The 117,822-nt window shown below is 42.4% G+C and overlaps 4 protein-coding genes across 26 annotated transcripts; 2 read left to right on the top strand and 2 right to left on the bottom strand.

Moving 5' to 3' along the window:
* Positions 1–2,896: 2,896 nt before the first annotated feature.
* Positions 2,897–9,568, bottom strand: TADA2B (transcriptional adaptor 2B). The gene is made up of 2 exons (XM_035103509.2): positions 9,242–9,568; positions 2,897–6,368 (listed from the first exon to the last, which is right to left on the bottom strand). Exons 1-2 carry the CDS (start codon positions 9,509–9,511, stop codon positions 5,376–5,378), a joined length of 1,263 nt encoding a protein of 420 aa, XP_034959400.1. The 5' UTR covers positions 9,512–9,568; the 3' UTR covers positions 2,897–5,375.
* Positions 9,569–9,856: 288 nt separating this feature from the next.
* On the top strand, positions 9,857–13,779 carry CCDC96 (coiled-coil domain containing 96). Its single transcript, XM_060278150.1, has 2 exons — positions 9,857–11,096; positions 13,037–13,779. The coding sequence occupies exons 1-2, from the start codon at positions 9,921–9,923 to the stop codon at positions 13,580–13,582; spliced, it is 1,722 nt and encodes a 573-aa protein (XP_060134133.1). The 5' UTR covers positions 9,857–9,920; the 3' UTR covers positions 13,583–13,779.
* Positions 13,780–16,231: 2,452 nt separating this feature from the next.
* On the bottom strand, positions 16,232–68,803 carry KIAA0232 (KIAA0232 ortholog). Of its 17 annotated transcripts, none has more exons than XM_035103321.2 (14): positions 68,669–68,803; positions 58,244–58,298; positions 56,069–56,158; positions 52,847–53,356; positions 38,229–38,366; positions 35,505–35,571; positions 33,293–33,377; positions 28,294–31,549; positions 26,648–26,756; positions 23,860–23,964; positions 22,959–23,021; positions 22,639–22,737; positions 19,484–19,581; positions 16,232–18,732 (listed from the first exon to the last, which is right to left on the bottom strand). In XM_035103321.2, the coding sequence occupies exons 4-14, from the start codon at positions 53,075–53,077 to the stop codon at positions 18,556–18,558; spliced, it is 4,428 nt and encodes a 1,475-aa protein (XP_034959212.1). In that variant the 5' UTR covers positions 53,078–53,356; positions 56,069–56,158; positions 58,244–58,298; positions 68,669–68,803; the 3' UTR covers positions 16,232–18,555. The 17 variants fall into 17 exon arrangements, 16 of the variants coding, with proteins under 16 accessions (XP_034959212.1, XP_060134128.1, XP_034959214.1 ...); XM_060278145.1 differs by lacking the exons at positions 56,069–56,158; positions 58,244–58,298 and adding exons at positions 41,318–41,381; positions 41,548–41,667 and having other exon boundaries at positions 53,315–53,356; XM_035103323.2 differs by lacking the exons at positions 56,069–56,158; positions 58,244–58,298 and adding exons at positions 63,806–64,013; positions 64,859–64,969 and having other exon boundaries at positions 53,315–53,356; positions 68,669–68,802.
* Positions 68,804–75,623: 6,820 nt separating this feature from the next.
* On the top strand, positions 75,624–116,563 carry FAM193A (family with sequence similarity 193 member A). Of its 7 annotated transcripts, none has more exons than XM_035103345.2 (16): positions 75,624–75,892; positions 80,725–80,869; positions 84,677–84,751; positions 88,681–88,793; positions 89,351–89,599; positions 90,947–91,097; positions 91,254–91,430; positions 93,376–93,630; positions 99,389–99,581; positions 101,257–101,517; positions 103,867–104,128; positions 106,711–106,897; positions 109,637–109,867; positions 110,481–111,270; positions 112,325–112,406; positions 115,803–116,563. In XM_035103345.2, the coding sequence occupies exons 2-16, from the start codon at positions 80,804–80,806 to the stop codon at positions 115,894–115,896; spliced, it is 3,186 nt and encodes a 1,061-aa protein (XP_034959236.2). In that variant the 5' UTR covers positions 75,624–75,892; positions 80,725–80,803; the 3' UTR covers positions 115,897–116,563. The 7 variants fall into 7 exon arrangements, with proteins under 7 accessions (XP_034959236.2, XP_034959238.2, XP_034959237.2 ...); XM_035103347.2 differs by having other exon boundaries at positions 75,675–75,892; positions 80,783–80,869; XM_035103346.2 differs by lacking the exon at positions 75,624–75,892 and adding an exon at positions 76,347–76,482.
* Positions 116,564–117,822: the final 1,259 nt, after the last annotated feature.

The following is a 117,822-nucleotide window of genomic DNA, read 5'->3' as shown; positions in this document are numbered from 1 at the left end:
GTTCTTCCAGTGGAGGAATGTAGAAAGTGAAATCTCCCCCCTCCCCCCCCCCCCAAAAAAAACCCAGTGTTGAGACATTTGCTTTTTAACTTGTTCATATGTGATCTGGAGGTTGGGATGAGCAGTGGGGGAGCCAAATTTACTAATGATACTGAATTGCAAAGAGCCCTGAAACCAGGTGAAAACTGGTTATATGGCAAATGCCGTTAAATGTAAGCAAGTTTAAAGTGATGCACAATGGGGCAAAAATAAACTCCTAATTTTGCATATATGAGGTTGAGGTCTGAACTGGCAGTGACTAGGAAGGAGAGATTGGGATTGCAATGGATAGCTAATTGAAAACTCAATTTGTGGCAGCTGTAAAATTAATTCAGTCTTTGGCATCTTTAGGAAAGGGACTGCCAATATAATAATGCCATTATAAAGATTTATGGGGTGACCACATTTGGAGTACTGTGTGCAATTCTTACTGCCTCGCCTAAAAACGGACAGTGCAGAGCTAAAAAATGGCAACCAAAATGATCAACTGCCCATCCTTTGAGGAAATGTTAGGACATCTGGGGCTTTTTAGTTAGAAAAGGTAAATAAGGGTGAGGGCATGATATAGGTGTGTAAGATCCAGACAAAGTGGATCAAGAGAGGATTTTCTTCCTCTTTCCAGATCCAGGGTCATCTAATGAAGCTGAATCAGTTAACCAAAACTAAAAGCCTGACATGCACATCAGAGTTTCAGGGCAGGCAAAAGTACTTCTTCACAACAGCTGTTATTTTCAGTTTGCTGCCACAAGATATAGTGATGGACTAGGCAAATCCATGGAGGATGGAACTATCAATTGCTACTACCCTTGATGGCTATGTATGATCATTGCAGTATGCTTCTATACCAGTTGCTGGGATCCACAAAGTAGGGAAAGTGCTTGTCCTGCTTGGTCACTCTGAAAACAGCATGCTGAACGAGATGGGCCTTTGGTCTGACTCAGCAGGGCTCTTGTCTTAATTAGCTGGGTTTTTTTTCAAATAAAAAACCCCCTAAGATTTGTGCATCGACTGGCCTTTTAAATGTTCATTAGATGTCATGCTTTTAATTTATCATTTAGTTGACTCTCGTGTCATACTCTACTCCCAGATGCACCTGCAAAAATTCCTCCTCATAGAGCCATCTGTGGTTTCCAAAGTTCTGCTGAACTCGACAAATGCATGCTTCAAACTGTTGTGAAACCCTCTTGAAGCTGCTATTGTTATATGTCACTTGTTCTTTATGATAACTTTTGCACATTATGATGATCACAAAGACTGAATGTGTCTTTGTATATGAATGGGAATGCCCACCAAGACTAGCTGTAGTATGTGATAGATCACCCACAACTATAATGGAGCATAGTCTCTACTTTTAAACATGAAAACATACAGCCCCAAATGATGAAACAGGAAGGAAGATGTGTATGGACTTCTACCTTTGCCAGCGGCTCGGAGTTCCTAGCAAGTGCAAAAACAAGTAGACCTCCCTCCCTCCTTCCCCACAAGTCACAACTACACAGCCAAAATATAGGCTTCTACTCAACTATGCGGGGCATGAATCCTACCATTTCTCCTGCGTTGCTCAGAAGCCTGGGAATTGTGCTCTCTAGAAACTGGCTCAGCACTTCCCATGGTGAATGAAATTATGGAGTCCTTCCAACATGTATGGAAAAGGAAATATATAGTATAGTGACAGCACCTGTGTAGTAGTATATATTGCTTTAAAATGATTTGCCTCTCATGTGCACGGATACTTTATGCTACGCCCAATTAGAAAAGAGAGTGGCAAGAAATGAAAGGATAATTTTAACATCCTTCCCCTTCGAATTGTGAACTGGGCTGAGTTAATTTGACAAATGCCTGTGAAAAGTATGTCTGATGTCTTGAACTATTTCTGTAAGAGCAGAGAACTTTCCCCATGGGTTACAGTCCCCTGTGGGTGATATTCAGGGACGCACATGCCTATAGTAGGTGCATCCAAAGCCAAAACGTAGGTATAGTCCGAGGTAGAAAGGGTTAGAACAGCCTTTGTATTATACGCTGCATTCTAAGCCATGAAAAAGTCAGGGATTTTATCCTGCAGTGTTGTACCATTAGTGTAAAAGGCTTGTGTCTGCACAACAGGACTCCTCCCTCTCCTCAGCAGATTCGGAGGCCCATGGGGAGAGGAAATCTCATTGGATAGGTGGTGGTCCTTGTGCTAATGGGACAACTTTGTTGGATATAGCATCCACCTCTTCTGGCTTGCAAAAGGCATTCTCAAGAGTTCAAAAACACATTCCACCTAGATAAAAACACAAGGGTGTGTAGTATAATTTTGGTGAGTTGCAGCCTGGGCAGTCTTGAGACCTGGATGTGAAGGCCTGGAGTTGCATTTGGCCCCTGCAGCTGAGGATTCCACCCACAATAAGCATTAAAAGCTCAATGTTTCTTTTAACTGTTAAAGGCTAATAAATAATTATGTGTTCCTTAAAGGTACCCCGACTGTTAGGTTCAGTCACGGACGACTCTGGATCTGTGTGCTCATCTCGCTCTATAGGCCGAGGGAGCCGGCGTTTGTCCGCAGACATGTGGGCAGCATAACTAAGCTGCTTCTGGCAAACCAGAGCAGTGCACAGAAATGCCTTTTACCTTTCCGCTGGAGCGGTACCTATTTATCTACTTGCACCTGACGTACTTTTGAACTGCTAGGTGGGCAGGAGCTGGGACCGAACAATGGGAGCTCATCCTGTTGGGGGGATTCCAACTGCCGACCTTCTGATTGGCAAGCCCAAGACTCAGTGGTTTAGACCACAGCATCACTGTGGTTCCTTACATGCCCATATTTCTCTATTAGATTTCAGTCACTCTTAAAGAATTTTATTATATTGAAGTATTTATTCACTATAGTTTTGCTAAGAGGGGCTTTGCATGAATGTTTCCTTTCATGTGAAAATGCCACACTGTAAAGACATTTGCAGAAGTTTAATAAATATTAACACATTTAAAAATTGTTCAGATTATCAAATAAGTTATATTTAGCACCAGTTGCTCCTCTTAAGCAACATTAAAAGGGCTGCCAATGAAAAATAAGGCTTACATCAAACTTGTCTAGCAGATGTATTGATTTAACATTCAGGAGACTACAGTTAGGGCACTAGAGCTAAATAAATACATTTAGATAGTGGCACTCATGTTAACAAAGTTTACCAATTTTTTGAAGGGCAGGAATAACAAAACATGTCTGTCATTACTAAGTGTCAGTTGTGCTTCAGTCCTATTGGACCGACCTCTGGATGGAACAGTGCATTTACCATAAAACACTGCATCGTTTCTGACCAGAGTAGACTTGTTGTCAAAAACAAAGTACTGTAACGTAATTAAAGTCACATATAAAATGAGAGAAAACCTTTGCTTTGTCAATTAGAAGAGAACACAAACTGAAAAGGAACACGATTGTTTCCTTGGGGACCTTTGTGCTATTTCTAGTCCATCAGTGGCCGGAAAGTGGAATGTGCAAGAGCTGCACATGTATACAGCTGAAAAAGAGTAGGGATTAAACACCAGCACAAGCAATAGCAGATACTGTAAATTGATCTATAGGTGCAGTAGAATGAAATGGCAAATGGCATGTGCTTTGTGACCACTGGAGGTGTAAGGAGTAACGTATCAGTGAGAGGTTTGTGCTACGCCTCCCTCTGATGTGTTCTTCATTGCACTGGGGGAGGTGACACATTTAAAATTGAATCTACCAGTTGGTGTGGTTTATAAAGTGGGAGAATGTAGAATTTTGTGTAAGGTGTATATCAACTGAGTTCACAGGAGTTTGAGGAATAATCTGTAATCCTGGTTTCTGTAACTCTGTTAGTAAACCTGAGTCATCAAGGAAGCTGGTGGTGAAACCTACTTATGGTTGAGCTGTACACGAAGATCAGTGTTTTCAAGGCCCAGAGACAGTTTAGCAGGCCAGCAGCATCCCTTTAACCCTAGGCATTATCACCACAAGCCAATGAAGCATTTGATGTGCACAGGAGTGCTTTAAAAAAACTTTTCCATCTACACAATACAGGAAGCTGTTCTTTAGCCACAGCCCCACTTCATAAGTTTGTATAAAGGACAAGGCCCCTGGGCACAGTCAACTGCCCTAGAATCCTAGAACTGGAGAACTGAGAGGGACCACAGAGGTCATCTAGTTCAACCCCCTGCAATGCAGGAATCTTTTTTGCCCAACATAAGGCATATGAAGAGTTTCATGCTCTCCAGGCCGAGCTATCCCAGACTGGATTGTGGTAACAGCAAAGTTATACTTTGTTCCAACGGCTGATAAATGAGCATCTGCATTTGACACGACCCTTTTCAAGCTTACTCTTTTGATAACTATGCTACCTGCTGCATTAAGAGGCAATTTGGCCTAAATCAGGCCTGCCTCTGCCTGCATAATTTGTTATCCAAGCAGCAGCTTAGAAAGCCTCAATATTTTTGCTTCTTGCCCAAGACTGAAAAACCAAGGAAACTGTTAAGATCCCACGCCCCTGTCATAGTTTCAAGTGGTGCAAACGTCCCATAAGCACATATTGTGACAGTGAATTCTACTGAGCCAGTTAGTGCCTACCGCCAGGATGTGTGTGTATGAGGTTTCTACATGAATCCAGAGAAAATCTTTGTGCATGCAAAGATTCTTCACTCTAGTCACAGAAGTAGTGTCAAGTAGATGCCAGAGCTGCTGGCTAACCACTACATTCAGAACCACAATACCAGCTCCTTGCCAAAGACAAGCCATTCAACTAGTTGGTGGAGCCAGTCTACTCTTAAAATTGCCATGTGTACACTCAAGCAGGTGAGCAGACACACTTTAATGCCCTCTTGCATTGCGTTCTTTATGCTCTTCTACTGGTGCAGCCAAATATATTGTTTTGGCAATGAACCATAGCTTATAGCTAAGGATCTTCAGTAAAAATCTTAATTTCTCTGTGCTTTTGAAGTTTAGTACCCAGGATTTAGTAAAGACACATGCACCCCAATCCTATTCAAGTTTACTCAACAGCAAGATCCTCTGAATTCAGTCAGATTTACTCCCCAAGTAAGTGTACACTGCAGCCTCTGCACCATGTCCATAAGAAGCTGAAGGTCTCCCCCTCTCCACACAAATAGCTTCTACTGCCACATTTGCTATACTAGTCAAAGATAAGTGAGTCACATATCCCACAATTATTTTCAAAGCAATTTCCTCCTCTCAAGGAAGCTGTGTGGGTAGCAAAGTACGATCTGGCATTTCCATGATTCAATACAGAAGAATCCAGTTCAGTTTAGGATTTTAAGCTTTTACAAGAGAATCCTAGGTTTTAGTTCATACTATTTCAAGGGAGACAGAACAAGATTCAAGAGGCATCCCTGGATATCCAACCACTTTCAGTTAAGAAGTTCAAAATCCTTTTCTTTAGTACCTTATCCAGGTAACTAGGAAGACGACTTTTTGATGGAATGCCCTGCCTTTTTTGGAGATGATCTTTAATGATAATAGTTTTAACAGTCACGTAACGTGCTGGACTCAGATTAATAGAGCTACAAAGCACTTTCTCTCGGTCAGATAACAGTTCAAAGCCAGGTAAGTTTTCAATTGCTGCAAATTCCCCGTCTTTACCATCTTCTTTCCCCCTCTTGGAAGTACCAATATTTTTATTTTCTTTCCTTTTCTCTCGTTTGTGTCTAGCTGCTTCATATTCTGCAGATTCTTCCATTTTTGTTATACCATTCCGCCGATATCGTTGTAGTTCCCTAATCTTGGTTCGAAGTACTTTCTCTTTGTGCAAGTTTTCAAAGAAATCATCAAACTCCTTGCAAGACATAAACTGGTAGAGAGACCTTAATTTTAACCGCAGCTCTTTTTCTTCTTTTGTGATTTTGCGTTTTGGAGGTTTTTCTTTATCTCTTCTGTCTTTGCCTAAAAAAGCAGGGACCAAGTTGTAGTCACGGGCAATGTTCTTTCGTCTCTGTCTCTCCTTCAGTTTTCTTACATACATGTCCACATGAGCTCTTTTTAATTCTATTTCGACATCATCGTCATCATAGTTTACTGAAAGGCCACTGATTAGGGTCTCTGCATCTTGGTCATATTCAATCTCATAATCATCTCGAAGTGGCATATATCCCAGCTGCTGCTGTTCAGCCACTGATATATCCAGAGGTGGCAGAGGCATGGTCAGGCTAGGTGAAAGTGGGCCACCAGTTGGGCAGGTGTGATCAGTCACTCTGTTGGGAATAATGTCAGGGATGCAGGCCTTCCCAAGGTTGCCATGTATATACATGCTTACATAGTGTTCCATCACTTCCTGAGGCGTTCGTGATGCTCCAACATGAGCAGCCATATCTTCCTAGAATAAAATTAAAATTAAATATATGAAGACCTTTGAAATTATAAGATTATCCCATATACACTATGTACTAAATGTCAATTTATGGATATGAGCAGTGGCAATCCTTCATAAAACTAGAGAGTAATATTTCACATTATAATACTTTTAAATAGTGTTAATGAATGCTAGGGCTTGTTCATACCAAGGATTTACCCCAAATAGCAACATATACCGTAGTTATATGCACACACAAAGATCAGTAGTCCCTAACTGGAGCTATTATAGCCATTCCTTTCCTCACAAATTCACATTTTGATACATACACATTAAACTGAAGCTCTCTAAAATAACAGTATTAAATGTATCCAATGGTGGCTTTGTTCTTGGGTTCTCAAACTGCCGCCAGGACCCTCTTGAGATGGCTGAAAATTACTTAGTCACAACACAGTGACAGATGAAGTCCCAATCAGCTGACAATTAATGGCATTTTCTAATGATACCCTGTTTCTCATATTTTAAGACATACCCATAAAATAAGCCATAGCAGGATTTTTAAGCATTCAAGGAATATAAGCCATACCCCGAAAATAAGACATAGTGATAGGCGTAGCAGCAATGCCGGCCGCGGCAGCAGGAGGAGGAAAAAAATAAGACATCCCTTGAAAATAAGCCAGTGTTTTTGAGGAAAAAATAAATATAAGACGTGTCTTATAATATGAGAAACACGGTATTTAACCCATCTTTGCAAATTTTTAAATTCTTTGCCACAGTGTTTATAGCAAGGAGATCCACAGTTCAGCTTTTCTCATGGTAAGTATAGACATTTACTCTGGAGGTATTGTGGCTCAGCCTTCACATTTTTGACATCATTTATTGAACCAGAAGGCACTAATTCGGTATTTCCCCCCCTGTCCACAGCTCACATGCTGCATTCATCTTTTACATTCAACCTGTATTCTTATTTCTCAACTCCAATTTACCACTTTTTCTCCTCACTGGTCCTTTTAACCTAACTTCTGTAAATACTGTAAGTTTGCTTAGCGTAGGCCTGTTGAAACTAATGACTTTGTTAGGTCCATTAATTTCAGTGAGTCTACTGTAAGTAAAATTTAGTTGACTACCACTCAAGGCAGATAAACCACATCATCCTGTGCCATGCTGAGCTTGTGCCAGCATGGTGGAAGTGATGGAGAGGTCTTGTAACTCCATTGTCCTTTTCCATTTTTATGTTATTTTCCTTCCTACTGTAAATGGCAGGAGCTCCTGAGGTGGAGTAGCTTTCTTTGGGGAGAGTAAGAGGACTGGAAATACATTGGATCCTTTGGTTCACACGCAGCACACATTCTTTTCAGCCCTATCAACAGAACTCCAACATCACTGGGCTAATGCTGCCACAGGGAGGAGGAATAATACATTGGATCTCCCTCTCAATGGTCAAAACTCTCTCTGCCCTTCCAAGGACCATAGGATTACAGGAACCCAGTATTAAATTTATTTTACTTCAATGATAACACAAAATCTGTCAGGATGCTTAAGGCAAAGGACCCTAAAACAATTGTAACATTTGTTGCTTTAGGAACAGAACACAAAAGTCGGCGTATTCTGCTTTTAGAAACAGAAAGAAAAACAAATCCTACAATTTTATCTATGGTCAAATATTGGCTTTTGGGTAGATATTCATATGCAAATAAAAATAATTTCAGTTGGAAATACTACCATACATTGCAATCAATGGAAAATTAAATGGAAAGCTTGGACTTTGAAGTCATCTTATTTTACTTGTTGTTTTGTATTATATTTACTGTTTTTAATTAGGTTTTTGTAATTTTGGATTATGCGGAATGCTTTATCTGAGTGGATGTAGCAACCGAGTAATTTCGTTGTTCCCTCAAGGGGACAATGACAATAAAGATATCTTATCTTATCAAATGTAATGGTTATATCTATTATTGTAAGTGGTTTGGGGTTAATATTTTTGTTAAACTTTTCCATTTTTGTTATATAATAAACATAATACTGTACATTCCATACACAAGTGTGCAGTACATCGGTATACAAGAAATATCCACTAGAACAATAAAAGAAACCAAGACTGAAAATGATATTATTTTTCTTCAGTCTTGTAAGCACTCCAGTGCTTTCTCTTTTCACCAGCGCAGAACGAAATAATTATTGTCTACTTATTAACAAGTCCAAAACACAGGTCTGTCAGCACTGTAGCAGCAGCAGCACCAGCAGCAGTTTTCTGCCCCAACTGGAGCTTCAGAGTAAATTTTGAATGCAGCCCCACAGAAGCGTGCAGGAGTGGCAGCTTGGCTCCACAACCGTGGGTGCTCGGGGCCATGGGTGCCATGCAGCGTGCATGGCCCTGGCACAGAAATTTGTGGGTATGGTATGTTGTGGGTGTTCGGGCACCCAGGGAGTTGGCACCTATGGAAGCGTGTGACAGCAGCCTAACAAGTGCCTATACGACTCAGGGGATCTGTGGGCAATGGCCACATGCCTCCTTCCACAGCAAAAGTACTCCGGGCTGCAGCCGCGACCCGGCCCTTTAGGAAGTCCAAATCTCAGATCGGTTATCCATTAAAGAACAAAACAGCTGGAATTAAACCGCCCTTTCCCTCCACGAGAAATTCAACTTGCGGGAAGAGAACTTCCAAATCTAGCTTTACGGGCCAAGGGGAGGCAATTAAAAAGGTTGCAGTGTCCCCCCCGCTCGCCTTAGAATAGTTGCTCACAAACGAGTTCATCCAGAACCCATCGCAAAGGGATGAATGGCACGGGATGCGAATGAGGCCCGGGGGGAGGGTAGGAGTGTGGGGAGCATGAAACGCGAGAGAGCCCCTCCCGCGCCGGACACCGAGACAGGGAGCCCTCTCCCCCTCCCTTACCCAGTTGCCGAAGCCGAACTGCTCGATGGCGTCCAGAAGCAGCTGCTCTTCGCGGCTGCTCCAGCCGCCCTCGGCCTCGGCGCCCCAAAGCGTGAAGCGCCCGCCGTCCACCAGCTGATAGCCGTGCCAGCGCCGGTGAGGGCCGATCTCCGCGCCCGCCGAGAAGCACTCTGGGCACAGCTCGATGTCGGCGCACTCGGTGCAGCGGAAGCGGAGGGAGCTCACTTCGGCCAAGCAATACACGCAGTACTTCTTGCCCAGCTCCGCCATTTTGTTTCCCCCCACCCTCAGGAAAATAAAAAAGAGGGGGAGAGAGAGCCGGCGCACAGCTGACGTTAGAGAGATTGCGCCGGGGAAGAGGCTCGGCAGGCCACGCCCCCGCCTCCCCACCACCACCTATCGGCGGCCAAGGCGAGCGTGGCCAATCGAGTTTCGAGGCTCAGCGTTGCGCTTCCTCTCGCAACTGCCGGTTGAGCGGCTCTCCCCTTCGCCTATCAGCAGCTCCGAGAGGTCCGTGGGCGTGGCCCAGGCGAGAGCGGCTAATCGAGTGTCGAAGCTCTGGTCCGCGTTTCCCATAGCAACCGCCGTGCACGCCCACAGAGCGGTTACCGTGGAGACGCGGAGACGCCGCTGTGCGTGTGTGTGTGCGGAGCTGGAGAGGCTGGGATTTGGGTAGGCGATGGAGGAGATGGAGAACATGGAGGAGGCGGGCAGGGGCGCTGCCGAAGCCCCGCTTCCCCTGCCTGAGCCCACGGAGGCGCCGCCTGAACCCGCGGAGGCACCCCCGGAGGCCCCCTCGGAGGAGCCCCCGGTGGAGGCCGAGGTCCCGGAGGAAGCCCCCGCCTCTGGTCCCGAGGAGCCTCCGCCTGCGGACAGTGCCGAGGCCGAGACGGGGGCTGAGGAGACGGGGGCGGCAGCGGAGGTTGAACCGGCGGGCGAAGTAGAGCAGCAGGAGCCGATCTCCGAAGAGGCCCCCGGCCCGGAGGAAGCCAGCGAGGCCGAGGTGGCGGAGAAGCAGAGCGCGGGCAGCCGCACGGGCTCCGTCGAAGGGGGGCTGGAGGAGGAGAAGGAGAAGAAGGAGGGCGGCGGCGAGGAGGAGGAGGAGGAGGAAGGGACCGCGCCTGCCGTCCTTTCTGTCACGGAGACCCTGGAGGCTCTGGAGCCGCGGGAGGCTCCCTCTGTGCCGGCGCTGCCCACCGACGCCACCTTCGCCACGGGGGAGCTGCTGGAGCCGCCTCCGCTGCAGACGGGCGTGGAGCTGGGGCGCCGGATCAGCATGAGCCTCCGTGACCTGGAGCGGCTGCCCCACAGCGGGGTGACGCTGGAGTTGGGCAGCAGCGCCGGGAGCTCCGAGGCCGAGGAGGCGGCCGTCGAGACGGCCTCGGAGCTCGAGCAGCGCCTGGCCGCGGAGCAGCTACGGCGGCAGGAGTTGGCCGAACAGTACCGGCAGCTGCTGCTGGAGCGGGCTCGCCTGCAGCACTACAACGCCAAGCTGCAGAGCAAGCTGAGCGAGCTCCTGAACAAGGCCAAGAGCAAGGAGCGCGTCCGGCAGGAGCTGGAGCAGCACATCTCGGACAAGGAGCAGCGCTACAGCCGCTACCTGGCCATGCTGGATGAGCTGCGGACCCAGCAGGCGGACGAGGCGCTCTGGTTCCAGAAGCAGATCGACGACGCCCGGGTCTCCTGCAGCGAGAAGCTGGCCAAGGTAGAGAGCGCCTGGAAGTCCCACCAGGCGCTCAAGTTGGAGGTGGCCGTGTACACCGTGGGGCGCAGGCTGGGGAGCAAGCAAGCTGCTATCGACAGAGTGAAGCAGATCCAGGCCAGGGAGCAGAGCAAGGAAAGGGAGATGACGGAGGTGAGACCTGCCGGGAGAAGTCTGCCCAGGCAGTCCAGTACTGGATTAGACCTGCTTCTCCCCATCACCCATTAACTAAAAAACCCAATCAAACTCATCGACCCCCTCCAGCATAGCTGCCAAGTTCTCCCTTTTTTTAAGGGAAATTCCCTTATGCTGAATAGGCTTCCTCGTGAGAAAAGGGAAAACTTGGCAGCTATGCCCTCCAGCCAACCTCACTGGCAGGAGACTGTGGTGCAGCTAGTTAATTCTCCCCTGGAAGTTATGGTCTTACCAGCTTAGGCAGTTTATTATTTCAGTTGTGATGCGCAGAGTTAATATTTGCCCTCCCATTCTATGCTTTACAACTGCTTCTGCATTCCTGTTGCGGTGGAGGAGGGGTAGCCAATGGTATCCTCTCAGCAGCCTCAGACAGCATAACCAATGGTTTGGGGTGATGGGAGTCATAGTCCATCAACATGTGGAGGGCACCACATTGGCTACCCGTGTTAGAGCAATGATACCAAAACCAGGTTGTAAACCCTGATAATAATAGTACGTAGTCGGTAACTACCCTGAGCATGTTTACTTTCACATTTCAAGCTCCTTTGAAACACTGCACCACCATGACTCCAGGAGTAAAATGGAGTTTTTCTCTGCTGTTTTGATGTTCTGTAATGGGAATAAGAACTATTTTGTTGTAACAGAGCATTACGTATCAGGTTGAAATAATATAATGACTATCTGTAACCATGTACATGCCCAGCAGTATTTTTCAGCCTCCTCAAATATATATGTATTTAAAATATATATGTATTTAAATAAGATCGAGCTTGCTTTTAAGTTTTTTTTTTAAAGTATTTTTAAAATCCTATGGAGACCAGGGATAGCCCTGGTGGGCTCCAACAAGCCCACGTTTGCTACTACCGGTACCCCCTTCATCTGTTGCTCTCTGGCCCTGGGCTTTGACCTGGAGATCCAGCCCTAGCTGCATCACTGCTGGGAGGAATAGAAAGAAATGCTGTGCCAAGTGACCCCAAATGTAATCAAGTTCAGAGTGTTTGCTGTATCTAGTACAGCCTTGTAAACAAGTCCCCTGAAGTTACTAGCCCCTTTATTTATCTGATCTAGCTAGATTATTGATATTAAGCAATAGACATGTGTCCTGGTTTACAGTGTACAAAATGACATCTTCCTTCCCAGAGAAGTTATTAAGTTATAAAATAGACACTGGGAAAATAGGGCCACTGGTAAACAAGGAAAGCCTATGTAGTTGTTTCCATCACATGTGCTTAGACTTATTAGTTATAGATAGAAACTTTTGGTGATAAAAAAGTAAGAGGCAACTTCCTGCGCATCTTGTAGTCTGAACTATTTTAAAAGTCAATTTTATTGAGGTTTATTCTTAGGTGTTACAGCTGGTAAAGACTGACATTGATGGGCTTGGATCCAGAGTTCACAAAAGCTCCCAACAGTTCCTATTCCAACCCCAATCACCTCCCATAATACAGTTTCTCACCTGGAAGAGTTTCATCCCTAGTCAACTGTTCCACATACAGTCAATAGGGGAGTTGTGGCTGCTTCTACTGTATTCCATTCCTCCAGTTATTAAAATCTGCTTTGAGTTAGATTCTTTGGGTTGTACTCTAAGTAGCACTAGGTCTATGGTTCCATCACAGCAAGGGTTTTGTCTCTTTTTGTAGGAAATGTGTATTTGTGCATGCTGTAATTTCCATTTTTAACATTTTAACTTTCCACCATACCTCTCCTATCTGTTCTGGGGTTTCCTTAAATTCCCTGGAACAGATTTGGGGGAAATGTGAGCTGTATATGGAGGAGACGGGTGGGGTGGGGTGGGTTCTGCTGTGGTAGAGGTGATCCTTGCATTTGCACAACTATTTAGTTGAATACCACCCTTGTGTAGGATATTTGTAGACTCACTTCAGTTTTTATCATGTTAGGTTCGACTGGAAAATATAAAGCTGAAACACAGGATCCAAAAGCTTGATGCAAGTTTAAAAGCCATGGAACAGTTAGCAGAAGGTCTGCACTTAATAGATTTTGAGCAACTGAAAATAGAGAACCAAACCTACAATGAAAAGATTGAAGAGCGCAACGAGGAGCTTATGAAGCTCCGGAAAAAGATAACTAACACAGTGCAAATTCTTACTCAAGTGAAGGAAAAACTGCAGTTTGTGGAAGCAGAGAATCATGGCCAAAGGGCTCAGCTAATGGCAGTTGAGGCTTTAGTGGCCCAAAGGAGAGAGATTCTAACTAAGACTAAACAGGCTAGGGACAAATTGCGAATGGACAATCAGAGGCTTTACCAGAAGTGCGGTTTACTTGGGAATTCACTGCTGTTAAGGGACTATGAAGATAAGGTAACTGCTGTTGAACTACTGAATGAAAGGCTGGAGAAACTGAAACGCCATCATGCTGCAATCTCCCTTACTTGCAAAGGGGTAAAGAAGAAAATAAAAGGGGTGACATCTTTTCTACCGCTCTAAACTTTATTTTAAATGTCAAAAAGAGCAAAGTAGAGAGTGAGTGTGTGCACTATAAAATATTACATTAAATTGCAATTAGTTGTTTATCCTTAGAATCTTTGTTCCAAATATTGTTCCTATTTCCAGAAGATAACAGTGCCTTAAAACCAAATCAATTTGTCCAACTGGCTTCCAACTGTCAATTAAAAGTTTTCACAAACGGATAAGTTGTGCTTAGTTTAATCACTTTCAAAAGGGACTGTATACAAGTACCAACTTGAAACTATCAATTCCTTGATGTGAACACATATTCAATCATCTCTTTAGATTCTCCACATCCTCTTTCTGGGCCAACTGCTGCCTTCTGTGCATATCCACCAAGCAGTGTGCTGGGTAACAAACTTTGCAGTGGGTACAGGACCAAGGGGGGGGGGAAAGGCCCACTGGTGGGATTTTGCAAGGGTTCCTTATCTTTGGACACATGGGTGGGCTTGGGATTTTGATGAAGTGTTGGTGTACCACCACAAAATGGTTAGCATGGGAGGAATGGCCTTTCACAAAATGTTGGGAGTCCCTCCACACTTGTGTGTGTGTGTGTGTGTGTGTGTGTGTGTGTGTGTATATATAGTCTTCATCTGTCTTGTCCTTCAGCAGCAATCCTACACAAATTTACATAGCAATAAATTCTTTTGTGTAACTTTGATTTAGAGGTCAATATTTATTTGTATTTATTTGGGCCCCAGGTGGTGCGGTGGGTTAAACCACCGAGCCTAGGGCTTGCTGATCAGAAGGTCGGCGGTTCGAATCCCTGCGACGGGGTGAGCTCCCGTTGCTTGGTCCCAGCTCCTGCCAACCTAGCAGTTCGAAAGCACGCCAAAATGCAAGTAGATAAATAGGAACCGCTACAGCGGGAAGGTAAACGGCGTTTCCATGTGCTGCTCTGGTTTGCCAGAAGCGGCTTAGTCATGCTGGCCATATGACCTGGAAGCTGTACGCCGGCTCCCTCGGCCAATAATGCGAGATGAGCGCGCAACCCCAGAGTTGGTCACGACTGGACCTAATGGTCAGGGGTCCCTTTACCTTTAATTTATTTGTAAGTTGCTGTAGGAGCCTGTCTTAGCTAAAGAATAGGATGAAAACATTGGTGTTAATAGCAACAAGTGATCCAGTGCATGCCTTGGTACACAACAGTTCAAGTGCATGGAAGGGAGAGCCTTTAAAAAAATCTATCTTGTGTGGGTGGAGAGCTTCATGGATGTTAGGCCTATTGCTCAGGTGTGTAAGGTTTCTGAGGGTTGTGTGTGTTGTGCCTGAAAGATGTTAAGCGATTACACCCAGAATACAGAGGGTTCTTAGTGACCACGTAAGTCAGTGTTTCCCATTTGGGGGCCATATGGCCCCATGGTGCCCCCCAGGATATTCCAAGGGGCCCCCAGGTGAAAACCACATAAATGCCATTGGCAGAAACCGGAAGTCCCTAAATCATCTTTCACCCCCCTCCCTTTTTTAAATCCTGCTTGGCTGGCTATCCACTTGGCCAATCACAAGTGGATAAAGGGGCAGCCCACCAAGGCCTAACACTCCTTTTTGTGTTGTGCATTTTCTTGGAGCAATCCTAGTTTGTTTCGGTGGGGCAGGGTGCAACGATCACACGGCGCTGTCACCAATTATGCGATGTACCTCCCTCCTCTATCACTAGCAGTGTGCCAAAAGGATTTAAGTTAGTGTTTCAACAACCCACTAATCCTTCTTTCTCCCAACTAGACTCCCTGTCTTTATATGGGTTTGCTAGTACAAAGAATACAGTTCCAGCTTTCCAAATAACGTGGCTCAGTATCCTTATTAACTCCAGGCAAATGTTACAGGGATTTTATTGTGCCCTTAGTAAGGTTTCCCTTTCACCTCAGGTTCACCTCAGCATCCGCAGTTTGGGGATGCCTGCTTTAATCTAATGCTTACTGTCCCAGTCTGTAGCATAAATAGAAATTGTAGCAATATCTTTTCTATTTTAGTGTTTCAAGTGACTATTTGCTACTTAAAAGTAGGGTTAGGCAATATATGATCCAAAATTGGTTTGAAGTCCATATTGTGATATCCTTTTCATAACTTTTGACCTGCCAATATATTGTGAATCATGGTATGTGGGTGGACGCACACATGCATGCAAAATCACAATGTGGGAAAACCCGTAAAACCAGCCAATGCCTCTACATAGCTCCATCCTTATTTCAGATATTGTGATATACTGCAATGTTGAAAACCAGATATAGGCCACCCGTACTCAAAGGGTTCCAGAGATTTTTGTCCCATTTGGCTGTTGACTTCTTGGTAAGCTGTTAGAATTCCTTAATAAATTCTTGTATACTTAAAAGGTCTTGTTCCTCTGTTGGCCTGGGCATTTTGGGAAGAGAAGCAGGGACCATTTTTGGGTGCTATATTCAACTCTGTTATCCTAAGTTATCCTAAGACTTTCTTTCAACAACCACTGTTAGAGTTCTCTCTTTGTCTCACCTTCTTGCTGCAGTTTGACCTTTTAATCCAACACAGGGATATGTCCCACCCCAGACAAGCCCAGGAGCTCTCAACTTATGTAGCCTTGCTTATCGTAGCAATACTACTCCGAGCGGGAATTTTGTACATTGATTATAACAACAGACAAAACAACAAAGCTGTCCTTTTATCTTTTTATTTGGTGTTAAGTAACTCCACAAAAAAACAAATTCAGTTACTCTGGTGTATGTGAAATCAGAACAATACAACCACTTGAAGCAAAAAAGTAGAAACAAATTCAGCCCAGGAATGAAAAACTGATACTTCAGTGCTATGGATATGCAATGCGCCTCATACCACAGTGCATTTCAGCATCTCCACTTTTAAATTATCCTTGCAAAAAAACAAAACACAAACTCACACATCAACCTCCTCCCTGGAAAGCTTCAGGATTTTCTCCATTCAGTTATGGAACAAATAAATATTATTTGTTATTGCCCACACATGAAACGTACATTTTCAAAGGTGTTAAAATATTAAATCATAATGCAACCAACAACCCTTTCACTGAGATCTACCTAAATAAGCTGAGTTTTAAAAAGTGTGGGTTCTTCTCGCCCACTGCAATATTTCCATTTGGTCATTTCTTATTGTAATAATGACTTACTAGTTAAGTTAATCATTATGATTTATCAGTTTCGTTCTTTTTGCTTTCATGTTGACAGACAATATCTCAGTGCATGTGCTATACAACTTTTTTTTTAAAGGAAGCTCCAGAAGAAAGTAAATATATAAAAACTTATCCCGAATCTCAAATAAGAAAAAACCCAAACACTCTAAAGATTTGTTTCATGAATGCTAAAATAATGTAGCTTAAAAGCAGTTATTAATAACATTTCCCTGGAAAGTACAAACCAAGCCAATGGAGTAAAAGTTTCAACAGAAAGGATACATGCAATCTTACAAGGTGTTGATACCCTAGATCTTAAGTCATGTACTATCAATTAAGAAAAGGCAACAAAACTCAAATTTAGTTCAGCTCACTAGCACAGAATAAAAATTTCAAAGCCAGTTCAGCTTAATATTTGAAACGACTATAATTGTTAGGAGTTTCTTGCCTATCAAAATTAATGGCTTAGCATTTTCAAGTCAATAGTAAACTTTCTGCACTTTCTGATGTCTTAAACATGCTGCTATTGTATAGATCTTTTTTAAAAAACTATGAAATGGTACAAACCAATATTGCTCCTCCTGGCTCTTATGATTTGCATAATACGTTAGTAGCACAAGGAGTTGATAGTCTTGCACAGTTACAACTTGACAGATGCATTGACTATGTTAAAATAAAATAAAGAGCAGGTCACATAAAGCAACAATCACTACTGCAATCACACATGTAAGTCGTCATCACATTCCCCACTCCCACCCACAACACACAACTTACTCCTAACATTCTCTCAGGACACAAAGATCGCTACAAGATTTACTAAATTAGAACCACAATAGTAGCCAACTGCAGGAGCCACAGGATTTGTTTTGAGTGACACACTAATCCTTCGCTCATAGATTACCAAACACTGAATTTCGACGTTATTTCAGTTATTCAAGCAAAATCTTTGCAGCTTGTGAAAAAGCTCATCATCCATTAAATCTATCCACTGGGTTTAACAGTGCAACCGACACTTACACCTAAGTACCATTGAAGTAAGTGTGCTTAGGAATCAGGACATAGTGTCATTTTGTTTTTAATCATCTACTTTACAGTACCGAGCCCTGAAAGAGATGAACAAAGAAGAAATGAGGGGGAAGGAAGAAGAGAGAAAAAAATAGTGTTTCTTTCCCAGGCCTGCAAAAATCCTTGGCTTCTTCAGTTAGCAAGAACAAACAATAGTTTCAACTGTGTTAGTTTATATGCGAGTTCAGAGGAGAGATCCTAGAATAGAAAACACAGTTTCTGAAAGTCTCTAAAGCACAGCCCTAGTTTTCCTACTCCAAAGTTAGAAGATCTTAAAGACTGGACAAGCCACACATGTTGTCCTCTCACATTCAGAAAGGCACTGATAGATTACAGTGTTAAGTATTTATCTCCCAAATCTTAAAAGCCAAAAGATAAAATATCTGATTAGCTGTGGACACTGCAATGCTAGTTAGATAGTAATACTGATAAGGCTACGGTTAAAAGTAAAAATAACTGCAGCTAAGATGCAAAAGAGCAGTGATACTACCATGACAAATCACATGCACATCCATTCTTGATTTGACAACACAATCTAATCTAGGTCCAAATGGCCAAGGAACTAACAGTTTGGAGGGAGAGAAAAAAAGCCTTCAATGGGACAATGTTCCCAACTATTGAAAATAAAGTATCAAGAAGAGAAAGATAAATACACTTCTGAATCCATTAACCCAAAGGGAAACTCAATTCACTGCTGAGTCACAGACCTTCAGGAAGAGTTTTCCATCTCACGCTATTCTTAAACCACACTTTTTTTACACTGCAGTTTTTATAGCTGAGTTCGAGAGAAAAGCTCTTCACAAGGATCTGCCCATCCATTTCCACCTTCTGATGCTGTGCCTTCAGAGCTGGGGCTGTCACTGGAGTATAGCTTTTTCCTAATGCCATTTGAGTTTGTTCCAGAACTTCTGGGATCTGCACATCTTGCTTCATGTAGAGAAGAAACCTAAAGATTTAAGAAATTAAAATGTAGAATACAGCTTTGTAAAAGAGAAAATAAAATTTCTCTTAGTAAATAAACATTCAAACATTGTACAGTGGAACCGTGGTTCTTGAACGCCTTGGTACTCGAACATTTCGGCTCCCGAATGCCAAAAACCCAGAAGTGTGTGTTCCAGTTTTCGAACGTTTTTTGGAAGCTAAACATCTGATGCGGTTGCCAGCTATTGTTTCTGGGGTGCCTGTGCCAAGGTTTTTGAACGTTTCGGAAGTCAAACGGACTTCCGGAATGGATTACGTTCGAGAACCAAGGTACCACTGTATAGTAATCCTATATACAGAAAAGCTAAATCTCGGTGTTACTGCACTATGATTACACATTTTGACTGAGATCCAAAGATGCACACATGCACACAATAGGGGCTTTCATTCTCCCCACTTCTCACTGCACCCTTTGGGGCCTATCCATCTATAAGAGGATTCAACATGATGTGAAAAGGAAAGTCAGCAACTGCTCTTCTGCAACCCCAAGTGCCTACTATTCACACATGAGCCCTCTTCAGGCACTCTACTCATATGAACACTTCTGGAGGGACAAGCTTGGTAAGCCTTATTTTTCCCTGCCCGTCTCCACAAATTGAGAGGCAAACTTCTGAAATGGGGAATCTCCTCTACTCCTCTACTCACTGGGGTTCCGCATGTGATTTAGAACTGATTTCCAGTTGTGCTTGCTATTGCGAAATATTTGCCAAGCTTACCATATTAAAATCTAGAAGATGTTCTTCACACTGCGATATTTCTTCCACATCTACAAATTCTCCAATACTATTCTCTCTCTTGACATTTGTACAGCATTCTTTCAAAGTTTTATTTCAGATAAGGGGGAGAGAAAAAACAGAATTCCATTACAAAAGGTTGTTTTTTTAAAAGTTACATTCCAGTGGCACAGTGTCTTTATTATGTTTTAAACAAAAGTATCCAGTTTGGTCCATTCAGAAGCCAAAAGACAAGCAGATCTGCAACAGAGGCTAGTGAAGGAAACACAGGTATCTCTAATCAGTTCAACTGGTTAAGTGACTAAACAGAACCATGGTTTTAAAATGCTTTATTTCTTGCATCTTATTTTAATATCTGACAGTGTAGTATCAGTTCTTCTGGCTTCTTGTGCAGGCCAGTTTTATGATCCTGCTATGCCAGTGCTCGTGATGTCCACCAATTAATGACACACAGAAGGCACAAATCTATAGAGGTGGTCAGGAAGCCATGATACTTCCACAGAATCCACTCCACATGCCCAATATTCGCATACATGTACCACAGGAGGAGTGCACAGTGCCTCCCTGTTTCAGAACATCTGATGGCTTTATCAACAATCAGCTTGGGGGGGGGCACAAAGAACCGATAGGTAACAGGCCCCAAAGAGACGAGATTCAGTACAGATGATAGTATACACTTAACTGCACACATGATGGAGTCTATGTGACCCCTCCCCTTGCAAAAGGCACATTTCCCCCACAAAGACAAGGAAGAATTCATTCTGCAAGAGCAAGAAGGCAACATTTTGGCCTAGCTGACGCTCTGCTTTAAAAAAGGTATGCAGTTGAGAACAGGAGATTAGAGTTCAAATTCCCACCCAAAAATATATAAATGTGGCTGCCTTGAAATAACGGTCATCCTTTCAGCATCCTGCCACCGATAATAATTTGCATGGAAAAGAGTGAAGCAGCAACACCGGAAACCCAAACTTCTCAACCCAAAGAGCATCAGCCACAAGAGCAGCTAGCAGAAGGGACCATTGTGGAATCTTTGTATTCTCTCAAGAGCTTAGCCAAGGACACCCACATTCCCTTACCCTGAACCCCAAAAATGTAGCCCAAAGATCACAATCATAATGCTTAGTATTGAAGGAGGCTTATTGTGTTGCTGTAGCTAAGTGGAATACCACAGAATCAGTACGGTATAAAAAAAACTCCAGGATAACCCCTTGTTACAAATTAGCAAGACAAGAGGCTGGAACAACCATCCTTCACTCACCAGTTCCAACAGTGTGCTGTCACTCACACTGGCAAGCATACAGGCCAACCTCCTTATTCAAGGTAACTGCCTGCCTCACTCATGCCCTGGAACAGCTTCTATTTTATCTATTTAGCAAAATTCATTGCCCATGTTCATTTGGTTGACAGCCTGCTATTCTTTCAGGGCCAGCTGGATGTTTTGATGCCTGAAGCATTAAGTTTGCCCCCCCCCCCACTTCACAAGTCAAGGAGAAGAGTACCCAAGGCTAGTCAAGTTGTTTTGGCACCCAAGGCAGAAGACCCTTCTTCTTGGGAATAAAAATGTAATGAGAAACAACAAATTATTATGCATTCCTGACGCTTCAGATGAGCTATTTGAGAAAGCCAGCCAAGTCTCCTCAATGGGAGGGCCAGCTCTTTTAGCACTACGTTGGTGCATCACTAGACAAATTTAATTCGTTCCACGGGTCTATTCTTATAACGAAAAATTTGTCTAGCGAATACCATAGGAATGCATTGATTTTTTTTTAAAAAAATTGCCCATAGGAACGCATTAATTGAATTTCAATGCATTCCTATGGGAAACCGCGATTCGCTAGACGAATTGTTCGTAAAACGAATTTGTCTAGCGAGGCAACCTCCGCTAGTAAAATCCTTTCTTTAAGCGAAAATTTTGTCTTACGGGGCGTTTGTTAAGCGAGGCACCACTGTATCTCCCTTCTCATCAGGGCAGCAATACTGCTTGGCTTATCACACCAACGTGGAGGGGGAAAGAGAGTTAGGAGGCTAGTTGTTGGGATCATTTCCCTCAAATGTTCCTGATCCTCTAGTACAGGCATGTCCAACTCCCAAGAGTCTGGAAGTGATCTACCCATGAAGGGAGGGGGGAAGCCAAAGTTGTTGACCTTTTCTTAGGGGGGGGGGGGGAGAAGCCGAAGTTGCTGAGCTTTTTTTAGGGGAGGGGAATCAAAGCATGTTTAGCTTTATTTGGGGAGGGGGGTTTGCATCGCTCACCTATATCAACGACACAGTGGTAACTACTACTCACTGGAAGGACAGATCGTGAAGCTGAGGCTCCAATACTTTGGCCACCTATGAGAAGAGAAGAATCCTTGGAAAAGACCCTGATGTTGGGAAAGATGGAGGGCACTAGGAGAAGGGGACGACAGAGGACGAGATGGTTCTCGGAACTACGAACATGAGTTTGACCAAACTGCGGGAGGCAGTGCAAGACAGGAGTGCTAGGCGTGCTATGGTCCATGGGGTCACGAAGAGTCGGACACGACTAAACGACTAAACAACAACAACGACTACTTCCGTTTTCTAACGCGTCGGCGAAATACCCATTTGACACAACAGAGGAAAAGAGCAACGGTGACGGGGGTGGGGTGGGGAATTTCACTCTATTGCTTGTCACTACCGCTGATCAATAGGGATCCCCGTGATCGTCCACGATCATCCGGGGATCGACCGGTCAATGGGTTGGACATCCCTGTTCTTGTATTAAGGCCATAGGCAAGATGCAGACATTCAACACAGGTGGGCTGTTGTGGATAATCCCTTCCATTGTATGTCCTCTAAAGACATCTGAGGTGACTAATAAGGGGAAAGGCTTCCCTAACTGCTTAGTCACCATAAGAAAAGCAATTCAGTCACAGATTTTGTTGAACAACATCAGTTGTGGAGTGAGGCCTGACAGTACCACAGAGCAGGGGGTTGCCATATTTTTGTTTCCACAGGAGTCCTCTGCCTTCGAAAACTTTGTTAACAGCCAGAGGGGTTCACTGGTGCAGATTTCCCCGAGTGCAGTTGCACCTGTTTGCCACACTGCCTGTCATTCAGCTTTCAAAGGCACAAAACCGTGTAGGAACTCTAGAGAAAAAAAGCTGCTTTCTCACTGGCGGTGTCTGAAGCTGTAGACATCCCTTGTGGTCTGCACGTCATGTTCTGCGAAGAGCATTCTTGCTTCTGTGTATGCAGGATGGTTGCCGGGTTGCCTGAGGAGACAAGAGACACATAGGTAAGGTGCTACAAGATGTTAGCTGTGACCCAGGTAATGAGTAAATGAAAAACGGTGCCAACACTTAAGAGTCTTTTTATTCTAGATGCCACTGCCTGTGTCCTTTTTCTTCAAACAATAATGCTCTCACCTCTTAGCTCTGCTAGCGTATTTGGAAAGACCCACTGGAGATAACATTGTTCTGGGCAAAGTACTTACTCATCAAATGTAGAGAGTCTCTCTCCTGCAACTGTTCTGCTTCAATGTAACCTGGTTCTGATCCTGCAAGAGAGAACACTTTAATTGGCCTTGGTCTTGTTATTAACTGCCTATATGAGGCCCAAAGTCTCTCCATGTTCAATTTTTTAACAGCATGTGCTTCCAATGGGGATATCCACCATGGAGTTTGTGGCTCCAATAGAGGTTGATATCTGGTCCATACTTTAAATAGAGCATTTCTGAGAATGTGACTAGTAAATCTGCTATGCACGTTAGCTTTATTATACCCGAGATAGGCATACCATCCAATACCTTGAATGATGGTCAGGGACTCTGACTCTGTGGGTCTCACTGGCCCCCCTGTCCCTCTTTCCTCTGGTGCCCTCTCATAGCTCTGCCTCCCAAAGGCTGTTTGTTGCAGCAGCCCTGGCTACAAACTCCCCAGGTGAATGGTGCCTCTGGGGCTGGCCAGGGGGTGTTTCCCAGGCCCCTGTGGGACAGTGTGAGGAGGCACCTCTCTTTCAGGCAGGGGGATCAACTGTGGATTCCCAGAGGACTCCCAAGGAGATGGGAGAAGAGGAGGCTGAGGGAACACTCCACAAGGGAGGCTGTTTAAAAATGGATGAGGGGCTGCCAGCTCTGCAGGCAAGGGGTGACATAACTGGGTTTCTGAGTCTCACAAGGGTGCCGCAGAAATAATGCAGTTGGTCAAGGGAGCCGTGGACCCAAAAAGGTTGAAAAACTCTTGTTCTAGCGTAGGAGAGGAAAACCTTCTGGCCATGGGTGCATGCACGTACTCTGCATATTTTGGGATGCTTATAACAGCTGGAGGATGCTCAGGAGTCGTAGTTTGAGGAATGGACCACCACATCCCTGGTTACCCACCACCCGCCCAGATTACCTATGTAGGGTGGCTTGTCCTTCAGCTTCCAGTTGTTGCAGTGGATTTGGGATTCCTGGTGCATATGTGTGTCAGGAGTTCGGAAGCAGAGTACCTGTAAAGGGTCTGATAGCACAAGAATTATCCATCCACCCTTCCTATCGTCTTTGGTGGTTTGTTGTTTGCACAAAGCACCTTTTTATCAAGTTCATACTTGTATAGTCATGTGTTTCTGGACAGAGAGAGCCCTAGCATGATGTATGAGCGATGTTCCCTTGCCAAAGCTTATATACTCCTGGTGATGTGTTGCAATTGGCTGGCAAACTGGAATCTTAATTCTAAGATATGGGAAAGACAGAGGTGGTAGCCATCTGAAGTGCTCCACTAAGAAAGTGTTTGAATCCTTGTTAACACAATTTTCATAGGTGCAACACTAGAGGCAAAATCAAGTCCTATGTGAGCAGAGGATTCCAACTCGGCTCCATTCCTCTTCAGTCATCCTCCTCCCCCTCGGTCTGCTTCTTCGGCAGATGTCTTAACAATGGTTTTATGGTCCCCAGTTGTAGCCCCACTGCACCCCAATTAGGGTGAAAACTTGGCTTCAAGAGAAGGTTTTTCCCCAAGCCTAATTGGTGTGTGTGCGGGGAGATATTCCTCCAGAGTGCAGCTGAGGAGGGGAAATTAATCACTCTTTAGGAGGATCACTCCTACCTCCCAAATCAGGTGTGGAAATAGCTAAAATGCTTTTTCTAGTCTTAATTGTGAGGGCGCTTGTGTAGTTGTGATGTGTGAGTGGTTGTGGTGTACACTAGGCCTGGGCGTTGTATCAATACATCGGGCCAGAGAGCAATGGCTGCTTCACCTGCAATAAACACTGGGTAAAACCGCCATGTGCTCTGGCCCTCATATCCCAGAGGCCCCACTGAGGGACACACAAGCTGGAGACAGGGGGCTTGATCAGCTGAGAAGCGGGCTTTCTTAAACTGCCCACTTCTCAGCTGATCAAGTCCCCCCCCCCCCGCCCTTTGGCTTGCGTGAGCTGGAGTGGGAGCTTCTTTAAACTGCTCCACTGATGGGCATAATTTTCTCTTTTGGCCTGTAAAGCTTACAATGTCACAGAGAGAACAAAAAAAGACCCAAGTGAGGAAATGAATCAAATAGAGGCTAGATATTTCTATCATTTTCTTGGATTAGCAGGAAGCTAGTTTAAATCATAACATTCCTTTGTAAGATTACAGATAGGTAGCCGTATTGGTCTGACGTAGTCAAAACAAAATTTAAAAAATCCTTCCAGTAGCACCTTAGAGACCAACTAAGTTTGTCATTGGTATGAGCTTTCGTGTGCATGCACACTTCTTCAAATACACTGAAACAGAAGTCACCAGATCCTTATAGAGAGAGAGAGAGGGTGGGGAGGGGTATTACTCAGAAGGGTGGTGGGAATGGGTGATTGGCCGATAGGTATGGTAAACCTGTTGATGACTGTTAACGACTGCAATTGGTCTTACAGGAAAAAAAGCTTTCAGTGTATCTGAAGAAGTGTGCATGTAGTTGGTCTCTATTTTGTTTCAACTTTGTAAGATCACATTTTTTAAAGTTGCATTTCAGCTGGCTGAAGCACAGTTGTTTGTTAAAGCTCAGTATGTCTTGCATGCAGAATCTATGTAGAAGGGAGTAAAGCACGATTACATTCCATAGCACTTAGTCCCAGGTAGGTATGCTGCATAAGACAGTAGTCATGACACAAAATAATTTGGTCTCTAAGGTGCCAGACAACTCCTTGAAATACTGGGGCATTCGTACATATAAAAAAATTAAAAGCCAAAAGCCAAAATTCCCCATATTTTGATGCTTATACTAGAAATAACATTCACTTTACTGTTTTTTAAAACATTTGAGAATACAGTCTTCAACGTATGAAGGAGAAGAAACTGTAAAAAGCAGTGCAACTATTCAGAAATCAAGAGGTCTTTTTTAAAAGCATGTGTTCATCAAACTACATAAAACCTTAGCTATACAACTTCAGTTTTTAATCAGACAATACAGTGCTAATAAAAAAACAGTGTTGATAAAATGTTTATAATATTGTTGTGTTCTCCTGGGGGGAATGGACTTCACAGCCAGCCATAATTTGTAGACCCTGTCTGAAACATCCCAGAATTTCCCCTTAGCATGCAGACACCCCTCTTGCTTTTCATTAGTCCCATTTTAGCTTCATTTCTGTCAGCACTCACCACATCAGTTGTGAGATAAAAAGGGTAAAGGGACCCCTGACCATTAGGTCCAGTCGTGACCGACTCTGGGGTTGCGCGCTCATCTCGCATTATTGGCCGAGGGAGCCAGCATATAGCTTCCAGGTCATGTGGCCAGCATGACAAAGCCGCTTCTGGCAAACCAGAGTAGCACATGGAAACGCCGTTTACCTTCCCGCTGTAGCGGTTCCTATTTATCTACTTTGCATTTTGACGTGCTTTCGAACTGCTAGGTTGGCAGGAGAGTTGTGAGATAGTAAAAGGTAAAGGGACCCCTGATCATTAGGTCCAGTCGCAGACAACTGTGGGGTTGCGGCGCTCATAAGATTAAATACAGATGACCATTCTTGGTATGCCAGAAACTACTTTGTAAGCTCACAACACTATTGCAGTGATAAGAATGCATGGGAAGCAGGTGAGTGGCAATTCCCCTCCAAAAGTATGTTTGGCATACTTAATGGTTACAACTTGGTACATGCTCAACTGCATTCACCTTCTATTTCTGCTCAGATATAAAGTGTTCAATTCATTTTAAGTAAGTTAAAAGACGCTGCTACCTTCAAACTGCGATGCAGGAAAGAGTGGTGTATACAGAGCTTTCTCCCACCAGCACTGCTTCGCTTGATTGTAGCTTATTTTCTGAAGATCATTATTCAATACAGGAAACTGTTTAGAGAATAACTGTATTTTAGTTTAAGAGATAAAACACTGCACTAAACTGCACTTCTGCTTGCTGATTAATCTGCAGCCAAAATACGTTTAAATGTTGTTTAAAAGTTACAGTTGCAAAGTTTGTGTCTTTTGACAGAGTGATGATATAGCATCAGTTACACTCACGCAGCACTGACTCAGAGGTCAGTCCCACGGAAGCTTATTCCCAGATTCAAAGCAGCCTGTTTCCCAAAAAACAGAAGAGAAGAGCAGAAGGTATTTATGCTCAGCCTTGAGATAAACACCTATGTTTGAATTGGATCCCGGTTCACATTTAATCCCTGTTTGGGGATGACAGGTGGAAAGTCATCATAGCTGCCAAGTACCCCGTATCTCCTGGGAAACCCCCGGTTTTTTTGTACCATTTCCCGGCAGTCCCCCGTATCAGTTCCTCTCCCGTTATTCTCCCTTATTCCGCTCCTGCCGACGGCCATTTTCCCCCTGCTTTGCCGATCTATGGGCACCAAAAATGGCCGGAGGTGCGTAGACGCGACTTCCGGCGCCGCCATTTTCAGTGCCCATAGATGGGCAAAGCGACACCGGAAGTTGCGTCTACGCACTTCCGGACATGCGTAGACGCGACTTCTGTTGCCGGCGCCGGCAACTTCCAGTGTCACGCGGCTGCCGATCCCGGATTTTGCAGTCCAGGACTTGGCAGGTATGTGTGCTGCATTCATTCAGCTGCTCTGTAGTTATCTGGATTGGGGCCCTCAAAATCCTCATATTGATAAGAGCAGCCATTTTTAAAAAAACCCAAACAGCTAATAATTCATGCTTTAAATTTTAATTTTAAAATATACTTTAAAACAGGCTTCCTCAAACTTGGCCCTCCAGATGTTTTTGGCCTACACCTCCCATGATCCCTAGCTAGCAGGACCAGTGGTCAGGGATGATGGGGATTGTGGTCTCAAAACATCTGGAGGGCCGAGTCTGAGGAAGCCTGCTTTAAAGTCCCAAATTCAAGCCAGCCTTTCAATTGCTAGATTATATAGCATGACTGGAGGATAAATTCTGAAATCCTCCATCTTTTACCTTTCATAAAAAAATTAATCATAACAGTTGGATCAGGACTATACATTTTAGGCAGGTTGTCAAATTCTTCCAACAAGCAGCACAATACAAGAATAGAACAATCATTTTAGAACACCTTGGAGTATTTACACAGGTTTTCAATATAGCACAACAGCTATACCCTGCCCAACAGGGTTAGACAGCAGGTTGCAAGAAAATGGTTTTGTATTTGCTCACTGAGAGAGATTTGTTCTCTTAGCAGTCTGGATGTCGACCCTGTCTCTCATGTTCCTCTACTGCTTTCTTGAGTATCTTTGAGTTTACATGTGTGAACGATGTTGATCACAACCTATTTAACACATTAATGTAATTCATAGCCAACATGCCTTTTGTGATGGCATTAAGGTTCCATTTTTCTAAAATATGTTAGATCTTTGAATTATACGAAAATGTACAGAACATACCTCTCTCAAGAACATACCTCTTTCAGCTGTGCTGAAGCAACAAGATTATCTTCATATGAATTATCTCCACAACTGCAAGACTTGTCTTCCTCTTCTTGTGGTTCTACAACATTGCAACTAGCTTTAGGGTTTTCCACAGCCATCATGTCTTGCAGGTCTTTTATACCACATTCTAAGCAAGAACTCTCATTTTCCAACAGCAATATTCCAGATGATTCTTCCTGGGAATCCAGAGATGTCTGTGCACTCTTTTCCATTCCACACTTCTTTAATCTAGGAAGGAACTTTCCAGACTCAAGTTCCAATTTGCCATAATAATGCCCTTCTTTTTCTGCATCTTCTTCCAGTGGTTTAAGATCTGCTTGTGGATCATCAAACACTTCAGTCTGCGAAGGGGCAGGGATAATCCCCTCGTCTTTCTCTGATTCAAAGTCAGATTCACTTCCACCACATGGAGAAAGTTCAGATGCAGAAATGGGGCGAAAGTGAGTTCTAGGAGAAATTCGTATAGCTCTGTATTGTGTTCTCCCAGCACCACATATTCTAGGACGAAAAACTTCCCTATCTGAATCTGAGCAAAGAATAGATTTGGGTTTAAAGCAAGGGCTGAAGGATGCAATTCCTTCTGGTTCAAATGTACATTCTACATGAAGAACTTGTGAAAATGGATTATTCAAATCAAAGGAAGAGAATGAATATTCAAGACCAGACTCTTCACCTTGAAAATTACCACAAGCTTCTAACAAGTCTTCATGGAAGATAAATGAAAAACCCCTATTTAATCCACGATCACCACACTTCAACTGCTCACTCTGTTCAAATGATACTAAAGGTCGCCATAACTGTCTGTGACCAGGGGCAAAGCTGTTTCCTGGTGTCATGAAAACATCTGTACCAGCTATTGTAACTACATCAGAAGTTGCACACTGTAGTAAGTTTCCTTTTGGATGGTTAGGCGGCACCACTGCCCACTCTCCATCACTGTTAAAAGTTTTGAGCTCCCCATACACACCACCAAGAATAAATGAACTTTCTTTATCTTGGTTAATATCCCACGGTTTGGAGGGTGTAGTATAATCCCCACAATCCACTTCTGATAAATTGTTTGAAGCAAAAGCTCTTTTCTCCAAATTCTCTTTCTGTCCTTCCCACAGATGATATTCCGATCTTTGCACTGCTTTGTTAGGGTCCTGAAGAATTTCTACCTTTGCATCATTTAAGCAACAGCAGTAATGATTTACATCAGTTGAAAATAGCTCCTCTTCTACACCATCTATTTCTATAATTGCTGCAGAATTTCTGTCTGTCATATTTGTCCAGATGTCTTTAATAACCCCTGAGCCATAGTCATCTTCATGTGGACTGCTGTCACTACACACTTGTGTAGATTCATATTCTTTATCTTCAGCTTTTTGTTCTAATTGTATACCACATATAGATTCTAGTTTTGATTTTTTTGTAAAAACTAAGGTAGGCATTTCTGCTAAAGGTCTAGTCTGTTCTGGGCAGGTTTCTTCCTGCAAAAAATCTACAATTTCTTCATCTATGTAACTTGAAGATACTCTGGGAACTACATAATTTATCTCATCCGAGTTAAATTGCGGGGATTCTTCAAATGGAATATTTAAAGTCTCATTGTCTGAACGTGTTTCTTCAGAGTATGACCATGGACTACAAGTTCTTGTTGATAAATTAGAACAGTGTTCATTTTCATCAAAGGCACTATTTTTGGTCCATATTAACAATCTAGACTGTGTTTTCCCAAACATACCAACATTGCTACTAGAATCTGTATTTTCATTTCCCAAACTGAATTTTTCTAAAGGAAATGGTAAGACAGAATTACTGCATTGCACTTCAAACACTGAAAAAGAATTTAAACCAGACCCTTCATTAGTATCTGAAAACAGCTCTTGATTGCCTGCAAGCATGTGAGAATTAAGCATTGTGCTGTCTAAAGTCGGAGAAAGTCTAATAGGAGAATCTCCTCCAAAGCTTTCCCCATCTGCATCACCAGAGCTAGAAGACGAGCAGCACTCCCAAAATTGAGCTAAATTACTAAGATCTTGTAAGAACCACCCTTCAGCACCAGAGGTGGCTGAATCTGCCCATATTGCACTTTCCCCTTGCAACTCCATTCCATCAAACACTATGCAACATTCTGCCTCAAAATTAGTCCCCTCTTTACTTTTCTGCCGAATCATATTCAAAATCCGACTCTCTCCTTCCATCTTGCCTGAGGCACCAGAATCCAACATGGATTGGTCAATATCCACTTCATAGAAGTGCGTTAGTTCTGACAGATGAACGCCATCTGAGTGTGTATCGTCCTCTGGTTGAGAACACTTTGAGGTCCTAGTGAGGCCAATGTCCTCATTTAGAACTGCAGGCATTTCCACAAAATGGCCATCAATGAAAGTACCTGCTGCGAGGTATGTTTTATTAATATTATTGTTGCTAATGCAGAGACCTTGCACCGATTCAGCTAATTCTTCTACAGCCTCCGAAGTTCCATCACATGTATCTTGCCTATTACGGTACGTCGTCTCCAGCTTGCTTTTTCTACTCAGGGGAACAAAGTATTCAGTAATTGGCTCAGTATACCATAAGGGCTCTTCCTTATATTCCTTCTCATTTCTGCTATCAAAATATAGCTCTTTTCTCTCGTAGTTCCCAGTTTCTTTCCTTCTAATTTCTTTTAATGGCCGTTTACCTCTTTTACAGAGTTGTTTGATGGATCCATTACTGCTGCTGCCACCATGAATTTTTCTTTCAGACTTCTCACCAAATTTTGCCAAATTCCGTCCTTTTTTACTCCGAACCTCCCTTGTTTTATGCCTGACCTTAACACATTTTGTGGTTGCCTTTAGTTCACCTTGATTACCACTAGAATTTGAACCTTCTTCACTGGAGCCAGAAGACCAGGATCGTGGGCGCATCTTTCCTTCAGATTTATGTCGGACTTGCTTTTTATATAAAACAGATTTATCTTCAACACTGCTACTTCCAAACTTATTCTCTTTTTCATCTCTATCCTTTTTCTGTGTGGTTCTCTCATGGACAGTGGCATGCCATTTGTTACCATTTCTCTCTTTGGAAATTTCACTTTCACTAATACAATCCTTTGGAGAGGATGTATCTGTGCTAGTTGCTGGGGCAGTAGAAGAAGATGAGGAGCTGGAGTAAGAACAAATTTTGGATTTATTCCACACTGTCATGATTTCTTGCAGGCAAACAGGTTTCTTGGAAAGAGGTGGAAATGCTTCATAATACCTGAATGGAGAAACGAAAAATAAATAAAATCAGGAATAGGTTTTATATGCAGGACTTACTGTAGATATGGATTTGACACTCAACCCTTCTCTCATAGCTTGCTAGATGAAAGGGGGGAAGACAACAGGCAAGGGTTCCATTTATATGTACTGCTTGGGATGTGTGGGAATCATGGGAATGATTACTCATTATGCCCAGACATCCTGACTCACTGTACATGCACATGAGTGTCTCCAAGAATAGGTGGGCCCTTTCTGCCACCTCTGAAACACAGTGCAAAGTGGGAAGCAGAAGCGAGGGTTCCATCCAGTGCTTTTTTCTGGGGGGATGCATACCACTAAACATTTTGTTTGGCCTCATTGGGGGGCAGTATTTCAATGTGAGTAGGAAAATGAGAGTACCCCGTCACGGTCCTTGTTTGGCTACTTCTGAGAAACTAGTACCACAGCCATTCTGTCTTTGAGGCTTTTATTTTGCCTGATATTTACAATGTGATTCAGTATCAAGAATACATGTCTGATCAGTCTGACAAAGATTCTCCCAATGCCTGGCGTCTGCTCCTCCCCCAGCATAGTAAGCGTGGGATTCCTGCCCTCCTCCCTTTGCGCCTGCGCACCTTGGAATGTCTTAAGTCAGGCATGAACTTAAAAGGGCGAGGCATCTCCCCGCTGGACACTTCCCCAGATCCCTCCCCCTGGTATCCTGTCTGAGGTTGCAGTAAGGGCTCTAGGATGCTGCCTGAGCCAGGGTGCCTCCCTTCTGCGATTGTCAGGGAATGCTCACTGCTAGAACAATCCCTGACAACCCCTAAACATTTTTAAAGAAAAAAAAAGCACTGGTTCCATCCATGTCAGGAGGGGCAAAGAAACACAGATCTCTAGAGTCCCTGATGCCCAATGTTGTCATCAAGCATGAAGGGGCAAAGAAGCCAGGTGTCCAGGAGACCATCTCGTAAATTAATGTTATTTTCCTCAACAGGTTGTTCATCACTATACCGCATATCATGAAAAATAAAAAAGTGTCACTGAAGACAACATTTCTGACACACAAAAACTAACTTCTCCAGCAAGGTGAAAGGTAAAGGACCCCTGCACAGTTACGTCCAGTCTAATTCGACTATGGGGCGTGGAACTCATCTCTGCTTTCAGGCCAAGGGAGCCAGCGTTTGTCTAGACAGCTTTTCTGGGTCATGTGGCCAGCATGACTAAACTGCTTCTTGGTGCATGGAACACTGTGACAAGTGCCAGAGTGCACGGAAAAGTCGTTTACCTTCCCATTGTAGCAGTACCTATTTATCTACTTGCGCTGAACTGCTAGGTTGCCAGGAGCTGGGACAAAGCACATGGATTCAAACTGCTGACCTTACGATTTGCAAGCCCAAGAAGTTTGGTGGTTTAGACCACAGCCACCTGTGATTCATCAAATCAATAGCTTTTCCCTGCCTATTTTTCTCATCCTTAGCCTCTTGTTTGGTAGGACTGATAAACTGGGGAAGCCCTGCCAAATATGAAAATCAGTATTATCATTTGTCAAAGGATAATATAACTTTCTCATGTATATATATATTTTAAATCTTATTTTATGATTACTTTGCAGAAGTAAACATTTTAATACAAAACAAAAGACTGAAACCCTTATATTAAGACCTATATATGTTTAACTGTCTATTTAAAATAGCATTTGACTTTTACATCAACATACACAGGAAAACACAATACTTCATTTTAAAAGAGGGATACTTACATTTCCACCTGATCCTTTGCTGCAGGAGAGAAATCAACTTCAGGAGGCAAAGAGCCCTCAATTTTTTTGTGAATCTTCTCCTCTGCTAAAAAAATAAAATAAAAACAGTCTTCTGAAAATGTGATCTCATACTTTCCCTACCAGGCTACTTCCTATAATAAGAAACATGCATCATATTAAGTAATTGTATTTACAGTAGTATTATTGCATAGTTTAATGGTTTAAGCACTTTATTTTAAACCTTTCATCAAGTGAATTTTGTCCTCTAAAATTGATCAAATATTATTTGAACACAATCAGGGTAGCCTTATATACATTTTGGATTTAACTAATTTTAATAATTTTCTAAAACACACTCATAAGTTATTGAAGCCATTAAAATATATAAAATTTGTCAATACAGCCTTCATATCATGCAGGGGTGTAATTCAAATCATTTGCTGAAATAACCCACATTTCAAAAAAAAACCCCACATTTCTATTACAATATAGTATTCTGTTTGGAGACAAGCGGGGAGCAGTTATGAAAGTAATGGATTAATTAATTTCAAGGAGGCCAGGAAAATTCATTTACCCAAGCTTTCCAGAAACACCAGCTACTAGATACAGATAAAAATGTGTTGATGTTCAGCTGTTTGGTAGATGAGAGTAAAACATTTGGGGTTTGAGACCGGAACAAAGATGAGAACTCAGTGAGTTAAGAGTATGAGATCACCCAGATATTTCTAGTGAACGACATTAATGAGACACAATGTGTTATTTTTTGAAGCCAAGGGATGGATCCAAGTGGGGTGATGGCTTGCTTATGTCTGGCCCCTCATATCAATCCCACAATTGTAAATCTGTATGAAATACAGCAGGTAACAGTCTAGCTTAAAATGCAATCTAAAACAAGGTCAAGTGTAGGCTTTAACCCCTGAATCATCACTCAAATGACTTAATAAATCCTTTGCTATGAAAAGAGAGAATTATGATGACCACCAACTTAAATATCATTGATTTCAAATGGACTAAAGTGACAATAATTTATTCTGGCTCTATCCTCAATATTTGCTTTCCCAGGCTAAATACTTAGTTACTGTTATAGTAAAGTATTGCATTTTTTTAGTTTCAATATAAACTTTTTCAAGTGCATCTTCAGACTTTTATCAACCCATTAACAACTCTAGAAGGCTGGTCATTGATTGGGGTAGCCAATATGGGCAGGGATGTTCCAAATTGTAATCCAGCAACACCAAGATGGTCTCCCATGGATTACATTCTCTTGTTATGGCTTCACAATGCTCCTTATATATAGTGGGAAGGATCTCAATTTTATAAGAAATGTCACACATCATGACCCAATATTACAGCTACAGTCCTTGAAGAACTTGGGGTGCAGTTATCATAAAGAGCCAATAAAGTGGATTGTACTGTTTCAGGCTACAGTGGAGGCTCACATGACTGCATGCTCTATCGCAGGCATGTCAAACTTGCGGCCCTCCAGATGTTTTGGCCTACAACTCCCATGATCCCTAGCTAGCAGGACCAGTGGTTGGGGAAGATGGGAATTGTAGTCCAAAACATCTGGAGGGCCGCAAGTTTGACATGCCTGCTCTATCGCAATAAGTATTCCTGTGCTCAGCAAACCAGATAAAAGGCTAGACTTCAATGTCTAAGACTGGGGTGAAGGGTGAAGCACTCTAAGCATGTGAATTCTCACTAGCAGCCTGAAATGGCAGACACCTTACGATTTGAGAGACCTAGGTTTTGTTCTAGCCCAGGCACCCCCAAACTCGGCCCTCCAGATGTTTTGGGACGGACAATTCCCATCATCCCTAGCTAAACAGGACCAGTGGTCAGGGATGATGGGAATTGTAGTCCCAAAACATCTGGAGGGCCGAGTTTGGGGATGCCTGTTCTAGCCTAACTGAAGCAATAGAACTGTGGAAGGTACTGAACTAATGCATCTAAGAATGGTCTAGCCCAGGCATCCCCAAACTACGGCCCTCCAGATGTTTTGGCCTACAACTCCCATGATTCCTAGCTAACAGGACCAGTGGTCAGGGAAGATGGGAATTGCAGTCCAAAACATCTGGAGGGCTGAAGTTTGGGGATGCCTGGTCTAGCCCCACTGCCCTGTGAAATTTTTATATGAAAGTGTGGTTTATAAATACTTAAATAAAAATAAATAAATAACTCTGAAGACATGCATTCGAAACGTTTTTCTCACCTTGTTCACTCTGGAGATCTTTCAACCTGCAGCAGAGCTCCTCCACTAAAGTCTCAATCCCAGAGCTCTGTGTAATAAAAAAAAAACTTACAATGAACACTTGGCATTTACTTAATACATTTCAAGTAATGAAAGTGCTTCATATATATTGTCTCCGTAAGAGTCTCAGCATGTGTCCCCCACTCCAAGATAATGCTGGCAAAGAGAATAGTGGCTTGTATCCAAGCCAACTAGTTAATTTTTGGTTGCAGTGTGATTGAGTAAACAATTTCCCCATCTTTGCTCAGATTTGGAGCCACCGGAGCTGCTTTTAAGGAACTAACTGGAATATTCAGGCAGGAATCTCAGCAGAATGTGTAGTTTGGCCTTAAAGATAGGGGTCAAACTAAAATGAAATGGAGCAGAGGGCCATGTTACCTATCCAAAAGTTCCCCAAAGAACTCTAATTTTAAAACCGAAAAAGGTCAGTTCAATATATCTTATCCCAAGTAATCAAAAGGCAATCCCAACAAATCTCTAATTTTTGAAATATTAGTGTTATTTCAGATTTAAAACTATAGACATGGAAGTACAGTGAGGGATGGTGGGCAACCAGCTGCATTTCATTTGATCTTTACACCTTGTCACCTACTGCTTATTTTCATTAATTGTTAGTCTACCACCTGAAATGTATTTTCAATCATTTATTCAACCCAATGCTCCAGCACATGTCTAGCCTTTGGCACAACACTCTATGTCCCATGCTCTACTAAAATGGTGAGGAACTACTGGCCCATGCACCTAAACAGGAGCACATATCCCAGATGGCCTGCAAGATGGCCACTTTGGCCAAGCAACATCCAACTGTCACTCACCTGACATCATGTGTATAAGAACAATTGGGGGCCTTAGAGAATGCTTCTGATGGTTCCTTTGCACCATGACGTAAATTGATTAAATTTGGCTCTGAATGTAAACTGCACAACTTTTGAGCAGATCTTGGAGCTACCCAAGAGCGCTGATCATCACCTCTGTCTTACTGAAACTCAACTACTGTATGCCCATCATATACAACCTATGTACCCTCCCCTCCCCTTGGCTTGCTGCAGTCAAATGGCAGCTTGATTTCAAGTTTCCAGCACCCTTGGGAATGAATTTGCTTTGAATGACTGCAAAAACAACCACTCTTCTTCACTTTCTCAGCACCCCTCCTGAAAAGTAATGCTGCAGGGCTTGCATGGCCTGAAAGGTAAGTTAGCAAGGCTTGACTGGTAGGAAGCTGTAGCTCCTGATTACTCAGAGCTCTCAGAAGCTTGTGAGGGAAAAATGGCTCAAGGGGCCTACAAGCAAAAGGCGGGAAACCTTGTAGCAGCTTAGATAATAAAAAAGACTGAGGAGAGTTTATTCATAAAATAAAGTCTTTAGCAACAGACTGAGTGGCTGCTTTGCATTCACTTGAAAGCAAGATTGATATATTATCTAATCAAATAGCTGATGTAGCACAAACAGCAAACGAGACCCTCAATACTGTACCAGCTTAAGCACCCAAACAAAACTGCAAGCACTTAAAATGGCATATGAATATTTAGATTTAAAATTTGCTTCTCAACTGGATAGAGAAAATTTGGAAAAATTTCCTGGGGTAAAATCCGAAGACAACTTTGGTCAGCCCTTCACTTCATCAAATCTGGACCTCTTTGAAAAAAAGTTTGGTCTTAATGCAACCTCAAATAACAAGGGCATGGCTTCCAATATGTATAGAATTTTACTTAGCATAGAATCAGGCTCTTCTCAATGGCTACAATTAGTATGGGAGAGTGGTCTGGGTCTCTGGATAGAGGAACAAGTATGGGAAATGATGTTGTCTAAACCCCCACTTAAAACAATTTCTGTAAGAATACAGGAAGCCACACTGAAAACAGTGTTAAGATGGCATTGGACTTCACTTCACCTACCCAGAATTGGCAAAGGGTGCTCTAATTTATGATGTGGTCACATTGGAACACTGCTCCATATGTGGTGGGATCGCTGCATAGTTCAGAGATTCTGGACCCAAATTTTTGAAACTATCTCCACCATCACTCCTATCCTTGGAGCCAAGTACCAACTCACCCACCATGCACAAATCTCTTGTGTCTGTGGCCTCCCACTGGAAATCTGACTCACCTCCTTTCCGAGAGGAGTGGCTAGCAAAAGTATGGGACATTGGGGAACACCTGACACATAAATGGAGAGTCATTAATTGTTCACCAAAAATAGACCACTTTGATGGTATAAGTTTTTCTCCTATGTTAACTTGTCCACACAGCCCACTAAAACCCCCTGCTCCACAGATAAATAGGTGGACAGGCTTTATTGAGAACTAACTTGACTCACCTTTTTCTTTTTATATGTGATGAATGTACACAGCATTGCACTCTCCGTTGCTTCCCATTTTCCCCTCACCTCTGTATTTTCATTTCATTTTTCTATTTGTATTTTTACATTCATTATTCTTACTGTGTTTTGTATGTGCTTAAGTCAATAACCATTCTGTATGAAAATGGCAATAACAATAATAATGAAGTTTCTTATTTTTTTTAAAAAAAAGATTAAACTTAAGTTTTCATATTCAATTAGGATATTTTGAAGAGACGCTTTCTATAACTGAAATTTACCAACATTACAAAACTAAAATTTATCCACCCCAATACCACATTAAGAATGAGAAGTTACATAGGATTAAACAAGGGTGCTAATTCTTACTTCATCAGAAGCAGAGCGAAGACACTGAACAGCAGCCTGCTTTTTCATTTCTTCTAGTGTTAGATCAGAGCATTTTTTCTTACTCTTTCCCCATTTCTTGTAAGCTCCTTTTTCCCAACCCAGGAAGATGTCATTCTCCTAAAAATAAATTAAAGCAAAGAATAAAAGTTAACAGCAGTATTTGGCTCCATGTTGTTTGCAAGATGCTTAAGACTTTTGTACAAGGATGGCACAAATACTGTGGTGAGGAGCAGAAGCACAATAACTATGTACACAAGCTCCATCCCATTACTTGCCCTCCTGACTCTTAGCTTTAATTACAGTAGATCCAACCTTCAACTAAATTTCCCAAATACAGTTTTACAATAAAGATTTTAAAATACAAGAGAATATAATGTATGCATCAAATAACACCAGCAACACTTACAACAGCACGTGATAGAGCAGCACCAAAACTTAGGCAACTCTTATTCCGCTAAATTGCTTCGGAGTGTAAGCACCTAGGTGACCTAAAAGCAGGTACAACGAAAGCCTCACTGAGGAAAGTATTCCAGAACTGGATTGCCACCACAGAGAAATCCATTGCCTGGTCATCCACTTGACATTGTTGTGAAAATGTAATTTTTCAATTGCCTTCAAAAGGCAACTGAACATATAATGCATTAAGGTAAAGGTAAAGGGAACCCTGACAATGCAAACGACTCTGGGGCTGTGGCGCGCATCTCACTTTAAAGGCCGAGGGAGCCGCCATTTGTCCGCTTCCGCAGACAGTTTTTCCGGATCATGTGGCCAGCATGACTGAGCCGCTTCTGGAGAAACCAGAGCAGTGCACAGAAATGCTGTTTACCTTCCCACTGGAGCAGTACCTACTGTATTTATCTACTTGCACTGTGTGCTTTCGAACTGCTAGGTTGGCAGGAGCTGGGACCGAACAACGGGAGCTCACCCCGTCACAGGGATTCGAACTGCTGACCTTTCGATCGGCAAGCCCCAGGCTCAGTGGTTTAGACCACAGCGTCACCCGCATCCCCATATAATGCATTACAGTAGTCTAATCTCTAGGCCAGCAAAGCAGAGATAACTAAATGTAGGCTCTGTCCCAGCAGTGGCACACCAGCCAAACTGATGAATGGCACCTCATGCCACAGAGGCTACTTGTGCCTCCAGCAACAAAGCTAGATCTAGAGCACCAACTGATAAACCTGCTTCTTTATGGGAAGTACAACTCAAAGCATTTGAACTCTGCCTACCAGTACTGACAAGCCACCCACCAACAGCTCTTGTCTTATCAGTATACTGACCGTCATCCAGTCCATTACTGGGCCCAGTTACTGATTCAACATTTCTACCACCTTATATGAATCTAATGTAAATAGATTCACTCTCAAGGGTCCTCTCTAGTACTGGACATCACATGGATGGATACTTAACTGCAAGTGGTTAAAATCTTACTCCAAAGTTGACTGAACACCTGTAGTCGTGTTTACCACATGGCGGCGAAGGCAGCAAAGTCATAATTCACCATGTCCATCACACCCTTGAGAAGTGAGCTGGCAGAGTTGTTCCATGTAGTCCAGAGACTAGTTAGCCCAAATTCAAGGGGTGGACTCCTAGAACACATGGGTAACTAGCAGCTACTCGCTTGCCAGGGACTTTATCCCTGATATATGTAGCTCAGTCGATAGAGCATGAGACTCGTAATCTCAGGGTCATGGGTTCGTGCCCCATGTTAACCAAAAGATTCCCGCAATGACTAAATGACCCTTCCGGTCCCTTCCAACTGTACAATTCTGTGATTCTATACTTCGAGGACAAAATCTCTGAACTTCATAGTGACATGGATGTTATTATTATAGCAAATCCAATCAGAGTTCCCATGCAGTGTCTGGCTCATTGTTATGGGACCATTTCCAGTTGATGTGGCCTGAAGATGTGGGCAGATACTTGAAGAAATAGAGCCAAACATATGCGCTCTGGACATTTGCCCATTCTGTCTGTCTACAGCTAACCACAGTGGGGTGACTGGGTGTGTCTAGGGTGTTGTGAACACATCACTGCATGATGGGGAGGTGCCAACCGCCCTTAAAAAGGCAGCTACTCCTTTAAAACCCACTATGGACACAATGGTGTTTAATAACTACTGACCAATACCCTTATTTTTGAGAAAGGTGGTAAAGACGGTGGTTATGGAGCAATTCTAGTATTCCTAGATGACAATGATTATCTGGATCCACCTCAAACTGGATTTAGGCCAGGTTTCAAGAGTATATTAGCCTTGTTATTAAGAGAGGGGCAGGGAAGTATGGCCCTGTTACTCTTATGAACTTTGATACCAATGACAATAGTAACCTCCTAGATTCATAGTGTGCGACTGGAACTGGGGGCACTGTATTACAGTTTTTCCATTCCTATTTGTGCAGTCAAATCCAGAAATGTTGTTTTTTCTCATTATACACTGCCCTGCTGTTCTATGGTGTGTGTGTGTGTGTGAGAGAGAGCATGTGTGCGTGCTAACCCAGGCTTCCTCAAACTCGGCCCTCCAGATGTTTTTGGCCTACAACTCCCATGATCCCTAGCTAGCAGGACCAGTGGTCAGGGACGAGGGGAATTGTAGTCCCAATCACTCCATCCAAATCACTGTGAACTCACTTGGCTGTTTCACATAGATACTAAATAGCTTGAGAAACAAAGTTAGTGGGGTGGGAGAGCTGAAAATAATGCCAACGTACTCACATCTGGCAACCAATGAGCCACTTTGGTTTCAGTACATGGGTAGACAAGTTTAAGAAGCCCAGAACACAAATTCTCACGGCCCTCTAGCAGCTATGGTGGCTCATTCACCAGTATTTAGCATTAACTCCAGAAGTGTATACTTGATTCTGGCCAAACTAAGCACGCTAAAGCAAAATATACATCAGGATTACGCCAACCCCCCCCCAAAAAAAAACATAGAACCACAGAATCATACGAGGTGTAGACTTGGAAGGTGTACCCAAAGGCCATCCAGTCCACCCCACCGCAAATATGACCATAAAAACTTCATTCCGTTATTCGATTTAACAGCATCAAATGTGAAAGAAAACACTCACAGTGTACTTCATGTTTCAGAGAGAGAAACACCCCTCCTACTGTATACAGGTCTCATGATTCACACTGTCATTCAAGAAAAAATATATAGATGAATTGTCTCATCTGGTCTGAGTGTTATATATAATTGAGTGCAAAAAGTATAAGCCATAGTAACAAATGTACTGTGTAAACAATACATGGAAAATTGTGTGTTCATGCCTAATAATAATAATAATTTAATTGTTGATACCTTGCCCTGAGTGCTCACTGGAAGGACAGATCCTGAAGCTGAGGCTCCAATACTTTGGCCACCTCATGAGAAGAGAAGACTCCCTGGAAAAGACCCTGATGTTGGGAAAGATGGAGGGCACTAGGAGAAGGGGACGACAGAGGACGAGATGGTTGGACAGTGTTCTCAAAGCTACCAACATGAGTTTGACCAAACTTCGGGAGGCAGTGGAAGTCAGGAGTGCCTGGCGTGCTCTGGTCCATGGGATCACGAAGAGTCGGTCACACGACTAAACAACAACAACCTTGCCCATCTGACTGGGTTGCTTCCAGCACATTCAGTATAAAAACATAATAAAACATCAAACATTAAAAACTTCCTGGCCAGGGCTGCACCAACACTTTGAATTGTGCTCAGAAACATACTGTGAGCCAATGTAGATGCTTTAGGACCGGTGTTCTGTGGTCCTGATGGCTGCTCTCAGTCACCAGTCTAGCTGCCGCATTCTGGATTTAGTTGTAGTTTCAGAGTCACCTTCAAAGGTAGCCTCACATAGGGTGCATTGCAAAAGTCCAAGCAGGAGATTGCTTCCTTGGATAGCTGTAAATCCAAAATGTCTCCCAAGCTGTGCACCTGGTCCTTCAGGCACACAGTTAGTCCATTCAGGACCAGGGAGTCCCCCACACCCTCCTGCCCCTGTCCTCCCAAAACAGTACTTCTGTCTTGTTGGGATACAACCTCAATCTGTTAACCACCACCCATCCTCCAACTACCTCCAGGCACTCACGCAGGACATTCACTGCTTTCACTGGTTCCGATTTAAAGGAGAGGTAGAGATGGGTATCATCAGCATATTGGTGAACACCCAGCCCAAACTCACTCATGATCTATCCCAGCGGCTTCATATAGATGCTGAAAAGCATAGGGGAGAGAATGGAACCCTGAGGCACCTCACAGGTGAGAGCCCAGGGGTCTGAACACAGCCCAGGAGAAAGGAGTGGAACCACTGATTACCAGTACCCCCAGCTCCCATGGATGGTCCAGAAGGAAAGCATGATCAGTGGTATCAAAAGCCACTAGAAGATCATCCAGCAGAACCAGGAAACAGCTGTCCCCTCTGTCCCTAGCATGCCAAAGATCACTGACCAGTGCAACCAAGGCAATGTCAGTCCCATGATGGGGTCTGAATTCTGATTGGAAGGGATCCAAATGGTCTGCAACCTCAAGGCGTGCCTGGAGTTGTTCAGGAACCACTCACTCAATCACCTTGCCCAGGAATGGAAGATTTGAGACTGGGTGATAATTGACCATGAGGGCCAGGTCCAAATATGGTTTTTTAAGAAGCCGTTTAATAACAACTTCTTTAAGTGGGCCTGGAAAGACTCTCTCATAGAGGGAAGCATTCACCACCCCACAGAGCCCATTGCCTAGCCAGGATGGGCAAGGATCAAGGAGACAGGTGGTCGGTTTCACTCATCCAAGCAGCCTGTTCACATCCAAAATTTCTGTAACACCAGCAATAGATACACATTGAACACAATCAGTCATTTTCTACTGCCCATTACCTCTTTCCATGGTTTAAGTGTTACAATTATTCAGCATCCTCAAAGTGAAATAGATATGGAGATCAATGACAAACACGTTCATATCCAGCAGTGGAGCCAGAAAATAATCAATTGCCTCCCTGAATTTTACACTACTTTTCCTGCAACTGGTAAAGTGACAAGTGACCCACCTCTGCCAACTGTTAATCCATGGTACACTGATGATGATCCTGCCTTCACCTTTAGGAAAGTTTTATATCCTTGGCTAAATACAGTCATACCTCGGTTTAGTACGCCTCGGTTTGAGTATTTTCAGTTTAAGTACTCCGCGGACCTGTCTGGAACAGATTAATCCACTTTCCATTACTTTCAATGGGAAAGTTCGCTTCAGGTTAAGTACGGACTTCTGGAACCAATTACACTCATACCTCGAGTTAAGTACGCTTCAGGTTGAGTACTCTGCGGACCCGTCTGGAACAGATTAATCCAAGGGATTGCTTGATTGAAGTCATGGGTTCGATTCCCATGTTGGGCAAAAGATTCCTGCATAGCAAGGGTTTGAACTAGATGGCTCTCATGGTCCCTTCCAACTCAATTCTATGAGGGTATCTATATGATGATGGCACACGGCTCTTCCTTTCCACCTATGATCCTTCTTACATCCCATTCCATATCTAACTGCCATCTCAAACTTGGCATACAAGAAAACGATCGTCTTACATCCAAAATTGCTGTCAGTATCCACTGGCATCAACATTCACCCTGTTAAACAGGCATAAGCCTCTTCTTTCATCACTAAACATGATGAACAAAAAGCAGAAGATTCTATTTGTGTTAAAGTGCTTCTCTCTACATAACACAAAGCAAAAATTCATCCTATCCTCTTCACTCTAGTCCAAATACTTGCAGGCTTATCTCTGAAGCTTCTTGTCACATACTGGAATTAGTCCTCTATCAACACCTTCAATGTGGAAGATTTGCCCCTCTTACTGCTCAAAATACATGATACCCCTTCTCAGTTTACTACAGTGCAATCTCCCATCCCTTTTCACAACACACACACACACACACACACACACACACACACACGTATCTATCACATCTGTAATTTTACAAACTTCCCCGAGTCTTCCATTCTATCCATGTTCCCAGTTACATCCCTACTGGGACCTCTACACTCCAACTCTGCCACTAGAGACCCCATTGGTGGCTGCCATATTTTCTCCCCAGATATCCCCATGGAATGATGCTAGATTAGAATGCCCAATTATATTCTGGGATGAAAAAATTGTGGCCATCTGCCACTAGAAGCAGCTATGCCAGGCATCCCCAAACTGCGGCCCTCCAGATGTTTTGGACTACAATTCCCATCTTCCCTGACCACTGGTCCTGTTAGCTAGGGATCATGGGAGTTGTAGGCCAAAACATCTGGAGGGCCGCAGTTTGGGGATGCCTGAGCTATGCCATGGACAAAAAGTAACATTTCAGTTTCCCTCAGAATATTTCTAACTTTAATTTTAATCTGAAGAAGTGTGCAAGCACACGAAAGCTCATACCAACGACAAACTTATTTGGTCTCTAAGGTGCAACTAGAAGGAAATTTTGTTGTTGTTTTGACTACGTCAGACCAACACGGCTACCTACCTGTAACTTTAATTTTCATGTACTTGAAAATAAAAGGTTCACGCAACGGTAGTAAGGAGAAGTTACAAACATGGAATTCATTGTATCAGACACTGTGGACTAATTACATGTTACATGCAAAGTTACATAACAAACTCCCTTAAGTCTCACAAACATATACATGCAACCTGACAATTCTGAGAAGTGGCACAATGAATGGTGGTGATTTGGAGCACACATATGATAAGAAAATGTAGCATTTCCCAGCACGTTTCAATTTCAAATCATGTACCCAAGAAGCTCATTTTGCTAGGCAGGGTATAAATCTGACCTATGCACTCACAGGTACCGTATATTCCGGCGTATAAGACAACTGGGCGTATAAGACGACCCCCCAACTTTTCCAGTTAAAATATAGAGTTTGGGATATACTCGCCGTATAAGAAATATGACATGGCGTATAAGACAACTCCCGACTTTTGAGAAGATTTTCCTGGGTTAAAAAGTAGTCTTATACGCATATAAATACGCTTATTTATATACAGTAAATAACAGCTGTTACGGTTTGTTAAGACACAATCTACAGTCAGGCCCCGCATGAAACGTTTTAAGTAAAGATTGTGGCTGTATGACACAAAAATGTATATGAAACCACACAGATGTAAAGAAAATCAATAAAAAAGTATCTCATGTGTGTAGCACTTAATAAAATCATGAATCCAGGTTCCCAATGCAGCCAATAGCATTAAATAAGGCCAATTTCCAGCCAAAGTTTTACACTGGAATGAGGAAAACAAGCCACTATGTGGAAGTAACAGAGATGATTTACTTACAGTGGGTTGCATCTCAATTACAGACAGACAGGCATGTCAGTACAGTATCCTGAAAGACACTCCCAATTCTTTCCTGAGGGTCTTCATGACTCAGGAGAAGCTTTGTGATGGTTGGGTGCAGAGAAAGAAATGGGGCAGTAAGCCCTGTTGCCTGAGTAGCCTTCTCTCTGCATAACCTTTGAATCCTAACAAGATGGAAGTGTTCTGTGTGGGTGGTTTTATGTCTGGGAGGGCCTGTACTCCCTTTGAAGGAAGAGATTTGTAATCTGGGAGTACTCCTGAATTGCAATTGTCATTGCAGTCTCAAGTGGCTTCTGTGGCTAAGAGCTGGCTTATGCCGTTTTGGCTGATTCATCAGCTATGGCTGGTCCTGGACCAAGATAGCCTGGCTGTCATTGTCTGAGCTCATTGACTGGACTACACGCAGGGGTCAGCAAGGTTTACCTCGCCTGGGCCAGTTCACTCCAGTGGAGATCCCTCCGTGGGCCGGATCGTGCGTGCGCATGAGCACATGCGGTCAAGAGTCCCCGCGTCGTGCTGCGTCGGGACTCACTGAGTGGGCGGCTTGGTTCAGGGGCGGCTAGTGGCCCGGTTAAACGACCCCCATGGGCCGCTTGTGGCCCATGGGCCTTAGGTTGCCTACAGCAATGCACTCTACAGGAGGCTACCCTTGAAGGTGACATGCAGGCGGCAGCTAGCGCAGAATGAGGTTGCTGGGGTGGTAAGTGGGCCAGCCAAAGGGAACCCAGTGTCACTGATCCTGAAAGTGCTGCACTGGCTGACAGAGAGTTACTGGGCCAGACTTAGGGTATTGGTTGCAGCATATAAAGTCCTAAATGGCTTGGGACCCAAGTACCTAAAAGAGCATATTTCTCAATATTTCAGCAAGTGAGGTGGTGGTGGTGGTGCTGCCAGGGGCTGCCCAGTTGACACTGGTCCTCTTCCGTTTTGATTCCGCTTGTGGAATGCCCTCCCTGCTAAGGTGTGTATGTCATCATCATTGTTAATTTCCAGGAGGAAAATTGTCTATATGTCAGGTCAGCACATAATTAATAGGATTACAATTTTACCCCAAGTAATGAATTTTAAAGTGTTAATTCTATGATGCAACTGCAAGCTATCACTCCATTTGGAACCCAGACTAGCTTTTCAGATACATTTTAACAGGAATAACTTTCTAAAGAAATGCCTGAAGCACCGTAACTGATATTATAGTTTGAAGTCTTGTTTATTCTGTTATATTTATCTGAAACACAACCCAATAAGGCAGACATGTATGTACAAAATATTTTTTTAATGTGATCCATTGAGATCCCAAGATGAAATTTTTGCAGGTAGCTTTTAGAAATATTAAATTTTAATCATATTAATTTTTTAAAGCACTTAGTAAAAATTTAAATTGTGTAACTTAACTTTAAAATTTATAAGTAAGCCCATCATATGACATATCATAATAAGCCTATGCAGTTCTGAAGAGATTGCTATTCTAGTTTTGAAATATCTCAATTCTGGGCTGAGCTTTTAAGGTTTTTGTGCAGTCCAGCAAGGCTAAACTTGTCAATTTTTTGAAATTTCAATCCCTCATAACTTAAAAATGGGATTAAAAATTTAAATTTTTAGATTTAAACTTAATTTAGATCATTCAACAAGTGTACGAAATATGAAGAAAATTGGATGACATGGGGGGGGGGAATTGGATCACTTGATATAGACTGACCCTATAGTGTCCTGATCAAGTAATAGTCCTGCTCTATTCTGCCTTGGTCAGACCCACCTGCAGTACTGTGTCCAGTTCTGGGCACCACAGTTTATGGAGGATAATGACAAGCTGGAACATGTGCAGAGGATGGCAACCAAGATGATCAAGGGCAAAGGTTTCTCAACTGTGTGTCACCAAACGTTAAGAGTGTCAGCTGCAGTCTGTAGGTGTGTTGCGCAAATGCTCCCTGGGTGCTTTTTCTGGGGCTGGAAAGGGGTTAGTTTAACCTCCGGTTTGCTAGCAAAACTGAATTACTGTGTTACTAAATGATGCATGTCTAAAAAGTGTGTCACCAACATGAAAGGTTTGGAAAGCTCTGATATAGGGTCTGAAAATCAAGCCTTATGAGGAGCAGTCTCTCTCTCTCTCTCTCTCTCTCTCTCTCTCTCTCTCTCTCTCTCTCTCTCTCTCTCTCTCTCTCTGTGTGTGTGTGTGTGTGTGTGCATTCTAGCCATCTTCAAAGATATATAGGGCTATCACATGGAGAATGAAGCAAGCTTGTTTTCTCCAATGGATTCAAGTTAAAAGAAAGGAGGTTCTGACTAAAAATCAGGAAAAACTTTCTGGCTGTAAGAGTTGTTTGACAGTGGAACAGACTCCTATGAGAGGTGGTGGACTCTCTTTCCTTGGAGGTTTTTAAGCAGAGGTGGTATGACCATCTGTAATGCATGATCTAGTTGAGATGCCTGCACTGCGGGGGGGGGGGGGGGCTGGACAAGTTGACCCTTGGGGATCCTTCCAACATTACAATTCTATGATTCTACAGGGATTAGCTGCTCTCTCTTGCTAAAGAAATTTAAATGTGGGGTGAATTTTAATAAACAGAAATATATTTGATCAAGCACTGGAAACTCAAGTTTCTATCAATGGAGAAATTTAATTTGCTTTAAATAAGGAACTTAGAATGGCTTTCCAGTATATTACTGTTTTCTCCCTTTTGCAAATTGTGGTAGGAAAACTATAATTAAAAAGAACTGGCCAACAGTCAGGCAAAATGCAAGTTTTAGTCCCAGAACATCTTTTCCACTCTGGAAACCTGTTACTTTTGGTTCTGAAATATACTACAAAAACAGTATAGCATAAACATATTTTTTTGACAAGCAAAAATCAGTAAAATAGCAACAGATGATAAAAACAATTTAATAGTTTTGAGAAAGTTTTAACCAAGTGAAAGAAAACCATAGGTCTTATGAGGTTTGCACACAAGAGTGAGACTGGATGGGATCTGGTGTTGGTCTAGTTCAGGGGTCAGCAAACTTTTTCAGCAGGAGGCCAGTCCACTGTCCCTCAGACCTTGTGGGGGGGGCCGAACTATTTTTGGGGGGGGGGATGAACGAATTCCTATGCTCCACAAATAACCCAGAGATGCATTTTAAATAAAAGGACACATTCTACGCATGTAAATGGGGGCACTGTCATACAGTGGTTCCGCTCCTTCCTCCTGGGCTGTGTTCAGAAAGTGGTGGTGGGAGGATGAGTGTTCAGACCCCTGGGCTCTCACTTGTGGGGTGCCTCAGGGCTCTGTCCTCTCCCCCATGCTTTTTAACATGTACGTGAAGCCGCTGGGAGTGATCATCAGGGGGTTTGGGCTGGGTGTTCATCAGTATGCGGATGATACCCAGCTCTACCTCTCTTTCAAATCAGAACAAGTGAAGGCAGTGACGGTCCTGTGTGTGTGTCTGGAGGCGGTTGGAGGATGAATGGCGGCTAACAGATTGAGGTTGAATCCTGATAAGACAGAAGTACTGTTTTGGGGGGGACAGGAGGCGGGCAGGTGTGGAGGACTCCCTGGTCTTGAATGGACTAACTGTGCCCCTGAAGGACCAGGTGCGCAGCCTGGGAATCATTTTGACTCACAGCTGTCCATGGAGGTGCAGGTCAATTCTGTGTCCAGGGCAGCTGTTTATCAGTTCCATCTGCTACGCAGGCTGAGACCCTACCTGCCCGCAGACTGTCTCTCCAGAGTGGTGCATGCTCTAGTTATCTCTCGCTTGGACTACTGCAATGCGCTCTATGTGGGGCTACCTTTGAAGGTGACCTGGAAACTACAACTAATCCAGAATGTGGCAGCTAGACTGGTGACTGGGAGCGGCCGCCAAGACCACATAACACTGGTCTTGAAAGACCTACATTGGTTCCCAGTACGCCTCCAAGCACAATTCAAAGTGTTGGTGCTGACCTTTAAAGCCCTAAACGGCTTCGGTCCAGTATACCTGAGGGAGCATCTCCACCCCCATCGTTCTGCCCGGACACTGAGGTCCAGTGCCAAGGGCCTTCTGGTGGTTCCCTCGCTGCGAGAAGCCAAGTTACAGGGATCCAGGCAGAGGGCCTTCTCGGTAGTGGCACCCACCCTGTGGAACGCCCTCTCACCAGATGTCAAAGAGAAAAACAACTATCAACTCTTTTAGAAGACATCTGAAGGCACCCCTGTTTAGGGAAGCTTTTAATGTTTAATAGATTATAGTATTTTAATATTCTGTTGGAGGCCACCCAGATTGGCTGGGAAAACCAGCCAGATGGGTGGGGTATAAATAAATAAATAAATAAATAAATTATTAAAAAACACGCTCATTCCCGGACTGTCTGTGGGCCAGATTTAGAAGGCAATTGGGCCGGATCTGGCCTCCGGGCCTTAGTTTGCCTACCCATAGTCTAGTTGTTAGTGTTCAATCTCTCTCAACTCTACAGGGGAGTTTATGCTATCCAGGTGCAATATAGGGGACCCAGAGGCAGTGGAGAAAAGTGGCATGGAGACAAGGTTGGAAAAAGTGCTTCTCAAGCAGCTTTGTCTGTCAACTTTGCCATGTTGGTCCTGAGCAAAGCAACACAAGTCCTAGCTGAGAAGTCATGGCAATGGCCTTAACTTTTGTATTCCTTTAGAAAAGACTCCTTGGAAAAGACCCTGATGTTGGGAAAGATGGAGGGCACAAGGAGAAGGGGGCGACAGAGGACGAGATGGTTGGACAGTGTTCTCGAAGCTACGAACATGAGTTTGACCAAACTGCGGGAGGCAGTGGAAGACAGGAGTGCCTGGCCTGCTATGGTCCATGGGGTCACGAAGAGTCGGACACGACTAAACAACTAAACAACAACAATGTCATTAAGCTCCATTGTAGGAGACCTATATTACTTTTGAGCACCAGGCTTTGCAAATACAAGCTTGCAGAGTTGAGAGACTGGGTGCCAGCTCCTAGACCAGTGGTGTCCAAACTTTTTTCAAAGAGGGCCAGATTTGATGAAGTGAAGGGCCATGGGGGCCGACCAAAGCGCCAACCAAAGTTGTTGATTCATACTCCTGTGTGCAAACCTCTTAAGATTTATGGTAGAAAATGGGCAACCAGCCACATTCTCATCATCTAACTGGAGACCATTTATAAATCACATTTTCAAAATGCATTATAATTCATTCACACACACAACAGCTGCTAACCTAGCTGACTATTACTCCCATACTGAGTATGCCACACTTGCCTACATTCTGGCTCTGGCCTGTCAAGTGGCCATTTGCTGCCACTGCTGGTATCTCCCATACTACACATGAAGGAAGAAATTGTGATATATTTGGTAAAACAGTGCCAACACTTTACTTGAGGCTAGCGACATACAGCACCAGTAAAAGGCATGAGGAAAGAAAGGCATACGGATTGTGCCAAAACAACTGCCAGCCAAGCTGTTATCCAGGGCCTCTTTTCTGGTAAATAGACCGGCACAATCCTGGCCAACAGGTAAAAGTTCTATTTTGGAACAGTACTGTATGGCCTGCACCAACTGACTGCCAGGTTAGTAATGCCTGCCTGCTATTCCTGCTGCAGTTGCTGGTTCCATTGCAGGAGCATTTAAATCCCGCTGCCCAGGATGTGTTCTCTTCCTTTCTATCATCACCATTGCTCCTGTATTGCCTTTGTAAGTTCTCCTTTTTCAAGTTGTAGCACAAGTTTAAGTTTGTACATGCAATTGGGTTATGTAGATAGTTCATATTAAGTCAGCTTAGCTCTCCAACTTGACACATGGACCTCTCCTATGTTCTTCCACTCACTGCCAAGTCATGGGTTCAAGGAATATTTGAGTCAAGTTTCAAAAAGCTGCAAATGAAAGCTGCAAGTAACAATGAACCTTCTCTGGACAGCTTTAACCCCACAAATTCAATGAACACCTCATGCCAAGCAGCAACTAAGAAAGTTTAAACATGGCTTAATGTCTAAATTTGAAAAGAATAAATATGACAAAGAAAAAAAGAGAATTGGGACACAAAAGGAAATTAAGGAAGGGACTAGGCAACAAGGATTTGAGTAAAAAACAAACAAGCCCCAGCCTTTGTAAAGGTAAAGGGACCCCTGACCGTTAGGTCCAGTTGCAGACGACTCTGGGGTTGTGGCGCTCATGTCGCTTTACTGGCCAAGGGAGCCGGCGTATAGCTTCTGGGTCATGTGGCCAGCATGACTAAGCCGCTTCTGGCGAACCAGAGCAGCGCATGTAAACGCCATTTACCTTCCCGCCTGAGCGGTACCTATTTACCCTGTTTCCCCTTTTTTAAGGCGTAGTCATAAAGTAAGCCATGGCAGGATTTTTAACCTTTTGCAAAATATAAGACATACCCCGAAAATAAGACATACCTCCATGCCATGTGGAGCGAGACTGCCGAGCGCCCCAGCCAGCCAGTGGGACCCAGTATGCCAGCTGCGGCAGCAGCAGCAGGAGGAGGCCTGCCGTCCCACCGCCCGGAACTGGCTGCTGGAGCGTGCGGAGCGCCCAGCAGCGCCGGCCGGAGCGCCAGAGCCAGCGGCCTCTCCTCCACCTGGCCAAGGAGGTCTGCCGTTCCACCGCCTGGAAACGGCTGCTGGAGCACGCGGAGCGCCCAGCACCTCAAAGCGCCCAACAGTGCTCAGACAGCCCAGCAGCGCCATGCGCAACACCCAGCAGTGCCCCAAGCCAGCTGCCTGGCCCGGCCGAGGAGACCATAAGGTACCGTAAAAACTGTAATAAACAAATAAGCCACCCCACCGAAAATAAGCCACCCTGTGGTTTTTTGAGAGGAAAAAAGTAATAAGACGGTGCCTTTAAAAAGGGGAAACACGGTATCTATTTGCACTTTGACGTGCTTACAGCACCTAAAGGCTGGCTGATGCCCAAAGCTTCATCTATCAATTCGGACTTAAGCAGATGATCCACCCTTTGCAGATTTTTTGGGGTGTGTGTGTGTGTGTGCATTTTTAATGTGCCTATGCAATCAAGGTGGGGAGAGCTTGAGAAGCACCTCTGCTACTACAGAGACAGGGATATGTGGTTCCAGATCAGGGACAGCCTTGGTTGTTGTTGTTGTTTTTTAAAAAAACATTGTTCAAAATGGTTAAAATCTGCCCCTTCTTATCCCTCCTCCATCTGTTAGATTTGGGTTGCCAGTTAATCAACCCTCAAGTCTTGTGTAACCATTCTGTACCCAATATTTCCTATTCAAATGGGAATCTGAAATCAGTTAACACATCTAGAATTTCAAACACGTGTCACACACTGAAAACATGCATTCGTTTTTCACTCAAACAATATCCAAAATATGCAAATACCTGTTCCTGCAGGTCGTAGTCATAACTATCATGCAGTAGAAGACTGAGGACATAGCGAGTATAAATCATGGCATCAATGCCACATTTTTCTAGCTCTTGTCCCAGCCAGGTCTGCACGGGGCCCAAAGCATGAAGCAGAGACATTTCAGAAACAGGTACAGAGCCCAGACAGGAGCTTGAGGAGCTTTCAGATGGCAAACCATCCACAACAACTGTATAGATTGGGTGCATGAATCTAGGTGGCTGTCATCCTTAGAACGTGATGCATTTTCTGTAGATGATATTCCGTAGGAACCTGGAGGTGGTTATTTTTTTCACTCCAGCAAGGAGGAGAGAAGCTTGACTTCTAGGATAATCATTTATATTTCCTGGCAGTTATCAGTCTAAAGACAAGACCCACTCTTCAGGCATAACCACTGAGTACACTAAATCTTAACAGGAAACACATGTTTATGTGCATTTTTCTACCTTAATTTCACATTGACGCCAGATGTAAATCCCCAGCAGGACCTATAAATAAGAGGAAAAAAGAGGCTGTGATGCATATGAAGAAGAAAAAAATCACAATTTAAGCAAAATACATGAATGTATAAAGGGAACAGAAATGTACACTTATGAAAAAACAAACCCTGTTATAAAGAAGGAACTGGAAACATGCACTTGAAGTGAACATTACAGGCTTGAAAACTAAAAAGAAAGTTTTGGGGAGCACTTTCAGCTGAGAAAGGGGAACTTTGTCTCCCTTTCCCTCGCTCCAGGCAAATCTTCCTTTGGTCCTGATAAAGCAATTCTTCGCTCAGGGGCAATTAAATATTTTGACATGAAATCCACCTGTAAAACTTACTCAACCTCTGAGCATTACTTTCCTGCTCTAAAAAGGAGTATCACATCAGTGGCAAACTTTGAGTGACTTTGTATTTCATTTTTAACCTTCCCTGTTACTGGATTCCAATCCCACAAGAACCAAGCTTGCTGTACATTATCAAATTAGCATATCTGTTCTGGTAATGATGATTTTCCCTGCTATTCAGTTTTGTTAAAAAATTTATTAGCAACTTGCTTTTGGAAATACTTGGGCAATCATAAGTGGGCAATAACAAAATATTTACATGGAGGAGATACGTTTTTTTCTACAGTACGTTGAATTCAAAGGACTGGTTTGTTCCTTGCAACACCTGCAGTACTTAAGGCAACAGACTACAATATTAAAATAAGAAATATATCACACATTTCGATGGCTCAGTTGGTTAAAGCATGGTGGTGATCATACCAAGGTCGCAGGTTCTATCCCCATACAGGACAGCTACATATTCCTGTACTGCAGGGGGTTGAATAGATAATCTGCAGGGTCCCTTCCAACTCTACAATTCTTTTTTTATATAATTTTATTTTTTATTTTGACAAAGTAATAATAGCAAATAACTAACAATAAAAATGTGCATCCCACCCCCAAGACCATCCATTTTAACTATCCAACCTCCCAAAATTTCAACACCTCTTGCGATGGTTTGACCCCATAGTGCTTTAACAGCACAAATTCTACAAACACCATCCATAGCTCCTCAAAATCATTTCTCCTGCATATTTCCCCGTCTTACCTTAATAGCACATGTTAATTTATCATTAACTAGCTGGCCCTGCCACGCGGTGCAGTGGCTAATCCCTGTGACTGCCCCCACCCTGTCCTGATCCATGAACTATTCTGTTCCTTATCCCTGTGAATCCCCCAACTCCTTCCTCCCCCCCACCCCCACCCAGGCGAGTCAGTACCTCCATTCGGCCTAGTATGTAAACTGTAGCTGAGGTGCTGTTGAGGAGGGGGCGGGATTATGGTGGTATTCCTACACAGTATGGTGTATGTTTCTTTCACGTCCACTGGAGGGCGCTAGGTTTTTTAAAGACAAATTCACATTTTTACCTGTGTTAGGTGTGGGATTTGGAGACTCTAAGGTTATGCAAACCGTCACATATTGGACTGGAACGCTGTGTCCAAATTTCAGCGGAATCGGTCAAGCAGTTTCAGAGAAAAGTGGAAACCCACCAGTATGCCCCTTCTACATAGCTGCCAAGTTTTCCCTTTTCTCACGAGAAAGCCTATTCTGCATAAAGGAATTTCCCTTTAAAAAAGGGAGAACGTGGCAGCTATGCCCTTCTACATTTTTATATATATCGATAGCTATATCCCACACCTCTTTACAGTATACCATTCTTCCATTTTATAGTCACCTTGCCCCTTCCACTTCCTAGCAATAATAACTTGTGCTGCTGTCAATAAATTTGTGAGCAAGTTCTTCATAGCCTGTGTACCTTCCAGCCCATCATAAATTGATAATAATGCTACCTTGGGACTTTCGGTCAGCTTTAACACAGTGGTTTCTGTTATGTGCTTAAACACCCTTTGCCAAAAAAGTGTACATATTTGCACCTCCACCACATGTGAACATAGGTCCTGGTTTCCTGGCATCCCCTCTAAAATAACACTTAATATTCCTTGTTTATTTGATTTAATCTTGACTGGTGTTAAATAACATCTCCAAATTAATTTATAATAGTTTTCTTTTATCCTTATAGACGTTTTCAAAGTGTGTTTCTCACATATTTAAATTTACTGGGAAGTCTTCTATCACCACCACCGGAGTTAGTGGGGAATTTGCTGGTATCTGTTTCCAGTTATATTTTGCCCATATCTCAATGGTGTTTCTTAATAAGGGATTTTCAATATTCTGCCACCATTGCCTATTTGGTTTGATAAAAAATAGATTCACTAATTTCTCCCTCATTTCTGGTGTACCACTCTCTTAACTATTCTAACTCTCTTGTCCACCTGTTTTTCCTGAGGTTTATACCATCTTTTTTTTTATTAATTCTAGGTTCTTATCCCCATTACAAAAATTAATCATACTTTATCTCTGTCTCCAATATCTTAATTGGTAACATTCCAAATAATTAAAAAGAAAATTTTGTCTAGAAATTTTTTAATCACTTTTCTTCCAAACCATGGAAGCTTAATTGTCTTATATTCCACCAGCTTTTCTTTAATTTCCCTCTTTAATTTTTTAAATTCTCGTTCTAAATTTCCTAAATTTCTTAATATATTTATTCCTAAGAACTTTATTACATTTCTAAATTTTATATCTATTTTTATTTCCTTCAAAAAAATTAATTTTTCATCATCATAGATGAAGGCTTCTCCTCAGATCGTACAAATCTTTCACCTTTTACCTGATTCTATGATCAGCTCTTCCTCCATTATACAGTAAGATGAGAGTAATAGAACAAGTTGATATGATATGGATATAAAACCAGTCACTTCTAGGAGACACAAATACAGTAGGTAGATTTAATCAGGAGATTGTGTTGTTTTTTCAAATTAATATCATTTCAGGAGCACAATATGAGAAACCTTTAAATGTTTCCATGCAGGGTTATATCTGCTTCAGGCATTAGAAGCCAGAAAACCAATAAAATGAGACAGCATTATATAAAAAAAGAAAAATGAAAGGAATTTGTTAAGGAGAAAGAATGGAAGGCATTAAAAATACTCCAAGGGCAGATATTATGTCAGATATTATATAGAAAATTGTCCAATTCAAAATCTTTTTAGAAAGGTCACATCATTGCTTAAAAATAGACTATATTTAATGATTCCAATTTTCCCACTCACCCAAATAATAGACTAAAAGTTTATCTGAGGTTCTATGGCACATAATTGCCCCCAGATGAAGCCATAAACTTTCCTGCAGTGGGGGAAAAAAATCCCTGAGCCCCAACTCTAGAATACAGAAGTCTTGTTAAAAAGGCTCCAGTGTGCAGAGAACACACAGGAACTTTCTTTCTTTCTTCTAGCCTTTAAACTACTGCTCTCTGAAAATAACATACAGTCTTGTGTACTGCTCCCAACCACAATTTCTTCCTCTGTTCCTCTAGAACAGGCATCCCCAAACTGCGGCCCTCCAGATGTTTTGGCCTACAACTCCCATGATCCCTAGCTAACAGGACCAGTGGTCAGGGATGATGGGAATTGTAGTCCAAAACATCTGGAGGGCCGAAGCTTGGGGATGCCTGCTCTAGAAAAAGAACAGAAAGGGAGAATACAGATGCTAGCAATTGCTTGGGATGCCCTGCTTTGCCTACAAGCTAAGGGTCATGGCAGGGTGCTTGGATATCTGACCGCTGTCCCTAGCCGCCCTGCCCAAGTGATTCTAGCCTAGAGAGAGACACGGAGCCTAGGAGTTGCTCAAGTGCCATGCTACACTAGTAGTTTTCCCTATCATCTCTCAAGAGGAGTGTGGGGAAAGGACAGCTGCAAAGTACATGGTCTGGTACTAAGGCACCTGCTAGTCAATTGGTACATTTAGGGTAAGGCTGTCCTTCAGTGGCTAACAGCTGCCTAAGTGCTCAGCTATGTGCTTTACAGCTGTCCTTTCCCCATTTCCATCTCTCAACAGCAAAGGAAAAGGCACAGCGCGGTGACTGCTAGCATGAGGGGACTGGGGATGAATTGTGCAGTATTTCACTGAGGAATCACCTTTTATTGTGATCCCCACAGATTTGCCTTTGACCCCTTCTCCTACAAGCCTGTGAAAGTCATATGGCAGTAGATCTAATGGAGGAAGAGGAGGAAGAACATAAGTAATGCCATCTTACTTACATGGCTTCACAAGAGTAAGAAAATAACTTTTCCTTTTCATGTCCACAAAATCTGTATAAATTTTGTGGTAAAAAACCAAATATATTCTTTTAGTAAATGGTTTCCTTATAGAAAAGAGGCCATAAGCCAAGAAAGCCAGGGCTAATGGCAAACTGTATAAAGCAGCTTTTAGTAATTTATTTTACATCTATCTGGCACAAGGATGGGGAATTAAACTTGGTGAGTGGACCAGATCATGATCTCCCACATCATGATCTCCTGATGTCACAATAACAGAAAGGGATCCATGTTTGCCCAGACAGAGGATTGTTGGGGTTTGCATAGCTCCCTGTGATGCATAGCTCCCCATGAGGAAGTGAGCAGGTTCATTTATTTATAAAAATAGTTGTATGCCTCTTTATCATAAAATATATATCAAAGCAATAAAAACATCTCACATGCAGTCTGGATACCTCCTTGTTGTTCTTTTTATGTTGAGACCTGGATGCGCTCCAGACCCAAGAGTTAACACATAAATAATACAAAAGTACATTTTAATCCATCAAAAAGGGAATTAACATGCTGTCTCCAAGGGGAATTAGCATATTTAATAAATATATTGAACAAAATCAATGGGCAGCACACTAATAAAGGACTTAGTTTAGAAGTGTTGGTCCTAAAGCATGCTTGAAAATACAAAGTGAACACTAGAAAGAGGGAAAATTGGCTGAGGGAATGAAACTGGCTAGAGAAAGGAGACATAATACCTGTCCAGGTTCTGCAAGACTGAGGTTCAGTGTGTTGAAGTTGAATGTCCCTTTTCTAGCAGGAAAAGGGATGGAGAAAAGGGAGAAGAAGGAAAAGCAGGAGAATAAGTTCACAGGAAAGTTCCTGAGCACAGATACGGGGTGCTGAAGTAAAAAGCATAGCAGTCTCTTATGCTCAAGCAGGGCTTGAAAACTACTGGTAGCATAAAACAAAGAACACATTTCCTATCTTCCTGGTAATTAATGGGTGTTAAAATATTTTGAGGTGGTGCCAGCCCATGCTCTAAATAGTTTGATAAATGGCTTCTAAAGATTTTTATCAGGTGAGTAGCGGGGCAATATATTACGGTAACATATTTTGGGCTCTACTAGAAGAAGCCTCAGGTCATTTAAAACGACTTGATAAGTTTTGAGGGGGAAGAAGGAGTGACACACTAGTTTAATACTGTTATGAGCTGGGGAGGGGGGTAGGCTGTATGCCTGGGGCCCCTTCTAATTTTTGGATCCAGCATGGATTCAGTTCCTGGAGTAGTTACCGTAGGTTAGTTCCCTGATGGGGAAATGCACTGCCCTCTAAGTATGGGCGAATAAGGGAGCAAAGGAAGTGCCTTTGTGCGAGATTGCAAACTCCCTCCCTCAACTCACTGGTAGTAAGAAACACAAAGGCCAGAGTTGAGAGTTTGAGTTATGTGAGATAGAAGGTAGAAGCAAAGCTGCAGGCTGTGCAGCTGGAAGACAGCCTGATTTCTGTTCCAATCAAAGGCTGAGGCTATGGAAGAAGAAAGACCCTCATGGGGTGTTGTGAAGGCCATCATAGGCTTAGGATATACATACAGGAGACTTATGTGAGGGTTACATTCCAGGGGTTACATTCCAGCAACCCCCCCAGTGAAAATCATAGTCCAGAGGCTCCTCACCACTGATCTTGAGAATACCAAAACCAAGTTAGTGGCATCTGTACCAACATTTGTTCTCTAGCAAATATACTGTTTGCTTCCTTAAAAAAGTAAAGGGACCCCGACCATTAGATCCAGTCGTGACCGACTCTGGGGTGGCGGCGCTCATCTTGCGTTATTGGCCGAGGGAGCCGGCGTCCAGCTTCCAGGTCATGTGGCCAGCATGACAAAGCCGCTTCTAGCGAACCAGAGCAGCACACGGAAACACCGTTTACCTTCCCGCTGTAGCTGTACCTATTTATCTACTTGCACTTTGACGTGCTTTCGAACTGCTATGTTGGCAGGAGCTGGGACCAATCAACGGGAGCTCACCCCGTTGCGGGGGTTTGAACCGCTGACCTTCTGATCAGCAAGCCCTAGGCTCTGTGGTTTAACCCACAGCGCCACCTTACTTACACTGGTTACGTACTTACTGCTTACTTAACACTGGTGATATAACTAAGATTTCCCAATTATTTCTACCCTATGTCAAGGACTCATAATGGACTACAGTAAATACACAAGGGTGCCATCTCACCCTCAGGGTTGTGGGTTCCCACCACCACAACATGGACATGTGACGTCACATGCACACACCTGCACGTAGTGCATTATATCAAACATACTATGTGCAGGCGTGTGCATGTGTCGTGGCACATCGCATTATGACAGCTGACAGTGGTGACTCCTCTGCCTCCTACTATCCGCAGCTGGCGAGTCATCCTTTTACATGGGGAGGGGCTCGGACACAGAGGCAGAGAGGGGGGTGCCTCACTGTCTGGCTGTGGAGGGAGGAGCTGAACTGCTTCTCTCTCAGAGGCAGTGCCGTTGCCACTTGCTGGCTCATTTCATTGACATTGTGGGTGCCCAAGCACCCAGAGTCCCCTGGAATTGGCTCCTATGTAAATGAACATTTACAACAATCTTGCTAAGTAGGTTGCAGCCCAGTGCAAAGTGTATTTACTTAAAACATTCTAAAATAAATTTAATAATAATTGCTTTTAAGTTAACTTCTCATAAACTAAGCAAGTAATGCAAATAACAATTAGTTGTACAAGTAGGATTAAAGTTCTACAGCCCAAACCACATATTTATGAACAATAAATTCCACTTCAGTAAAAACAGGGCTAAGTTACCTAGACTGCACTCTTAGAATGAGAAAAGGAGTAATTTCATCTAATTTTATCCACGCTCCATATCACAGGGTTCTCAATATCCTAACCTAATGTAATGATACACATTTCTTTACACAATATTGGAAAAATAAGCTCTTGCGCTAGGCAACATTGCAATTCTAGCTGAATTTGGTCTTGAAAACCATGCACTCAAAGCTGGCAGCTTTGTCTGTAAGTAGAAAGGCATTGTATCAGTTTCCTGTTCAATAACTGGTTGCAGACACATATGCACAAGTCCCAACTATCCGCTCACTTGTTATGTGAAAAATCATTTACCAAAACAAAGAATTATGCCCAAAGCTCACTATACGCACCAGATTCAGATTTACAAACAGTTAAGAGTTTTCCCACTTCCTTACTTCTTTGTGTTTGTGTTCCAGATACCAGGAACCAAAAAGTCTGACTGTCTGGTAGAAAAATGGCAACTAACCATTCTGTTCTGGCAAGCGTAACCCTGGTTTAAGGAGCCATTTGGTGCACCTCCAGATCTGTGTTAGAAACTCAGATATACAGTATAAGCTAAGTGCCAAATGGCCCCTTAAACCAAGGTTGCAGTTGCCAAAATGGAATGGCTAGTTGCCATTTGGGGGCAAGATGGCTCTAAGGTCTTATTTTTCAAACGATGGACTGACTGTAATTGATTATCAGTTAAATATCTGGCTAGTTCAGATGACAACCTTGAGCTAGGTTAAGAGCTTTGAGAACTTAAAGAAGAAATGTTGCTTGATTCAGGGACAGTTCACATATATGCTGGTCTATTCCGACCTCCTTTTCTTAATGGTGACTGCTCCAGCTCAGGCTGCACAGAAAAAGCATTTTAACTCCTGAAATTCATTCTGATTGTGCAGATAAAATATAATTGATAGACAGGATAATGTATTCGTGTGTGAAAACAGCCCAGATACAAAAATCCCCAGGCATGCACCTCCAGATGGTGGAGATGTTAGGCGCCATCCTGGCACTCAGGCATCATCACTTGGTTGCAAGTGGCCAATAGTCAGGTGCAAAATGCACCCGGCGCCTGGCTAATTTCGAACACTGCTCCAGGTGGTGGAGTTGTCAGACCAGTGTTCAAAGTCAGTCAGGAGCCAGGCAAATTTTGCACCTGACTACTGTATAGTCCATTTGAAACCAAGTGAAGATGCCTGGGTGCCAGGGTGGTGCCTGACATCACCATCTGGAGGTGTATGCCTGGGGATCATTGGAGCTGGACTGTTTTCATACACTAATACCACATCCTATAGAATTCTTATCAGTTATATTTTATCTGCACAATCAAAATGAATTTCAGGAACCAAAATACTTTTTGTGTGCTGCCTGAGCAAGAGCAGTGAGCAATGTTATAGTTAATTGTTGTAGATTGTCTTTACTTACCCCACCCCACTGCCCTGCTCACAGTTGTGAAGAATATTCCTATTTTATGAATGGTCTGTGCCACCATTAACTGAAGTCTCAAATAGTAAGATTGTAGTCAAGTTGCTTCTACTTCTAGAATTGGGGAGTTCATGACTGAAGCCACATCAGCTTCATGATTGCAAGTTCATGACTGAAGCCACATCAGCTATGGAAGAATATAATGTTGCCTTTGAGAGGCCAATGTCAGTGCAGTTTCTGGAGAAAACAGGAGAAGCCATGCATGTCAAGCCAGTTGCACAACCACAAATGTAGCAGCATATGCGTTACCTGGGACACCAGTACTTACAAGACAACTATCAGGGCCTTCATCCACCCCTACTACCACTACAGCCTATTTAGTAAGTGAATCTGGTAAGATCCTCAATATTAATCTCCCTGGTAACCTTGCAGAGGAGTAAATGGGGTGGAGGAGGAAAGACAACCCAAAGGATTGGAGGAAAGCCACTTTTCAAATGGTTTGTTTATTTTCCATTGCAACTATGTATAAGTTTAGGAAAGAAAGATACTAGTGAAAACTATGGTTGAAAAGTTACCTAAAACTGGAATGTAAAAAAGCTAAAATCGTTAAAATACCTGTTACCCAGTCAAACACTTGAATTTTTACAGTTAATATTAAGATATTTACTCTTAATACCAGGGGAGACTGTTAAAATACTTATGCTATGGAGAAAATTGCATCTCTAACAAAAGTCAGAGCACTATCATTAAACAGTAGGAAGAGCAAAAAGTTCCCTTATTTAGGTCATTTTCATTAAATCTTTCGGAAGCACATGGACCAGATTACTACAATTTCTATAGCATGGTTCTGCATGCAGTGGTGGACACAAAAGGAAAGTTGTTTGTTTGTTTACAGGAGACCAAGTCTTTGCTTTCTTGCCCTCCCTCCCTTTAATAAAAAGGAGATTGGTGGGGTGGGTTTTTTTGGGGGGGCCCTTCTGTGTCAAGGGGAAATGGAGGGGAGAAGATTTAACTGGTTGCCTTCTGTTGAAATGGGAAGTTGGGTTGTGAGAATGATACGGAGGGTGTTTGCCGGTAAGCAGTGCAAGCAAATGCATGTCTACTCACAAGCAAGCTCTAGTGGATTCGATGAGGCTTACACCCAGGAAAGTAGAAGTTTAGTTAAACTCAAGTGGGGCTTATGCATGCATAGATTCCACTTCGACCTCCGAGTGGGGAAGTAGATGCAACTTGCCTAGTAAATCACTTGAACTATTTTTAAATTAGCTGAAAAAATATTTAAAATATTATAAGGAAGTTTAATATTTGTATGAAATCTAACACCTCATTATACTATAAAGCCCTCAGCTGCCATGGGGAGGTGCAGCAAAGCTCTCCGCCACCCCAGGGAAGCCCAGCGCACCCTCCACCATCTCAGAAAGGCGCGAGAGGGGTCCTCAACTACTGTGGGGATGCCCAATGAGGCCCTCCTCCACCCAGGGGATGCCGGCAAAGTCTTCCGCTTCCACATGGAGGTGCAGTGAGGTCCCCACCACGTTGAATAGGCATGGTGAGGCCCTCCCCGTCATGCGGATGCCCAGCAAAGACCCCCACTTCCGTGGGGAGGTGTGGTGGGGCCCTTCTCCCCGCAGGGAGGCCCGGCAAGGCCCTCTGGTGCCGCAGATATATATCATGATATATTGAGATATTGTGATGTTTAGTTGGTGATATATCATGATATTAAAAACCAGGTATCGCACAGCCCTAATGGGGTGTAATGCACATCTCCACTTTCAGGCCGAGGGTGCTGGGGTTTGTCCACAGACAGCTTTTCTGGGTCATGTGGCCAGCATGACTAAATGTCTTCTAAACTTCTGGTGCACAGAACACCATGACAAGTGCTTGCATACAAAGACTTTGCATGAATGATTTATACAAAATGTAGTAGGCTATTGATATTTACCTATCAATTTTTTTAAAAAAAGAATGTAGGAGTATTTTTCATATATATTCATATATTGGGGTTTTTTTCTTTACAAATTTATGTTCCTTTTTCTTTGTATCACTTTATTTCTTTATACAGTGGTACCTCGACTTACGAAGGCGATCTGTTCCACGGCACTCTTCGTATGTTGAATTCTTCGGTTGTCAAAGCGTCCGTTTTGCGCATGCGCAAAGTGCGATTTTGTGCTTCTGCGCATGCGCCAGCCACGCGTGGCGAAAATACTTCCGGGTTTGCCAACTTCGGAAGTCGAAACCTTCGGAAGTCGAGTCATTCGGATGTCGAGGTACCACTCTAATTGAAAACTTTTCAATAAAATATTAATATCAAAAAGCCTGAGTACGGCTAGCAGTCATAGTTCATAATCAGTAAGAAGCAAATGAACTTTAAAAACTATGTGCTAGCCATTTCATCACAGAGGTGGGTGGAATTAGTTGTCAGCTTATGCCAAATATTCCTGAGCAAAACTTCTGTCTGGATATCAGATATATCCAGACATATGACTTGGTGGAACATTCTATCTGCTCAGAGATCTCTTTTTTAAAAAAATTACAGGTTTATTATTTTTTGAAACAGGCTCTGGCTCAAAGTCTGAAAATCACATTCATATTTTTAAGAACTTAATACCACCTCACTTAATACACATTTCCACTCTTTACTTTTCCAGCTTTGAAATATTCTATTACAATGCCCCGTCCAGCTAGCACAAGAGAAAACACTTCTACACTATGCGTGGTATTTGACTAATTTAGGACTATTTATTTCAGTGGGTGTACTCTGAATATGACTTAAGTTGGATACTACAGTAATCTACTCTGGATACTGGAACACACTGCACTGCAACTAGACTTGGATGCAATTCCACCACAACCTGATTGGTGCTGGCTTTACTGTAAGCCTAGAAGTATGAAGGACTCTTTTCTTCACTGCTTGCTTATCTGCTCCATTACCTTTTCTTCCTTCCTCTCTGATGTTCAGTGACACTGACATGGCTGAGGGCTTGGGAATGATGTGTTTCATTTCAGTTGTGGCATTCTCTTTCTTCCCTCCTTCAAAAGGGTGTTTTATATATGTACGTAGCAGCTCATATACATGGGCTTTCTGAAGGAAACCTACTATAAAGTTCTGTGAAATTGACACAGCTACCCACCTAACTTGCCAGTTCCATCAGAGTGAAGAGACAAAGCAGCAACCAATCACATGGCAGTTGACCACAATCATAAGGAAGCAGCAGGAAGCAGGTAAGGGAGCAACATCAACCCTGTCAATATTGATCAAATATTAACTTCCCTACATGAAGCAGACATTTAAAATATGAGATGCACTATTTTCAAACACGGATATAAAGAAAGTGGCAGACAGAGGAGTAAAAATGCATCTTTTTACATTAACTAAGTTTTACAGTGTAACACAGTAAGGCTGAAATACAATCCTAAATCCTTCTTACTATATGGACAACAATCATTTGTTATATAATTGCATGTTAACTCACATTTCTGTCTTTCACAAATGCATACCAGTAGCGCAAGGGGGGGAATCAAATGTGCTTTTAATGCTATGTGTGGAATGGTCCAAGTCCTAGCTCATTTAAACCCCAAAGGTAGTGGTAGAAATTTTCAGCATTCAGCTTGCAAATACAGGCATACATTTTACTAAGCTTCTTAGGAAGACGTGGGTGCAGCTGCAGGCAGCCTGTCTGCTTCCAGGGGAAGAAAGTCCTCTCTCTGCTGCCACCACCCTCTTCTGGCCACAGGAGTGGCACTGGCTAGGGCTGAATCAGAAAAGAAATACATATTGTGATATGTATTTGTTTTATTGTGGTGGTCTGCAACTGAACCCACAATATCTCCAAGGTATGCCTGTACTGCTATAACCTGTTCTGCATTGAGTTAGGTACTTCTCTAGGAAAGGGACGTTTTCTAATCCTTGGAATTTAGTGAAATATAAAAATATAAATGTAACTTTTTTTAGTTTTTAGATCCTATATTGCTTTTACAACCACAGATTTCTTTTCCCTTGTTTCTAACTGAAGTATCAAATAGTAAGATACAGAACAACATATGCATTACTTCCTGTTCAGAGATTTATTACTCTGATGTGGTAGGATGTTCTGCATGTGCTCAGAAAAAAATTGCTTAATTCCTAAAAGAGAGACAAACACCAGGGCTCCAGAGTGCCTGAAACCTCTGCCATCCACCCAGAAATGCTGCTCCTCAACTTAATTCGGTGTGTTGGGACATACCGTAATGCCTTTGACTACTTGGCCTCTTAAGGCTAAGTCCCTTGTGCATACTCAAAGACACTTTACTCTTTTATTATCATCATAGAAGATCTATTAATCACCTTCTTATCAATCATTTCCATGAGATTTACACATAAAATTATGAAACCAACAAAAACAGTAAATTCATTTAAAAGAAGACTAAAACTATGCTACTTCAATATCAGAGCTTGAATCCTGGAATATATGGAAACAGATTCCAAGACTGAATCCTAGAACAAGTTGGTCTATCAGAGGTAAGCCTATTATTTTACACTAGCATTTAGGGCTAAGCAAGTTCTGTTTCAGTTTGGGATAAGGATGGTCACCTTCAGCTACTACAATACCCTAAACCAGAGGTTTTCAACCTTTAAGTCAATGGCTTCCTTGACACACTTTCTGTGGCTTTCTGTGGGGAAACGCACTCTAAGCCTCAGAAACCCAGTTATGCAGGGCCATCTTAAGCATATCTGGCGCCCTGGTGTGAACTATCCCTCCATGCCCCCCCCCCGGTTTCCGAGCGCGCGGCTTTCTGGCGGGTGCAGTGCAGCGCCCCCCAGCCTTGCCTTAGGGCCGGCCCTGCAGTTATGTCAACCCTTGCTTGCGGAGCTGGGAACCCTTCGCCCCTTTTTGAACACCCTCCCTTGTGGAGTGTTCCCTCAGCTTCCTCTCCTCTCCCCTCTCCTTCAGAGTTCTCTGGGGAGTTGCTGATGCTGCCACACCCCACCCCAAAGAGAGATGCCTCCTGGGAAAAGGATGCTCCCAGCCTTAGCGGCCAGATGGAGACTGACTGAGGGTGAACATGAGGCCACCATCTTTACTCACATTGGGAGGCAGCAGTGGGCACCGCTGGGCCTGCATGGTGAAAATGCTCTCCTTCAGTGCTGGGCACTCAGCTCCCGGGCAGGCATTGCACACAGCAAGCACAAGAAAGGCCAGCACAGCACCTGCCTGCCTGGCCTCCCACTTGTTCATCCATTCCTAACAGCAAGGACTGGCAGGCTGGGTTCCCTCACCCACTTGCCTGCTTACTCCAAGGCCACCCCAGCAACCAGCACCCCCGCCCTTCAGGGATACCAACAAAAACTCCAAAATCTCAGGGCAGAAATGAAATACCAAGTATTTTTCCCTTTTGACATTTCTTTTCAATCCCATATAGTCTCAGAATCAATTACGTTCTTCTTTAAATTACTGTATATTTCAAAAATATTCCCATAAGCCTCTTCATCCTCTTTTGCAGAGCAGCCACTGCTGCCCCTCAACTTCCTCATATTCTAGAAGAATGCTGAAGTAGCTCTACAGTACCACAAAGTTCTGCCTTAAAGCGGCAGCACTTTTTACAGCACACACATTTTCATCAACTCAAGTCATATGCTGCTCATTTCACTCATACTTTTATGTTTAAATATGCCAACTATTTGGGTGTATGACCTGCAATTTAGCATTTGCATCTTCAAGCCACTGAGGACGCACGTTCACTCAGAACTGAGCCGCCCTTGCTCATAGTTACTCCCCAGTAACTATGCCTAGTGTGGCAGCCTACAGATAGGTTTGCAAGGGCAGGCGAACTACTAAAACAGTTGTGGATTTGTTTAAAAGGCCACACAAAACACATGCTTGATTTAAACTACTGTATCGGTAAAAAACGCTACCAGCTCAAATCTCGTTTTGAAAACCAATATAACCCAAGCCAATATAACCAGGCGGCCTTTCAGTCAACTCCCAAAGAAACTCGGTAACAGAAAGGTGGCAAAGTTGGCAAGAACATTAAGCTTCATAAATGCTTTGGAACGTTTACATTCAAGCCCGTGAAGAGCTTGTTTGTGGCCCGGAGCGGGAGTCTAGTTAAAATAAGGTAAACTCAAACTCAAAACTTGGCGAGACCCCCCAGCCGACACTGACCTCCGAGCCCCGGGTAAGTGTACCCGGCTGTCCCCCCCCCAACTCTGCACGGGTCTGTTTATATACCTATCCTCCTCTCCAGTTTACTTGGCACGAGAGCATAATAATATAAGCACAGCAAACGTAGCGGCAGGTACACCAGAGCTTTCAAAGTAACTTGAAAGTACTTTTTCCAGAAACCGCAAGCAAGGTCTGCAAGATCAGCCCGAGCGTGTGGGGGAGCAGTCAAAATGGGCCGCGCTCTCACAGCGAATCCATTTCTGGAGCCCGAGTCCGCACCCGTCGTCCAGTTCAACACCGCAGTGCTCAACCGGGAGAGAGGAGGAGCGCCTGAACAAACTCCGTAGGGGCGTTGTGGAAAGGGCGCAGGAACCCCTCCGCTCCTGCGGAGCAGCCGACCAACAAGGAAAAGTCGCGGCCTGCCGAGCGCCCGCCCTCTCGTCCCCCCCTCCAAGCCCCCTCCGGCCTCTCACCCCGGGAGCCAGGGCGCAGAGAGGGGAGGCCAAGCTGCCCGGCCTTCCACCCTCACCCGGGTCGCCCGACGCCGCTCGCCCGGCGGACCGGCCCTCCCGCCTGCCCTTGGAGCGACGCCCGCGCCAAACCGCCTGCGGGAAGCCAGCGCGGCCCCGGAACCCTGCCCAGCAGAGGCCTCAAGATCAAGTCAAGAGGCCCAGCCAGGCCGGTCCCTCCCCGTGCCGCGCTGCAGGCCTCAACCCAGGCCCCGGGGAGCGGGGGGGGGTAGCGGAGAGAGGCGCGGTGCCCTCGCCGAGGCGCCCCCTCGCCCAAGGTCGCGCTTACCTGCCAGGGCCTCTGGCGACCCGTGCCGAGTCAGGCGGCGGGACCGAGCCGGAATTTGTCCGGAGAGGCGTTACGTAAACCGGCGCCGGCCCCGCCGAGGGGAGGGACAGGGAGGGCTGGGGCGGAGCGCCCTCTCCTCCCACTGCGCAAGCGGGAGGCGGTCAGGTGACGCGACGCACGTATCCTTCCGCCGGCGCATTTCGGGGGGGCGGGGCGGGGCGGGGGAGGAGGTCGCCGGCGACCAGCTCTCAGGCGTTTCTGGCTTAGCCGGGAAGGGGCGGCTTCGAGGGATGAGATTAGCCTTCCTTTTAGCAGGAAATTACATCCCCAGGGGGTGTTTGGTGTTGTTTTTGTTGTTTTTTTTTTGGGGGGGGGTCACAGCGACACGCTGTTATAAAATATTTGGCTTTATTAAAACAATTAAGATTCACCATGAAGCACACATCTGTGTCACATAAGAAATGCTGTAAATACATTTTATAGCCCTGTGTATTATATTATCCAATCCAATACTGCCTCCTTGCACTCCCCCTTTCCTTTATTTTTTCAGCCCCAATCCTCTTCCTTTGCAGGTTGGATTATTGATCCAATAATTATTTAAACTAGTTTATGAACTGCTTAATAGTTTAAAAAATATATTCATGTTATGAACAATATTTTAAAACACCAGTATCAGTGAAACAAAAATACCACCTAAAGCCACTAAAACAGCAGCATAGAAGCAAATTAAACATTTTTTTGAGAGATTCAAGTGCATAAAGCACAATCCAGTCATGTGAGTTAGGAAAAGCTTGGGCAAAAATATAGGTATTTAGAAGAAATGTGAAGCAACTGATGGTTGCTCTTATATTTTATGGCAGAGGGAAGTGTTATGGTAAAAATGCCCCTAAAATACGCAGCCTTTTAGGAAGGACAGATGCGGGTCGGAAGCTCCAAAATTTGCACTAAATTCAGCTCTGCCGGGAAATGACAGAGACCACAAGATGCTGTCAGGAAAAACAAACTGATCCTTTTATTACAGAAAGAAAGAACTACAGCTGTACAAAGAATGTAGGAAGGAACCCCGGGAAATGGTGAACCTCCCTCTTATCCCCTCCTGTCCCCATGTGAAAATCCCTTTACTGGGAGGGAGGGGGAAGGACAAGGAGAATGGGTGGTGATGGGATTAACTAGGTGCAGAGACGACTATTTCTTCATATGGTGATGTGTCAATCGCTCTCCTCCCTGATGGGTTTCCCTTTGTTTGATCAGTCTAAATGGGAGTTGGGGTGGGGCCGTTCCTGGCGATTGCCGAGGGGTTGGGGTCCATCCGGCAGGTGTTTCCCCCCAGGTCAGGCAAGGATGATCCCTGGGATTATGTAAAAGGTGACACTTCTGGAGGTTTGAATAAACTGTCCCAGTTAATCCATCTTTGTCCTTGTGTGTCTTTTGAATCAGGATGGCGATGGGACAAGGTTCAGGTGGGAAGGGGTGCTACACGGTTCATGCAGCATTTCCTTTTACAGGAGACATATATAATACAGAGAATTCTATGCAAAAGGTAGTAGTCCTGATATATAAAGGTTCTGAGACATAAAACAGCAATTCTAATACAGAGAGAATCTAGCATAATTTAAGGCAAAAGGTTCTGTAGTGATAATCTAAAGGAGTCTGGGGCGGAGGGGAAGGTGGAGAAGGGAAATGTGTGAGCTTATGCTAATGTTGAGATGTGTGCATATGCAGATCCTTAAGCGTTCCTTTAGGCAGGGTCCTGTCCTAGCAGGAGAGGTGAGGAGACGGGGGGGGGGGGGGGAGATGGCATTGGAACAGGATTCTGGGTAGTTGCAGCTGTCAAATTCTGTCACCCCTCTCTGTTCATTAAAAATGGTGTCCTACTTTCCCCCCCATATAATTTTTTATAACAGAAGCATTCCATAGTGTAGGGGCAACAGCAGAAAATGCCTATTTTGGAGTCACCATCCTATGTTATTATGTAGGGTGTGCTGCCACAAGTGGAATTTTTCCTGATTAGCTAACTGATCTTCCAAGTTTGTATAGGGGCAGGTGATATTTCAGGAAAAGTGGTTCTGAGTTGTTCAAGGCTATATATATGTTAAGGGAGGCATCCCCAAACTGCGGCCCTCCAGATTTTTGGCCTACAACTCCCATGATCCCTAGCTAACAGGACCAGTGGTGAGGGATGATGGGAATTGTAGTCCAAAACATCTGGAGGGCCGAAGTTTGGGGATGCCTGTGTTAAGATCTTGAGCATGGCCTGGCAGCTTACTGGTAGCCAGCACAGTTCCCTCAGCACAGGTGTAATATATGTGCAACTCAACAACCTGTCCACAGCATTCTACAACTTTGTCACAGATAGCTTTGTTCTGTCCCCCCCCCCAAACATAAAACCTGCCCGCCCTAAAATAAATCATGGCCATCTGGGCGTAGCCAGAATTTATTTGTAGGGAGCAGGCTTTATGCTGTGGGGGGGCAGAAAAAAGTTATCTATGATGCTATTGGTCAGTTAAGTATTTTTATTTATTTACTTGATTTGGGGGAGCAGGAGCACCCCCGGCCCCATCTGCCATCAAATCATTTGCCATTTTGTGGATGACTCCCATTGAGGAGTTGAGTATCCTATACTTGGCAACTAAATTTGCATGTTAGGTGTGAATTTTAGGTCAGGATATGCCTGAATGCCTTGCAGGAGAGAAGGCTGGAATAGGGCTTGTACCAGAGTCATCAAGGTTCATAATGGTGGTTCTCATATTAGTATTATGTCAACCTTTTTATTAACACCTATAACAGAGAAAGAAAATGCATGAACGAGGTTCCCTGGCAAACCTCATGGTTAGCTAACAGAAGTAGAATCTTGATCCTGTGTTTTGGGTCTGTCAGGGTGGGGTTCATCTTTGAAGGACTATTTTTACATTTGTTGACTGACTTTTCCCTGGACTTGAAACGCTCTGCTTGCTTATTCTTTCCCGCACATTGCAGTAGACGTTCTGCATCAACCACTACGCTAGTAGTGTACAGTGGTGCCTCGCTTAATGAATGCCCTGCTTAACGAAATTTCCGCTTAAATTTCCGCTTAACGAAAGGATTTTTCGAGCGGAGGTTGCCTCGCTAGATGAATTCGTTTTATGAAAAATTCGTCTAGCGAATCGCGATTTCCAAAAGGAATGCATTGAAATTCAATTAATGCGTTCCTATGGGCAAAAAAAAAATCAAACAAAATTCAATGCATTCCTATGGGATTCGCTAGACGAATTTTTCGTTATAAGAAAAGACCCGTGGAACGAATTAAATTCGTCTAGCGAGGCACCACTGTTTTGCTAGTAGGGCAATATTTTCCAACTCTGGTGAGCTGTGTTCCACGTGGTGAGCTGTTCTTTTCTATTCTGTGTTCCATATTTTGGTAACTAAGAAATTGCCCATGTATTTGCTTGTTGTTGTTTAGTCGTTTAGTCGTGTCCGACTCTTCATGACCCCATGGACCAGAGCACGCCAAGCACTCCTGTCTTGCACTGCCTCCCGCAGTTCCGTCAGACTCATGTTGGTAGCTTTGAGAACACTGTCCAACCATCTCTTCCTCTGTCGTCCCCTTCTCCTTGTGCCCTCCATCTGTCCCAACATCAGGGTCTTTTCCAGGGAGTCTTCTCTTCTCATGAGGTGGCCAAAGTATTGGAGCCTCAGCTTCACGATCTGTCCTTCCAGTGAGCACTCAGGGCTGACTTCCTTCAGAATGGATAGGTTTGATCTTCTTGCAGTCCATGGGACTCTCAAAAGTCTCCTCCAGCACCATAATTCAAAAGCATCAATTATTCGGCGATCAGCCTTTTTTATGGTCCAGCTCTCACTTCGATACATCACTACTGGGAAAACCATAGCTTTAACTATACGGACCTTTGTTGGCAAGGTAATGTCTCTGCTTTTTAAGATGCTGTCTAGGTTTGTCATTGCTTTTCTCCCAAGAAGCAGGCATCTTCTAATTTCGTGACTGCTGTCACCATCTGCAGTGATCATGGAACCCAAGAAAGTAAAATCTCTCACTGCCTCCATTTCTTCCCTTTGTATTTGCCAGGAGGTGATGGGACCAGTAGCCATGATCTTAGTTTTTTTATGTTGAGCTTCAGACCATATTTTGTGCTCTCCTCTTTCACCCTCATTAAAAGGTTCTTTAATTCCTCCTCACTTTCTGCATATCTGTTGATATTTCTTCCGGCAATCTTAATTTGCTTATTTCCCCCCTATTTTCTTTTTGTGTCTTCCCACCTTCCAATTGTAAGCCTACAGACAGGTACTGTACTTTTTTTTTTACTGATCTTCATTGCCACTTGGGCAGCCTTTTTTGACTAAAAAGTTAGATATTTAAATAAATAAAATTGCATGATTACTAGCTAACCAGCACTATATAAAAAGTGTTATGGAATAATTTTGAACTTTTTATGATTTATTTTCTACAACACCTCACCCTCAGTGGGTAATACAGCAATAAATGCTTATGTGGTTTTTTTGGGAGGGGGGGATGAGATTTCTGGGGAAAGTTTGGCTACTGTCCCATCTGTTGCATGGGAGCCGACAGGCAGCACGCTTGGCTAACAGCTGAGAGAAAGCAGGCACGCAGTGAGCTTCTTTATCAGTTCATTTATTTAGTATCAATGCAGAGTACTCCCTCAAAGCTGAGCTGTTGCCCAGAATGGCCGCTCCTTCTCCCAGCAGCCCACTTCCTACATATCAGATCCCTCCGAGTCACAGTGGCTGCCAAGGGACTCCTTGCACTGTTTGGTTTTCAGCTCTGTGCCATGGATAAAACGCTGGTTCTGCTAGCTAGCTCCTGTTATAAGAATTTTAAGGTCTTATATATAAAAAGTAAATGTTCATAAATGTACCAAGCAAGCATATACATAAATGTATAGACCACATGTCTGAGACCCACAGAAAAAGTCCTGAAACCATTTGTCTCCTCCAGATGACCTCAAATATTTCTCTGCAAGGTGGAAGGAAATGGGGAGCCTCCCCATTGTCTCTTTGCTCACAAATCCTGTCTCAAGGGCACATTTAAGATATGAATAGGGTGAGTCTGTGACCTGTGACCTGGATTCAGGGATTGAGTAGTTATCATAACAAAAGAGTGGCCAGGATGCCCAGGTAATCCAATCAGGTAACCTGGCAGACAGGATAAAAACAATGCACTCAGATTTCTGTTGTTATCCAAGCCTTCTCTGACCTGACCCACGTATGATGTATGGAGGGGTAGTCTTGAGCTCCAGGGTAGGCAGTTCAAAAGTCTATATAAGGGCTTGCACACCTTTGTCCTGGGTCCCTCCTGCCTCCTTATTCAACAACTTTATCAATGACTTGGATGATGGGCTTGAGGGCATCCTGAGCAAGTTTGCAGACGACACCAAATTGGGAGGGGTGGCTAATAGCCCAGAGGACAGGATCACACTTCAAAATGACCTTAACAGATTAGAGAACTGGGCCAAAACAAACAAGATGAATTTTAACAAGGAGAAATGTAAGGTACCCCTGACAGGTCCAGTTGCAGATGACTCGGGTTGCGGTGCTCATCTCACTCTATAGGCCGAGGGAGCCAGCGTTTGTCCACAGACAGCTTCCAGGTCATGTGGCCAGCATGACTAAGCCACTTCTGGTGAACCAGAGCAGCGCACAGAAACACCGTTTACCTTCCTACCGGAGAGGTACCTATTTATCTACTTGCACTTGACATGCTTTCGAACTGCTAGGTGGGCAGGAGCTGGGACCGAACAACGGGAGCTTGCCCCGTCATGGGAATTCGAACCGCCAACCTTCCAATGGGCAAGCCCTACGCTCTGTGGTTTAGACCACAGCACCACCCGCGTCCCTGGAAAGATTTTTATTATTATTATTCTGTTGCAACAGTTAATAAAGACCAGTCTTTTAGCCACTTTGCTTTTGTTTACCCTGTCTGGTCTCTGTTCATTTCCTGACCGGTTTGAGTCTTAAAAGGTACGCTCTCTCCGAAGGTCCAGTCTTCCTTAAGAAGCTGAACCCCTTGAAGGGACCCCTCAGTATTCTTGTTTCACTCCTGCTCCCCTTCATCCATTATTTTGCATTTTTTTTTCCTTTTGCTTCTGGGGTGTGTTCTGTCTCCCACCACCATGAACCTAGGTCCATGCTATCTTGATCTGCCTCCTCCTCTCTGGAAGCATCTTGGTGTGCCCCCTCGCCTCCTCACCTGACCAGTCCCTGACAGCTGCTTATGCATTTCAAGCATTTTTAAATTAAGGTTTTCCATATTTGCATGGAGCTGCGCTCCACCCCCCAATTTGGGCTCTTTTAGACCTGGCGGACATTTTGTGCTCACTGAAGCCATCGTATAACTGGCGCCCACAGACTCTCAGGATCCCAAAAGTGCCCACAGGCCCCAAACACGTTGGCGGCCACTGTCTGAACGCACTCTTTTGGAGACCAGGCTCGGAAGTCTGTTGTGATCTTGAAAGAATTAATATTCAGAGCAACTTGAGCAGAACGAAACGTACTTTTGCAAAACCTGGAGGAAGTTTTCTCCGCTTTCCTGCCCACTTTTCGTTTCCTTGGCCTATGTTAACTCGCGCTCAAAATTCACCCAAACCCATTAAACCGTGTGCCCTTGCTGCTTGGTGTCGAGTCATGTTGCCCAATGTCTTTGGTTCTAGGAGAGTCATTATTAAAAGTCCATAAAAGAGATTTGCCGGGGAGCGGCGGTAAATAGTAGTAATCATCACACCTAAAAGTCTCTAGGTGACCGTTAAGAGCAGTTATTACTTTATGTCACAAATAGCCAACTGGAGGAGGGTTGGTTCCTGCAGCCCGAAGCGGCCGGCGAAGCCCCTCTCAGGGCTCTCTGCCCCGCGGCGCTGCCCAAGCCCGCTTCCTCGAGAGCCGCGCGGCGGGTTTCGGTTTGGGCCGGTTTTGAATGACGGGAGCGCAGGGACGGTGCGGGTGTCGGAAGCAGCCAGCCTCGGCCAGTACTGCAGCCCGGCAGCCCGCACGTGAAAACGAACGGTTCCCCGTGTCTTCGTTTGGTTAGCAGCGGAGAAATCCTCCCAGGGGCGGCAACGCGGCCGGAGAGCCCCCGGAGGAAGAGGAGGAGGAGGAGGGCAGCAGCAGCCTCAAGCGGAGCCGGCAGGAATTGCGCCGCCCTCTCCGCCTCCGTCGCAGTCCCTTGCCTCGCTTTCTGGCCTAGTCGCGCGCGGCCGCTGGAAGGCAACCCCTGAGGTGAGCTTGGAGGGGCGTCGGGTGGGAGGCTCCTGCTGCTCGTCGTGGGCGCGGCGCCCGCTTTAAGGCGCGGCCTGCACCATCTTCTTTGTGTCAGCCTCCGTTTCCCCCTCTCACAGCTTGGAGGAGCTGAGGCGCCTTGCGAAGGGCCTGGCGTAGCTTCCTCCCTCCCTCCTCTTCCTCCCCCCCAATAGGCCGCCCTTGACTTTGGGCCTCTGAGGCCTTGCCTTTGTCTCCTGCCGGGGTTGAGGGGCAGCGGCGGGAAGGGCGCCGTCGCCTTGTACTCGGCGCGACCGAGCGCGCCCACCTCCCCGGCGGCCGCCTTCTCCGTGCGGGAGAGCGGCCTTCGGAGCCCCCTTTCCGCGGTCTCCCGAGGGCCGCCCTCCTTAAACCCCGCTGACCGCTGCTTGGGGTTTTTGCGCAGAAAGGGGCGCGAAGGAGGCCGCGGTGCTGGCGGGGTCTTCGGACTGGGCTTGGTCACTTGGCTGCCCCTGAAGAGGGTCGCTTGCTTCCCGAGGCTGTGCCGCCACCGCTGCGTTTATTTGAAAGGGCCTCTTGGTTCGCCCGGCATCAGCACCGCTAAAAACCAGGTAAAAACTTCCTCGAAACCCAGAGGAAGAGACCCTTGGCTCCTTTTTGCCAGCGTAGTTCGGGCACAAAACAAGTCTTGAGGTTCGGGAAACCATTTGATCCAAAGACTCGCTTTGTGGTAAAATCTTCAAGCTGGTCGAGGCACCGGCTCCTCTAAAATAAGGTTTTGAGCCCCAGCTCAATAAAATAGGGAAGTATGTAAAGCCCGTACTTAGAAAAGAACGCGGTAGCTGCCTATTTTTCCGTTGCTGAAATTATTTCTAATCTTTCATTCTTGGTGGGCAGGTACTTTTCCCCTTACGTTATCAGAAACTGTTACTTAGATAAATTAAACTTAAATGCTTACATATGGAAAGTAGGAAAAGAAAGTAATTATGTTCTGAAAAGACCATATCTGTGCAGGCCTGGTTTTTATTTTTATTTTTATTTTTGGTGGATGAGGAACGCCTGCCTGTCATTCAGAGCAGAAACTCCCAAAGGGTTGTGATATAAAGGCTTCTGTGAATCTCCCCCAAGAGGTGCTGCCTGGTATATATATCCCTGCATGGCTTGCTTCCTGCTATTTTTGCCTCCTTTCAGTCACTTTCCTCTGTGGACAAGTAATTTTTTCTGCATCTATATACACTGAATGCAATTCAGTCAGTCTTGAAATGGACACAGCAAAATTGCATGCTTATAATATTATACCTATACTTATCTGCATGAGAACTGGGTTATCTGCATTTTTCAGGTTTTTTTTTCTTCTGCTAATCAGATGATGGTCAGATTAGTGATTTCTAGAAACAAGGGGAAAGCAGCTCTTGGAGCAGAGAATTCATAGCTAAGGGGAAACCTTTTTACATATTAGAGTGAAACATGTTTCCAATTTTAATTCAGATAACTGCTTCAGCTGTCAAAAGTTTAAAATATTGACCTTGCATTTTGGCAGGTTTCTCGCTTTATGCTAGAGAGGGGTGAGAATGCAGTTTGCAGTGTGTGGCTAAACTGCTGACAATTTGGAAGTGCTATCAGCAGGTAGAAGTGAAATTGCTGTTGGCTGGCAAGCACAGAGATACTTCATGAGAGACAGTACGTTGGGCTTCCTAAGTTTCCCAGGTCTCTTTTCCTATACGCATATAGAAAAAGTGTTACTTCGAATGCTATATGCATGTGCATTGAAGAGTAACTTTCTTCTGTTAATATTATTAATAAATTGGAAATCAAAGTGTGGGATACTTATATCACCACTCAAGGCTTTAACATTATGGAATAGACTAGCATAGCAATGAGGGGCAGTGATAGAAACAGTGGTTTGGAGCATGAAATGCTTTGTTGTTTCCAGAACTGTTTCCAGATCTATTAAGTTTTCTTCTATCTAAGGACATCTAGGATGCTGACTACAGATGTACAGTATTCAACAAATAGCAGTATCTTTACATCTGCCATACCCTGGCAACAGTTCACATGAATGTTTACAGTGAAGTGTCATGATTGTGTATGTCTTCCTTCGCACTTTGATGCTGTACATCCTTGAGTTCCCCTAGCATTCTTGCAATGGCAATTGAATGGCAATTCAACATCTAAGGATTGATGGGTCTTCAACCAGTCTGACCACTTCTCTGCAGAACGGCTGAGAATGTTTGCTTTCCCTTTTGTATTGTGAATTTTCCAGCATTAGATGCCAGTGAAACATCTGAATGCTTTTTTAAATAGGTTTTTATTAAATATTTTCTTTGGTTACAAAATTACATACATCATCTCACCTTCAGATCATAATGTACTTTCTACAGATTTGTCATATTTGTCATATTAGTGAGACTTTAATGTTGTATGCAGTACAGTGGTACCTCGGGTTAAGAACTTAATTCGTTCTGGAGGTCCGTTCTTAACCTGAAACTGTTCTTAACCTGAGACACCACTTTAGCTAATGGGGGCTCCTGCTGCCGCCGTGCCGCCGGAGCAAAATTGCTGTTCTCATCCTGAAGCAAAGTTCTTAACCTGAGGTACTATTTCTGGGTTAGTAGAATCTGTAACCTGAAGCGTTTGTAACCTGAGGTACCACTGTATAAGGTTGGGGGGGAAGAGGGAGTAGTAAACTTTCATTCTTTATACATAGTGTATATGTGAGGTTTCTGTGTCAGCTTTGAGTGGGTAGGTTCTCTTTATTCATTTATTGGTTTTCATTGACATTGAGAGAGGTTGGGGGGCCCAGGGCATGGTTAGTTGCCTTCAGTTGGCTGCAGTGAGTTTTGTTTGCATGTATGGGGGGAGGGGAAGAGGAATTGTTGGGTAAAGTTAGCCATATTGATTTGTATGCTGTTGGTGGGTTCTTCTTGTTGCCTTGTTGGGCTGTGTGTGTGTACCATATTTTTCCGTCTATAAGACACCCCCATATATAAGAAAGGTAACAAATGGCTCCTGTAAGCTAGGTAACAAATGGCTCCTTAAACCAATGTTACAGTTGCCAAAATGGAATGTCTAGTTGCCATTTTGGGGTAAGATGGCTCTAAAGCCTTGATTTTCAAATGGACTGATTGTGATTGATTATCAGTTAAACATCTTGAGCTACATTAAGAACTTTGAGAACTTAAAGAAGAAAAGTTACTTTATCCAGGGACAGTCTATATATATTTTCTTGATGGTGACATAGACCATTCATAGCATAAGAGTATTCTTCACAACTGTGAGCAGGGTGGGGTAAGTAAAGACAAACTACAACAATTAACTATAATGTTCACTGTTCCTGCTCAGGCTGCACAGAAAAAGCATTTTGGTTCCTGAAATTCATTCTGATTGCAGATAAAATATATCTGATAGAATTCTACAGGATGTGATATTTGTGTGTGAAAACAGTCAAGATCCAGTGATTCCCCAGATGATGGAGATGTCAGATGCCGTCCTGGTACCCAGGCATCTTCACTTAGTTGCAAGTGGCCAATACTCAGATGCAAAATGCACCTGGCTAATTTTAAATACAGTCGTACTGTACCTTGGTTTTTGAACAGCTTAGTTCTTCAATGTTTTGGCTCCTAAACACCACAAACCCGGAAGTGACTGTTCCGGTTTGCAAACTATTTTTGGAAGGCAAACGTCCAATGCGGCTTCTGATTGAGTGCAAGAAATTCCTGTCACCAATTCAGAAACCGTGCCTTGGTTTTTGAAACCAACTCTCTTGTTCTGAAGCAGTGCAAATAATTTCTTTCTGTGAGCAGTCATGATACCTGCATCATTTTGCGTTCTATAAAGATGATGGTGGTGATGATGATGGTGGTGATAATGATAATAATGATAATAATAATAATAGTAATGATAATAATAATTAATAATATTTATACCCCACCCTTCTGGCTGGGTTTTCCCAGCCAGATTTCTGCTCTCTTAAATGCGGCAGCCACACAACCACTATTTTGCGTTATGCCATGTCCCCACCATAGCTGCCATTTTGTGTTATGCCAAATACCTCAGAGCCATCATATTTTGACAGGCACCCATAGTACTTTCTCAAAATTCCAAATATGCCCACTGGTCCAAAAGGGTTGGCAACCCCTGCTGTGGCCACTTGTATTTCCTTTCTTTAACATCAAGACAATGTCTGATATGACAAATTATATGAATATTGCCCAAAGGGCGCAAAATAAAGGTAGAATTGATGTCAAGAATACATTAAGTTTTGGTTCTGATGGTAAAGGCAGTGCAAAAATACCCTTGAAGCAATATATAATACTTCTGATCTAGGTCATTTAATAGCTCTATCAGCATCCTAGCTTGTAAAGCAATGCAATATAGCAAAGATGAAATAGGGAAGACAAAACAACTTCTTAGTCTAGTTCAAATCCATTAGTTAATTTCATTGGACCTCTAGAGTAATGTTTGAAAAATAACATAAAATTTGAATTAATTATATGTTTGTTATTATTTGTTTAAACCATTTACATATTAATGTATGCCAGGACAGGATACATCATTAGATCTCAAAAGTGAGACTTGCAAAGTTTCCCCATCTTTTTATGATCCATTTCTTGGATTTGGCTAAATTATCCTTTAATAATTACTCAAGATATTTAATCTTTCCATGAGAAAAATGCCAATTCTGAGAAAGGTTTGGACCAATAAACAAGATTTATTTGGATTTGTTGGTATAATAAGTTTCTGGATTTCTGGAATATAGTAAAAATGCTAGTTGATAGAACAAAATGCTTTAATATATTTTAGTTAAGGCTGTTTACATAAGACTATACACTTACTGTTATCTTAATTGTTAGGCTAGGAGTAACACATGATTCCTGTAGCGAAGATACATATAGTAACTTGCTTCAACAGTATCACCAGTTGGAACAGGAGATGGGTCAAGTTGCTGAAACATGGCTTGAATATCAGAAAAGAATAGATGATTATGTTGATGACCAGGTAAGCAAATAATATACATATATATATAAATATACTGTAATCTTAATCAGAAAGTTCAGGTGTTAAAACAAACTGCATACAGGTATATGTAAAGAGATGCAGATAATTGTTAACATTGTGTATAGGTGTACTATATTAATATGTTTGTGTATGTGCACAAATCATTTTATATTAGTCATTTGCCTTAAATATATTTGGTTTTGAAGAAGATGGCAGGCAGCAAGGAAAGCCAGCAACCGTCTTCCAAAAAACCGGAGGAATTGAGGATGCAAGTTATCACTTTGTGGCTTGGGGTTGAAACTTTTCTGCTATCAACTGTTCTCATGAAGCGTTAAGTGAAAAATGTGTTTGTTGGACGGGGGTATTTGTACATGTAGTTGGTTGCTGGGTAGCCATGCAGGTATACGTTTGCTCCCAGATTAACAGGACTTGCTACATGTCAAAAAACTGCACCTTAAAATTGTCATAGTGGCAGCACCCTTACTCTCTGTGTTGCCTGCCATGGTTGCTGCATGGTTGCAGCATCTTGTAGAACTGTGATGTGTAATACACCCCACCCCCGGCCGCCTTTTTACATGTACTGTATATGGAAAGTTTGTTTGTGTTACCATGAAGCATTTTCTATGAACAAGTTGATATTGAGAGTTTTACAGATATATGACTCTTAAGATTGTGTTTTAAAGGGTGTGTGTGTGTAATTTTGTTTTGTTTTGCTTTGCTTTGCTTTGCTTTGTTTTTATTAACCGTCATATTCTTTTATGGAAAAGCCACTGAGGAAGCCCTGTTTAGGCCAGTGCATATTGAGCATTAATAAAAAATGCATTGCTTTTCAACATCTTTGAAACTGTTTCCCCTACACGTTTTTTTCTGTTGGATTCTTTGCTTATCACATGTGCTGTAATAGGAAATGATCTGAGATGGATTAAAGCATTTTTGTTTTTAATTTGTACACTTATTTTTACCAAATTAATTTAAGTTTTAAATACTGTGTTTTAATAATCGGTACATGATACCTGTATTGAGTCTTCAGTATTGTGTGATGAATAGAACTTTTAAATAAAATACTTTTGAAATTCCAGAAACACTGAATTACTCATGAATTTTTGAATCTGAGAAAGAAGTGTTACAGGTGTGTAAATAAAATAAATGCCTGAACTTCACAGTTGACTCAGGTCTCATTTGCAAGAAGAACAAGTTGCAAGATGTTGAGTTAAGTTTAATATACTAGTGGAGTATATTACACCAAAACCAATAAAGAAGAGAGAGCTAGTATAGTTAGAATGTTAGATTAAGATGCAAGAGACACAACTTCAAAATCCATGTAACTTCTATTCGGTTAGGCTAAAATCAGCAGCAATATGGAACATTCTCTGAGATACTGTAGTTTAGAATTTTTTCCAAAGAGTTCTTAAAATCTTCTAGTAAGATTTGTTTGAGCTAAGAGCATTTGGGCTAAGCTACTCATGATGGGTTGGATCTGCCTCAGGCATTTGACTTAGATTCAGACCCATTTTTAACATCCTTCAATATCTTCTAGCTTCACAGTATCAACAGCAATTCATTTATATTGTGTTATAATTCAGAAACACAGGTTTTTAAATACTTCATTAAAATGTTTAAAGCATGCATCTTTCATAGTTTCCTCAAACAGAATATCTTTTATGTATGCATACTGTAAATACCTCAAATTATAGTACCTAGCAATTTGACATTAATATAAAGTTACTATCTTTTAGTGAATAAGTTCAGATAGTTTCAGGGAAGCTTAAAAAGACTAATAACAAATGTTTTTATGTGGATTTAAGCTATTTTGAAGGATACGGAGCTCTGCAAAACATTTCTGGTCTAAAGCTTTATCACCTGTATAAGGTGATGATAAGAATATAGAGTCAGGCCATTGGTCTATTTATCCTTTTACTGCCTCAATACCAGCGGTGGGTAGTCGCTAGCCTGCAGGCCTCTTTATTATCACGATTATTATTATTATTCTTTATTTAGCAGATTTATATCTCCCTTTCCAGTCAGAGTCCTCAAAGTGGAACAGTGTTTATAAAGCACAACAGATACACCAAGAATCATATGTTCATAAAACAACAACAATCAGTCCTACTGAAGCAGAAGCTGGTATCAGGTGTTCCTTCCTATAGGACAGATAGTGTCCATTGGCCTGGGGTTGTTGAAAGGAGGGAGTACTCTGACCGGAGCAGGCCCTGACATTGTCTTTGACCACCATGCCTCCCTGTCTTCTTCCCTCCCACTGGGCAGGTGGTTCTTGTGAGGGGTCGGGGTGGGGGGGCGAATTCAGCCCATCAAGCCTCCCCATGAAGTTGTTTTGCCCAAGTCATGCCTGCCTGTGTTTTGCCCAAGTCATGCCTATGAAGTTGGGTAGAGAACAGGTAAAGCAGCAGCTGTAAAAAGCACAGGATCTAAAAGGAAGAATCAGGAATACATGGCTCTGACTTTTCCTTTATACTTGTGATTTGAATTTTGTGCTTTTCGAATTAGGTGCCTTATTTTCTCTCCCTTTTCAGAGTTATAACTTCAGTTTGCAGCTTCAGATGAAGAATTAGGAGTGATGCACTCCTGGTACATCTTTTTAGCCACAGATTTAAGTTACAGTCACCAGACTTTATGCAGTTGGGTCATTGCCAAGTGGGTGGCCACCTGTCAAAGTGGCCCATGTAGGGTTGGCCACTTGTGCTCTACACTGACTGGCACAAGAGTCTGGAGATGCTGTGTATTGAATCTAGGATCTTAAGGTTTAATTTATATCTTGCTAACAGGATATCTATTCCAGACAGCTTACAAAACCACAGATTTTAAAATGTCATACAATCAGCATTTATATATCTGTTATTGTTCAGATGTGGACTAAGAAGTGGAGGGTTTTTGACATTCCCTTTGCTTAAAAACATGTGTCAGAATGATCTCCGCTTTCCCCAATCCCAACATTCCCCAATGTGATAGATTGGCAGTTTCCTTGAGTACTCCTTTCATTCTGCTGGTGAATTTCCTCAGAATATTCAAGCCCAAGCCTGAAAAGAGAGGGGGTTTTAATGGATGGGGTGATTGAGGGATGGGGTAGTTATCTTCTGCTGACGTCCCTTCAGCCAAGGAACACATGCTTCTTGGTAGTGGTGCCTGTCCTGTGGAATGCCCTCCCATCAGATGTCAAGGAAATAAGACAGCTGAAGGTAGCCCTGTTTAGGGAGGTTTTTAATATTCAGTGCTGTATTGTTTTTAACACTTGATTGGGAGCCGCCCAGAGTGGCTGGGAAAACTCAGCCAGATGGGTGGGGTATAAATAATAAATAATATATATACATAATATATAATAATATATAAATATAATGTAAATAATAATAATAAATATATTAATAACAGTATATTAACAATTATATTATATATAATATAATATATAATTATATTATTATTATTATTATTATTATTATTGCTGATGGTTCTGTGGCTCAGGGTTGAGCAAGCACGAAGCAATAATTTAGTAGGGGGGTGTATGTTGGATTTGTTAGGATGTGTACCATGCTGTGCTACTTCTGAGCCCTATCCATCCGCTTTGATCTTATAAAACACATTGTTTATATTTTATTATAAGTGTTCGCTAGCCATGTAATTGTTTTATATAGGATATTTGTAGCCAGCATCTACGTACCATACTTTAGTTGAGACAAATCTTATGACTTTAAGCTGCTATATTATTCAATAATTGGGATACAATTGTATCTTCTGAAATGGTGAAGTAGAAATCAAGCAGTGTTAATCAGTGAACTTAGCTTAATTTTGTTCCAGGTGACAGTGAGAACAAAAGAACACTTTCTGAAAGAAGACTGGGAAGTTTTTAAGCAGAGGCATTTGATAGAACAGGTAAAACTATATACTTCCATCTAACACAGCTCAATTCAATGCATGCTTACTCAGAAGTAAATTTCACTGTGTTTGGTGAATCTTCCTTCTAGTAAAATGTGAATAGGATTGCTGCCGTAATTGTATATAAAGAATTGGAAGAGCCTTTCTGTGTTTTTCAGCAATATTAATTTTTCTTCAAGTCTGCATATTGTGTGTGTACTCTGCAAACAGCCACCACTGAAAGTGTACTTAGAACATAACTGTCCTCCTTAATTCGTTTTCCATTATTTTAAATAAACTGAAAATGCACAGATTCCCATTAACCTATTGTTACCCTATAATGAATTAAATAGCACAATACTAAGTTTCTTCCATTGTTTGAGGTTCTGTAACTTTGGTTAAGATTTTTGTAACTGCTTACGTGTTTCTACTCAAATATCTGCAAATACATTACAGTATTCAGCAGATAGGGCTGGCAAGCCATTGGAGCATGAAGACTTACTTTTCTTAAGATTCAGAATTGTCTCAATTTCCAGTACAGTAACAGATTCACTTAAATGAGTTGTATCTGGCTTGTAACTTGGCAACAGAGAGCACTCGGGTGGGTCCTCCCGATAAGCAAAATTCCTAATGATACTCCTCATATTTCTATTGAATCTGAATCCATAATTACTAGCCTCAAGTTAAATTTTTGCTTAGGATACTGAAGTAATTAGTTTAAAGATAATATTTTGGCAAGCATTTTTTTCTTAACAAACAAAAATGAGAAATGCACATTGTAGTCCAGTAAGTCTTTTTCCCCCATTTGCTGCTGTGGTCCTTTGTGATCATCCTCTTGTAAAGCTTTTTGTTTTTCCTCTTGTATTTTCCATCTTATTTCTTCCATAACTGAATCTGTTTCAGTCTCCTCATAGATTGCAGTTCTCAGCATACATTTCCAGAAATAGGCTCCATTTGAGCAGAGTAAGACTTGCTTCTGAGTAGACTTGCATAGGATTGGGCATTCATCACCTATGGAGACACATACTTAATAACCTCTCAGAACGGCTTCCTACCACCCCAGACTATAAACTAGTCTACAATCTGTATCTCTTACTCACTAACCACCCCAACTGTCATTTGTGTGTCAAAGCACCATCATATTTTGGACCTCCTTGGGGCCAGATAGTGCCATTCTGTATTCAGTCCCTTAACCACATAAGAAAGGAGTGATTGATTGAAGTTATTGTTTTGTAGTGCTTTCAGAAGTGATCTGGTCTGTGATAAGCGGCATCTGAAATATTGAACTGTAATCCTTACTCTTTAATGTTAGATCTTTTGTATTGATCCAAAACCTCAGTAGGTGGTGAAATAGTTATGGGAGTAGCACATCAATTTATTAAGATGTTATACTGTATTTTTCACAAAACATGGAGAGAAAGTTGCAGATCTCCAAAAAGATGAAGAAAAAACATTCCATCTTCACAAAACCACAGGAATCACTTGTCACAAAACTTTCTAAGTGCCTTAACCGTATGGACTTGTCACATTTGTTCATCAAATTAACAATAGGGCACAAAGCAACTGATAAGGGAGTTGGTGAATCTGAGCGCACAGGCCTTTCCCCCTTTTTTTCTCTCTCAAGTGTACTGTAAAGGATTTTCCCAATTAGATTTCCAGGCATTTTCTGTTAAAAATCTTTTTATTTGTCTTCTCATATCCTAAAGCAAATGGAAACATCACTTACAAGCAAGTTTTCTTAAAGCTAACGGCATCTACTGCTCAGCAATTTTCTTTAGCATTCAGGGAGAGAACCCTGGTTGTAATCCTAGCGTCCTTTCCAGAATTGATAATAATGTGGTGTTTTTTGTTTTTATTGTCACAAAAGGAATTGCATGCTCTTTGTGCAATCAGACATTTGTCCTCATGTTCTTTGATGCTCTTTGATGAGGTTGGAAGCTCTCTTTTGTAAAACAACAAACAACAACAACAACAACACACCCTAATAAAACCAAGCTGGTGAAACAGGTACAAAAGTAGGCACGTTCTGATATAATGAGCCCACCATTCTGTTGTTGAAATGAAGTTAGTAAATGCTGTAATCTTAGCCTGCTTACAGCAAGAACATAGACTTCTAGTCATAACAACAGGGCTCAGCTAAACTACTTAACTTCCATGATCTTCAGATTGTAAAGGAACACATGTGGAATTCAGTTTTGATTCCTGAATGAAATTCCTGCTTTTTCAGAAAGTTGCTGTGAAATTGCACCAACTAGCTTGCATAGTTATGAAGGACAGAAAGTCTCAATGGACAGTAGTAGGTCAAAGCCTCTTTTTTGCTTCTTTTTTGCTAGAAGTGATTCTGAACTCTCAGATTTTAAGCATCTATCATTATCTTAATCTAGTCCTATAATTGGTTGTTGTTTTTACCAGACCCTCATTTATATCTTTTTATGCTTTTTTTTCATTTTCAATAACAATATTCTAATTAATGACAAATCAAATCAATCCAAATTATGATAATAACAATACCAATTATATATTCCAATTATCCTTCCATAGCGCAGCAGAGGCAAGGGGAAGCCGCACACTTTTTTTTTTTGTATGGTGTATATGCAAGCATGTAATCTCTCTCACGGTCCTGGTTTATCCCGTCCGAAGTCTCTGCGCTCCAAGTCCCAATGGCTGTCCGTGGGGCACATGCACAGTAGCACAATCCCACGGACACACGGAATGGACACAGAGACAGTTGCATATTATTAAATAGGATGGATCAGATTTAGTTTGGTGCAGTTCTTTAAGCTCAAGGGAACATAATGAGTTTTGTGGCTGAGAGGGTATTTTGAACCTTGGTCTCCCAAACTAGTTTATTGTTTTTCTTTGAAATAAATATTCAAAAACATTTAACCTACCATTTAACCTATTTTTGAAATTTACCAGTAGCTGCTGCATTTCTCACCATGAGTCAATAAGTTTTCCCAGTTTTTTGTGGTAAAATTAGGTGCCTCGGCTTATATTCGGGTCTGCTTATACTTGAGTATATGTGGTATATCTCCTCCATCATTAGTATCCCTTTTGATGTAGCTATTCATGGATTAGAGGATTAAGAAAAAGTATGGATGATGGTCTCCTAAAAATATTTTTGTCATGAGTTAACTTCGGAGAAACAATTCTCTTTTCCTCCTGCCTTCCCTGACCCAATAAGAAACAAAACAAAACAAAAAAACTAACATACTTAGACTGACACATACAGCCTAATCCTGTATTTACTTAGGAGAAATTCTGTTGTGTCTACTGACTCTTAGGTAAACGTGCCTAGGACCTCAACTACATTTGCTTGGAAATTAGCTGCTTTGATCTCAGACTTACCGTAGTTCCAAGTAAAGTGTCAGTCTCTTTCTCAGTAAGAGATCAGCAGCTGCACCTTCTTTTAAATACAAAGAAGGGCTTGCCTAACAAATTCAAACGTTTCCGTTTCAGGACACGCCAAATGTAAATAATGTAGTACAAGTAATCAAGTGGACAATTTTCGAGTCACAATTGACTACAAAATGCAGCTGCAATATAGCCTTATGAAATGTGTAACATGCCAAATTGAATGTATTATTCAGTTATGCATTGGTACTGAATCCTTACTGAGTGCTGAACTAAACATGTGTAATGGATTAAAATATTTTTAAAGCAGGCTCATGTTTCACCTAACTGCAGACATGAGTCTTGATTAGTCCTTCTTACCGGAGGACAATTTCTGCAGTACTCTCCCCAGGTGACCAGGAGAGTAGTCATTTGAAGCCTCAGAAAGAGGCATTGGTAGAGTTACTTGTTGCAGTGTTTATATTATCAGATTGTGCTTTATCAGGTTATTAATTTCATTTCAAATTTATGGTTTTAAAATGATTTTTTGTCAACAGCAATTAAAAAGGTACTGAAAATAGTTCACAGTTTTTATATTTCCTTGCTCATTCTAGTTAAATGGCAGTAAAGCAATATCTGGAGAAAATAACTTCACAGACACAATGAGACATCTGTTGTCATCAAGACTGAGTATTTCTGACTGTCCTAATTGCAATTTCAGGCACAGGTAAGTAGATAATATTTAATATCTATAGTAGTAAAATATCATTTCATAATAAAATCTTAACTGAGAGCTTTCCAAACTGTGTGTCACAACATGTTAGTGTGTTGGCTGCAGTGTGTAGGTGTGTTGTGTGAATGCTCCCCACACTCCTTTCTGGTGCTGTAAAGGGGTTAGTTTAACCTCTGGTTTGCTAGTAAATCTGAATTACTGTGTTGCAAAATGATGCATGTCTAAAAAGTGTGCCACCAACATGAAAAGTTTGGAAAGCTCTGTCTTAACCCTTTGGACAGTAGAGGATAATAAATGTCATAAAACACAGTTGCCACAATCTAGTGTGCATATAAGCTGCATTCTGCTTGTGCTGTCAATGTGTGGATGTGCAGTTGGATACACACTGTGATGATGATAATCCCGGCACTATTGATCTCGTTGGATGGTTTGTTGGATGAAAATGTGAATGCATTTTCATGTAGGGCCCCCGGTGGTTTTATGTTTGAATATTTAATGCAATTGAACAAAATATTGGTGTTGATAATACTATATTTTGAATTCATGAACAGATGTACTTGTGATGACTGCAGCCTTTCGCATATTCTGATGTGTGGAATCATGGATTCACCAGCTACAGACGATGTCCATAGTAACCAGCTTCCCCTTCAAATTGATTCTGCTCCCGATTATCTCTCTCAAATGCACTTACGAAGTACATCATCAGGAAGCTCAGGGTCTAGTTCTAGTTCTCCTTTTACTGACCAGCAGATAGACAGACAAAGACTCATCCTTGCAGATAATAGCTCTGGATCATCTTTGTAAGTGTGGCCTTGTTGTTCTTTTGATTATAGTAAATGTGAAATTTTGAGAACAGAATCTAACTAGTGAAAAGAATTTCTTTGTGTGCAGTAGATTTTCTGGGTCCTTACTGCTTTTCCAGTGGCAGTTCCATGTGCTGATGTTGAAGAGGGTGAGCAGCACTTGGCACAGGGCATAGAAATGCAAGTTAGAAGACAAAGAAGTTGAAACTCTGGTGTAAATATAGAAACACTTACACATACACTTAAGGCTCTTGTGGACCCCAACTTTAGAAATACTGTATATTTTTAAATTTGTCATGATCAGCCTGTTCCCAAAGACTCTGGGACTATCCTGGAATCATGAAATTTGAAATATATGGTATACTTCTGGCATGATTAAGCGATGGGCAGAATAGCGGATTTATTCCTGAGCTACTTTAGTTTTTTGGGAGCTGAAACATACTGATCTTTAGGCAAAGTGTGGAGAAGCCCCATTCATTATTAACGTACAAGAGCAAGCTTTCAGACACTGGACTACCAAGGTGATAGTGACAAGGGGCTTGAGCATACCTTTTCCATTCACTTGTGATGCAAGTCCTCTGCCGTAGCATAGAAATCTGCTTCACAAGCACTCGAGTACAATGGGGAGTAACAATGATGATATCAGAATTAACCCTTTTCCCACAGCAAAGCTACCCATTATGCTTGTAGTATGTATCATGTCTTCGATTCAATACTGTTAGGGCTAAAATGCAGTTTGGCACCTTTTTAAAATGAAAAAAATCTAGAAATGCCTCACATGTCTATATTTGGATATGCACCCAGAGCTTTTATTTCTGTTACATATTCCAGTGAAATGGTATTAAAATAACAAACACCCAACCCCTATTTCTAGAAGAAAATTATAAATTCAAAACCAGTGTAAATTGCATTTTACTTTCCTTTCAGGAAAGAGGGACGCAGGTGGCGCTGTGGTCTAATCCACAGAGCCTAGGGCTTGCCGATCAGAAGGTCGGTGGTTCTAATCCCTGTATTGGGGTGAGCTTCTGCCCACCTAACAGTTCAAAAGCACAACAAAGTGCAAGTAGATAAATAGGAACCGCTCCAGCAGGAAGGTAAACGGTGTTTCCGTGCGCTGCTCTGGTTCACCAGAAGTGGCTTAGTCATGCTGGCCACATGACCGGAAGCTGTCTGCGGACAAACACCGGCTCCCTCGGCCTATAGAGCGAGATGAGCGCTGCAACCCCAGAGTCGTCCACGACTGGACCTAACGGTCAGGGGTACCTTTACCTTTACCTTCCTTTCAAAGTTCCCTATTGCTTGACCTACTTAGCATGTACCAAAAAAACCCACTTTTCTTCACAGTAATACTGAAAATGAAGATATTTCAGCAGTATCAGAAAAACCTGATATTTATTGTATTAATCACTACGATAATGCTGAGGCTGTCAGAAACATGAATGGGATCCACAGACTGTTAACTGATGGAGTCAAAAACATGGCATTAAAGGCTGAGGTACTGTAACTTTGAAATACATTTCATACACCTATTATTTACATTTCTATACCACTGTTCATCTTGTGGGGTCCCAGGGTGGTGGACACATATAGTAGAATCATAAAGCAATTCACATGTAATTTAAAATCATATTAAACCTGAACTATTTATCAGTCTCCCCACCAGAGCAGTAGTAGCAGTTCATCAGTAGCAGATGCTGAAGAAGCAGATGAAGAGAATGGTGATAATTTACCAAGGGCTCAAGAAGGGGATTTAATGCTTGGAACTAATGTGCGAAGGAAGGATGAAGTGAAAACGGACAGTTCTTTGTCATCATACTCTATTCAGCAGGTAAACGTATTTAGTTCTTAAGAGTAGTGTATATGAACCCTGAAACAATGTTCTTCTGGATTTGTTTTTAGTTAGCCAGTGATAAATTGTTAAAAGAGAGAGAGAGAAATCACAGCAGTACTAATAAATAATATCACATTACAAAATAGTGAAATGCTGCACATAGCTGTATATTTATAATTCAATTTGATATTTTCACCCAAAGTTAGCAGTCACTTGTTTTCTGGCTCCTCCACCCCTGTCCCCACTCCAGAGCACTCTTTCAGTGTTTTAAATCATTGTGGTAGTCGGGTTTCCACAGCTGACTGTCAATATCAACACCTGTGTTCCCCCAGTTCCTCCTTTGAACTGCCCTAATGTAACTGCAGAAGGATTTCTTTTCATATATTATAGCAGACCAATCTCTGGTTTTGATGTAATGATAATCCATGCACCCTTAATATTTGCCTTTCTATTTCTTATACCCTCTTGAAGTTTTTGTACAATCATTATCCATGTGGTGTTAGAGTTATAATAGGGTTGTGCTGATATGATTGTATCACACCAGTACTATTTCATCTGGACTGGCTGTCATTCTGTTTCTTGGCCTTTTTAAAGTGTTGTATTAACATTTAAAACCTAAAAGAGCTTACAACCCTGTTACTTGGAAGGTTCACTTCCTCCTGTATATACTTCTTTAGACCCTAAGATCTTCTTCAGAGGACCTTCTTGTTGGTTGAGAAATAAATATTAGGAAAAATAAAGAGAGAATTCCTGGATGCCTAGAACCAGGTTTGGCAAGAGAACCACAGCAGAGCATTAAAAACACAAAATGTGTGGCAATGTAAAGTTTGGAAATTTAGGCTGTTAGACCATTAAAACATCCCCATCTAAGTTGCATCCAAAATTCCCCACTTCCCTTAGCATAGAAAGAGATTGCACGTTTAGTAAGTTTAAAATGCTTTACTTACAAACTTTTCAAAGATCAGATTCATGTGCTTTTTCATACAGCACTTAGAAAAGACAGATAATAAAACTCAGGTTCCAAAGTGGTAAATGTTTCTAAATTATTTGTATAGAAACACATAAGATAGCTTGCTCAAGCCATGTGATCTTGGCTTGGAGCAACTAGTCCAGACCTCCTTTCTGGTAGGGTTCACATGGTGGAATGTAAGAAAGTGGGAGAAAAAAGAGCTTGACAACCCTTCTTCCCAAGGTAAGCAGGAGTGACCTCACTAAGCCTGGCAGGACAGCTTACTCTTTTGGTCTTAAGCTCTTCATGCATTAATTAGACTTAAGCATGTTGGTTATATGAGACTGATTATCCCACACTTTTGGGGGGATCCCCACCCAGTAAGGGGAGGCAACTAGACAGAAGTTTAGAAGTAAAGGTCGTCTAGTTGCACCAACATCCTCTACTCCCCCCACCTGATGTTATTGATATCTAGAAGAATTAATGCTGTAAAGCTCAAGAATGGAATTTCAAGCCTATGCTATTTAATACTAGTCTGAGGTTTCAATTCTAAATTAATGGGAGTGCCATTGAACTCAATGGGAGAGACTTCGGGGTAAGCATTGATTGGACCATAGCATTAATGTAATTTTCAGGAAAGGATGTGGACTGCCAGGGTCTGGAAGTAAGATGTATTTCAAGTGCTAGAAGGTACAAGCAGGGCTTTTTTTTCTAGAGAAAGTGGTGACTGAAAGGTTCGGTGAGTTCTGGCTAGGGAAAAAAACCTGGGTACAAGTCAACTGGGTACAACTGGACACACAGTTTTTAACAGAAACAATTAAGGTGGTTTTAAGCTTGTTATTGTTGAGCTTATTGTATTTTTTATACTTGAGAGGTGTCATTATTGTCATTTTCTAAAACAGTAGATTGCATCAAAGAAAATTGTTTCCAAAAAATAAAGGAAATCTAATTTTGCTGTGTAGTTTACATTGTGTACCCTCCTTTCATTTATAGCAGATGGATCAAGAACCAGCTTGTTGTGAGTGCCATGTCTGTAAACAGGAAATCTCAGGCCCCTCTTCTTCAGACACTGAAGTGAAATGTCTTCCTGGTGGGCATCAATTTAGGATGCCAGAAAAACCTGCCCATCCTGCTCTTCATCTTTATCCTCATATCCATGGACAAATGCCACTTCATACTATTCCTCACTTACCTCCTCCACTAATCCATCCTTCTTTATACACTGCTTCCCCCTTTGCACAAAATAAGGTAAGTCTGTCAAAGTGGCAATCTTCAGGGTTCCAGTTAAAAATAATTCTCCAATTCATAGGTTTTTAACCTTTACTGAGTCCACAGCTCCATTGACCAACTGCATTCTTTCTGTGGCACCCCTGTGGGGCTCAGGAGCCCAGTTATGTGATCACTTGTGTACCTGAAGAGCTGGCAGCCTCTCATCTTTTTTCAAACACCCTCCCTTGTGGAGTATTCCTTCAGCCTCCTCTCCTCTCCCCCTGGGCAGCCACTGCTGCTGCCTCTGGTCTCTGAGCCACCGCCATCCCCCAGAGAGTGGTGCCTCCTCACACTGCCCCACAGGAGCCTGGGGAAAAGATGCCCCCAGCCTTAGTAGCCCCACGGAGACTGGCCAAAGTTGAACGTGAGGACAGCACCTTACCATGGGAGGCGACAGTGGGCACTGCTGGGCCTGCATAGCGAAAAGTTTTGCCTTCAACGCCAGGCATTCAGCTCCCAGACAGGCCCTGCACACAGCAAGCACAAGAAAGGACAGTGCCTGCCTGCCTGCTTGCTTACTCAAAGGCTGCCTCAGCTCTTGGTAACCATCACCCCCTGGCCAGCCCCAGAGACACGTTTTTCCAGGGAAGCTTGTAGCCAACAAAGAGCTCTGCAAGACGTAGGCCAATGTGGCCTGCCGCATCCCTGACCATCATTCAAGGTACCCTCAGGTGCCATGACACACTGGGTGAAAACCACCGTGCTAAGTCATTGAACTGGTATTATCAAATGCCACTACCAATGAAACAGTAGCCATTAGATGATAAATTGTCAATTTTACAAAAATCAGGTACTTCCCAGAGACACATTAAACTATGAAATGAATTACTAAAACATTAAGAAATTACATAAAACTTTAGTTTTATATTAAGGTTACCTTTACTATTTAAGAGTGCTACAATGATCTTTTCCTTACAAAATATTCTTTTAAAAATGCATTCACGCCTGCATATACAATACACACATATAGCTGGCTGAAAATCACATAGAAAGATGGGGAAAGTAGGTGATCCTTCTGTCTGTAAGAACATTGTGATCCTGGGGATATCCCATCATTGATCATTCCTTGCTCTCTCTAGCTCAGGTGCATGTGTGTGTCACTAACATTTTCATGCCACGTTTCACATTTGTGAAAGCACCGTGGATATCAGTCACAAAATAGCTGCCATATCTAAAAGAGCAGAAAAAGAGACATTGCCACAAAAAAGCATGGGTGTGCCCCCATTTTTTAAAAAGGCACCTACAGCAGCCATTACTATTATTTGCCATAGAAATAAGAGCTTTCTATATCTCCTCTGTTCGGAAGGGAAGGGAATTCCCTTTTGCATTAGCATTAGCATTCCGTTAAGTGTGGGTATGTTCAATGTAGAATCATAGAACCATAAAATTGGAAGAGACCACAAGGGCCATCCAGTCCAACCCCCTGCCAAGCAGGAAACACCATCAAAGCATTCCTGACAGATGGCTGTCAAGCCTCCGCTTAAAGACCTCCAAAGAAGGAGACTCCACCACACTCCTTGGCAGCAAATTCCACTGTCTAACAGCTCTTACTGTCAGGAAGTTCTTCCTAATGTTTAGGTGGAATCTTCTTTCTTGTAGCTTGAATCCATTGCCCCGTGTCCGCTTCTCTGGAGCAGCAGAAAACAACCTTTCACCCTCTTCTATATGACATCCTTTTATATATTTGAACATGGCTATCATATCACCCCTTAACCTTCTCTTCTCCAGGCTAAACATACCCAGCTCCCTAAGCCATTCCTCATAAGGCATTGTTTTGAGGCCTTTGACCATTTTGGTTGCCCTCCTCTGGACACGTTCCAGCTTGTCAGTATCCTTCTTGAACTGTTGTGCCCAGAACTGGACACAGTATTCCAGGTGAGGTCTGACCAGAGTGGAATACAGTGGTACTGTTACTTCCCTTGATCTAGATCAGGCATCCCCAAACTTCGGCCCTCCAGATGTTTTGGACTACAATTTCCATCTTCCCCGACCACTGGTCCTGTTAGCTAGGGATCATGGGAGTTGTAGGCCAAAACATCTGGAGGGCCACAGTTTGGGGATGCCTGATCTAGATGCTATAATTCTATTGATGCAGCCCAGAATTGCATTGGCTTTTTTAGTTGCTGGATCACACTGTTGACTCATGTCAAGTTTGTGGTCTACCAGGACTCCTAGATACTTTTCACATTTACTGTTCTCAAGCCAGGTGTCACCCATCCTGTATTTGTGCCTTTCATTTTTATTTTATTTTATTGCCCAAGTGTAGTAATTTACATTTCTCCCTGTTAAAATTCATCTTGTCTGCTTTGACCCAGTTGTCTAATTTGTTAAGGTCATTTTGAAGTGTGATCCTGTCCTCTGGGGTATTAGCTACCCTTCCCAATTTGGTGTCATCTGCAAACTTGCTCAGGATGCCCTCAAGCCCATCATCCATGTCATTGATAAAGATGTTGAATAAGATTGGGCCCAAGACAGAACTCTGTGGCACCCCACTAGTCACTTCTCTCCAGGATGAAGAGGAGCCATTGATGAGCACCCTTTGGGTTTGGTCAGTCAGCCAGTTACAAATCCACTGAATGGTAGCATTGTCTAGCCCACATTTTACCAGCTTCTTTACAAGAATATCATGGGGCACCTTGTCAAAGGCCTTGCTGAAATAAAGATAGGCTATACCCAGCATTCGATTCATCTACCAGGCTTGTAATTCTGTCAGAAAATGAGATCAGATTAGTCTGACATGACCTATTTTTCAGAATCCCATGCTGACTTTTAGTGATCACAGTGTTCCTTTCTCGGTACTCACAGACCGTTTGCTTAATGATCTGCTCTAAAATCTTTTCTGGTATTGTTGTCAGGCTGACTGGGCGATAATTGTTTGGGTCCTCTCTTTCCCCCTTTTTGAAAATAGGGACAACATTTGCCCTCCAGTCTGCCGGGACTTCGCCTGTTCTCCAGGAATTTTCAAAGCTTACTGCCAGTGGTTCTGAAATCACCTCTGCCAGTTCTTTTAATGCTCTTGGATGTAGTTCACCTGGCCCTGGAGACTTGAATACATCTAAACTAGCCAAGTATTCTTGCACTACCTCCTTACTTGTTCTGGGCTGTGTTTCTCCTGCTGAATCATCTGCTCCATATTCTTCAGGTCGGGCATTGTTTTCTTTTTTGGAGAAGACTGAGGCAAAGAAGGTATTGAGGAGTTCTGCCCTTTCTCCGTCCCCTGTTCGCATTTCACCATCTTCTCCTCTAAGTGACCCCACTTTCCTTGTTCTTCCTTTTGCTACGGACATACCCATAAAAGCCCTTTTTGTTGCTTTTAAGCTCTCTAGCAAGCCTGAGTTCATTGTGTGCTTTAGCTTTTCTGACTTTGTCTCTACACGTGCTGGCTATTTGTTTGAATTCCTCTCTGGTGGTTTACCCCTTTTTCCATTTTTTGTACATATCCCTTTTAAATCTTAACTCAGTTAAAAGTTCTTTAGATAGCCACCCTGGCTTCTTTAGGCACCTTCCATGTTTCCGTCTCATTGGTATTGCCTGAAGTTGTGCTTTTAATATCTCCCTTTTAAAAAAAACTCCCAACCATCATGAACTCCCTTCCCTTTTAGCATTTCTGTCCATGGGATTTCACCCAGCGTTTCCCCAAACTCCGGCCCTCCAGATGTTTTGGACTACAATTCCCATCTTCCCTGACCACTGGTCCTATTAGCTAGGGATCATGGAGTTGTACGCCAAAACATCTGGAGGGCCGCAGTTTGGGGATGCCTGGTCTAGAATTTGAGTCTTAGTATGCTTGGTTGCTCCTTTCCGCTGTATAATAAACCCCAGAAGAGCATGGTCACTCGCACCTAATGATCCTGCCACTTCTACCCCACTAACCAGGTCATCACTATTGGTTAGGATCAGATCTAAAATGGCTTGTTGCTTCTCCCACTTTCTGGACAATGAAATTGCCTGCAAGGCCAGTGAGCAATCTGTTTGACCTTATGCTCTTGGCTGAGTTTGACATCCAACAAATATCAGGATAGTTGAAATCCCCCATTACTACTATCTCACTTCCTTTTGACTGCTTGGTCATCTGTTCCAGGAAGGCTTCATCTGTGTCCTCAGTTTGGCTTGGGGATCTATAGTAAACTCCCACAATGAGATCACTGTTATTTTTCTCTCCCTTAATTTTGACCCAGATACTTTCAATATGGCTTTGAAGTTTTAAATACTAGATCTCTTCACAGGTATACACATCCCTGACGTATAACGCCACTCCTCCTTTTCTGTTTGGTCCATTTCTCTGAAATAGATTGTATCCCTCTATTACTACATTCCAATCATGAGACTCATCCCACCAGGTTTCAGTGATGCCTATTATGTCATATTTAGTTTGCTGTACCAAGAGCTCAAGTTCATCTTGTTTATTTCCCATGCTCTGTGCATTAGTATACAGTCATTGAAGACCATTTATCATTCCGCCATGTCTCTGATTTAAGGATTTTTTCCTCCCACCACTAAGTGTGTGCTGTTTGCTCCATTTGGTCCTTGACATTTGGATGATCATCTTCAGCACTTGGTAGACTCCTACCTTCAGGACCACTGTCTCCCTCCCCCACATAAGTCAGTTTAAAGCCCTCATGATGAGGTTTTTGAGTTTCATGGCAAAAACATTCCTCCCAACCCTTGTGAGGTGCAGCCCATCACTTGCCAGAATTCCATCTTCAAGAAACTGCAGACCATGATCTAAGAATCCAAACCGTTCCTGCTAGCACCATTTGCGAAGCCAGTTGTTCACTTCCCCTATTTTTCCCTCTCTCCCTGGGCCACGTCGTTCAACTGTATGTATGAGAGGCCAAGCCAGTGCAAAGAGGAAGTGAGTAAGAGGAGCAAACAGCCTCTCATGCATTGTGGATTTTTAAGGGCTGGAACTTCTGTGGGCACCATAAGAGGTACACTGGGCACACTGGGTCCTGCAGGCACCACATTGACCACTGTGCTAGCCTATTTGAATGGAACAGACAGTCTTTTCCAATGGTAATTGGTGCCATCATTACATGTTCCCCAGGAATTTGCTTAGCTGGTTTTCTTAGCTTGGTCTTTTTTGCAGCTGGTAGGACTCCAGCTCTGCAGTCCTGCTGTTAAATTCCTCCATTATCAACCACAGGTGCTAATTTAAATGCCTGGGGCCACCAAACAGAAAGTTATACATGACAGCTGAAGCTCTTGTTCAACATCTCGGAGTACATTCCAACATTGTAGAATCAGTTCAGCACATCCATCACTTTATCTGTATTTGATGAAAAGAAGATACAGAGCTGGGCCTCATCAGTTCCACCTCACTCAGTGTTTTCCTTCGATCTATAGCTACAGGTGGGCTGCAGCTATGGCCCTGTGCTCTACTGCCTATATAGTGACTGCATTGAAATGTCACAGCAAATCATGGTAATGAGGAAGACCTTAGGCTATGAAACAAGAAACTGAAAGCAAGCAAGCAAGCAAGCAAGCAAGCAAGCAAGGAAATGCTTTCAAACACCTTGTTGTCATGCTAGAGGGAAGGCACATGAGCCCAAGGACTGCATAGGCTCATTCTGGTCATTATAAACCATGGCTTACCATGATGTCTGAAAGCAGCTGTTGTATAATGGTATTTTCAGAACAACATGACTCAGTGCATCATTTCCCCTTGTATGTGCCTAATAATTTTGGAGTGGATGTAAACAAGCAGAAGACTAATTAGAAAGTACTCTTGTTGTAGGCCCAGGTTCAGAATAATGGAAACAATCACCAAGCACTCAGTACACCATTCCAAGATAATATCTACCCAAATGGTTTTGGAAGTACCTGTACTACAGACTGGAAGAGTTCTAAATTTTTAAACATCTGGGAATCGGAAGTCATGAATGAGAAAAACTGGAATGCCTCCACCTCTTTACAAGAGGAACTTCCTGGTGAGAGCATAATTCTGCTTTACTCTGAAAAGTAGCAGTTTTATTCTGGATGTTCTAGTAAGGCCCTTGACTGAATTAGATTTACTGCCTGATTCTAATTGGGACAATAGGAGGGAAAGAAGGATCAAATCATGCCCACTTGTTGGGCATGATTGCTGACATGTGGGTCCTTGTTGACCCAGAAGTAATGTGGGGCAGGACAGGGTGCACTCCACTACCGCTTGCAGGGGCCGGAAACAGAACCCCCATGTGAAATTGTTGCTGCCTGTACAGTGGTGCCTCGCTAGATGAATTTAATTCGTTCCACGGGTCTTTTCCTATAATGAAAAATTCGTCTAGCGAATCCCATAGGAATGCATTGAAATTTTTTTGCCCATAGGAATGCATTAATTGAATTTCAATGCATTCCTATGGGAAACCGCGATTCGCTAGACGAATTTTTCATAAAACGAATTTGTCTAGCGAGGCAACCTCCGCTAGAAAAAACCTTTCGTTAAGCGGAAATTTTGTTAAGCAGGGCATTCGTTAAGCGAGGCACCACTGTATAGTAAAACTAGTAGACCTGCAACATGTTGTATTGTAGCTACTGTTTTCCACCCCTCTTCTGTTCCCCGTTCCCCAGTCAGCCAGCATTCTATGGCCACTGAGCATGCTCAGTTCTCATTTGGCTGCTGGGGTTTCTTTGTCCTAAATCTTTTTGTTGTTTTGCACACGTTAAAGTTTCCCTAAGCCTGTTGATTCCTCTCTTTTGTGCGTGGGTTCTGCTGTTTTAATTGCATAAGCAACAGTACTTCTAGCCTGAACTTCTTTGTTTTTTTGAGGTGGGGAAGAACTCAGGCTCCACATCAAAATGCAGTATATTCCTAATGTGTTTGGTTTACCTGCACTTCTGGCTGAAGGTGTTGAAGAAAACAAACCAGCATCAAAGACATTGGTTCTGGCTATAGTTTGCTTCTTACCTCATGTACATTTAAAAAAAAGTTTTTTAACATATAAATATGTTGCAACATGGTTCTTTAATAAGAATAGCACAGCCCTCCAATAAATGCTCTGCTATCATATTTTAAAATGTTTTAGTGCTTTATAGATTGTATTTTAATGGTTTATAGTATAATGCATTTTATTTCTGCCTTGGGATGGTTTACACGGTGCTTGTAAATACCAAAAGAGGTTTTGGATAGTGGTTCTGTGTTAAAATTATTAACCTGAAATTGCTTTTGGGATTACAAGGAATTATTACATTACTTAAGGTTTTAAACGGAGTAATACCAATTCTAAACATATTTCTGATTCTATATATCTATGTTACAGCTACAGGTAGGTAGCCGTGTTGGTCTGACGTAGTCGAAACAAAATAAAAAAATTCCTTCCAGCAGCACCTTAGAGACCAACTAAGTTTGTCATTGGTATGAGCTTTCGTGTGCATGCACACTTCTTCAGATACACTGAAACAGAATAGTGAGAGGGTGGAGAGGGGTATGTTACAGCTGATAGCATAAGAAGTCTTTAGCTTTCATTCATTCCAGACATATTCTGTGAACCGCCCTGAGACCTCTGGGTATAGGGCGGTATATAAATTTGTGTGTGTGTGTGTGTATACCCATCTAGGTGACATTAATGCAGTGTTAATAATGCTAAACAGCTGAACTAGTTTGTCTCTTTCTTCAATTTAAAGGAAGTGCTGCTGCAGCAGCATCTCTTTCAGAACTGATATCTAATGTACTTCCTAGAAATGAAGGAATAACTGAGAGCAAAAAAAGGGAAAATATTTTAAAGAAAAAATGTCTGTATCATTGTCAAGATGCGTCTTTTATGGACACTAAAAAAGTAGTGATGGCAACATCTTCAGCAACCTCTTCTGTTTCATGCACTGCTACCACAGTACAGTCAAGCAACAACCAGTTTAAAGTTTCATCTAAAAGATCGTCATCACTAGGTAAATATTAAATACACTTGTTATCCTGCTTATTAGCCAACAGAGTTCCCAAAGCAGCTTACATAAACATTTAAAGTCAGTTAAAAGTCATAGAATCATAGAGTTGGAAGGGACCCCACCGGTCATCTAGTCCAGACCCCTGCAATGCAGGAATCTCAGCTAAAGCATCCAAGACAGATGGCCACCCAATCTCTGCTTTAAAACCTCCAAGGAAAGACAATCCACCACCTCCCAAGGGAGACAATTCCCATGAGCATCTACTTGGCCACTGTGAGAAGAAAATGCTGGACTTTGGGCCTTAGAACTGATCCAACTGGTTCATATTTTCTAACGTTTAAATATCACACAAGAACTAGCAGAGGAAAAAAGGAAGAGGGCAAACATAGGTAACAAGAAACGTAGAATTGATAGCCAAAGGGAAAAAATGGACAAGAGCAAACCAAAATAAAAGCAGAGCTAAAACAAAAGATAAACAATTTCAGTTGAACCCAAAAGTTGTTGGAAAGATCTGGTGCTTGACTTTACATCTAGATCTGACTTCAGGGTATGCTAAAGTTTGGCCCCACAACTGAAAAGTCCCTGTTTCTAGTTAATGTCTGCCAATATGAGTCGTCTTTTACAACAACAAATGGCAACATAAGACCCAATCACATATGAAAACAATACTTGTACTGTGCTCTCAAATATCAGTGCATGTAATAGTTAATAACCAAACATACAGATAAACTTTTACAATGTTCTAAACAGAGTACTAGTGAAAGTGCTTTTTGCCTACACCCAGGGTTGTTTTTTTTAATGTTTCATGTGTAATTAACTTCTGGTCTGGCGTGCTCTGGTCCATGGGGTCACGAAGAGTCGGACACGACTAAACGACTAAACAACAACAACTTCTGGTTATTTGGTATATTTTCTGTTGGAATTCCATATTAAGTTGATGATAAGGGAAATGCCTCCTGCTACAACTCCATAACAAACTTTCTACAAAACACATTACTACTTGCATACTATTACACCAACTTATAGTCTTAGCTTTTTATAAATAAAAAAGGAGTGCCAAACAAATATGTAATATGACAAGGCCATCTACATGGCTCGCCAGCTTATCTTTCATTAGCCCAAAGACTCGACAGATACCACTTCAGGCTATGCTTGCATTCATATCATCTGCAACAATCACATCCTTAAAATAATAATCACTTTTAAGGTATAGCCTGTGACTAAAAACAGCTGCTATAAAAGTGCCAGCAGATCAAAATTTTCATTCAGCTCATTAGGGGTTACAGTTTGTAAAGGAAAAATCCAATAGGCTTCTTGCTAGCCGAGTAAAATGTGGGGACTTTGCACTTTTTAAGTAGAAATAATTTGTTCAGTCACTAGAAACCTTGCATTTTCAGGAAAATTATTTTCCAGAGAATGTGTTAGAAGAGCCTCAATAGTTTAGTTCTGATCTTTGTTCTCTAACCTGTAATCTGAGGATTTCCTTGTCCATCCTATGTTTACAAAAGAGGAATGACACTAAATTGCATAAATCACATTGACATGCAGTAAAATCTCTCAATGTAAAACTTTACCATCATTAGGATTTGTAAATTGTTGAAATGTGGGAGATGGAGACAGAAAGAATTTTCTCTGGCGTTCACTCATAAAGTTAGGCATACAGGTTTTATCATAAGTCACAGTATTTGATAGACAGCCTGTCAGATAATTCTGCTTACATGTTCCATTACCATGTGAAATTAAGTATGCCTGAGACCAAACTTCCCATCTTTCTTCCCAAGTTCCTTTCTACGTACTGTATATTTCTTATACAGGTTCCTGTTTGTTCCCAAACTCAGAATAAACTAACCCTTTCAGCATACTCTATAGCAGGTATCCCCAAACTGTGGCCCTCCAGATGTTTTGGCCTACAACTCCCATGATCCCTAGCTAACAGGACCAGTGGTCAGGGATGATGGGAATTGTAGTCCAAAACATCTGGAGGGCCAGAGTTTGAGGATGCCTGCTCCATAGCCTTTCCCTCTGCTTCTCTACTCTCAGCTGTATGTCAATCTCCTGTCCCTGCCCAAATGACTCTGCCCCTTGCTGCAATGTATGTCTTATAAGATAGCTTTGTAATGTCACCCCCCCCTTTCTCTTTCAAACTGGGAATACTGTATAGAATTGTGCCCAGAACACTCACAAGTGAAGTTCATTTCAGTTATCTCTGTGCTGAGAGATACCATACAACAAGCATGCAAACAAGCAAAAACTAGATTATAAATTCTATTCAAATTTCAGAAATGACTGCCAGTGAAATGAAGACATTATTAACGTTGAGAATATGAGGTAACTTTTCTTTCTTGTATTTAGGTGATGTATTCCACAATATCAGTTCAGAGGATCCCAGATGTTCTGCATTAGCTGCATCTCAAAATCCCACAAATTTTGTGCCACTTCCTTTCCTTTCTCCAGCTTCTACTCCCCAACTGCCAAATGCTAATGCTTCATCTTTCTCCAGAGCTACCACAACTGCACCCAGCTTTGTGGATTCCCATTCAGGTCTTTATCCCATGACAGTTCCACCTCTTTCAACCACAGAGAGCTTAATTAGTGCTCCATCAAGTGTTTGCAGGTGAGATTTTGTTTGTCTTTACATTTTTATTTAAAAATAGAAGTTTAAAAACTGCAACATGGCTATAAGATGTGATTAATATATGGCTGCCAACACCATATAACACCGGTCCTGAAAGACCTATATTGGCTCCCAGTACGTTTCCAGCACAATTCAAAGTGTTGGTGCTGACATTCAAAGCCCCAAATGGTCTCGGCCCAGCTGAAGGAGCGTCTCCACCCCCAGCGTTCTGCCCGGACACTGAGGTCTTCCTCCGGGGGCCTTCTGGCGGTTCCCTCACTGCGAGAAGTGAGGTTACAGGGAACCAGGCAGGGGCCTTCTCGGTAGTGGCGCCTGCCCTGTGGATGTCAAGGAAATAAACAACAATCTGACTTTTAGAAGACATCTGAAAGCAGCCCTGTTTAGGGAGGTTTTTAATGTTTGATGTTTTATTGTGTTTTTAATTATGTTGGGGGCCACGCAGAGTGGCTGAGAAAACCTAGCCAGATGGGTGGTGTATAAATAATAAATTATTGTTCCTGTTATTATTCTTGCCTTTAGAATTTATTTATTTATTTGCTTGTTAATTCATTGGTTTTTTTAAAAAAATAACTTTTATTAGTTTTCCAATATTATTCCAATAATTAGCCACATTATAACAATACTAATTCATATCCACTTAATACAGTTATTAATACAAATTATTCAAATTCCAAATTATACATTTTAATTCAAGCACATGCTAGGTTTGATGGCTTCCTGATTTTTTTTTATGTGTTCCAAAATCTCACTTACATTCCAGTTATAATGATAACCCCCTATAAAACAGCTGCAGTCTTAATGATTTCTATTTATGTTGTTTCATTAAATAATTTATAAAACTTCAAGTGAGGAACTTGTAGGTGTTGTCATTGTTCTTTCCTGCATGTGGCAATCAATTTGTCCACTCCCTTTTTCTTTTTGCCCATATATGATGCTGTGTCTTTCTTTCCTCTAACTGTTGCTGTTACCCATCACAATTTGGGTGGAGCTGTTGTCCCATTGTTTTCCAAAAGCCTCTGCATTGCTATTCGTTGTTTTGCACAGAGAACACTCACAGCAGCTTCCTAGACTCTCTGTCCCAGTAAATAAACTGTTCTCGCCTTTTTTCCCTCAGCCTGGGAAGAGTGGTATATGATTCCTTACAGCTGAGAATTTATAGCTAATTCAAGATACATTAAATCCAAGTCCTCTCAGTCTTTTTTCCACTTTCCTTTGTAGCTAGTAGAGGGTGGGTGGGGTTGCTTTATATTTCCGACATAGTCTGTTTGAAGTAGTCTTCCTTTTGTTTCAGTTTCCATTTTTGTTGTTAAATTCCATTTTAATAATCCACTTTCTTCCAACCTCACTTGTACATTTATATTTTTTACTTGCATTCCAAAGAGGGTTGCCAAATCATAAATGTGTGTGTATATATATATATTAAATAAGCCAACCATGGGCTCCCCTCCTTCCACCATCTCTGGCACCGAATGAAATATTAGCTGTTCCGTTCATACCTTTAATCCATGCACCTGGGTTGTCCTACAGTTTGTAAACTCATCTCTTTTAGCACACGCCTGTACTTCAATCTCCAATTAAAATTCAATTAGCAGGCTAACATCTGCTTCCAGGAATGGAGTCAGGGGGTTTCGGTGTTGCAGAAAACTTGCAGCTGAGGTTCTTCCTTGGATGTTACGACGTCGACGCCGCAGCTGCAGGGCCTTGGAGGTCACATTGGAGGCCTTGTGAGATCTGACACAACCACCGGTTTATACCAGAAGTCATGTTCAGAAACCTGGCAGGGCCTTAGATGTTGCTTCCAAGACCTCACGGCGCCTTTCGTCCAACATTACTTCCGGTTTCTTTTCTTTTTTTAAATTATTATTTTTATTTATAATTTTCATTATTACTTTTCCAAAATCACATTCAAATATACATTTCCACTGGTAATATCTTTCTTTCAATAAAAACATTCAGTTCTCTTCTTCCCCTTCCCTGGTTCCTTTTATTTTCCTACCATTCCTGCATATTCTTATATATCCATTTAGTTCACTTCCTCCCCTTATTCTTCCTTTACTATATATTATACTGTTGAATTTAGTTTAATCCTGCTAGCGTTTTCACTTGTTTACAGTTATTTTCAAAATGCTCCCCCCAAAAAATCAGCTACTCTTTGTATGCTAGATCTTCTTGCTCTCTTATTTTACTTGTTAGACCTGCTAACTCTGCATATTCTATCATTTTTAATTGCCAATTCTCCTTATCAGGGACTTTATTATTCACTTCCAAGGCTTCGCGGGGCAGGGTCTTGGATGTCACCTCAGAGGTCGCTACAGGCCTCCAATGCGACTTCTGGTAGAAACCGGAAGTTGCATCGGAGCCGCGCGGTGGGGGTGCTCAGCACCCACACAAAAATTGTGGGTGCCCTAGCACCCAGAGCCCCCTAGAGTTGGCACAGTGTATAGAATAGGACCCACTTCATGATATGCATGGAGTGTTATACTTGGTTGATTGTTTTCCTGTTGCTTTCTAGAGTGATTTAAGAAACTGGGTTAAAATATCAGTTTTCTGCTTTAATGTAGTGATCCTGACTGTGAAGGCCATCATTGTGAGAACAGCCGTGTATATAACCATCAACAGTATGATGGTGAGGAGAGCCAAGATGAAGATAGCTGCTCAGAGCATAGCTCTAGTACCTCAACATCCACAAACCAAAAAGAAGGAAAATACTGCGACTGTTGCTACTGTGAATTCTTTGGTCATGGAGGAGTAAGTAATCCACCACAGATTTTATTTTTAGGTGCTGCCACTTGCATTTCACTCTACTGTTGTTTTGGCCCAAAATTCAGAAATAAATAATTGCAAAATAAGACGACCCCCAATTTTAAACTTAAATTTTTTTGGGAGGGGGAATATAGTCTTATACATGGAAAAATATAGTAATTCCCACTTCATGTTAGGCATTGTGGAGAGTCAACAGCAGAGGGAGAGACTCACTGCTTCTGAACAGAAGATCCGAGGCTAAATTCCTGGTTTCTCCAGAGAGGACTACCATGTTTGCCCTATTTTAAGACGTAGTCATAAAATAAGCCGTAGCAGGATTTTTAAGGATTTGTGAAATATAAGACATACCTCTGCGTCGCGCGGAGCGAGACCGCCGAGCGCCCCAGCCAGCCAGCAGGACCCAGCACACCGGCCGCAGGAGGAGGAGGCAGCCTTCAGGGTCCGTGCCCAGCAGCGCCGCGCCGGATCAAGGAGGAGGCCTGCCGGGTTGGCGCCCAGCAGCGCCGCACGGAGCCGGTCTGCAGAGTCGGCACCCAGCAGCGGCACAGTGGATTGAGGAAGCGGTGCTGCTGGGCGCCGACCCTTCAGGCCGCTTCCTTGATCCGGCGCCGGATGTTTAATGTTTAATAGATTGTTGTGTTTTATTCTTCTGTTGGAAGCCGCACAGAGTGGCTGGGGAGACCCGGCCAGATGGGCGGGGTATAAATAATATATATATATATATATTTTAATTTTTTGTAATCTTTATTGGATTAAAAATCAATATAAAACAAAACAATCCTCTAAAATATAAACAAAATCAATACATACATAGATAATCATACAATTTCAAACAAAACTTACTCCATCTTCTCAAATATATCGTCAACTTGTCTTATATATCTTCCATTCTGTCTTCACATCTTCTTTTGTAACTCGACTTCCCCTTCTCTTCTATCCTGACTATAAAATTATTTATCTTCCTACTGCTTCCGTTATCTTTCCTCCTTGGAATACTACAAAATATTGGTTTCAAACCCAAGTTCTTTTAAATATACTCCAAATTTTCCCCAATTGTCAATAAATTTTTTATTGGAACCGCCCCTAATCGAATTCGTCAATATAACCGATTAATTTCTCCTGCCAATCTCTAATGGTGGGTACTTCCTTACTTTTCCATAATTTTGCAATTAAAATTCTCGCCGCCGCTACTGAGTATAAAAATATCTTTTCGTCTTTTTTTGCCACTTCCTCTTCAACCATTCCTAATAGGAAAGATTCTGGAGTCTTCTTTATGTTGTATTTAAATATTTTCTTTAACTCTTCTAACACTCCATTCCAGAAAGGTTTAATTTTTGGGCAGTGCCACCAGATATGTAGGAACGTACCTACTTCTCTTTCACACCTCCAACAATGATTGTCTTTAACTTTATACATTTTATAAATTTTGACTGGCGTCAGATACCACTTATAGAACATTTTTATTAAATTTTCTCTAATTGTTTCTGACGCCGTGAATTTCCATGTTACACTCCAGAGTTTTTCCCACTTATCCATTTCTATTACTTTCCCTAGATCCATTGCCCACTTCGTCATTGTCTCCTTCACGGCTTCATCCTTCACTTCCCATTCTAGAATGGTGTTATACACTTTGGATATGATTTTCCGTTCACTTTGTAATAGACTTTTTTCAAGTAGGGATGGTTCGGACATAAACCCTCCTTTTTTCATATCTTCTTGAAACCTACTATTTAATTGATAATATTGGAGCCACCCTGCCAATTGTTGCTTAACATCTTCATATTTTTTAATTATAAATACCCCTTCTTTTTCCTCTATTAAGTCCTTATACTTTATCCATTTTCCATCATTATTTACTTTTTTCACTGTTATAGGTGACAACCATTTTGGTGTCTTCGGTTCCATCAGGGGTTTATGTCTTTCCCATACCTTCAATAGAGATTTTTTAATAACATGCGTGTTAAACCCTTTATGTATTTTTACCTTTTCATCCTGCAAGTAGGCATGCCAACCCCATTTGTTTTGAAATCCTTCTAGATCTAATAGTTCGTGGTTTTCCAAGGTAATCCATTCCTTTATCCAAAGAAAGCTTGCGGCATCATGATAGATTTTTAGGTTAGGGAGCCCCAATCCTCCTCTCTCTTTTATGTCGGTTAATAATTTAAATTTTACTCTGGCTGGTTTATTGTTCCAAATGAATTTGGATAGATCTTTATTCCATTGTTTAAAAATTCCACTTCCTGTTCCTAAGATTGGGAGCATTTGAAATATGAACAACATTCTCGGTAGAACATTCATTTTAATGGTTGCTATTTTGCCCAGAAGTGATAGATTTAATCTTTTCCATATTTCTAAATCTTTTTTAACCTCGTTCCAAATTTTAACATAGTTATCCTTCACCAAATTATTAGTATTGTTAGAAACCCAAATTCCTAAATATTTAGCCTTTTTAACCACCTTCAATCCTACTCTCTTCTTCTTCTTCTTCTTCTTCTTATTATTATTCCTCGATCCAGTACTCCGCGCAGCAGTCAAGCCATGCTGGGCCATCTTCAAGGGCCTGGAAGGAGTTGTGCAGCTCTGCCCATGTTGCCTTTTAAGCCTGATTATTTGTGTTTTGCAAAGTTCTCCTATATGGACATCTTTTTAACTACCTTTGTTTTTGAATGCTAAAATTCAAGTGATTTTTCAGTATTTACTATGAGTTTATAAATTTTCTGTTAGCCACCAGCAGCACCAACTAGTAGGAATTATGCTGAAATGAGAGAAAAACTTCGCTTACGTTTAACAAAGAAGAAAGAGGGACAACCCAGGCAACCAGAGCTGATACAAGATAGGGAAAGTGTTGTTGATCATCGAAAAGTAGAGGACTTGCTGCAGTTTATAAACAGCCCTGAGACTAAGCCAGTTAGCAGCTCACGCACAGCCAAAAGAGCAAGGCATAAGCAAAAAAAGGTAAGCCTAGACTTGTATTTAAGGTAGCCATTTATTGAAAGGCATGAAAATGAGCTACTCAGGACATTTCAGTAGTGGTGATACTATTTTTTAAATGTTTCACAAATTTATTTTCAGAGATGACTTTTGGGTCTTAAGTTTTAACTTGTTGCGTTGTTACTTTTGTTTTATTAGTAGATTGTTTAAGTTGTTGTTGTTGTGAGAGGCCACTTTGGACTCTTTGGAGAGCAAACTGCGTTCAAATGCTTTAATATCTAAGTAGACTAATTGAAACTAATGAGCATAAGTAAGTTAGGTCCATTAATATCAGTGGTTCTACTCTCACTAAAATTTAGTTGAATCCCAGCCAGTGCGTGCTATATGAGCTATATCAAAACTACAGTATATTTCTGTATCTTCAGGAAGAATTAAATACAGCACTAAGCAGATTTCCTGATGGAAAATGTTTGCTGCTTTGAGGCTTTCCCACCCAACCGAGACAATTGGGGGAGGGGGAGAAGGTCCCCTTGCAATAGTTGAAGTCCTTGCATGGGCTTCTACTGGTATGATCAGAATCCAGCCCTACATCAACTTACGTTGCCATTTTAAGAAAGGTAAACTGTTGTCTTCCCAGTTAAAAGAAAAGTCCCACATTGAAACTAAAGCTAGAGAAAAGGAATATCATCAGCTACTAGAACAGCAACAGCAAGAAGATAGAGGGGCACAACAACTGCAAGAGTTACAAGACATTAAGAAAAAGAAGAAAGAGAGGACCAGCACAAACTGCAAACAAGTGCAGGTGCATACTCAGAATTGCCAAGTAATGATGAAGCCTTCCCCTGACATCCCAGAAAACATTCAGAATGAATTCCTTGATGAAATAGAAACGTCATGTGAATTACTTTCTAAACATGCAGATCATGTTGAACAGGGGCAAGTTTATGAAAAGTGCTTTGACCCATCAAATCCGATAAATGGTAGAGACTCAAAATTGCTTTTCAATACGGAGATGACTGTGAAATCACATGAACCCCTTTCTTTGCTTCTTAACATAATGCATCATCACACAGAAGATAACAACAAAGAGCAGATAACACAAATAAATGATCTGTTTTCTCAACGATTGAAAAAGTCTTCCAAAGCAACTGATATACAGACTCCACCTAAAATAAAAAACAAAATAAATTCTAAAATTAAAGTGACAGAACTTCAGTCACTTGTTGTCTCCAAAAAAGAGGAGAAAAAAGTAAGCACAAATAAATCAAAGCAAATTAATTCTGTGACAAAGCCACCTTTTGTGAGAGGCTCCTTTTTTCAAAATGAACAGCTGCATAATAAGCTTCTACTACAAGAGTCTCCACAGCCAAAAGGCAAGAGCAAGAAAAATAAGAAAAAGAAAAGTGACAAAGGGAACTCCTCAATTGGTAAGCCTCTATTTAATTAGCTAGTTGTGTATTTTAAATAGTTTAATGCTTCCAAAACATCTCTGGTCACATTGAGGACATTTCTCAACTAAGCACAGTCACCTTCTGTGCTTAGTTGAGGAGTGTTGTAGCTCAGAGGTAGAGCACATGATTTGCATGGGAAAGATCCCTGGTTCAACCCCTGTCATCTCCAGGTGGGGCCTAGAAAAGCCTCTCTCACACTGCAGGTCAGTGCAGACAATACTAAGCTAGATGGACCTGATGGTCTGACTCATTTTAAGGCAGCATCATATGTGTCCAACAGTCTTTTTTTTATATCTTGTGCAACACACAAGTACACCCCCAGTGCATAGGCGCCAACTTTTAAAAAAACAACAACATAATCTGGCTTCCCTCTCTTTCATTCATACTCCATTCAGCAACTAAGCTTGAAAAAAGCACATGAGAATTTCTTTCCCTAGCCCTGAATGCTAGCCCTCCATTTTCATGGAGATTGCAGCTGGGGCAAGGGAAAGCTAATTTCTCTCTCCAGGTGCGATCATCATGCAGATTCCTACTCACCCCATTCTTGAAAACAGCCTTCCATTGACATAAATAGCAAGCTGTTTTCAAGCCTATTTGTCACCTGGGGGTGGGGTGGTTTTTGGTGGGAGAATTGTAGCACATGAGGAAAGAGGAGCCAGCTTTCCCCTCCTGTGCCGCAGTTGCGCTTGAACGTAGTTTCCCATTGGCACTAACAGAAGATTCCTGCTATGGCAGAGGGCAGGTAGTGGTGAAGGGAATGCCTGGCAAAATGGGAATACCCCACGCACCACAGTTACCTCTGCCTTGGGGTGCCTCTCGCTGGCCCCATTTCAGTGGTTACTGGTCACGTTACAGAAGTCCCCAACTTAAACTTAAGAATGTGCCTAAGTTCTAAAGACCAAAGTTCTTAAATATCCTAAACCAGATTAAAAGGCTTAATTACTTCAGGTTGCATGTTTCCATTTGTTTCCTTGGGAAAAGAGGCAATTGAAAATACTATAATCTTGTTTTTAAAATTTGGTTTTTGCAGATGATGTGTTTTTGCCCAAAGATGTTGACCTAGACAGTGTGGAAATGGATGAAACTGAGCGGGAAGTTGAACATTTTAAAAGGTAAGTAAGCGCCATATGTCTGACTTGTTGCTATTATGGCCCAAATAAAAACTCCCATCCGGTTTTAGGCATAGCCAAATAGCACCTAGGGTTGCATTCTGTTGAGGTATGGTTGTGCCCAGGCAACTCTCTCTACTGGTGGAACAGTGTATTCAAGGCATTGATACTGAGATCAACTAAGAAGTGAGCTAGACAGGCAACAAATGCAAGTGGTAGATTGAGCTTCCAGGGTCACAAGTTGTGTTTACTTGCCTTAAAAAAGGACAAGTATCCTTACAACAGAAGGTAGGTTAAGAACTTCAGCTAGATCTCTGGGCAGTTTGAAGTAGATCAGCTAAGCTTTGTGATTCTCAAATGTCTAAAATGGCAGCAACTAAGAAGCTCCCTTCACCTCGCAAAAGAAAAAAAAAGAGGTTTTCTGGGAAATACAGTGGTATCTCTGGTTAAGAATTTAATTCATTCCAGAGGTCCATTCTTAACCAGAAACTGTTCTTAACCTGAGGTACCACTTTAGCTAATGACGCCTCCCGCTACCGCCATGCAATTTCTGTTCTCATCCTGAAGCAAAGTTCTTAACCTGAGGTACTACTGTAATGCCTTGGTGGGTGGGAACAGGAGTGGATTTTCCCCCATAAAATAACTTGTGGCCTTTATTGTGGCACTGATAACAAATTTCTGGGCAGAACTTGCAGGCAGTATTCTCCATGTTGATTCTTAGCAGCTCAGGCGAGTGAACACATACTGTTTTGTACCAGTTGGTGACTCTTGGGGTTTTAGTACAGTGGTACCTTGGTTCTCAAACTTAATCCGTTCCGGAAGTCTGTTCCAAAACCAAAACGTTCCAAAACCAAAGCGTTTTATTTTTGAAATTTACCAGTGGCTGCTGCATTTCCCACCCTTGGCTTATACTCAAGTCAAGAAGTTTTCCCAGTTTTTTGAGGTAAAATTAGGTGCCTTGGCTTATATTTGGATCAGCTTATACTCGAGTATATACGGTAATTTTGATTGGGAGGGCTCAGATGAGTGGTGCAAGGGCAAACGCAGGAAGAAAAAAGGCTTAATTACTATGTGGGGGACTGAAATTTGCTGCACAACAGTGAAAACGGAAGCTCAGGAGCATGTTCGGCTTCTGGGGCAAAGTTCGAAAACCTACTTCCAGGTTTGCAGCATTTGGGTTCTGAGTTGTTCGGGAACTAAGCTGTTCAAAAACCGAGGTACCACTGTATTTAAAACACAGTAGATCCTGCAAGCTTGAGAACTGCCCACCCGTGTCTTATAGTTTCAACTGAGGCGTTCTACTAATAACTTAGGAAGGCTCAACGTTTTTCTCTGCCCAAACTTGCAAGATGCTCTAAGACTATTTCATATTTTTGCAACAGGGGAAACACTAGCCTCCTCCTTTCAGAGGCTGTAGATCAGTGGGTGAATGTGCTGTACAAAACACCATTTTGGTAATATCCACCCAGAGACAGCAGGGGGCAGGATCCTTGCATTGTAGGGGGTTGGACTAGGTGACCCCTGGGTGCCTTTCAGCTCTGCAGTTCTATGATTCCATGTCATACTCCATCCATCAGTGTATAGCCATTCCTCTTATTCATGCATCCATGAGGCCCATCTCTCTCCACCATCCAGCCCCCACCACCTCTCAGCCACCCACATATGGGTATTTGAATACATGCATGCATTTACTCTCTTATCTATCAACACACCCTTCTAATATATAGACACTTGCTTCCCATACAAAAACAGACATCCCACTCATTAAATGCTTGACCAGTAAAGAGTTTGAAGTCAATTTTATTATTCATTTATTTTATTTATGAATCACTTTCCATGAAACATCCTGGATCAATTTAACAATAAAAACATATATAGAAATAAACTTGAAGGCCAAAATAGATACAGACTGACATCAAAATCCCCACTTTAAAAAAAGAAGAAGCACAGTGTCTCTTTTTTAACATCTGAGATGCCACAAGCTGTTATAGTCTCAGACCTTATTTAAATTATTTTATTCTACTAATTCGCTTAGAATTAGGCTAAAAATATTCTTCAGCATACTGAAAGTTTTCCCTTCTGACTTTCCACAGATTAAGACTTCTCATTATAATATATATCCACCATTGCTGAGTGATTTCTTTTTATTTTCATCTGTTACATTGTTAGTAGCGTTCAGTAGCATTTTTATTTTAAAAAGTGTGTCAGTATCTCTCAGGATTCTTCCCAGATGAAACTGTGCACAAGTTTCCAGTGTAGCAGCCTTCTTTTCTGAGCAGCTAGAAGGACTCATAAAACTGTTCACCTTCTTACTTTCTGTGAAAGGCTTATGGGTTCACTCCATTTAGGACCTGTGAATGCTTTGCTTTTTAACTACAAAGCACACTTTATTCACAAGTAGCCCATAACTTCAGTGCTCTGCACTGTTATACAACACCTCTGTAGAAACAGAGAATGGACAAACTAAAACTCACAAAGCAGAAACTTACCCTAATAACTACTTAGATATTATAGCAAAGGAGAGAGAGAGTGGCCGCATATGCCCACTGTTCAGTCTTTCCATTTCCGTAATATTAAATCTTTGGCTGAAGCAAAAAACACATATGTTTATCCCACATGTGTTAACTATGCACCTTCTTGATATATGTTTTTTTCGCAACACATTTATGAGGTAGGTATACTGAAAGCATGATTTGTCCAAGCAGGAAGCAGAGTAGGGATTTTGAGGTTGTACCCAAATAGTACTGCATCTAAAAGAACATTGTAAGCTTAATCATTGGGACTGAGGCATTGGACTCTGCTCCATATATAAAAATGCAGGCATAGTTGCACCAGTGTTTAGGTTCCAAAGACTTTAAAATGAGCACTGGGCATCAGGCAATGTTAGCAGGGTTACTGAAGTCAGCAGTAGAACTGAGATCAAATTCCAATATGGGGGGTCATCATTTTCACATTAGTGCCACCCTTGGGGCCTCTTAGCCCAGGTTCATAGCCTATAGATCTGTCAGCAACACGTTTTTAATAGGAACTGTTATTTGAAATGAGCAAGAGCTGAGGGACCAGAAGCATTGGTTTTGCTTACTGACTTGCCACATTCGCTCATTGCAAAATGCAGACAAAGGTATATTTAAACCCTTTACTTGATACTGTTTTCTTTATTTTTAAAAATACATTAGTTATCATGTCAAATCATTCAGCCTTCTTCCACCCTAGGGTGTGTGTGAATGCACTCTCTTTTTAGCTGAAGTTAAGCAACTGTGCTCAAGTATTAACAAGGTACATTTTAAATAGCTAGTAATTAGAAATCTAATAATTATCAAAGGAAATTGTAATGTAGACATGATGATATATACTTCCTTGGTGTGTATTAGATTTCCTTTATACATATTTCCTTTACAGATTCTGCTTGGATTCTGCGAGACAGACAAGGCAAAGACTTTCCATCAATTGGTCCAACTTTAGCTTGAAGAAAGCTACCTTTGCTGTCCACTAAAGGCGTGTGGATATGAATGTTGTGGGATCTAATTACTAACTGCACTCCCTGTGCTGAGAACTGCTGTGGCCTTGAGACAAATACCTTCATTAGCAGTGCTGTGTGGATCTTCACTGATCATCTAGCCTTTCCCCTGAGTATGCTAGAAGGCTGCAGAATTGCTGCTTTCTAACGTCATATGTTAGTTTCTGTGATTGAAGTCTGTGAATGAGACTTATCTGACTATAGTCTGCAGTTGCTGGAATAGGAACAACAGCATGTTTCCAGTCTCTGGAGATACTTTGGCTTTTCCCATTTTGCTATGACTTGTCCTTCAAACAGAGCAATGAATCCAACTAGTTTTGCTCTTTCCTTATAGACTTCTTTAAAGAAATTGTCATAGAGAAACTTCCTCTTTGGGGACAAGCATTTACTTTCGTTTTTCACAATCTACTGTTGAGAATGTACAAGTTAAGCAATTTGTGTTTTGATTCCCAATTTGTAGCCAGCTTGTGTAAAAATACTTGCAAGAGGAAGTTTAGCAAATGAGTACTTGCATATCAAATCAGTAAAACTGTATAACTGTATTAATGCTGAAGCCTATTGGCTGATTTTTTAACATATTGTTAAATAATATTAAGATCATGCCTTTCTTGTTGAAAGATGGAATACATTAGTAATCACAAAAGACTCATGCTCTGTTTTGTGTTTCATTGCTGCAGTGGTAGATGGAGATGGGAAGTTGGTGTATTATAGATGAGATAGGGTTCATGTAGTTTTTGTTTTTATGTGTTTGGACAGCTACCCTGATGAAAACATTATGCAAAAATCACTAACAAATAACAGCTGTGAAAAATGTTAGCTGTTATGATTAGGTTGTTAGGTTGCAACTGCAACAGAGGCAGCAATTCAGAAGGAAATAATGTAATTGGTATAATACCTGAATTAATTTATAATCCTAGAAACAGTGTGAACCCATCTCATACCTGCTATAGTGGTCTAATCTCTGTGTGCTGGTTGAGCACAGCACTCTGCTGGTGGAGCAATATATTTACACATCTAATATAAGCCTTCTAGCACAGTAGAGGAAAGGAAGCTAGACAGGATGTTATGCTCACTCAGAGGTTTAGAATCATAGTTGGAAGAGACCACAAGGGCCATCCAGTCCAACCCCCTGCCAAGCAGGAAACACCACCAAAGCATTCTTGACATATGCCTGTCAAGCCTCTGCTTAAAGACCTCCAAAGAAGGAGACTCCACCACACTCCTTGGCAGCAAATTCCACTGTCGAACAGCTCTTACAACCTTTCACCCTCCTCTACATGACATCTATATATATATAAATGTAGGCATTGCGCATGCGGATGAAACAGCCTTTCTCCGTAACTGCTGAACTATAATGTAACAAATTTGGCCACAACGTTCCATGCCCATCAAGGAGAGATCTGGCATAATTCCCCCCCCCAAAAAAAACACCTTTCACACCTAAAATAATGATTAAACACACAAAAAGTGGCACCCAAATTAGATGTCACCACCAGAAGCTCTGAAGACTCCAGCAGCTGCGCTGCCAGATGACATCACAAAATTCCACAGCAACCAACTGAAAACAGTCCTTTTTGCAGCAAGAAGGCCCAGCTTTTTCAATAGGCTGCAGCATTGCCAAGCAGGGAAAATCAAACAGAATAGGGCCTTTCACAATGGGGGGGGTGGTCACAGGGATGAGGCACAACAAAGGGAGGGGGGAACACATAGCCATGGGGGGCAGGGAGGACCCTGAGTGAGCCAAAGCAGTGGGGGGTGGGTGGGTTGGGACAGGGAAAAATGAGTAGGCCAACTGCCAAAACGGCCATTCCACCTCCAAAGCCCAAGCCCAAAGCCTCTCCCGGCAGCTGCATTAATAAACGCCTGGCAGCATTAGGCAGTCGTTCATCATTTCCGCTACAT

The sequence above is a fragment of the Zootoca vivipara genome, chromosome 8, assembly GCF_963506605.1.
Source record: "Zootoca vivipara chromosome 8, rZooViv1.1, whole genome shotgun sequence".
In the NCBI taxonomy this organism is placed as follows: Eukaryota; Metazoa; Chordata; class Lepidosauria; order Squamata; family Lacertidae; genus Zootoca; species Zootoca vivipara.
This window is presented reverse-complemented; position numbering and strand designations above follow the sequence as displayed.

Coding starts and splice junctions, on each gene's coding strand:
- TADA2B (XM_035103509.2), bottom strand. CDS start 9,511: ATGGCGGAGCTGGGCAAGAAGTACTGCGTGTATTGCTTGGCCGAAGTG. Junction 6,369..9,241: donor AGTTCGGCTTCGGCAACTGG/GTAAGGGAGGGG, acceptor ATTTTATTCTAG/GAAGATATGGCTGCTCATGT.
- CCDC96 (XM_060278150.1), top strand. CDS start 9,921: ATGGAGGAGATGGAGAACATGGAGGAGGCGGGCAGGGGCGCTGCCGAA. Junction 11,097..13,036: donor AGGAAAGGGAGATGACGGAG/GTGAGACCTGCC, acceptor TTATCATGTTAG/GTTCGACTGGAAAATATAAA.
- KIAA0232 (XM_035103321.2), bottom strand. CDS start 53,077: ATGCACCCAATCTATACAGTTGTTGTGGATGGTTTGCCATCTGAAAGC. Junction 38,367..52,846: donor ACTACGACCTGCAGGAACAG/GTATTTGCATAT, acceptor ATTTATTTTTAG/GAGAATGACATCTTCCTGGG. Junction 18,733..19,483: donor ATCTTCTAGATTTTAATATG/GTAAGCTTGGCA, acceptor TTAAATCTTTAG/GTTTCTTCTCTACATGAAGC.
- FAM193A (XM_035103345.2), top strand. CDS start 80,804: ATGGGTCAAGTTGCTGAAACATGGCTTGAATATCAGAAAAGAATAGAT. Junction 93,631..99,388: donor CCCCCTTTGCACAAAATAAG/GTAAGTCTGTCA, acceptor CTCTTGTTGTAG/GCCCAGGTTCAGAATAATGG. Junction 106,898..109,636: donor AATTCTTTGGTCATGGAGGA/GTAAGTAATCCA, acceptor ATTTTCTGTTAG/CCACCAGCAGCACCAACTAG.